Source organism: Lacerta agilis, chromosome 6 (genome assembly GCF_009819535.1).
Source record: "Lacerta agilis isolate rLacAgi1 chromosome 6, rLacAgi1.pri, whole genome shotgun sequence".
Classification (NCBI taxonomy): Eukaryota; Metazoa; Chordata; class Lepidosauria; order Squamata; family Lacertidae; genus Lacerta; species Lacerta agilis.
This window is the reverse complement of record NC_046317.1, coordinates 58,919,031-59,063,209: the sequence shown is the minus strand read 5'-3', so window position 1 is coordinate 59,063,209 and position 144,179 is coordinate 58,919,031. Positions and strand designations below refer to the sequence as shown.

Below are 144,179 nucleotides of genomic sequence, written 5' to 3'. Positions count from 1 at the left end.
CGACTGTGTTACAGCTGCCTAACAAGAGCATGAATGGTTGAGGGTAGATCAGGACATACGGTGGTGAGAAGAGTTTCTGCCCATCTTCAAGGCATTAAAGTTATGAAGCCTTGGTCCATCAAAAGGATGACAATTCTGCTTTGGCAGATGTGCGCCTCTTTTAAACTGACCCTGGCCCAGTGAACTCAGCCTTTGGTATGGAACATGCCAATTTGCTGATGTTCAAATGTGTCATTCCTTTCTAAAGAGGCCATCATAAAAACAAAATTAAGCTATTGGCCACTTGCCTATACCACATATGGTCAGTCTGTGGCCTTCCAAGTGTTGTTGGATTCAACTTCAATCAACCCCAGCCAACATGACCCCTAGTCAGGAATGATGGGAGTTTTGGTCCGACAACATATCCAGGGCAACTGGTTCTCATACCCCTGATTTGACAGCAACCCTGTTTTTGTTTTTTGTTTTTAAGGCAACAGGAAAATGCTTAATAAATACTGCAGTGGAGTCAAGATGCTTTCCTCCTCCACTGCCAGCCTATCCCTCCCACCCACACTCAAAGTTGCTATGGAAACCTGTGACTATTTAATGATTTGAATTCTAGATATGGTCCTGTCCACACCAAACGTGGAAAGCACTATGCTACTTTAAGCACTCATGGCCTCCATCAAAGAACCCTGGGGATTAAATGTTTGCTGAGAGGTGTTGGGAGACACTGGGATTGATCGGTAAATCACCCTGAGAATTGTGAGGGAATAGGGGTCTTCCAGGATCCAGTTCCCAGGATTCTTTTGGAGGAGCCATGAATATTTAAAGTGATATTATACTGCTTTTTAAGTATACAGTGCAGAAGGGGCCATAAAACAGTAATTGGGGCCAATCCCTGGTAGACACCCGTTTGTATTTTCCAGGATTTTGCCTGTTGCCTTTTCCAATACAGTGTTAAAGTAAAACACATCAAACTCTACCATCCCAGGATGAGTACTCCCATCACAGCCAAGAGCACACTTCCAAAACCTATTTCTTTTCCTGTATTTCATCTTACACATTATCTCTTATTTTATTATTGGAACCAAGCTGCACTGCACTGAATCATTCCTCTCCACTGCAAGTGCTTCTGTTTACATAAGGGATTAGCACACCTCCTACTTGGCTGATCTCTCCTGATTTTGGCTTGATGAGCTCTTTCAAACATTCAGAGGAGGCTCATGGCCAAACCTTCTTGGGGCTGCACCATTTCAGAAGGTGGGCGGGGGAGATAATATGTTTCACTGGTCTCTTATGAAAACCCCACACATTGCATTGCAGCCAGTGGTAGCTTTGTGCTGGTAGAAGTGCTTCCACTAGTGCAAGGCGAGGCACCCCATATACCCTCTATACCTTGGGTACCTCTATACCTTGGGTACCTAGATGTTGTTGGACTACGACTCCCATCACCTGCAGCCAGCTTAGCCAGTATTTAGGAATGAAGGGGGTTGTCTGGGGGCCCAATGTCGAAGAACACTTCTCTATACCATATGCCATGCAGTTCTGGTGGGTCCCTCAACCCTCTAGGGTTGCACTGCATTTCAAGGGGCTTGCATTGCATTGGAGGAATCAGCACAGACTTGTGGAAAATTCAGCGTACCTTCTGGCACAGGAATGAAGAAACTTTTTTCACCCTAAGGACCACATTTCAATATTGGACACCTTCCAGGAGGTATATGGAACTGGTGGGCAGAACCAGAAGCAGAGCAATGGATGGTACCATTGCCATGCAAAGTCAGAGGTCCCGGTCCCCTCCCCCCATAAACACTATTGTCTCTGCTTCACAACATCTACATCTGCTATTATCCCTGCTTTGTTTTCCCCAGTCTGGAATAATAATAGTAGTAGTAGTAATAATAATAATAATAATTTTTATTTGTATACTGTCTTTCTATCTTATGATACTCAAGGCAGTTTACAAGCAGAAGAAACAAAAAATGTACATCTTATAACAATCTAATGCAATACAAAAATGTGATAATAAAACAAAACTTTAAAATAAGCAACCTACATCAAAAAGTAACATTCAACGATTATTTGAGTAATATAAAATAATATCGACATATAAAAGTTAAACAGAAATCCACTCAACATTTACAATAAACAATTTCTAAACTAATCAATAAAACAACAGCAAGCCACAGTACATAAAATAATACAATACAAATTGAGAAGCAAAGACTAGAGGGTGGAGCAAGGCAGGTGGAAGGAGGCCTTGCCTGATGGAGTCCTCTTGCTTAGAGACAAGATTGATAGAGAAATAAGAAGGGTGCATGAGTGCATACAGAAACTAGGCTGTTGTACAAAGGTGAAATTTATATCCATTGCCCCACCTAGGAATGGCATGTGGCCCCAAGAAGGTTGCTCAGAATGGAATGTGGCCCTCAGACTGAAAATGGTACCACACCCCTGGCACAGTTGTAGGAAAACGGAAGGACACTTTTTACAAAGTCATTTGCACCTTCCTTATGTTACCCATTTTACAGCTGGGAAACTGAGGCAGAGAGATTCTATGGATTTCAGCATTTAAATGGCAAGGAAAGCATCCATGAAGGGTTTGAAGAGGTCTGTGTGTACAAGAATAAGTTTGATAGAGGCAAAGTGATTGCATGTAAAATGCTCATGAGTTACCTTAAAGGTCAACTGGTTCAACCCCCTGGATCCACTGGATCAAACCCTCCTACTACAGCAGCTCTGACAAGTAGCGATCAAAAGGATATAGGAATATAGGAAGCTACCTGATAGTGGATCAGACCATTGAGCCATCTAACTCAGTATTGTCTGCACCAACTATGAGCTGCTCTCCAGGATTTTAGGCAAGAGTCACTTCCAGCTACACCTGGGATTGAACCTGGAAATTCTACATACAAAGCACTGAGCTAGGGCCCTCCCAGCCTCTACTTAAAAGCAGCTAATGAAAGAAAAGTTCACTATATTCTGACACAGTCTGTTCTATTGGCGAACAGCATGTACCATCAAGAAGTTCTTCCTAATCTCTAGACAGAATCTCCAGAACGACACCCTTCACAGGAGAACCTCTTAATAGCCTGCATGACCTTTATTTTTTATTTCCAAAGAATGCTTTGTCCCAACCACTTGGCAAAATATCTATCACACTTAGTTTCTGTTGCACCAGATAGCAGGAATATGTTTACTAGACATAAGGAAGAACAACTTCTGTTGAAGCAACAGAAAACTCTCAGAGTTTAGTGGGACTTACTCCCAAGTATCTCTATTGATTAGATTATGAGTTGCAGAAACTGCTTGTCAGAAAGAATGACAAACCAATGGTGGATTCCATTAGCTTGCTGCATAATTTTTATCTTTGATGTAAAGATCAAAGCTTCAATGGTGTTGAAACATAGCAGGTCTCATTTCCTTTCTGACATGGAACAAGGCTCTGCCACACATGTACAGAGACCATAAAGATCAAGCAAAGGTATTTTGTTGTTTATGAACAATACAATGACTATCTTGGGGTCTCTGGCTGTTAAACACCTGGCTCCCTGGGCACTCCTTGGCCTATCATCAAATGAAAAGAGGAAAGTTTCACTAAGTAATTGGTCTTCTGACATCTGCTCACATGTATGCTACACACTATGCCTGCTGCTTCTTTTATCCTTCACAAACATCTTCTAAATTGAGCTGGGAAACATAGTCAAACATGAGGAAAGACCCCAAGATCTAGTCCAGACAGTTGGGACAAAAGATACATCAAGGTGCCCTTGAAAAAAGCATCATGAAGAAGTCACTACTGAAGCAAGGAGTTCCAAACTCAGTGAGACTGCAATGCCCATCAGCCACAGCCTATGCTGGCTGGATAATCTTAAACTGCTAGATTCAGGTAGGTAGCCGTGTTGGTTTGACGCAGTGGAAATATATATAATTTTTTTAAAAAAATCCAGTAGCACTATAAGCTTTCATGTGCATGCACACTTCTTCATGCACATGAAAGCTTATACCATGTGTATGCACACAAAAGCTTATACCAAGAACAAACTTAGTTGGTCTCTAAGGTCCTACTGGGCATTTTTATTTTATTTTTAAAATATATTTCAAAAACTGCTAGAAAGCATCAAGTTGGCAAAGGCTGCATAGAACTCCTCCATTTCTCACTTGAATATTCAAACCATTTTCAGTCAAACTATTTTACAGTGAGTGCATTAAGGACTGTAGCTGTAGATCTTATCGACAAGATTTTGGCAGTGCCTGTTTCTGGATTTCATGCAGAGTGAGTCACTGATCCAAAAGATTTTTTTAAGCATACCACACAGTTTAAGATACATGTATATTTCAACCACTTTTGACAGGAAGAAAGCAGTATATCAAATCTGTCTCTTTCTTCTCATTTCACATTTTGCATCAGCTGCGGGGGAAAGGGCGCAGTTGAAACCGGCTCTTAACATGCTAGGCACAAACCTGGGGAATTGTCCATTCACACCTAGGAAAGCAAGTTGATTTTGCTTCCATGTCATGGTAAAGGAAGCTCGAGAGCACGTTCACGTTTGGGTCTCAGATTTGGGATGCTTTAAATTTCACTGGAAGTCCAACAGCTTTAGGTTCTGAACAGCCTATTAGACAGGCTCTCTTCTCTTTTCCTTGCAGCATCCAGCACAAAACACGTTGCATGTCATTGCACTGTGCAACTTGTTCGGAAGTCACAATGCCACTATGTACCCACAGCCTTGGGCTCACATACTCGACCCCACCTTAAACAAGAAGAACAGGAGAGGCACAGGAAATTTCTGACACCAGCCAGATACAAAGAAATTCTGTGCCACCTAGTGACTAAACCCTATAATGACACTATCCGCATAATAAGCAAGTCCTGGGATCCAAATGTTACTTTTATTTTATAGGTGGCACAGATGGGGTTTTCAGAAGCTCTCCCACGCTAGCACAGACCAGCTCCTAACCTGCTTAGCACCAGCAAGATGGCTGCCTCATGTGCATTCAGAGCTTGCCCTTACATACGTTTTTACAATTCTACCGCGACCCCTTAGGAACTCTTCAAAGCTGCTTTCAAACCTTGAGAAGCTGATTTTGCTTTTTCAAGTACACGTGTTTCCGAGACCACAGGCAACAAACGGATCCTTCCCCCAAGCTGCCAAATACCACCAGGAATTCTTTATGAAAGGTTCAATTGAAGCCATCAAACAATCATTTAGACATCTAGAAAAGCAAGCCAATGCCCGCCGCTGCTCTTTGGAGAGGGTAAGATTCTATTATAGGGAGTGGAATGCACTTTCATCATGTTAGGAAAGTTGTTCATTGGGCAAGTGTCACACTGAGTAACACTGGACGCTTTTGTGAGCATTTTGCTCTCCATGTAAACAGATCAGGGCGGCAGAAGCCAACACCATTTTGTTCCGCCATGATTTAAGCCAGGCATGTCCAAAATCTGTTTTGGGGGTCTAATCAGGCCCACTGGCCAGTTTAATCTGGCCCATGTGGCAGTTTATTTGCTGGGGTAAAATGCTAAAAAAAAGCCCAACTTCAATCCTAAAAAAAGTCAACAACTTTGGTCGGCCCTCACACATGTTCACTTCATTAAATCTGGCCCTCTTTGAAAAAAGCTTGGACACCCCTGATTTAAGCAGAAGGGGCTCACCTAGTGAAGTGGAGCTACAAAACTAACTTCTCAGGTGTGTCACTGCTGCTTACTGGGAGAGAAGGAGAGGGACAAGGTAGCAGGGAGACCAGTGCAGTGTTCTCTGTTGTTCACAATCCAAGCTCTCTAACTGCCCCTCCACTCCCTGGATCTCCTTAGCCACCCTGGTCTGGGTGCTGTCCAGCTGCTTCTGGTCAATCTTGACTCCTTGTAGTGGCTAGTAAGACAAGGTGCTTATCTCCAGAGTATTCATCTGTGGCGTGCAGGAGGCCTTCTGTGATCACAGCCATTCTCAGATTTTCACAGAGCTGTTAGCATTGCTGATAGCTTGTTGGGGAGGGGAGCTCAGTGTAGTTGAGTGTTTCAAAGATCAGATCTTTTGGGGGCGGTGGTGGTCCACAGTGTAGTTGAGTGGTTCTGCCTGCCACCACACAGCTGGGACCTCCATCCATCAATGATGGTACTCCTCTCTCTGCCAGCATCCTTTCTGCAGAGAAGTTCCTAATGTGCCATACCACCTTCCTCCACTGTTCAACATGGTGATGGTAGAATTGCTCCCTTAGTAATTTGTCAGTGAACACATTCATGTTATGGTCGGGAACATAATCTTCTGGAGCCACTCTTTTGTGAACGTTTACTGAAGGGCACGTAACCGCAGCTATCTCAGAAACACTTCTCGGCTTGCCATGTGCATTCCCAACTCATGTAGGCATGCATCTGGCAGCCACTCCTGGATACTATTCTTGATACTTTCTTTTTTTAAAAAGAAACACCACCCCTCTACATTTAGTCTTGGTGGCATTTGGAACCTGATGCTTCGAGCCTGTAAATAGCAATATATCCTTCTATAAACAGCCTCCCTGCCCTTGAGAGAGGTCTAAAAGGTTGGGTGAAATTTGGAAATAATACAACAAACTATCATCACTTGACTGAACTGGCTGCCAGTTAGTTTCTAGGCCCAATTCAAAGTGTTGATTTTGAGCTATAAAGCCTTAAATGGCTCTGGACCACTTCAAGGACTGCCTCTCCCTATATGAACCACCCCAGACCCTCCACTCATCATCTGAGGCCCTTCTTCACGTGCCTCCTCCACGAGAGGTGTGGAGGATGGCAACATGAGAAAGGGCCTTCTCTACAGTGGCTCCCTGCAGGGGTGTCTTACCCATAGAGGCTAGTGGCACGGGGCGCCAGGGCGCCAAGTTCTGGAGGGTGCCAGGGAAGAGGCGGAGGCTGGATGCGGCGCCTCCCGGCATCAGCTTGCCGCCCTTGCCCACCTCCACCAAGCCGTGCCAAAGCAGTCCTGTGCCCAGAGCCTCCGTCTACCCTGGCCACTGTGGCATGAAGTGGCCAGCTGAGCCAGGAGGCGCCGTGTCCAGTCTCCGCCTCTTCCCCGCCAGAGGAGCCGCCCTCCAGCCGCTGCCTGCCTCTTCCAGCCCTGCCGGCAGCGCTGTCCTCCCTAAAAAAAACTCTGGGAAACGGGGGCGGGGCACCAGAGGGAACTTTGCACCACGGCACCAGATATGCTTAAGACGGCCCAGGCTCTCTGTTTGTGGAGGAACACCTGGCGCCATCATTATATATATTTTAGGTACCAGGTACCAGTCATAAACTATCCTCTATAACCAGACCTTTGGCCTTTAACTATCTGTGACCTTTTAGAAGCGGGTGGGATGTTTTAATGTATTTCTTTTTTTCTTATTGGTTTTAATGTATGTATGTGGGAGGTTTATTCTTTCTGCTTGTTTGGTTGTAAGTCGCTTTGGGTTGCCCTCGGCAAGATAAATAAACTAACAAATTTTAATCATCTTCACCATCGTTCTTTCCTTGCTTAAATGATGGTTTGGAAATCATACTTACTAACAATAAATTCATTCTCTGACTGTGGATCCCTGTATAATGAAAACTGCATAATCCACACACAAAGAGGGAGGTTGATTTTTAAAAGGGGGAAATCACAAAGGAAGAGGTGGTTAAGGGAACACTTAGCCATTTCCAATATCCAGGGGCTAATGAGCTGCACCCAAGGGTACTAAAGGAGACTCACTCTTATAATCTTTGAGAATTCATGGAGAACAGCTGAGGTTGCAGACTGGAAGTGGGCAAATGCTATCCCCATCTTCAAAAAGCAGGAAAAAGACGACCCAGGTAACTACCGACTGGTCAGCTTGACATCGATACCAGAAAAGCTCCTAGAACAGATCTATCAACAGTCAGTATGTGAACACTTAGAAAAGGATACTGTGATTACTAAGACCCAGCATGGGTTTCTCAAAAACAAGCCATGCCAGACAATCTCATTTTATATATATTGCTTTATTTGATATAACCTGCTTATTTTAAAGTTATTGTGACTTTTTATATAGGATCTGATTGTTACTATTAAGGTTTGAGGCTTTATTATTCTTTTTATGTGTGTTGGAAGCCGCCCAGAGTGGTTGGGACAACCCAGCCAGATGGGCGGGGTATAAATAAAAAATTAGTAGTAGTAGTAGACTTTTTTGGGGAGCAGGATGGAGTGTTTAATAAACGAAGCAATGCTATAATGATGACTTTATTGTTGGCCTTTCTTTTGCTCTTGTGTCAACACAGTTCTGCTAGTGTTGTTAAGAGCAATATTGTGCTGAGGATGTGAGGCAATGGTCCATAGGAACACTATGAGAGTAGCTGCCATTGTGGTTACATTGCCCTTCCACATCATAGCTGCTATCGTGCATTTGGCTTTTATTCCGAGAGAGCATAGGATTGCAACTAGTTTATACTATGAGCTTGGGAATTTGTCTTCTGCAGTCATACAAAATTGGTCCATCTAGCTCACCATAGTCTACTGTTTCAGAAATCAGTCCTTTCCAGCCCTTCAGGGAGATGCTGGGGATTGAACCTGGGAACTTTTGCATGCAGAGCATATGGTCTACCACTAAGATATGGCTCTTTCCTGCTTTAAGCTCTAGAGTAATGGTAGCTATGTTTGCTGAAGCACAGGACCCCCCTTGTCCTGGAGTCTGCATGAATACCTACTTTGTACTGGGTCAGAGCAATGGCTCATTCGTTTCAGTTTTCGCCCTGTCAGGAAACAGCTTTCCAGTTTGTATTTCCCAAACAGATTGCATAAGATGTTATATAAAATAGGCCCGAAACGCATATTGTCCTCTGCCCTCAGAAGCTGTGCCCACATCTTTTTATTAATTTTTAAAAAAAAACAATGCAGATTTTATAGGAAGGAGGTTGAAATGCTCGAAAACTTTGCACATATTATTGTATCAAGTACACAATTTACTCTCCAACACTTTCCCCATTACTGTAGTTTGGTTATTAAATGCCACATTGACAAAGTAAGATGGATGAGTTAACCTCTTTCGGTAATATTACGAGAGTGTTGACCTCTGAGATTACAACAGGCCAGGAGGCAGAAACAGTGCTGGGCGGAAGGACTAACATAATCCTGTCTATTCTAGCTGCCTGAGCCACCTGGGTGCTGTTCCAACAGTTACACATATCTCTTTGCATTAAGCTTATAAACGATGGCAGTGCACAACTGCTTCCCAAACGGTACAGGCTGCAATGCTCTGCCCCATTCATCCTGACGAGAATCAAATTGCCATTTTTAAGTGTGTGAAGTTGAAAATATTCATTAGATTAAGCTCTGCCCAATCAAGCATTAGCCAAGACCAGTGTTGCTTTTGAATAAGGTAGCAGGGGTGAGAGAGTGGGCTTTCTAATTTACATGCCTTTTTATATCAATAGCTTTGCTCAGTGGAAACAAGGTTTAATAGCTAATATGTCTTCTAGGAGGCGAAGTATGATACTCTGCAGTTGGGCATTTTCACTGGAGCAGATATGACATACTGCGTTGATGGATCATCACTTGACAATACTGTGTTGATGGATCATCACTTGACAATAAATTACTACTACTGTATCCAATTTTTGCATCCCCCCCTTGCATGGTGGCAAAAAAAATCCATAGTAACATTGCTACATTCCACTCTTTCCCAGATTTTTTTTCACATCTATTTGTCTCTACTTCTGTTTCTCCTCTATTTAAATTTGAAAGTTTTTTCACTGTGTGATTTCAGTCAATCAAATGTCATGACATACATACATACATACATACATACATACAAATGCATACTTTGAGGTTTGGAAGCTGGTTCCAAAGTACTAAACTAATTTTGGACGTCAAGGCTGAAATATTGGAATTCTCTGGAGATCATAAGCTTTGGTGAATACAGATGTACGTACAAGGTTTGAATCAACGTTCAACTTCTAATATCAGTGAAACCAAAGCAAGATGCATTTTAAAATTATTATTTATACCGTTACCTCTTTGAATGGGTTGGGGCCAAACACTACATTACTAAGCAATAGGGACTCTGGTTTCCTACCATTCATCACTGCCCCATACCAGTTAGCTAGCTTGAAGTCACATACTGTAAGTAGTACAAATTCCCTGTAGATGACTTGTTCCTTAAACATTTTGAACCCAAATATGCAGATGTTGAAACAAATTATGTATAACATGCTGTCTTTTAAAAATCAGGTTTCTAGCACGAAATGGTACAAATATGAACAATGCATAGTGAGGTTTCAGGTGCCAGATGGCTGGGTCGGAAAGAGCAGAACTACTAGGGACTAGAGGATGGGAGTTCAACACCCTGTGTTGTCTTTGCAGAAACAGAACAAATTATGGAAATTTAGCATGTATGTATATAGAATTCAAATGATCAATGCAGAATTTTGGACTAGAAGCATCCTTGGGGGGAAAAGTTGTAGCAGCAACATAGGACTACCCATGAAGAATGACATGCTGAATGAAAAATCCACATGGATTTTACAGGAAAGTACCAGACAGAAAGAAACTGGGGCCCTGCTCACTTGGCATCATGGTCCTTTCCTGGAAAAAAAAAATATCAATTCTACCCTTCAGTCCAAGAGGTGCATTTCTCTCTGGACCTTTCATTATGGAGTGTGTGTGTGGGGGGGGGGGGTACTCCCTTTGAACTGATCTTCTTAACCCAGCATTTAAGACCTCAGCTGCCAGTGTTAACATGCGAAAGCAAAAATTAAAAACCAGCAGTTGTTTGTGACTCTCTGTTTGCAAAGGAGACCATGTTGTGTTGGCAGTCTCCCTAATTATGCTCCCTGGAGATCACATTCTCTAGGCCCAGAAGCATGAAGTTGGCAGGCTGGCTGAACACTTGATGGAAGGGTGCTTTTCTTATCACTTAAATCAAGCATGGAATTGGGCCAGCCACTTGTCACCCCAGAGTGCTGGAAGAGAGGTCAGACTTATTTTCCCATATTTGTTTGAAAGTCATCACGACCTCATAACTCTTTTTTCATAGCTTCCTTGCTGGACACCCTCCATGCAGAGTGTTTTAACTAATCCCCAGTGGGCTGGCCAGATTCCAAAGAGGAAAAGGCTCTTGTGCCTTTAGAAGCTGCGCGACATGCTACCACCAGGGGCGGAGGAAGCCGCCCAGCTACCCGGGGCGGCAAACCTGGAAGCACCCGGGGGGGGCGTGGTTTCGTTCCCAGCACACATGTGCAGCGTGCGTCCGACGCATGCGTCTGATGCATGCTATGCATGCGTGCAGGAGCAGCACGCCGGCAGCAGGAGAGCCCCGGGCAGGGTGGCCTCGCTCCACGGCTTGCTTGGGGTCCACCATCGGCGTGCAGCGCTCCGTAGGGGCGCACTGCCGGCGGGCGAGCCCCGAGCAAGCCCATCCGGGCAGAGGCGAGCCAGGGAGGGGCGCCCAGAGTGTCACCCTCTCCAGGGTGGTACACGGGGCTCCCCGTCCCCTTCGTCCCCCTCCCTACACCACTGGCTACAGCTGCTGAAATCCTTCTTCTACATAACTGTTATGTACTGAGTTGAATAGGATCCAAACTGCAGCAGTCTGATTGGTCCTAGAACAATAGGATTGAGATTGCAGCAGTCTGACTGGTCCCAGAACAATAGGATTGAGATTGCAGCAGTCTGACTGGTCCCAGAACAATAGGATTGAGATTGCAGCAGTCTGATTGGTCCGCAGGAGCCACCCAATCCAGCTCCAGGTGGAAGTGAATCCGCACTCCGATTGGCATACAGGAGTATCCCGGAATTAGCCAATCACGTGGGGCCCATTGTGTAAATAGTGTATATAAAGCAAATGTTTTGGGGAACTTCATTCCTCACTACTATGAGCTGAATAAAGAGCATGAAATTCACACCTGACTCCGAGTATATTTCAATAACCATTAAAGGTGTAGGAACCCTGAGTTTCCATTTGAAAATCTCGTGCCAGTAAAGAAGCAAACATTTACTTTAAAAACATACAGGTATCAATGGCATTTCAGCCATGGGCACAGCATTTCACATTATTAAACAGGTTTTCTTGCTCCTCTGGAAGAGTCATATCAGAGCTACAAAATCCAGTTGAAATGGAACTTCTGTCATTTCAGAATCCCAAGCTTTACAGTGCAGTCCTATGCGTCTTTACTCAGAAGTGCACCTCATCATGTTTTATGAACCTTACTCCCTAGTAGCACAACCTGACGCCTTCATCTGCCCCAGCTGCAACAAAACATGTCTCTCCCTTATTAGTCGCTATAGCCATGGCAGGTGCTGCAGCCTGCAACCTTCCAACAGTTTGACTTCACCACCAGAGGCACACTTTCTCCATTGTCTCCAGAGACAGATGGATGCCAACAACTCCCTAGTAAGTGTATTTAGGATTGCAGTCTTAAATGTTTCAAAATATATTTGTAGTGTTTTTTGTTGCTCTCCTTGTTTGAATTCCATTGTCCTCTGTCTTCCTTGTCTTTCAGAGATATGGGCAAGGGACCAACATGGGCTCATTTTAGGGTAATTATAGGGGGGAAGTGAAGTGCCCCCACATAAAAGCAGACATACAATTAAACTTAAAGTCAGTTTGGGTGGTGTGTGAATGTTTGGGTCTCTGAATCAACTTCCACCAACATGTGGGCTGTGCAGCCAGAACAGATGAGATCAGTAACTTAATTACATTTTTTTTTAAAAAAAATAGCTGCCTTGTTGCTACTTTACTGTGTGCTGTGTCTGTGTCTGAGATTGCAACATGCCTTTTAGGGCATGGGACTCTTTGAGAGCTGCAGAGCTAACTGAACTCCAATCTTGCTCCCAACTTTATTTGAGGAAGGCAATTGCAATTTTATCCTGGGTGAAGTTTGTTCTCATTTGTATGCTAGCTGCTAGGGAATGCAATTATCTTGGATCTTGACTGCCTGAGGAAATGAGCACTGAAAGACTTGGTGGGAACAAAGTGCTTTCTCAAATGGAGCTGTTGGCTATCATCCTAAGATTTCCCAGGACAGGGAAACTTGTGTGGGTTTTGCCATTACAGGAGCAGGACATAACACATAGCATTTATTCTTTTTTTGTGGGATGATAATACCCATTTCCATTTGGTTTTTATTTTTTTATACTGAGGTCTTGTGCAAGAGTGATATTTTCCTGATTAAGGATTGCTTAGGAGTGAAAAAAATGAACTGCAAAAAGATCAAACTTATCCATCCTTAAAGAAATCAGCCCCGAGTGCTCACTGGAAGGGCAGATCCTGAAGTTGAAGCTCCAGTACTTTGGCCACCTCATGAGAAGAGAAAACTCCCTGGAAAAGACCCTGATGTTGGGAAAGATGGAGGGCACAAGGAGAAGGGGACGACAGAGGATGAGATGGTTGGACAGTGTTCTTGAAGCGACTGGCATGAGTTTGGCCAAACTGTGGGAGGCAGTGGAGGATGGGATGCCTGGCGTGCTCTGCTCCATGGGGTCACGAAGAGTCGGACACGACTAAACGACTAAACAACAACAAGGAGTGATAAAGAGGTGTTGTGAGAAAACTCTGAACTTTTTAAAATATATATAAAAATAGCCTGATATATGGATTGTGATTATGGCAGAACAACTACCGCAAACAGGGTTGCTGAAATTTGAGCATGCCTTTAGCATGCAGCAATTGGTGGAAATAGTCATAGTCTTAAAATACTGGCTGCTGGAAACAAAATGGTTAGGTTGTGCTCTGGCAAGGAAGAAATGAGAGTGGTGATACTGACCGCACATATGACAAATTACCCACCCCAAATAATACACTAATCACCTTCCACACTGACAGGAGGTGTAGAACAGGCTATATTTACTGATCAGATCTCCCATGGTAAGAAAATAATCTGGATTAAATTTAAACTGAAGTACGGGTTGGCATTTTGATGGCAACAAGGTTGTGTGGAGGCTTTTCTTAATCAGCAGCTCTGATTCCACAATACACTCTCACCAGGCAGGAGCTCTCAATGGGAAAATAAAAGACAGGTCCCTTGCTTGCTCCTCTTGTTTCAGAAAAAGGACTCACCACTGCCTCCCAGTGCTAGTTCATGTTATCCCCACTTCTCACCCATCCCTGAGCCATAGGCAGTACAGTACCCCCCCATCAATCATTTCCTAGGGCATTATAAGGTTATTGTTGTTGCTGCTGCTTTAAAAGGAGAAAACAGAGCCTCTCCCTCTCTAACCTCTTGGCTTCTCCAGACACCTGTGGAGATAAGATTCAGCCTATGACACCCATATCTAAACCACACCTCTCATTTCTTTGCACTACAGTGTAGCTGTTGTGTATTGATTCAATGGTTTTTATATCTGTACTACTATTGTCTGTATTCGCATTAGGGTAAAGTAACTGCCTTTCTGTTCCAGAAGGAACAGCTACTATTGGTTCATTTAAGCTGCTGTATTTGGATCCTCAGTCTTATTGGTTCCCACCAAAAGGCAGCTTTGTGATTGCTTGAGATTGTTCCCTCCAAAATGTATCCTTTCTAGCCAGTCTTCTGTCCCTATAAATGTAGCTTCCCTCTCTTCAGTCTCCAGTCTTGTTTGCCTCAATAAAGAATGTTACATGAAGAAGCTGTCTCCTGCCTGCTATGTCAGAAAGCTGAAATCACTTACTGAAATCACTAACCCCACGCTACAACAGTAGCTGCTTGTGTAAACTCCATCATGGTTTTTTAAAGAACTGTAAGGACAGTTTGACCCCCAAAGGGAGCAGTGAACCAGAAATATGCTATTGGTTTCAGCTGAACAAACAGGTTCTTTATGCACACTCCTTTTCATACACAGGTGGGTAACCTGCAGCCTGAAGGAAGCAGCTTCCAACCTCATTTCATGTGGCTTCCGGATCCACCTGAAGCTGCTCCAGTCTTCATCCCCCCAGAGAGCTCCTTCATTCCTGTTCATTTCTTCTTTATTTACCCTAGCTTTTAAAAGAGCCCCCCACCCCCACTCACCCATGCCTCCTTTCTATGCATTTTTCAGAACTGGAAGGGGCAGTATTTTATTTTACAAAAAAAAAAAGATTGTTTGTTTTGTTTTTTGTTTAAACCCATTCCTTTTCCCTTTCTTGGTTGTATGACCTGGGCAAGAGAAGTTTTCTCCCCTAGCTGCCTAATAACAACTTGACAGGTTTAATGTGAGTGGAGCAGGGCTTTTTTCCCCAGCCGGAACTCACTGGAACTTCCAGCATCTCTCAGGTGGGCGCTGTTGCCATTCTAAGAGAACAAGGGAGGCATTCATGGCTCCTCTTTTTCTAGAAAAATAGTACTGGTGTGTAGCATGCATTCATCTTTTAACTGGGTGAGGTATGATTTTTTTTATGTTATTGCAAGCTGGACACTTTAGTTAAGAATATTGTAAATCTTTTGATGTATTGCAATTTAGTATTGTATTCTTTCTTTAAAAAATTGTAAGTTGCTTTGAGATGTTTTTGTCGTGACAATTATCATAGTAACAATAGTAACTATTGTTATAGTACCTAAAGTCAGAAAGTAGTTACAGTAGTTATATTGGTCTGTTGTACTAAAAATAAAATAAATCCTCTGTCTACACATTTGAGAGTAATCCCATCAGTGGGGCTTACTTCTGATAGAATTCCTAGTCCTATGCAGGTCTGTCTGAGAATTGAAGCAGGGTTGCTTTCAATTAATTGATACAGACCATCATTTGATCTGCCTCTACCCACCACTGGTATGCACCCCTTCCTTGACAGGGTACCCCCAAATGAATGTGGCCCTCAGCAGGAAAAAGTGGCCCATCACTGTTTAAATACTATAGTATAGTAGCATTATGACCTGTGACTTGATTAATTCTATAAAATCTGTTCATTGACAAAGTTGGCTCTTAACTATTCTCTGAGAGCACCAGCTATTACATTTTACTGGGCACAGAGAGGCTATAGAAATCCCAAAACTTGTTTGTGTATGTGACAGTACTCACAGGTACTCCAAACACCGCTTTTTTGTTGCCCATGGTAGCCATTTTTTACTGGCACAGATGGCACTTTTATCAGTATATGAGTACTGACATCTCATTAATAATAATAACAATGATAATGATGATGATGATAATAATAATAATAATAATAATAATAATAATAATAAATAAATTAAATAAATAAATAAATAATTGTATTATTTCTACCCCACCCATCTGCATGGGTTTCCCCATCCACTCTGGTCGGCTTTCAAGAGAACATTAAAAACAGAATAAAACTTCAAACATTAAAAACTTCTCCAAACAGGCTGCCTTAAGATATCTTCTAAAAGTCAGATAGTTGTTTATTTCCTTGATGTCTGATGGCAGGACGTTCGACAGGGCGGGTGCCACTACCAAGAAGGCCATCTGCCTGGTTCCTTGTAACCTCACTTCTCACAGTGAGGGAACCGCCAGAAGGCCCTCAGAGCTGGACCTCAGTATTCTTTTTTTGGTGGAGGGGAAGACAAACTTTATTGGAAGGACACAGGGTGGATTATCCCTCTCTGACCAAGCTGTACAAACGTGTCACACAGGGGAGTTTTGACCCAATTGGGCTACAGTCAGCAGTGGGCCTCAGAACAACCAGTGGGACTCACATTCAGACTCCAGAAGTGTGAGCACACCCCCTTCTCAGACTGGATGTTATGGAATATGGATGATCAAAATGCTGATGTCATCCTTGAATTCTACACAGACCTGGGTGGACTGTGCCTGCGAGTTAGTCCAGTCCAGCACTTTGGTGACTCAGGCCAACTTGATGGGTCCATTGCAGAAGGAAAGTGACACCTCATTTCTTAAAAACAAACAAACAAACAAACACAAACAAACAAACAACCCCCAAAACCAACCCATTGGAAATTCCTAAACCTGGCTGAATCTAATTAAAATTATACTTGATCCAATTATCTATTATGTTTCCTCTATTTTCTCATGGAGTGTAGTCAAATTAGTAAGTTAATACACTTTACATTGTTACAGTATAGTTATCAATATAAGGCAGCACCGTGACTGCAGAAGTATACTCCAGAGGATCCCTTTGTAGCAAGCTACGTGCTAAAGCCAAAAGATGACAAAGCACAGGGCAAAGAGGAACTGCCTAATGAAGTTTCCAGGCTGGGAAAGGCACAAATGATCTAGTGAATTTGAAACACCAAATTAACTGACAAATATTTCATGATTTTTAAACATTGTATTAATTGTTTCAATTTTTTTAAAAAATCGGCAAAATGTGTGGGTTTTTGGAAGCAGAACCAGGAAATTTTCTTTTTGGGTGATTTCCCCCCAAATGTTCAACAACTTTCCCAAGAAAAGCTCAACAACTTTTTGCATCTGGATTTCTACTTTTTGAAATATGGCAACCCTAGGCTATTGGGACATCTCCATTTCCCCCTCCTGATATATTCAGGTTCCCTAGTACAGGGATGGAAAACATGTGCTTTCCCCCACCATATATTGCTAGGCCAGCTGGGCTTATGAGAGTTTTGAGTTCGATGCCCTATGGAAGGCCCCAAATTCCCCATTCTTGTTGTAGTATTCAGTTCCTAAATTACCAGCCAAATATTCCTGTATTCTGATGAAAGGTTTCAGAATTCAGACACTTAAACTCAACCCCAAACATATTTTTCCTTGGCAGTATCTCACTGCTTCAGTGACAGTGGACACCATTTCCCCCCTCAGTCAAGAGTGCTCAGGAACGCAGACCAATTGCCCCAACCCTAAGCGTACTTTCATAAAACTAAGTTCTACAAAACCCAGTAAACGATGGTGAAAGATCCCCCACCAATGCAAGATGACCAAAGCCGAAAGTGTCAGGTATAAAATAGTTTATTTAAAATGAAAATGTATGTAAATTGTATGCATAGTTATCATAATAATAACAATAATATAAAAACAACCACCCCACACAAAGGCGGGTACAAGATGCTACAAGCTTCACATATCCATACCTAAAGAACAGGTATGTAGATTGAAATGGATGTGTAGTTAAAACTGCTGCATGGCAGCAAAATAAAACTGTCTTGTTTTAGGTACAGAGTCCGTTAGCATCTGCAGTCTCGCGTACAAATAACAGTTCTCTTGCCTTCTGGAAACTACACTGTCAAGAAGGAATGGGGCGAGGAATGTCCTGTGCATTTCAGGTCACCACGTTCTTGCAGGCTCTGGAGGTGCTCTTACGATGCATGCTGCCGGTTCACCAAATTTCTCACTGCTAGCACCTGCTTGCTTTTTTCCAGTGTTACACCCTCCTGTTTTTGAGGCACAACCTCCTCTTTTGTCAGGGGGGTGGCAGGTCTCTCCTCTTTCTTCTCCCTCTCCTCCTCCTCCTGCCTCTCTTCGGAGGCGAAAGGGCTGCAGACCGTCTCCACCAGGCCAATGACCACACCAAAGAACGTCAGCACGCTGCCCAGCATGTACAGCTTGACCATCTTCCCGTTGGGTTTCTGGCTCAGCATCTCTTTGGCAAAGGGAATCAGCTCCTGCATCGTCTCCATGGTTAGCTAGGGGAGTAGACACAGCGAGTCACAGAGACCTGCAGAGCAAAGCAGAAAACGGAAAAGACATCAGTTGCAGTTCAAAGGATGTAGTCCCCCCGGCAATAAAAATCCCACAAGATGATCTTACTTTGAAGAAACCGACAGCACTTACAGAAGTGCAACTTACAATGGCCACATTATCTCTGCAATTACAATGCAGTTCAGATTATCTACCTGTCTCACCGCAGGACGCATGCATAAGGCTTACCAATGCAAAAAGCATGGGAGCTCGGAGAATTCCCACCCCCATGCAGCCCCACGCTTGCAAATCTTTAATTCGAGGAATTCAAATCGCGCTCTGCACAACCCTCATCCCAAACTGGACCTGGGTGAACTGAGCCGCCAGTCATCGACCTATCTCGGCGCCTGTCGTTTAACATCCTGGTTTTGCTTTCAGAAAACAGAAATCCGCCGTACTCACCAGAACCACAGAGCTGTCAATCTTTGCCTCGAGAGATCTCTTGTTTAAGCAACAGCGGTGCTTTTCCTCTCTGCTCTTTAGATCCGACCAGGCACTCGGGTTTGCTCAGCTGTTGCCTGCCTTTGCAAGCGCGCGGGCCGGGCCTTTATATTCCCCACGCTGGGCGAAACCCCGCCCCCGGACCGAGTCAGTTGCAAGAGGTCGCTCAGGCAGGCGGAGGGCCAAGGGGGCTGGCTGCCCATGCGCCGAGCACGCCGCGAGCACACGGCGGGCTTAGGGGACGGGACCCTCCCGGGACGCGCGAGCTGGCAAGGCGCAGGGTTGGGGTGGGCGCCAGCTGCCAGTGACCCGGGGAAGGAGACGGGAAGGGGGAGGCCGGCCAAAGCCGCCCAATCAGCCCGTCTCCTGCGCCAGGAGAGAGGGGTGTAGTTGTGTGTCACGTAGCAAACGGCGGGCCCTCAGACGGGATCTTTTCTTTTCTTTTTGCAAAGGTCGGAGGGTCAGCCCATTTTTGCGCAGCCAGGGAATAAGCAGGCGGAGACGTGCGCGGGTGCCAGTGTTAGGATGACCTTCACTCCCCCCACTCTAATAAAACAGCCTTGCGCTAAAGGGCATGAAGGCTTTGCAAGGAGGCTTAATCGGTGACTTTGTTTATATGCCTCCTCGTTTGCTTTGTTTCGATCAGTTGAGTGATTGGGGTTATTAACCGGCCCCCAAGTGCAATGGTTAAAGAGCAGGTAGGCTAACACACGTTGCATCCAACAGCAACCAAGTGCCCCCCAGTTGTTGCTGGGCTGCACCTCCCATCAGCCCCAGTCAATGCACTGGGATAGGCTAGTGGGCTCCTCTAAGGATCCCAGGGTAGCTTTGAGGATAGGCAAAGCTTTGAACCCTGGTTTTCCAGAGCCAAGCTGAGTCTGCAGACTCTGCCATACTTTAGATACCCAGTTTCTATATATCATAGAATTGTAGGGTTTTAAGGGACCTATATATGGGTGGGTGTGTTTCTCTTGTACCCCACCTTTCACTCAAGGAGTTCCACTGCCCCCACTTTTTATCTTCATCTGGCAACCCCCCTGTGAGGTATGTTAGGCTGAGAGAGAGTAACTGGCCCAAGTTCACCCAGTGAGCTTCATGGCTGAGTGGGGATTTGAACCTGTGCCTTCCTATGCCCCATCTGTGCTATACATTTAAAGCAATATTATACCACTTTAAACAGTCATGGCTCCCACCCCCCACCCCACAAGAATCTTGGGAACTGGAGTTTGTTAAGGATGCTGCGAGTGGTTAGAAAGGTAAAGGGACCCCTGACCATCAGGTCCAGTCGTGTCCAACTCTGGGGTTGCGGCGCTCATCTCGCTCTATAGGCCGAGGGAACCGGCGTTTGTCCGCAGACAGCTTCCAGGTCATGTGGCCAGCATGACAAAGCCGCTTCTGGAGAACCAGAGCAGCGCACGGAAACGCCGTTTACCTTCCCGCTGGAGCGGTCCCTATTTATCTACATGCACTTTGATGTGCTTTTGAACTGCTAGGTGGGCAGGAGCTGGGGCTGAGCAACGGGAGCTCACCCTGTGGCAGGGATTCAAACCTCCGACCTTCTGATCAGCAAGCCCTAGACTCTGTGGTTTAACCCACAGCACCACCTGGGTCCCTGCTGAGAGTGGTTAGGAGACCCCTATATTCCTCACACAGCTACAACCCTTTAGTCGTTTCACAACCATTCCCTGTACTCTGGGAACTCAGAACTGTAGCTCTCTGTGGGGAATAGGGGTCTCTTAAAAACTCTTAGCACCCTTAATAAGCTACAGTTCCCAGGATTCTTTGGGAGAGTGGTATAACATTGTCTTCTTTGTGTGTTGCAGATGGGACCAAAGCTTGTCACACTAACCACTACACCACACTGGCTGTATGTAGGTTCTTTATGTTAAGACCCAACAACTACCTTCAGAATCTAGCAGTGGGGACCAGCCACCTCTGAGCAGATCCTTCCAGCCCCTTCCTCCAGTGCTTGGCTCATGTTGTTTTTTTTTAAGGGGAAAGGCAAGCAACCCATGTTAGCATCATTTAGGTTCTTGCCAGCTTTGAGAATGGTTTGGAGAAATTGCTCTTCTGGTACACAGGGCATGGTTTTGGGCTTGGGGATCTGTGTTCTATTTCTGTCCCTAATGCCGCTGGGCATTCTTGTGTAAGCCTATATGCCTCCCTCTCACCTCTCACCCACTAGCTGTGTTGTCTATTTGGATAATAAGGGGTTGTGAATGCATGCAGTCTGTTGCAAAAGTGTCTCTCATTGCAGCAGAGACCTTGTTGCTTTATCCAGATAAGGAAGGGTTGAAAAAAGTGAATCAGTGAAGGATAGAGCTTGGTTTTTAGGCCTTCCAAATGAAAGTGTGGAGGATGGCCGATATCATGGTCGTGCCCACAGCCCCCAACTTCCATGCATTGTATGCCTGGAAGGGTCATCACACCAGCTGGAGTGGACAGACTTCATGTTTTTAGAAATATGCTGAGGTCCACCAACTGGTGCCAGGTGCAACACAGTTATCTCTTTTTTGGTGTGTGGAGTTGTAGAATCAGGTGCAAAACAGTGTTTAGGTGATAAAACCATTTATTTATTGTACCCCATGAGCTATACACCAGTATTTTCTGTATTTACAGGTACAAATCTACGGTACATTTGAGCTAATACAAATCAAGGTTTGAGCAGCAAAACGTCACCCACCTTTTGCATTTGTAAACTGCTGGGAGTTAAAAACCCTTGCCAATCCACTGTAAATCATCCAGCAATGTACCTGCAGAGCCCAATCTACCTTCTGCCCACTGCGGATGTCCAGTGTTCTCAAAGAGTTTAGACAGGATAGTGATTCACAAATGATTCTGGAAGTTGTTCACAGTTTGCAGGCAGAGAATCACTTCTAAAATGAGATTAGGGGAATCAGGCTACAGTTTATGATCTGAGAATCCTACTTCTTAACCCCACATGTGTGGCAGCAGTTGGCTAGGCTTCCTCAGTGGTGGAAGTAAATCACTATTCTCATGTTCAGAAGCCATGTTTTATTACTCCACATATTCTAGGGATGAGATCTGGCACTGAAAGCAAATTTTCAAGTGCCAAGCCATGGTGAGTTCTAATTCTGGTTCAAGCTAAACCTTGGGTGTTGTGGGACTGGCGGTTATGGTCTTTCCATACTGGAAAGCGATTAAAGGAAGGATCACTTCCATGTCAAGCAATTAAACCCATATCCCCCCTGGGAATTGTAGCTCTGTGACTGCAGTTCTCAGAATTTTTTGGTGATCCGGATGCTTCAAATATGCTTTAAATGTACAGTGTGGATGTGCCCCACGATCCTATTATACCACTTCCTGTTCCATTATTTTGTGTGGCCATAAGACCCACTGAGGAGCAAGTGTGAACACTCAAAATATAAGAGGGAAAGATTTTGTATTGTGGCTGAAACACTAAGAAATCCAACATATTATTACATGTGCAGACACCTTTTTTTAGCCAATCCATAGAATTGGGTTGCCTAACCACCTTTCCATTTTATTGGCTTTTGCCAATATACCGGTATATATATATATAATTGTAGAGTTGGAAGGGACCACAAGGCTCATCTAGTGCGACCCTTGGCAATGCAGCTATTGTTTGCCCAGCATGGGACTCGAACCCATGACCCTGAGATTAAGAGACGCGTGCAGCTTTGAAGTTTCAAACAATATAACTCTGTTTGATGTCCTCTCTTTGCTGCATCTCATTTTCTTCATGTTTTGGAGAGATCTGACTGAAGTGTTTAGTTATTCCTTTTCTCTAGAAGCATTCTAAAAATTCTTGTTCCCAAGCAGATTGAGTTTGATCAGTTGGAGATGTGTTTTAAATCTGAATACAGACATAGGTACAGATCCACATTTATAAAATATCCCCTCCCAGCAAAACTACTATATCTGAAAAAGAATGCAGCAGTGAAACTCTTAACAGGGATTTAAACTAAAATAATGCTGCATCCCAATATTTCCTTTCCCTTTTCTACAAAACTTTCCTTATGCAATGGGCTTCCCTTCTCTAATAATGAAACCATGCAGAAACCAACTGTCCCCCAGCAGCGAGTCAGAAATGGAAGGGATGCACATTCTGTGAAGGAGATAGTGAACCTCGCCCTGCCACTTTCACACTTCGTCACCTCAATCTCCAAATGAGCACTGCATTAGCAGCATAAAGCAGGTTACATAAACTTTGGTAATGCATTCTCTAACCTCAAGCTGTTATTAACCCATTTCACATAAATAGTAAATACCTTCTATATTTTGAAATGCTGTGTCTCTGGAGGATAGGACAGGTGCATGATCAACTCCAGTGCTGACACAAGGCATTTTCTCACAATTCTTTTTTCTTTCTTTTCTGATGTGACTGTCAGCATTTGTTTTAAGGGCCAAACTGGGCAAGATGCAGTTAGCATTGTGTGGATGGCTTTTAAAAACTAAATAGCAAGTGTAGGAGGAAGCACTGGATCCCTTTGATCACTGTCTCAGATGGCCAATCCACTTCTAACCCAAATGCAGTATGCTGTGGCTAGGTGAAAAGTGAGCACACTTCCCAGCATTCAATGTGCCCTGGTCTTGTGCTTGCCCTTTGCCCTCAACTACTTGCACTGTTTTCAGTTGTGCTTGTACACTCAGACATTTTTCCTGCGGTTGAGACAAGGATCTGATTTCAAAACAAGATTTCCTTGCTAGCCTCACAGGACTTAGCTGGGCACTCTGCCTCTTATCAGTTTGAGTACCCAGCAATGTGCTTGGGATGTCTAACTTACTAACTTGGGAGAGTGTTTCTACCTTGCTATTCTCAGACAGTAAAGCATTGGGGTACCTAAGGAACAGGCATATATGGAAAAATCCTTTCTCCTTGAACAGACCTTCTTAAAGAATTAGCATGGGCTTTGCTACATCAGATGGGTTACATCTCTAAACCACCTGTCTCACACTAATGATATTGTCCTCAAACTTTCCCTACCTACTGTAATTTCCTATCCCTGGAAGTTATCTTCTGTGCTAATGCTCACTTTTCAGTCCACAGAGAGGAAAATATACTTTAAACATGTTAATTGGCGGTAACCTTTGATGCCAAATTGGAGCCCAAGATAAGAGGTATTTTTTTTAAATCAAGCAGTCAGACCAGAAAGCTGTTTACATGCTGCAAAATGTTTCACCTGTGTCTGTGAACCAATGTAAGCAACCTGGAATTTAAAGGATTGATTGCAGCCTGTTCCAGCTTAGGAGGATTTCTCTGTTTCACACATTATCCGGCAGCAAGGGTAGGGAACCAAAGCTAGTCCTGGCCACCAGTTGCATGTATCTGTGTTGCACATCTTGTAAAACATATGGTTGTTGCATCTGTATTCCAACTTTTTGCATGCACATTTTAATTACTTGAGTGTGAGAAATAGCCATTGGTTTCACACCATTTCCAGCCAAAGGTCCCAGGAGTGGGGAACTGATTTAGATGGTCCACCCCTAGAGACTAATGGAATCTGGTAGATGCTCTGGGGATTTTTTTGGATGCTCTGGGGAATTTCCCAGGAGACAGACCAGGTGCTCCATGTTTCACTGTAAAATGGCTGCCAAGGGTTCTCTTGGTTGTCGCAGAGCCCACATTGCTCCTTGTTCTACTGAGGAGCTGCAGACAGTGAAGCATGCTAGAGTGCAAGTAGTGGAAAACTCATTCTGAAGGTGTCTGGACACATGTTAGGTTACATATTTTTGTTTACCAATTGACAGTAAAGCTTCAAAGGCACTTAATTGCCTTTGCTGGGTCATACCAAAAGTGGTGGATGGGCCCCTGGAGCATAGTGCTTTGAACACGAAGTCTCCCAGCTCCATAGTGCATTGGATGGTCCAGAGTTGTAACTCCAGTCAAGGCATTCCATGCAGCACCTTCTCACATTTTATGTTATTGAACTCAGTTTATGAGGCCTCATGATTATGGCCAGAACTGTTGCGATAATGTGGCCAGCTTCCTTGATGCCCACCCACCCCGGCTGGTAATAGCCAGTTGGATGGTCAGGGGTCTTGCTCAGGTTCATCCAGGCAAATGCATCTCTATGTGATGGATTTGTGTCTTCTGCAACAAGAATTCAAAAACGTTCCTGTATAACCAGGCATTTGTGGGTGAGATGTTTTCAGTGTCCCTCCCTCTTAGTTTCAATGTATCGATGTGGGTTCTCTGTTTGTTTCTAAGTTGCTTTGGAGTGCCTTGGGCAAGATAGAGCAACCAACAAATGTAATAAATAATAATAAATAAACAGCAAATTGCTTCCCTTTTGTGACAAACAAAATCTGCTGCCTTGCTCTGCCAGCTTTGGAGCTGGTATAACACCCTTACTCTTCAGAAGGCTCATTTTAAGAAAAACAGAAACATTTGGGGATCTGTTCACATATTTCCTACAACTTATCTAGGTTGGTCCTCAAGTGTCTTCTAGAATCTGAGAGACCATTTAGGCCCATTTCTGTATTATATACCTGCACATGAAATTCCTTCATGTTTAGGAGGCACCTGAGTACATGAGATTTCCTGACCATAGAATCATAGAAATGTAGAGTTGGAAGAGGCCCTGTTGAGTCATGATGCATTTTTCCTCTTCCATTCAGACCCTTATATGGATTTTTAATATGGATAGTTAATAGGAATAAGCATTAAAGAGACACTTTGCATTGGTATCAAATACTGTAAATTCTAACCTAGCTAGATACAGCCAACCATTTGAGTCACAGAGTTCAGGACATAACCTGAACAACTTGCAGGGTTCAGAGAACCATTTCTGCCAGGCTACTACAATAACTGGTGGCTGGGCTGGCACCTAATCTCCTGTGTATTTGCACCAACCATAGGGGTGCGCTTATCAGAGGATAAGGAGACTGATGGTGGCCAGATGGCTGTGATTGTCATTGCCCACAATGTCCCGGAATGACACAGCACCTCTTTGGAGCATGGTAGGCAGTTGCTGTGGCAACCACATGGCACTCAGAACTGTGGAACAGAGAGTCAGAAGAATCTTTCTTTGCATCAGCCACTAGCCATAGCAATAAAATAAAATAAAATAAAATAAAATAAAATAAAATAAAATAAAATAAAATAAAATAAAATAAAATAAAATAAAATAAAATGTACTGAAGACAGAGGTAAAAACTTAACTATACAAAATACATTCTGGAGGTTTACATCAATAATCAAATAATAGATATTATTCTAATTGCCCCTGCTATTTTATTTTATTTTTTGCGGTTTTTGCTGCCTCTTCTGGCATACAATATCAGGCCTGCTGGAGAATGCTTGTAATGTTCCAGTGTGTACTATCAGACCCAATGAATGGATGCAGTATTATCATTCACTCTATCATGGGCAGAATGATGAGGTCAGCCAAACAACAGATTCTTTGGAAAACTTACCAGACTGGCATCCAGTATCTATAACTGAGGTCAATAACCTTATTTCACAGTTAAAAATTAATAAAGCACCAGACATAGACTATCTGCCCCCAGAACTGTTGAAATCTAACATTGACTGGTGGGCCTCCCCGATGGCAGCAATATTCTCATTTATCGATTCATCTGGGTTATTTCCTGAAGTTTGGACCACAGCAGTAGTCATCTCTTTATTCAAAAAGGGTCTTACATCCGATCTGGCTAGTTATAGACCAATTAGTTTTCTATCTCTAATTAGCAAATTAAATGCAAAGCATCTTTACAATAAGCTAGTTGATCGGATAACTAATTAAGCTATTATTGCCGAAGAGCAAGCAGGATTTAGACAAGGCAGTTCCACTATAGACCATTGCTTTGTACTAGCCCATTTTATAGATAAGTATGTTAAGAAACCAGGTGGTGTGCTACACGCAGCTTTCATTAATCTGAAAGATGCATTCAATTCAATCTTGAGTAAGACTGTGGGATAAGTTGAATTCTTCAAGTATATATAAAATATTATTGTTCTTGATTAAATGTTTATATAAAAACATGGTGCTGAAAGTGCGTTGCTCTGCAAATGCAGTTACAGGTGGGTAGCCGTGTTGGTCTGCCGTAGTCAAAACAAAATAAAAAATATAAAAAAATCCTTCCAGTAGCACCTTAGAGACCAAATAAGTTTGTTCTTGGTATGAGCTTTCGTGTGCATGCACAAATGGGCAGCTCACTGGATCTGTACCAGCCACAAACAGAGTTAAGCAAAGTTGTATCCTAGCTCCTGTACTGTTTATATATGAATGACATTGTCCAGAGTTTAACATCCCCAGAGTATCATGCCCCTAAATTGACGACAAGCCAATAATATAGAGATCTATATTATTATACCCTGATGGTGCGGTACTTCTATCTCAAACAGAAGTGGGCCTAAAAAGATTGATGAGGGCATTCTTAGGATACTGTCAAAGAGAACAGCTGCATGTGAATTACAAGGAACTAAACTAAAGTCATGGTGTTTTAAAGAAACTATAGGGCCCATAGATGGTATTTGGATAATCAGTTGATCAAATAAGTTAAAGTCTTTAAATACCTCTGCCTCCCCCCCTCCAGTCAACATTGTCATGGGGATCACATCAGAAATATGCAAAAGGGAAAAGCGTCTTAAAGCGCCAAGATTCTGACATGCTTTTTCCATATAAAACGTGGCAATCACATACCATCAGCTCTTGAAGCTTTTAAAGCTAAACCCCTAGCACAGTTATTATATGGGGCTCAGAATTGGACAGGTGCTCACCTTGAATCTACAGAAACTGTTCAATATAAGGCAATTCCCCCCCCCCCTTCCATCCTGTGTTCCAAATGCATCATTGCGCTTGGAGGCTAATATCCCCTCTGTTGAATTACAGATTTGGTGTAGGATATTTAATTATTGGCTTCAGCTAAATTTAAACCCCGCTGGTCATGAGTGCGCTTGGTCTAAAATTGTGAACTGTGGAACAGGTGGCTGAAGGCTGTGGTGTCAGCAGCACGGCGCCCTTGGCACCTGCCTGAGGATTCCCACCTGCTGTAGCTCCAGCCCTGCTTTCTGCATTAATGTGCTTTGCCAGGGAAGCTCTGGACAGAAGACTTTGTGGTTTGTTGTAGGGTGCACATAAAACCCCGGACAAGTTCCTTGGACCTCATCATTGCCTAATATGCACCAAGCATACTTACAGGAACACCACATTGCAGGGGAAGTTGCCTTTCAGGGGAAAGTTGCCTGCCACCACTAATATTTCTTATTGAGCAAGTCTCAGGCTTCTTTGAAACACAGCCTGGCCGCTGTGAGGATAAGATGCTGAAGAATTTAAGGGAGCTGATACGTAGTGTTTGTAGTCAGTTATTGGAAGTGATTTCTTTACACTCAGCCTGTTGAGTAATGCCCAGTCCTAGAAGTAACTTGTGTCAAAGCACACATGTCTGTGAGGAAGTGGGAACTCCTTATGCTACGTGCAGTTTGGGTGCACAGGGTATGAATGACTCAGAATTTAGCAATAATTGGGAGGGTGGCTTTAAGTCATGAGAAAGATAAGACACTGATCTCACGAAGTTTACTATGTGAAATCCTTAAAACTGCCCTGTGTGCACAGTGGAAACAGTGAAACCCCTTCTTTGCTCAACTACATTTACATATAGCATTCACAGAGTAGTAAACACATGTGTGTTTATCACACATAGTGATCTAAATGCATTTACTGTACTTTTTTCTCTGAAACTTCTTTCTGTTTAGAAAATATTTTATGTTTGAAGAACCTCCGAGCAAAGTAATAAAAATCAATAGCAAGTTATTTGGTAATGTTACCTTACTTGTAGTGTTCAAAATCAAATGTGTATTCTAAATCTGGTTAGTCATGCTGATGTAGTCTTGGAGGAGATGTGGGCAACCTGTGGGTGATCTGTGCCCTTTGAAGATTTACAGTGTGACCCATTGTGGGTGCTCAAGCCACCCAGCCTTACAGAATTCTGTTGTGTTGGGGGAGTGTGATAGTTGGAGGAGAAGGTGCACAAGGAAGGATACCTCTGCATGCCTTTCTCCTCAACAAAACTGTTTTCTCCCCTTCCCTCCAAACAGCTGTAGGTGCATTTGGTCTTGGCTCTGGCCTCCCCACTGTGTGTAGAGTCTGCTTTCAACACGAGTGATCTTACATTCAAGCTAAAGTTAGAAAGATACATAATATGAATGTTCATTAACCAGTGGTGTGGAGTGTGGAAATCCAAAACCTCCTGCAGTACACTAGTGCAAGAAGCATAATGGATTCTGAATAGGGTTGCCAGGTCAGGAGCATCCCAGACCCTTAGGATGGCCTCCAGTGATGTCACAGGGTTGGGCCCTGGAGATGGAGGTTAATTGGGAGAAGGGAGAAAAAAAGGGCAGACCCCTCAGAACATCTATGTTATAATTTGTCACCAGTTGTTGCTGGGCTGAAGCTTGCAAGCTACACACACATTCGTCTTCTTTTTCTGCTTCAATACTTTATTATGAAGTTAAAATAACAATCCAGCAAGAAATATGAAATAAAATAAAGAAAAAAAGAGAGGAAAGTACAAACGCTTGACCATAAAAAAATCAAGGTTCATGGCCAATACATCATAAAATAAGGTACATTCTCAAGAGACTGCACACTGAATTAGAGGTTACAACATAAACTGACCTGATACAGGAAGAGTACAAAGGGATTTCTACCCAAGTAATTTGGGACTGAAGTGTTCAGTCATGAACACTCAGGCTGACAGACTGTGCCTTAGTAATGAACTGAACCCCCATCACCAAACTGCCGTGAAGCCCCCCTGAAGGACTGATGCATTACCCAGCTATTCCTATTTATCAAGGGTTAAGGACTGCACCAATTTGGGTTAATTTCCCCCTAGATACTGTCTCACCACTTGGCATTTGCAAGTTTACACCAGCATGCAGGAAAAGACTTTTAAGAATAAGAGAGTCCCTCAGGCTTTGTTAACAGCTTGTAGAGCATGGAATCAGCTAGGTAACCTCTCATGAATATTATCAGGTTTTTCTTTTCTTGCAGAGTTAAAAAAAATCGGAGGGCAAGGAAGCAATGGGGAGTGAGGGGTCACCAACGTAGCACCCATGGGCACCCATGTGTCTGCAGATGCCTCCACAGGGTCCCCTCCCCCTATGGAAATTTGAAAGAAGAGTTATTGAAAGAAGAGTTCTGTTGTATCCAATCGAACAGGTGGCAGTGTGGGCTTGGTGGTGGTACATGTGGGGGTGCCCACCATGGTTTTTTTATACATCTTGGTAGTGTTATTCAGATGTATTGCTTTCTGATTTATTACTTTCAGTGATGATACCTTTATTCTCTTCCAGTAGACTTCCTCAATTGCAGTCCTGGTTGAGGAGCTGTACATAGTTAGAGAAGAGCATCTGACAAAGGGCATTTCAATCATAGGTTGAACACAGGGCTGAATGAAGCCGAGATGACATATTAAACATATTTATTTGGGAGCAAATTCCATTGAATTCAGTGGGCCTTACATAGCATCACACTGTCATCATGCTGTTAAGTAGGGCAAGCGATTCTCAAGTGGGGGGGGCGTGGCACACAGGAGGGACAGAAATGTGCTTGTTGAAACAGTAAGCAATCATGATAATGTATCCATTGATTTATGCCTGTTGGAAAGGAAATCCCACTGATATCCCCTTCTCCAGAAGTGGCTTAACTGGTGAGGTGGAGCATGCAGTGCATGCTTCCTGGCAGGTGAGTTGCTGCTGCTTACTGGTAGTGACCAGGCAGGTGCACCGGTGGGAGTGCTGGATTGGCTTCACTGGTGCACCAATACTGTGGCATCTTCTCTGTTCCTTTGCCCATCTTTTTCCTGGTAATTGACCGCCACACACCTGCCAGAAGCTAGTGTTGCAGCTCTGCCTCATCAGGCAAGCCACTTCTGCCTCTCTCTTAGCACATGATATCAGAGCAAAGACTAATAAAGAAGCATTTGGATTCTTGATGCAGCCCCCACTGTGGCTGATAGGTGTAGAGAATCTTCATTATTGCCCAGAAAGCCCAGTCCCATTTCTGGGTGTTTGCTTACTAGAGAAAAGGGCGAGTGGAGTGCTGAGAGATTTTGATTGTGTTGTAAGGCCTGATCATTCTTCTGATATATTGTATAGTTGCTCTTCTGTGTATAAGACTTGTGAGCAGGACTCAAACAAGGTAGCAAGGCAAAAAGGAGGACGGAGGTCATGTACCATTTTTGTCGTTCAAGGGGCAATTGATTCACTCAAGTGCAAATCAAGAGCTCAAGGATAGCCAATCAAATGCAAAAAGCAATTGCAAAAGAAGCCTGAAAAATCCTGGGATAAAGGGGCAGAAGAAGTGAAATAACTACACATTGGTGAGTGTGTGATGATCATGACTCATGAGCAGCAAGAAGCAGTGATACTGCAAAACAACCACCCAACTAAACAAAAAACCCTAATGTGGATCAAGCACTGCTGAAATTCCCTCTCTTACACAACTTTGTAAGGTACGTGACCTCTGTCCTCCTTTTCCCTGGGATGCTCAAAATCAAACTGAGTGTATCCCAAGCTTGGAAAATACAGCAGTAAATGTTCAATAAAATTGGAGCCCATTCTTGTAGCATTCACTCTTAGTTTTCAATCAGTCATAGTCTGTTGTTGTTCAGTCGTGTCCGACTCTTCGTGACCCCATGGACCAGAGCACGCCAGGCACACCTATCCTTCACTGCCTCTCGCAGTTTGGCCAAACTCATGTTAGTAGCTTCGAGAACACTGTCCAACCATCTCATCCTCTGTCGTCCCCTTCTCCTTGTGCCCTCCATCTTTCCCAACATCAGGGTCTTTTCCAGGGAGTTTTCTCTTCTCATGAGGTGGCCAAAGTACTGGAGCCTCAACTTCAGGATCTGCCCTTCCATAGTCTACTCTTTCATTAACTTTTGTAGCAAAGTCCTTCCCAACTTTACTCATAGCTGTCAACCCTCTCTGCTCTTTCCCAATGCTATAATAAGGAAATTTCTCCCCAAAAGGGGAAAGGTTGACAGCTATGAATTTACTATCTGCACTTCCATTTTATTGAATTGCCATTGTAGCTCTCTGAAAAGAAGAGCTACAATGTTTTTTTGTGTTTTTTTTAGGGCACTCCACCCAACTATTTGTGCTGAGGAGAACAGAGGTAGTGGAGGGAGAACCATAACCATTGCCACTAGTAGCCCTCAGTAGCCCTCTCCCTCCATAAATTTGTCTAATCTTCTCTTGAAGTCATCCAAGTGGTGGTCTTCACTGCATCCTGTGGCATCAAGTCCCATAGTTTGTGTGTGGAAAAGTGCTTTCTTTTTCTCCATTCTGAATCTTCCAATGTTCAGCTTCATTGGATTGCCTTGAGTTTTAATATTATGATAGTGTCATGCATATTATAAAAGCTTTCTGAGATGGAACAGCAAGCCAGTAAAAGATTGTGCCTCTGTGTTTTTCTTCAAGTCTGTTTCATTTTCTCTGGGTATATGCTTGAGTGCAGAAAGAAAAGAGAGTACAATATATGAGTCAGAGAGGTTCAGGATCCCAGGATAATACTTGCCAGAAGAACATTGTGTTCTTCAATGCAGTGAACACCAAGTCACAAAAATAATCACCTGCACTGCTATCCTAAACATATTTGCATTATTTGCAAACAGTCCTGTTGTAGTAAGGTCTGCTTCAGTGCTTAGTTGTTCTGGTGTGGTGCAGTATTGCTGCAACCAACTAATGCCTGCCTTCATTCCCACAGCTGGATCCTATGTAAGTTTGTTGTTGTTCAGTCGTGTCCGACTCTTTGTGACCCCATGGACCAGAGCACGCCAGGCACCCCTATCCTCCACTGCCTCCCGCAGTTTGGCCAAACTGATGCCAGTCGCTTCGAGAACACTGTCCAACCATCTCATCCTCTGTCTTCCCCTTCTCCTTGTGCCCTCCATCTTTCCCAACATCAGGGTCTTTTCCAGAGAGTTTTCTCTTCTCATGAGGTGGCCAAAGTACTGGAGCCTCAACTTCAGGATCTGCCCTTCCAGTGAGCACTCAGGGCTGATTTCTTTAAGGATGGATAAGTTTGATATTTTTGCAGTCCATAGGACTCTCAAGAGTCTCCTCCTGCACCACAATTCAAAAGCATCAATTCTTCGGCCATCAGTCTTCTTTATGGTCCAGCTCTCAATTCCCGCTGAGTTCAGTGTATGTAAGATTGGTGCTTTAATTAAATAAGCATCATTGTGAGGTTGCTGCAAGAAACAGGTAAGTAAATTTGGCTCACCAAGGGTGGCATATTTTCTCATTTTAAGAGCACAGATTAAGACAGGGTTCTCATCCCAGTCTTTGGCTGCAACCACAAGGGTAGTCATTGGGATGATGATGATAATAATAATAATAATAATAATAATAATAATAATACCCCACCCATCTGGTTGGATTTCCCTAGCCACTCAGGGTGGCTTCCAGCACATATAAAAACATAATAAAACATCAAACATTCAAAACTTCCCTGATACAGGGCTGCTTTTAGAATACGCGTACTAGCTGCAGATGCAGTTACAATGAAAAATATTATACAAGTCATCAAAACAAAATGATTCAGTGTTTATGTTTAAAGTAGTTTATGATCAGGTTTGAGCAACTGTGGCTGCAATGTTAGTGAGGTGGGCAAATTTCTTTTTGTTTAGTTGTTTATATTTTTCTTGTGGTCACAAGACACAGAAAGCTCCGCTATACTGAGTCAGACCGTTCAGTGCATCTGGCTCAGTATTTGTCCATTCAGCTAGCAGACACTCCAGAGTTTCAGGGAGGGGTCTCTCCTAATCTGGAGAAGCCAGGAATTGAACCAGGGGCCTTCTGCATATCTTCATAAAGAAGCTAGATGAAGGGTCAGCAACATACTGCATTCCAGAGGTTGCCCCTGGCAGTGGCCTCCCATCATCCCTGACCAATGGTCGTGCTGGAGTCCAAAGACATTTTTGCAGTGCAGGTGAACAGTTGGCTCACTCTTTGATGGCCACTTTTGATTTCAAACCACAGGATGAGGAAAGCAACATAGCAAGCCAGTATTTTATCACTGGAAATAAACCATGGAAAAATCCACACCCTATTTAGCCTTCATATTTATCAGATGGTTTACATCGCCACCAAAGCCAATAAATACGTACCAATCAACAGAGGCAGAGCTAGCTGCTCACAGGGTGTGGTGGCGTGCGTCCCAGGGGCACCACCCATGGCGATGTCACCCCCTTAGGGATGGCACCCAGAGTGGACCGGCCCCACCACCCCCACCTTTCTCCGCTACTGCCAATCAAAACCTGATTGTGTTGAGTACTCAGGTGGCTAAATAACACAGCCAGTTTAGTGCTGGACCAGTGGTATAATGCAGGTGACTGCTGAATTTAGGGAGCTGCTGAATAGAAAGTCCTGCCTTCCCAGCTGCATCCTCTTTCTGATGTGCACATGGGCTGGCTGTTTGGAAGAGGCCTGTCTCATTGCTGAGCACAAGTTCCCAGGACTGGGATAAATGGCACAGCTCCTTATCAGCCACCTTTGCGAACAAAGGCCCGTGGTGAGGAAAGTGTCCCTCTATAATCTTTATTGCTGCAATAGGACCTGGAGCTGCTCATGTCTGCAGACCCATGAGCGGAGAGCGAGCACTTAGCTGGCTGCTGATCTGTTGTTTCATTAAGGATTTCGTGTTGTAAAGTTATATGGCCCAGCTGAGCTCCTTACTGATCTTTAGTGTTTGTAAACATTCCATAGTCTTTAGTGTCTTTAGTGTAGTCCTGGTGACGTGGGGCATCCTGGTCAGGCCATCAGCCACCTTAAAGAGACATTGACAAGCATATGAGCCATGCCATGCCTTTGCTTACAGTTACAGTTACACCATGGTATTCAGTTCTCACCAGGAAGGTGTTTTTCAAGGCAGACTCAGGGGCAGAAGCCCTGCCAAGCAAGTGCAAGGTTACTTTTGGATGATTGGTTTGGGATCCATCTATTCTAGAGGAATCCTTTCCCAGTTTGTGTCAGAGTACGTAGTTAAATACCCAAGGCACTGCTGGTGCTAATGCAGGACAGGAGGGAAGCTGTGGACAAAGGATTCTAATGGCAGAAGGATGGAGTGGGACAACCTAGGAGTATTGGTCAGGAATGTGGAAAGAATTGCAGTGAGCAGAAGTCCTAAAAAGCTGTTGTTTCTCCGGGTGCTGGAGCTGTTCCTCAAAAATAATTATTTATGGAGGCTGCGAAAGAATAGGGAACATGAAGGGCGGAATTTCATGTCTTGTCAGTGCAAGGATTTCTGCTTGTGCAGTGCGAGTTTCTCTTCTACCACCATGCATGCACCCTCCCCAAATCTGCTCCAAAAGGGATGGGGGAACCTCTAGAACAGATTTGGGGGGATGTGCAGGGGGAGGATATCCCATTCTGCATGCAGAAATCCTTGTGCTCATAGTGCTGCATTGGATACAGCCTGAAATCAATAATGCAGTGCTTTTTATTGCTGAGCCTCAGAATATTTCCTTGTGGGATTTTCAAAGGGGAGGATGACAGAACACACATTTTGCATGCAAAAGGTCCATTATTGGCATTTCCAAGTATAGCTGGGAGAGTCACCTATGTGAAATCCTGATGTGCTACTGCTGATCAGTGTAGAGACAATACTGAGCTGGGTGGATCCCCACCCCAATAACATTTTATTAATTTTTCAGCAATAGCGAAAATAAAGCAAACAACAATAACAGATCAAAACAAAACAGTTTGACTTCCCCCTATTCCCTTTCTTGATTCCATTGTATATCAACGTGCTGCATGTCCATTGTGAAATTTTAAACATTTGAACTACTTATTGTCCATTCATAATAAAATTACAAGTAATCTTAAAACCCTGGTAATGTATTAACCTGTGTACATTGCTTCTGTATATATGCAGTAAAGTCCTTCCATTCTTCCTTAAATTCGTTGTCATCTCTTCCTCTTAATTTCATTGTCAATTTTGCCATTTCAGCATACAGTGGCACCTCGGGTTACAGACGCTTCAGGTTACAGATTCCGCTAACCCAGAAATAGTACCTTGGGCTAAGAACTTTGCTTCAGGATGAGAACAGAAATTGCACAGTGGCAGTGGGAGGCCCCATTAGCTAAAGTGGTACCTCAGGTTAAGAACAGTTTCAGGTTAAGAAAGGACCTCCAGAACGAATTAAGTTCTTAACCCGAGGTACCACTGTATTCCATTAATTTAACTTGGGACACTTTCTTCTTTCCAATGTTGTGCTAATAATGTTCATATGGCCGTAGTTGCATACATAAACAAATTCTTTTGTGATCTTGGTAAATCCACTCCTGTAATGCCTAGTAGGAAAGCTTCTGGGTTTTTAACAAAGGTTATTTTAAACATCATCTTCATTTCATTATAAATCATTTCCCAATATTTCTTAACAATTTTATAGTCTCACCACATATGAAAAAATGTCCCTTCTGTTGCTTTACATTTCCAACACTTACTTTCTTTAGTTTTGTACATTTTTGCTAATTTGTCAGGAGTTAGATACCATCTGTACATCATTTTCATATAATTTTCTTTAATTGCCACACATGCTGTGAATTTTATCTCATTCTTCCATAGTTTTTCCCATTCCCCCATCTGGATATTGTGTCCCACATCTTGTGCCCATTTAATCATGACTGATTTAACCTCTTCATATTTCGTTTCCCATTCCAGCAACAGATTGTACATTTCATTTTTTATATTAGTTTCTTATCATTTTCTATTATTTCTCTCTGAAAGGTTGAAATTTCATATTGAAATCCTAACTTTTTATCATTCATAAGTATCTCATTGAGCTGGATGAATCAATGGTCCAACTCATTATAAGGCAGCTCCTGTGTCTTCAGATATGCTTTGTGCCATTCCTGTACATCTCATAAAATCACATTGTTGGGGATGTCGTGAGAGACAGGGGCACACACTGTGTCTAGCAGCTCTTTCAGCCAGACAGCAACACTTTTCCAAATATTGCACAGTGTTATTTTTACCCTTGTCTATTGACAAGGCAAAAGAGACCATTGCCACATCTCCCAGTTCCACATGGCTTCAGTATGGGCAAAGGTCAGCAGTATGTAGACTTTGGTTCCTGAAGGATAAATGACTTGCTGGTTACTAGCATGGAACAGAGATTACATAACACAGGTGGCCGATGCTGCAGACAGAAAATGACTGCGTTCAGAGGAGACGGGAAAAGAAAAGGACTCTGGTTATTCTGATGGTTATTGGGCGGGTGGACGCTTAGTTCAGGGATTCTGTTTTAACCAGCCAGTGCATGCTGATGCCACCCTCTTGCAATTCTGAGGGTCTCTGGTTACCTGCTAGCTAGCGTTTGAAATTCACCAGGCTCCAGGTGCATTTTGCACCTAGCTATCAGCTACTTGTGACCAAGTGAAGATGCCTAGGCACCAGGATGTCCCCCAATGTCTTAACCATTTGGAGCTGCATACCTGGGGATCCTTGAATCTTGACTCTTTTCACACACTAGCAACACATCCTGTAGAATTCTATCTGTTATATTTTATTATCTGAATAATCAGAATGAATTTCAGGAACCCAAAGGTTGTATTGACGCCTGACCCCAAAATGGCAACTAGGCCTACAACATGCGGTGGAATTGAGATGATGACGAGCCTTCCAAAATGTGAAGCGTGGGGAGTCCCCCCACAAAAAATATATAATTTGGCAGAATATTTGGACTATACGATTTGCATATGTATAATTTGGCATATTTAATATGATTTGATTGAATTGTTAATTTGGAATTTTTAATAAAAATGATTTATTAAAAAAAAATGGCAACTAGGTCATATGGGCAACTGTAACTCTGGTTTAAGGAGCCATTTGGCACCTAGCTTATATATCTGAGTTTCTAACTGCATGTGGATCCTGTTAGATACCCAACCATGCTGACTGCTGGTACCTTGCTCGCAATCAGCCCCTGCATGTCTTCTTACAGAAATTGAAGATATGGTTGCTTTGCAGCTGTTGAACTTCCTTTCTCTAGAGATCTGAAAGAAGCTGAAAACTAGTTGGGGGGGGGACATTTGCATCCTTTTTCTTCTGTTGCCCAGTTTTCATTTCTCTCTGAATTCTGTCATCTTGTTTCCAGTAAATGGAATATAGTCATTGCAGCAGACATTTAAATTCAGCAATGTCAGCCTTGGCTGTCACTCTGACTGCAATATTGGTCAATAACCCCAAACAGGAAACATTCCAGTCCTGTTTGTTTAGGGTAGGGTGGTTTTTTTTTGTGTGTAAATGTATAGACAAGCTCAGAATGGTGCACCCTTCTAGTCAGATGGGACTTTAGTCATGCAGCAATACATTGGTTGCCATGCAGAGTCCCATATTGCTAGACCTTGGTCAGCTGATCTCCAGTAGGCGAGACTTGAGGTCAGTTGTCCGGTTAAGAGGTTCACATCCCCCCCCCAACATAGATAAGACCAAAGCAGCAAGAGAATATTAAAAGAAAATTGGAACACATGGCAAGTTGCAGAAGATCACTGCATATCCATTGTAACAATGCGTTAAAAATTGGCCAAACCTGCCCTCAAGAAAATGGCTATCTTACTGTTTTTTGTTTTTGTTTTAATATTGATTGTGAATTGCATGGAAATTGCTGAAGGCTAAGACACACATTTTACAAACAAACAAATAAACAAACAAATAGTTCTACATAACAAATGAATAAATATTTATTGCTTAGTTCAGAATTTTTGCTTCATGCTTATCTCTACCAATAATTGAACAGTTCAGGGCAGAGGAGCCAATGAGACACCTATGACTTCCTCAAGTAGAGATGCAGCCACAGGACTACACTGATGACAAGGATTCTTTCAAGAGAAAATGAGTGGGGTGCCCTTAGAGGTTCTCTGCCTTCTGCATACAGAGACCTGCATAGAATTGGCCTGTTAGCAATTCAGTATATCTACAAAGAACCTGAACATACTGAAGTAGTAGTAGTAGTAGTAGTAGCAGCAGCAGCAGCAGCAGCAGCAGCAGCAGCAGTTATTGTTATTGTTATTATTATTATGATTTATTTATTTACTAAGTTGTGGAACTATCTCTTCCCTCATTACACAGCTTTCAGCAAATGCTGAAGACTAAGCCCCTTACCCTGGCTTTTGGCATTTAAGATATACATTTTAAGGACCTGCCTTAGTCCTGTTGTTTAAAACTCTTTTTAATACCGTCTTTTAATGTTGTAACCCACTTTGGGACCTCAAGGAGAAGGGAGGATTACTAACAACGCTTTCCAAGATAGCATTTGCATCCTCTTATATCTTGTACTGAAGATGCTATATAGATGTTTTGCTTCTAAATAACAATTTTTAAAATCATGTTATTATCTTAGGTACATAAGGAATTCTCTTTTCTTTATGTTATATTAATCAACTGAAATGTGTTTTGCCATTTTAAGCTGCACAAATACATTTTTTTTTAAAAAAGAAACAACAACTCAGGCCTGCTGTGTATTATTTAACAGGCTTGCCCTGTGAATAATTGTATCAAAAGCTATGAACTTAAATAATATTGTTATGTAACTGTCTTTCTTGATTGCTCCTTTGGGGAGGGGATTGTTTCATATTTATCACCAACTGCTGGCTTTTATTACTGACATCTGCAACCAGGGTCAGGAATATTTTTTTTTATTAAAAAAAAATACACTACACTGTTGAATTATTCCCAGAACAATTTATTTTTGAGGAGGAGGGAAGGTTTGGCTCAATAATGCTTTCAAATTATTCCATGGGAAAGACTGTGGAGATGATGATGATGATGATTTTCTATACTACTTTATAATTCAAAGAAGAAAAAAACTACAAGAAAACAACCCAGAATCAAACATTGCGAAGGAGATGAAGTACAGAATGCACATTTAATGCAGCAAAGTTAACAAAAAAAGAAAACATTATTAAAGGAAGTAAAATATAAAATGCACATTTAAAATAGCATAATTGGCAAAATAATAGAAAATTATCATGTTGTCATCCGTCTGTCTCAGGAGACAATGGAAGAGTGCACCTTCAAGGGTTAAGTCAAACCACTGGAGAGTTACAATGCCTGCTGTGACTGTAGAGACCAATAAGGGAGAGACATGTTTTATTGCAGATGGGGCAGAAGAAGGCACCTGGTTTTGCAGAAGCATAGAACATATCTGCTGCTGTTGCTGCCAATCCTGCCAATGGTGGTTCGTGGTAGGCAGCAGCGGTGGAAACTCAGGCTCGATGACCTGGATCTGCGCTAAGATACAGCCCAGATGGTCTCTGGCCTCTTCAGCAGCCTCAGCTTTTGTAGCTGGAGTCAGTCCCGACTCTTCCCTCCCAGGCCATGTGGGAAAAGGTCTGCAAGGCAGGGAGCAGGTCTTCCACAGCCAAGATGGTACAAAATAATGCTACATTCCAACACAAACCTGGGATCTATCAAGATTGGTTGACATAGACTCATAGAGCTTTAAGTGTTAATAGGAACCAAAGAAAAGCCCTGCTGGACCAGGCAAAAGACCCATCTAATCTATCTTCCTTTTCTCACAGTGGCCATCCTGATGACTATGGGAAGCTCACAAGCAGGACTTGAGAGCCACAGCACACTCCCCCCAATGGGATTCCCATCAACCAGGGTTCAGGGCCATGCTGCCTTCCTTGTGAAGGGAAATGGCAGAAGGGAAAGAAGACAAAGTTGAGAATGAACTTTGACCCACAGGTGAGTCTGTCTACTTAGTGCCACTGAACTGCAACAGGAGATCATTTATGGTAAGTTGGCATTTTAATATCAGCTTATCAGCTTGCGAATCTCCTTAGTGTTTGATGGCTAATTCTCAAAACAGGAAGCAATAATTTAAAAGTACTGATTCATACCCAGTGTGGTCAGACAATTGATTTCTCTCAAGGTCTTTGTTCGCATGCATTGGGTTATATTTGGAAAAGTGGATTGCTGCAGGGATTAATGGGTATGATTTGTTTTTCTTAGCTCCTCCAACAGAGTCCATTTTTTAAAAAATAGGCAAAACAGTTGCGAACACATGGATGACAATCTTATACGAACTTGCCCGGGTTCTGAGATCTTCCAGGGAAACCCTAAGCATCCTATTAAATTGCATCAGCTTAGCCTATGGGAGAACGTGGGTGGCACTGTGGGTTAAACCACAGAGCCTAGGGCTTGCCGATCAGAAGGTCGGCAATTCGAATCCCCGTGACACTGTGAGCTCCTGTTACTCGGTCCCTGCTCCTGCCAACCTAGCAGTTTGAAAGCACGTCAAAGTGCAAATAGATAAATAGGTACTGCTCTGGTGGGAAGGTAAACGGCATTTCCGTGCGCTGCTCTGGTTCGCCAGAAGCGGCTTAGTCATGCTGGCCACATGACCCGGAAGCTGTACGCCAGCTCCCTCGGCCAATAAAGCGAGATGAGCACCACAACCCCAGAGTTGTCTGCGACTGGACCTAATGGTCAGGGGTCCCTTTAACTTTACCTTTAGCTTATGGGAGCTCAGCAAAGCCATGCCAAGTTTCTAGCCCATTTTGTGAATATGTATGAGATGGTGTTATGGGTTGATATGCAAGTCTGCTGTTTAGTTGCTGCTTCCGCCCTTCAGTTTCCTGTATGACTAGGTATTACGGGGAAGAGAGGCATTTTCTTATTTTGCACTGAGTTTTTGCAACTGGTGTTTGTAGATTAGATCTCTTTAATAAAATTCCTTTTCCACATGTACATCTGATATTCATGCACCAAGTTGAAAGAAAACAGGCTCCCCCCTCTCTCATTTTCTAACTGCTAATCTTTCCTGACAAGCTGAGAGCTGTTGACTGCAAGGTGGTTTGTTGAATCAAGATTCCACACTAAAAAATTTGGCGCCACAGCATTAGTAATTGGAGTCTGAGCAAGCCCTACAAAAGCAGGCACACCCAGATTCTCTACCCACTTACCAGCATTCTTGCCACACCCAAGAGCAGAAGAAAACTCCCAACCAAGCCTTCAAATCTTGTAGCTTTAGGAGACAGTTCATCATCTTCCCTTTTTTTAAACCCTGGAGCTACAGATCTTGATTTTCATTGAAAATGGAGTTAGGTCAGGGTGACAAATCAATAAACGCTTGAGACAGCATTCTGGTCCTGTGCTTTTTGGAAATGAGAACAGAGAATGGTTCTTATGTGCTGTAAAATGTGGCTTAGATGAAATAATACACAACAGCATTTGAGAGGAAAGCACAGTGTTTGCTAGTTGCTGTAAATGTAGGAAATGGTCTCATACCAGGTCAGACTCCTTGTCCATCTAGCTCAGTATTGTCAACTCTGAGGTGCAGCAACTCAGCTCTCCAGGCTGAGAGTCTTCTGCCTCAGAGGTGGGAAGATTTACTTCATTTCTTTTATTAGAACACCAAGATACACAAGCTAAAACCATATGCAAAAGACACCCAGTTAGAATTAATAGGGTGCCTCTGAGTGCATTCTGAGCCTAGAAATTTGTTTTTAGTCCTAGACCTGAATTGAACTCACAGTCTGAATTGAACTCACTACTTCTTTATATATCCCCAGAGAACTAGAGAGCTGTTTAATGAGATATTTGAAGTTCTGTTCCTATCCATGTTCTATTCCAACTGCACATATATGGAAGGCCTTGAATTTTTTAGAGTAGAGGTGGTTGTTGTTGTTTGCTGGTTCTCCTCCTGTGCCTTTTTCTGGCACAAGATGAAGGAATGGGAAAGGTTAGCTTCCTATGCTTAGTTTTTGCATATCCACCAGATGCTTAAAGGCAAAGGAGCAGCAGCAGTAAGAAGAAGTCAACCCTATTTGAAAGCAGAAAAATGAACTGAAATGCGGGGCTTTTCCAGACGCTGGCTTTTCAGAGTGGGGAAAGGCCACACAGTCACCAGTAATCCCTCAGTTATCCTGCCTGATGACCTAATAGGTGCAGCTGTTATGAGGAAATCAGAATATCCCAGCAATCAGACCACAGGGTGGCAAAGTGCAATGTTTTATAGGGAGAAGGCCCTGGTTTAATACTTGACACCTCGCTGCATGTACTCGGTATAGGTACCTTCTTAGGTTCCACAAAATGTAAATGTAATTGTTACAAAACAGCTGACCAGTGGCGGAGCAAGCCGATCGGGCGCCTGGGGCGGCATGCGTGCACTGCACCCACGGGGGTAGGGCCAGCCACCCATGGGGTGAGCCAGGGCAAGACGCTCCGTGGAGCCTCTGAGGAGTCTGCCTGTCTCCTCCCACTCAGCCGCCTTACAGCTGAGGGGGAGGTGGCGGGCGGACCATTTGGGGCAGTGCTGAGCCTGCGGGCGCCCAAGCCATTGCTTCACTCCCAGGAGAGATGTGTGGCTTGGGCGTGCTGCAGACCCGGGGTGAGTGCCACCCGGCGTTTTGTCATCCCCCTCAGTGGTGACACCTCGGGCGGCCACCCCCACTGCACCCCCTTCCTCCGCCCCTGCAGCTGAGCCCCTTTTTGCTCTAGAAAGCACAACTGCCCTCCACCCACCCAAAAATGCTTTTGGGTCAGTGTTTTTTTTCTAGAAAAAGAGATACCAGAACTCACCATAAATGCTTCCTTTGATCTCTTGCACTATTTGGACAAAACTTTCCACAGGAGAAATAAATGCACGCTGGACACAATAGTGCTACCTGACCAACTGAATATGCAGTAAGAGGCAACACTTCTTTTTCAAAGAGTTGTGTGCCATTAGCCTGTGTAATTCAAATGAATAAGAAATGAAATTCAGTCTAATGAATACTGAGTGAGTCACCTAAAGAAATGCACCTTTTTATTTTCACCATATCCATTGCTCTTTTCCTTGAATGAACTGGACATGTGAATGGGATTGCGAAAAAAAATGTGGCTATATTTTTTATGAGCACTGTTCACATGAAATATTACTCCTAAATAAGTGAAATGTGACCCATCTCTCATTTTGGATCAAGTTACTTGACTCAGAGTAACCTTGTTGGAAGATACCAAACCCGGACATAATTCCTTTTCATTTATTTCATTTTGGACCTTTTGCTCAAGGGAAGAGCCTTGGATAGGGATGCACAAATCTGTCAGTTTTCTTTCACTTTCTCATTTTTCGAGTCTTAGGTTCAGTTTTCCACGTTTCTGCCTCAGCTTGTGATTTTATTTTATTGAAAACGTCCCCCATCCTGAAAATTCACCAGCCTTTTTGTTCAAATTTCTCCTGTTTATACAAGCACTTCCCCCTAATATAATGCGTTTTATATGTCATTTTTCACTAATATGTGCAATTTATTGTACATATTCCCCTAACAGACACATTTTTGTATAAGTTATTTGTTTGAAGGACTGCATTTTGAGAAGTGTGACTTTAGAAGGAAAGCTGTGCCTTTGTCTGCATTCTGGAAAGTGTTAATTAATCCTAACCGTACCAAATTCCTCCATCTCTTGGGTGGTTTTAGAAAACCAATATTCTTTTGGAAAGATTTGCTTTGGAGTAATGGATTCCCTTACTTAAGGGTACAACAAAGCAAAACCAAACTGCTCTCTTCCTGCTGTTTTAAAAGTTACTGTGACATATTTTCTTGAATTTATGTCCCTTTCTTAGCGGATGAAAAAATCTGTAGTTCACATCGGTGAATAAACATGTGCTCATTGTCTAGGAGGTATAATGAGTTATATTGTAAATGGGTGTGTCTGTCTGAAGAGATCATTGAATCACTCCTTGTATCATTATTACTACACCCACAAGAGCTTACTTCCCCAGGTGAGGCGTGTTTAAAATCGGAGATTGAAAGCACAAGAAGCCAGGTGTGGGATTCATGTTGACCCCGGCAAGCAAGAGGAGGAAAAATCCCAGGGAAGAAGCAGGTAGGTTCATTATCCCACTTGGCACAGCTTCTGTGGCGCAACGGAATTCTGTATCTTAGTTGAGAAACTGTTGTTGTGCTTCTAGCAGCCTGTCAATTCGTGATTGTGGGGATTTGGTTACAAAGGTTGCATTGTTTAGTCAAGTTTTGATTCAGTTATTCTAGGATGCTTGCAACACTTCCAGTAAGGTAAGGGGGATTTTGCTATCCAGAATGAAGCAGACAAAAATAAAATAAAGATAAAGATAAACGCTGGGAACAATAGCACATGCTGCAGGTAGAAGTTTAGAAAGTAGCTTGCTTGATGTGCTGATTGACATTTAAAAGTTATCTGTTTGCCATGTGTTTGAAGACTGATTTGTAAAAGAGAGCTTCAGAGGCAGCAAATTAGCCAGTCTCTGAAAAATAAGGTTCTCCAAAGTCCATGTGGAAATCTAGGGGTTTTTTGTTCCCCAGAGAGAATAGAATGAAAGAACTCAGTTGCAGTTGATTAGTGCTTCGGAGAGAGTCTTATCTTTTATGTATTCAAAGAGGTATTATGCAAATGCAAATAGGCAAAAGGTGATCTGAGAAGAAGCTAAAGAGGGCACCTTTGAAATAGCCACATTTTAGAATCCGTCTCTCACACAAGCAAGCTGGGCAGTGAATATTAGGCTGTGCATAACCTTGGCCTAGTTTTGCATAGGGTGCACAGAAATGCATATGTGAGCCATATGAATCGCACTGTACCATGGGTCAGTCTTATATTAGATGTATGTCAAAGTGCAACTGAGTGCACAGTCAGCGCTACAGAAAACTTTTATTACTGATCCTATTGTTAGATTTGCATCTTCAGCATTAGGAATGAGCTGTGTCCCATAAATCATTGTTTCTGATTTTAAAGGGGGTTAATGTTGATATGTTCCCAGGCAGCTGACAGTTTTTCCATGACTGCATTTCCCCATTCACTGCCATGAAGAAGGCATTTGTGTTATATATGTGTGTTTGTCTGTCTATCAAGTGCTTTTTTCTGAAAAAAATGTTTAGGGGTACTCTCCTTTTCCTACTCATATTGAAATACTGCCCCTCAATGAGGCCAAACTTAGATCCACAAAATGTTTAGGGGTATGCGTCCCCCTGCATACCCCCAGAAAAAGCACTCTATCTATCTATCTATCTATCTATCTATCTATCTATCTATCTATCTATCTATCTATCTGTATCTTGCACAAAGCTGTCTCCACCACTGAAGGGACTAGATAGCAGTCTTGGCTAGAGGCGGCCTGTGTGACAATGTGCATTTTATCCCTTCCATCTGCTTCCTTCTGCATTGGACTTGTACTTCTTTACATTGCAGAAGCAACCACAGTGAAATGGCATAATTGCAAACCAGTGGCGCAAAGCTGGTGATCAGAGAGAAGTTAATAGGTTGAGAGATTGTCCTTTTCTGTGTCTTCATCTGTGCCACTGAATTTACGCTTTACATTCATTTCAGGTGAATTTTTAGCGTTGAGAAATCTCAGCATCATGTGGATATTTCTTTTTTTCCTGGGTAAGTGTTGGCGTTCTAAGCATGCATCTACCGAAAAGAAAATGAAGTCTTTGAGATTTGTTTTTTTTGTGAAAAGCACAGAGGTAAAATCATATCAAAAGACCACTCACAATAAGTATTTGGTGTTAAGATAGGGATAACCTCATCTTTGGTATCTGCCAGAATCAAAATATGCTACTGAGTTGTGGGCTGGGGCAGAATTTATAGATGTACTGTGGTAGCAGACGGGGCAGAGGCGCTTACCTGACCTCCTGGCAGGTGAGTCGCTGCTGCTTACCAGGAGGGGGACACGGGTGGTGCTGTGGTCTAAAACACTGAGCCTCTTGGGCTTGCCAATCAGAAGGTCGGCGGTTCAATTCCCTGCGGCGAGGTGAGCTCTCTTTGCTCTATCCCAGCTCCTGCCAACGTAGCAGTTTGAGATCACGCCAATGCAAGTAGATAAATAGGTACTGCTACGGCGGGAAGGTAAACGGTGTTTCCGAGCACTCTGGTTTCCACCGGTGTTCCGTTGTTCCAAAAGCGGTTTAGTCCTGCTGGCCACATGACCCAGAAAGCTGTCTGTGGACAAATGCCAGCTCCCTCGGCCTGAAAGCGAGATGAGCGCCGCAACCCCATAGTCGCCTTTGACTGGACTTAACTGTCCAGGGGTCCTTTACCCTTTACCTTTTTTTTTAACCAGAAAAAAAAATCCTTCCAGTAGCACCTTAGAGACCAACTAAGTTTGTTCTTGGTATGAGCTTTCGTGTGCATGCACACTTCTTCAGATACACGAAAGCTCATACCAAGAACAAACTTAGTTGGTCTCTAAGGTGCTACTGGAAGGAATTTTTTTTTTTTATTTTGTTTCGACTACAGCAGACCAACACGGTTACTTACCTGTAACTTTTTTTTACCGGGAGGGGGAAGGGGGCTGTGAGGTTGCTGTGGTGAAAACACGCAAGAAAACACACAGTCTTAGCGGAGGGATAGCTCAGTTGGTAGAGTATGAGACTATTAATCTCAGGGCCATGGATTCAAGCGAAATATTCCTGCATTGCAGGGGGTTGGACTAGATGAACCTCAGGGTCCCTTCCAATGCTACAATTCCAAGAATGATCAGCATATTACTCATATCAGTTAAAAAGATGGGTGGCTGTTTGACATAATAGCATAAATAGTGCTTTTGAATTTATCTCAGTAATCCTTACAACAACCCTTTAAGGTGGGTCAGACCTGCACATATTGCAGATTAGATGCAAATGTGTGCAGTCCTGTACATGTCTACTCAGAAGTATGCTCTGTTTGGTCAAATGGGGCTTACACCCAGGATCGGTGTCTGAGTGACTTTCTTGATGCCATTGAGTCCACAGCAGGAAGTGAGATTTCACATAACCGCTTCTAATTTCTAGTTAATTCACAACCATACTACACCAGCTGTTCAGTTATCTCTGATGGCTTCTGGGAAACCAGCAGGTTTAACGTTGCTATGATGGTTTTTTAAATCTCCTTTTGTGTTTATTAACTGAAGTTTGGTTCTTGTTTCATTCTAGCTTCACCACACCTCCTGGCTGCCCAGTCTACCTGCTCACATGGGGCTTGTTACCCACCTGTGCGAGACCTTCTCGTAGGAAGAATCCATCACTTGAAAGCCTCTTCTACCTGTGGGCTTGTCCAACCTGAAACTTACTGCACTCCATATGGGGAAGTATGTATGGCACAAGTATATTTTATTCACACAGGAAAGGCACATTGTCTAGCAGCACTGGCTGTTGTTTTGTGTTTGTCACTGAACAGAAATGACAGTATTTAAACACTAAGGGGCCTCCTCAACTTTCCAGAATATGCAATGCCTGGTTGCAGAGAAGTATCAGAATTTTAATCGGGCTTAAATGCAAGGAGCAAAAATGCTGGATATTTCCCGTAGGCTTCAGTTCTTCTCCATAACACATCCGACGGGGGCCAAGTTACATGTTGCAACAAGCAATAATGTGTGCCTTTTCTGTTTCGATTTGTGCCCTTATTTGGTCAGTCCCTATGTGCCTCAGCATCAGGAAATTTAGGCTCATCATGTTAACTGTATTCATAGCTTTTTGTTTGTTTGTTTTCCCCTTGCTCATTCAATGTCAGAGACATGCAGTTTTTACCTGTAGGAGTTTCTTGATTTAGGGCCTATGAGCACAGAGGTGTTTTTTTTTAAAATAATAATTACGTAATTTATATCCTTTACACTCCAAAAAAAAATTATGTTCTCAGGGTACCCAACAGAGTTGTAATTTAAAAGTAAATAAATAATGTGGGCAAACAGATTTAGCAAATGAAAACTCAAATGGCTCATTCAAGGAGATAGTATCAAGCAGGTCTGAGCTTACAATTAGCAGTTCTGGAAAGCCTGGGAAATTAGAAATGTTTTCCCATGGCACTTGAATGATAGCAGTGGGGTCTTTAGGTGGGCCTTCTTTGAAAAGGGCATTATAATAGCACTCTCTCCGGTCGCCACAAACAAAAATTCAGATGGCAGGGGCACCGGGAGAAAGGTGATGGTCTCATCAAGACATAGGGTTGCCATTTTTTTCCCCTAGCAGAAATCCTATCAGTATCTTTATTGATGCCTTGCTGTGTCAACTTTAGCAGTTAAAAAGTTAATCCATTAAATATTAGTCAATCTATCTATCTATCTATCATCTATCATCTCTTCTCCTTTCTTGAGGTGGGTGGAGCTGGAGCTATAGGAGTCTTGGTGTCTCACTTTCTAAGCAGCTAGTTTCTGTTGATTTCCTATTAATCTAAATATAAAAAACAATTAAAAAAATGTCCATTAGCACCGTAGAGACCAACTAAGTTTGTTCTTGATATAAGCTTTTGTGTGCATGCACACTTCTTCAGAGACACTGAAACAGAAGTCACCAGACCCTTATATATAGTGGGAGGGTGGGGTGGGGTTTTTCTCAGGAGGGTAGTAGGAGATGGTGATTGACTCAAAGGGTATGGTAAACCTCTTGACAACTGTTAACGACTGCAATTAGTCCTACAGGAAAAAGCAAGGGATAGTATGCAGATGATTAGCATATGTAATGCGACAGGAATCCAATATTTCTATGTGCATGAGAAGACTTTTTGTGCTGTGGTACACAGGTGGTTTACAAGGAATTTGATCACCACGGTGCGACTCACCTGCGTTTCAGCAGTTCAGTATTGCACTCAGGGCCGGATTTAGGTTTGATGAGGCCCTAAGCTACTGAAGGTAATGGGGCCCTTTATATGTCTAGCTGTCCTTTGTCAACAACAAATTGTCACTGTTTTTGTGTTGAATATATGCTATATGGTACCCTACATATAGAAATGAGCAAACCAGTGATATTTTAGGGATCAGGCTAGCAGGTGGGGCCCATTACTTACATCATAGGAGCCTACACAACACAAAACAAAACACTGTTGCTGTATGTAGGTTTTATTTTATTTGTTTTTTATCATAGATTTTGGAAATGTACATCCAGTTTTTTCCCCTTTAATTTTTTTGGGGCCCCCAAGAGAGTGGGGCCCTAAGCTATAGCTTGTTTAGCCTATATGTAAATCCGATACTGATTGCACTCACGTTCAGCACTAAAGATGACTCATAATAATAGTTTCGTGTTCAGACCCAGAGACCTCCCCCCTAAATAAAGACACATTTGACTCAAATTTTAGTTTTGGTTTTTGGCAGAATTTAGGCCACAACTTTATTGATTACAGAAAAGTGAGTGTTTGCATAGGCTCTGGTTTGACTAGCTCCCTACACCCTTGCAGGTAGCACTGACCCAGAGCTCTATCATAGGTCAGCCAAGGATGAACACCTGAGGCAGGTGAAAAGCCTGGGAACAGACTCTGTTCACTCCCCAGATGCTCCCCTGGACTCAGGCATGGGCACAACCCCCACTCGGGGGTTGACCAAACCAAGTTGAGTCCCTGGATTCCTTTAACAGAATACCCTTCACATAGGGATGGCAAGACTGTTCTCCCATCCCTATCACATGAACCAGTGCCTATCTCCAACCTTAGAAGTTGTGTCGAATTGCTACGCGGCAGGTGAAACCCAAATGGTTACAGCCAATCAGCCAAGTGGGGAAAAATTCCTTCCATGCCCCTGTCCCAATGACACACGACGGCATAGCAAGGTCAATCGCAAAATGCCATAAAATAAAGGAGAGGTGGGCGGGTGTTCCAATGCATGAGCCAAAAGAGGAAGCTCTGGGACACATGCATGGGTTTATATAGGTCCCTCGATCCGTTTAGACTGTATGCATGTGTCCCATTGGCCAGATTAAACCCAGCAACAAGGGACCTACCAATTGGGTGTTGTGGCTATCCAACAGACCCACCCACAACCAGGAGGTCAGTCTCCAGGTCTCACCACAACACGTGCCCTCTTTTAGGGAGGACATCTGTCTGGATGTTACCTTCAAATTTGGTCTCCCAAACACACACACTTTTCTGTGCTCTCAGTGAAGAAAAGTAGATCAATTGGAGAGGAGCCACTTTTTCCATGAAATGAAGTCAAGTCCACCAGGTACATTTCCACTTCGCATGCACTCAGCTTTTCTGATACATACCAGGAGCAGCCAATGCAAAAGCACTGGGCGGAAAATGCCCAAATGAGCGTGCTTGGTTGGCTTAACCATAGAATTGGAAGCGATTTGCGTAATATTCAAATGATGCCACCTGGATTTGGGGGGGACTGGGACATTGCAACCGTCTTCCGACTTGGCATGCACCAGCCACTTGCTTTGTATCAGCTCTGCAGCTTAATAAGTCAGTGCTGTGAAGTCAAAGTGACAACAGTTTCATCATCCATCTGCCCTTCCCCCTTGTTTTGGGCCCCAAGCTTCCTGGCGTACTGTTAATGAGGCTGTGTATCACGTTCCCCACTTTTGTGTCAAACAGTGGAAAAGTTTTAAAGTCTTTTTTTTTTTTTTGCAACCTCTGCACAGGGTATGGGAGGAGGGGCTGCATTTAGCTTGCTTGCTTTCCTCACACTCTGCCCTGCTGGCCAATGTGCACTGTCTGAGTCTGGTGCCAATCAGAGAAGTGTCCCAAAGTGTGTGTTTTGTGTCCCAGAGTCTTTTGCAATCCTGGTAAGTTCCCTGCTGATGGAAGCACTCCAACCCCGAGCCTCTCGTCTGCTGCCTTTGCTTTGGCTGTGATTCCTTCTAACCTTTATACTTTGTACCCCCACAGTGGCAGCCTCTCGCCCAGGACTAGGCAAAGTGCAGCCTCCACTTCCACTATTGCAAATTATGCAAAGGGGGGGCATTAATCCTGATCAGTGATTTGGAGGTGCTTGACCTCAGACTCTGGCTTGCCAAGAGATAAATCTTGGGTCCTGTTAGAATCCTACATTAGTATCCATCTCTTTCTCATCCTCGGTCAATAAAAATTGGTTGCCACTTGTTTTCCTGGCAAGGCTGCTATGCATTAAACAGCCATGGGACAGGCAGAGGTTTAACCGGTGGTGTTTTTTCTAGCGCACAGATGGAGTCATCAGAAGGTGTTCTTCAGCTGAAATTCGGTCTGTTTTGCTGCCTAATTAAGGAAAAAACCCTTTTAACTGCACTTTTTAACAAATTTTTTTGAAGCAGTTTAGAAAAACTTAGAGTAGTAAAAACCAGTCAAACATCCAGTCTAAACAGTAGCTGGCTATAACTTAAAGTGGATTTGTTTTTTATTGTTTATTATGTGTTAAATTGTTGTGATTCATCCCAAGGAGTGGGATAAAAATTACCCTCATTTTATCTTCACAACAACCCTGTGAGGTAGATTTTAGGGTGAGAAATAATGGCTGGCACAGTGTGGATTGTGGCTGAACAGGGATTTGAACACAGGTCTCCTCAGTCTCCACTCAGCACTCTAACTACTTAGAGTTAGGGTTAAAGGGACGAGAGCCATCCTAGAAAAAAGTGGCAGCTCTGGGGGCAGATTATTGAGCTGACTGAAATCATATAATTAACCTCCTTCTAGTACGTGCTGTAATGGTGCCTCTGTAATAGGCATGGTGCCTCTGATTGTCTTTCAGATAGTGGTGGGAGCATTAAAATATTACAGTATGGTAGCATTGCGGATAGTTTCAGTGGCAGGGAGGGAAAACAGCTAAGAGGCTGGTTGAAATATTCCATTTTCAATCTTTATGCGAAGTGCCTTCGACAGTTCCAGCTTTTTATGGTGAGGCAGATAATCTTGGAGGCTTATACATGAACTCGCCAGCCTAACTTTCCTCAGTGTTTATTATATGAGAGGCCTTGGATATTAAGACTGCTGTTTGCCTTAGGTCAAGGACATCAGACTCTCTCACCATTATCTTGCCTGGCAGTGAGGGGGCTAGCAATGCATGATAATCACAGAGAGTGAGAAGATGCTTTTATCATCTGAGATATGGCAGGATAAGAGAACTATGTCTGTGTAAGTGTGTGTGTGTGTGTGTGTGCGCGTGCACACACACACACACGGTAAGCCAAGGAAAGTGTCAGGTACTACCTGTGGGGCCTAACATACTTCAGTTATTGCTGCCCTAAGCTTGGTTACTCAGAAACAAGTTCTATGGAACTCAGTGGAACCTACTTCCGAGTAAACAGGCTGAGGACAAGATTATAAATCATAAAAAATAACAGGTGAGTTACGGCAAAAGAGTTACAGCTACTTTTCAAGACAGGTAGAGGTGGTACTATAGCTATTAAGGAACTAATCATACTTGTTCTTCTTCCTTGGCTTTTATCATAAGTCAGAATGGTATAGTGGTTAGATTGTTGGTCTAAGACTGGGAAGAGCTGGGTTTTGATCCCCACACAGCCATGAAGCTCAGTGGGTGACCCTAGGTCAGTCACTCTTTCTCAGCCCTAACCCTCTTTCCTGGGTTATTGTGGAAAGAAAACATGAGAAGGGGGGGGGCATGTGCACTGCCCTAAGATGCTTGAAGTAAAGGCAGAATATTAAAAAAAATGTAATGTCAGAGCTGGGTGAAAGTGACCTCAATTTCTCCAGCCTCTCCAGAAGTGACAAATTTGTGGGTGTCAATTTTGCTGGATATTATCCAGAGATAACAGACATTTGAAACATTTTAAACACCCACTTTTATTTAAAAAAACCCCAAAACCTGTGTTTCATGGAACTTCATATAGGTTATTAATATTTCCATTTCATGAATATTGAACTGAGGCATGCAGATAGGGATACTCTGAAGGCCTTTTCAAGTTTCACTTGTTTTCTGGAAAAACATGGCTTCAACTGGCATAATCCAGAGCGCAGAATTGGGAGTTTCCAGTAACAGCAACAAACCTTTCCACTAGGGCATTCCTTGCTTGCATCACCTTTTTACAGGGATGTGCTCTAACCTGTACAGTCCAAATCCTTACCAGCATTTCCTGGCTTTTCCGTTTATGTCATCTGTTAAGGCTGTTGGTCTTCTGCAGAAGCCCATAATCTTCATGTGTGTTTCTTTGCAATGGTAAGGAGACAGAAGCACTGTTCAGCCCAGCATTCACATAAGAATAGCCGACTGGTGCGTTGTGGTTTCTCCAGTCTGTTGCTTGAGCAGTTTCCCCCCCCCCCAAATGTTTCTTATGAAGAAGGGGGAGAAAGGGCTGAGTGAACAAGTCTCTGAGACAAGCCCTTGCATGTTTGCCAATTGAATTAGGAGTTAGGGTGATTGATTCATCAGATTCAAGCAGCACCACTCTCTAGATTTTGATTGCAACTTGCTACTAATTCTTCAGATTCTGTCCGGTCAGGGAAAATACTAGGGCACACACCAAAAAGCTGCTTTTGGCATTGGGTGGTATTTGCTGATTGGACTTACTGTGGTTGGATGTGGATGATGAGGGATTCATTGAGTGATAGATTATATACAGGACCGGTGCTAGGGTTTCTTGCGCCCCCCGCCCCCCACCAAAGCCTGCTTTAGCGGGAGGTGGGGGGGTGGGTGGAGAGGCAAGCAGCAGTTCCTCCGCTGTAGCAGAGAAGCTGCTGCTCACCCATCCTGCCCCCTGCCAAAGCTTGCTTTAGCGGGAGCCGGGGGGTGGTGTAGGGGGCAAGCAGCACCTCTCCGCTACAGCGTAGAAGCTGCTGCTAACCCACCCCGCCCCACCGCCCAAGCCTGGCCAGCACCCCCTCCATTTTGGCGCCCTAGGCAATTGCCTAGTACGCCTTAGTGGACGCGCCGGCCCTGATTATATATCTATGCTACTTTTCATTCGAATGAGTCCCAAACAGCTTACAAGAACATGACAGAACATAATAGAACATCACAAATACAGCATAAATCTCATAGAACAATCAACAAATCATCAGTAAAACAATTACAGTCTATAAAACTGTGTTGACAAAGCAACAACTAAAAAGTAAGCTAAATATGACAATTAAAGCAAAAGTCATATTATATAACTAATAAATTGATACAGCAGTTAAAATCTGTAAAACAATATAAACAACATCGGCAAAATAGCAACAAAAGATAAACTAAGCACTGCTTCAAAAGTCTGCTTAGCCATTAAACTCCGAGGGAGACCTTTGGCAAGTCACAAACTCAGTTTGTTTGTTCTCAGTTGTTATTCTTGTTTCTGTAAGGGTAAAATGTTATGCTACCCTGAGCTTTTTGGAAGGGTGATGGGGTATGAACGTGATAAATAAGCACAGGATTGACTTTTGAGTTGTAGTCAGAGAGATGAAACTATTTGTGAGCGGGTGTGGGTGTGTCTCTTAAACATCACCAATAAAAGGGGAGAAAAGAGGAAACAGTTTTGCATAAAATTTGCCTGTGCTAATTTATATGTATAGATGTAAATTTAGAAATAGTACTTTAATTTAAATAGAATGAATCTCATCATAGTGGAGAGATTGTGACTGGGGATCTTTTCTGCTTGCTCAGTTAGTTGCCCAGTACTGAAAGCTAAGCTGACGGTCAATTTCAATGGACCTGCTCTCCCTTCTTTTGGTTCTTTATCTATAAATTGGATTTGGACTGGACAGCCCTCACAAACAGAGGGCTGCCCTCTCTAAAAGACGACACAGGGCTACCATGAGCAGAACAGTTGTCTGAAGGAAATGAAAAACTGGTAGCAACTTATGTGTGTAAATGATAATGTTAAGATAGGCTGGTTTTTCAAAAGACCTTCAGGCACTTAAGCCGTCATGGTGCCCCTCCTGGCTGTGGCGGCACTGTTGTTCACCAGAACTGTGATAGGCAAGGCACATAGGTTGTGGGGGGGGGGCACCAAGTTGGCAGCAGTGGCAGGTGCAAGTGTGCCAGAGAGTGGTCCCAGAGAGTGGCAGCACCACTGCAGCTGAAGGATGGGGCAGCGGTGATGCCTCACCTCATGCAGCGTGACTGAACCTAAGTTGGTATTTTTTTGCAGGGAATCAGGACTGCTACTTTTCTCCTTATTCAAGTCCCGTGCTTGACTTTATTTCAGATAATGCCATGCTACCTTTCAGGGCAAAGCCCTTCTGAGGTGCCTCACACACCTAGCAAAGTCTTTGGGCTAAGATATGGCTGTTTTTAAGCCTGATACCAAGCAAATTTACATTTCAAAGTTCATACTGTGATTACGGTATATATGCATGCACTGTTACAGTATGTACTGTGTGAGTCATTCCACTCTGGCACATCGATTAGTGGTTCATGTACACAAAGTGTGCACTGTTACTAATTTCCTGTTGCCCTCAAATGCTCCCGCCTCGTATATGTTTGTTTAAGGCATATGCTGTTAACTTGATTATTAGATCAGCTGGTAAATCTGATTTTTAATCAGGGGAAAGCAGCAAACTCAATGGTATAATGTTGATTTAAACAGCTTGATTTATACAGTCCATTGCTCTTGAAAGGACGGCGCTCGTGTCCTTGCACGGCATCTCTTAAAAATGTCAGCCTATAAATCGCATAATGGGGCCCTCATGGGATTGGTTCCAGACGAGCTGAAATCATTACGACATGCAGAGTTAAGATCAATTCCAGCATTTTTAAAGTACTTGAGTTAAGATTACAGACTGTTTCCCCATTCTCTGTGCAACATACTAAGAATGTGCCAAGCTCATTCTTTTAATTTAAGTGAGGCTTTGTCAACATCACTGTGTTAGAGGCAGTATCTCTGGATGGGCAGTCGCCAAGGCTGCAAAATAAGTTTTCCACAGGCCCACTGTGTATGAGCAATATGTTTCAAGGTGGGGCTGAGACAAGACTGTGTGGCTATGTATGAGGGAGTTTAATCTTTTTGACGGTAGTGGAATAACCAAGAATGTATGGTGTATAGTTGGTGAACATAAGCAGAGCCTGCTCAATCAGGCCAGTGGCCCATGTTGTCCAGCATCTTGTTCCCACAGGGGCTAACCAGATGCCAATGGGGTGCCTGCAAGCAGGACATGAGTGCAACAGCACCCTGCCCACCTGTGATTCCCAGCTGCTCACATTCAGAGGCGTGGCTCTTCTGACAGTGGCAACATGGAACTAGATATAGAACTAGAGGGGAATAGGGAGGTTGTAGTCCTCCAATTGTTGCTGGACTACATTTGTAGACCCCTACCACCCCTGGCCATTGGCCGTGCTCGCTGGGGCTAAGGGGAGCTGGAGTCCCACAACACCTGGAAGGCCATAGGTTCCCCAAAGTTGGATCAGGGGTTCCCTCTGGACTGTTGTTTGTTTGCAGGAGTATTCTGCAACATGTCATTGATAGAATGCAGCAGTGGTGGAGTGTTTAAGAGGTTCTTGTTAGAATTGTTCCTGTTCACTCACTACTTTGTTTTGCAGTTTTGGCTGACAGCAGGTGAATAAAAAAACAACATGGCTATACATTTTGCACAGCAATAACTGTTTCTCTCGTGCTCCAACCTAAGAACTCCAGCAACTCATGATATATTGGGGTGGGGGGAGACTTCTGCCATTTGTTGTGGTGAGCTTTTAGGAATGCATGCTTATCACTGAAAGAATATTTCAAATTACTCAGTATCACTTTATAACTAAGCACCCAGCTATATTCAGGGTTGAGCAGATATTTTTAATTCCTGGGGCTAGTATAAATTTCATGGAGATATTGTGTGTAATTTTCTCTCTCGTCTCTGTCCCTTTTGTACTGTGAGAACTTCTTTTGTTGCCACAAGACATTTTTCCTACAGGGATATAATTTTCTGTGCAGCGAAAAGTATGTGTACATGACAGTACACACGTTTTATAATAAACATGCATGCTGGGAAATTAGTTAGTACATTGACTTTTTTTTTTTTTTATAAAAAAAGCAATGGTAGCTATGGGAAGGGAATTAATGGGATAATATAACATCATCTTTGAGACCCTAGATGGCATTCTTGGCCAACACTCCCCTTTGCTCATAGAAATGCAAAGTGCCTGAGAGCTCTATTTTTGGAGCTGTCTTGTATGATGCGACTTGATGCTATATTTTCATCGGAATTAGGCATATAAAAAGAGCATTGTGTAACCCAGCTTTAATGGATGACCTTTGCTCCGAGCTGAAATATAATTCCTCACAGTCCAGATCCTGCCAATTCTTGATAGATCTTTTCACTCTCTTCCTCCCCCCCCCCCCCCAAGTCTTTAGTATCCCAGCTCCTACCTGACATGTGGAAGCCAACAGCGAACATTTCCATTAATAGCACAAATGTAAGGCCATAGAAATCTTCAACTTGAGAAGCTGGTTATTGACAGGTTGCGATTGAGAGATAAAGCCAAATATGTGACCATGAAGTGCCCCAACCAAGCACCAAAGGTTTACACATGGGCTTTCTCATGCTAGAGGAAGCAGGATGGAAGGGTAGCTGTGCTGAGATGTTGCAATTCTGCCTTTGGTTTAATATGCACCCACATGTTCCGTTAACTGGAGAGGCCAAACATATATTTACTCACTAAGTCAGATTAATATTCTCTCCTTGAGGAGAATGACCTTCCTTCAGTTCCAAGGTCACTGGGATAAACAATGTACAAGTTCATCTGAGGAAACAGGCCTCTGTGGAAGTGCATTATGTGGGAGGGGGGGTGAGTGCTTTTTGCAGCAGCTCAGCTATTTGCCTTGCATTAAAATGCAAGTGATGTGCTACAGAGAGCCACATAATGCAAAAAGCACCCAAACAGCCACACATAAAACTGCTAGAAGAAGCTTGTATGAATTTTGTATTTGAACTAAAGCTGCTTGCATCCTCCTGCCTCTCTCCTCACTGCTTGACTGCATGTTTAATTAGGGTTTAATTGGGAAGAACCCCAGTTTGGTTTGGGATTCAGCCAAATTGTGGGGTACAGCACTGCTATTTTATCCTGAGTATAGTTCTGCTGCTTCATGTCCAGCTTTCAGGAATTTCAGCTTTTCCTGTAATGTTCTTACCTTACTGGATACTCCTTTGCCACATTTTTACATAGGACATTTGTTTGTTCTTTAAAATATGCTTTCCTCTTGGCTGCCTATTTTGCAGTACCACAGCAATTGACTTGCCAGCTAGCCAGAAAAAGAACAACAACAGCAACAACCCGGGCCTAGTCTGTCCCTCCTGGGCTTTTTGCTGGCATCTGATATGTAGAAAACCAGCCCTGGAGTCTTTTCATAGCATGGAGCTAAATATTATCACAGGCTAAATTGCTGCAGCTCAAGTTGCTCTTAAAGGGACAGTGGAAAAACTGGTGAAACCCCACAGAGCTCTCTTTCACTGAACCCCCCTCCCAATTTGTTTGCATCTCAGCTGCTTGGCATGGGGTCACAGCTATATGCCATGCAGAGCCCTCCTTTTGAAAGTTCCTCTATTTGAAGGGTTGTCCAATCCATGTCTACCTTTATAGAAAAAGAACCTGAATCCTGGTCAGACCGAAGCGCTGGGGGTGAATGGGGCAAAATATGCAGCCATGCAACTTGCTCAGTGTTTAACTTGCTCTAAGACTACGTATCTTATGATGCAGTGTTATCTCAATGCAAAAGAAAAAAATAGGGGCCCAACATCCAGCTGGAAGACAAAGTAGTGAATTATGAGGGTGGAGCTGGATGAATTCCATGGATCTGTCCATGGTAATCCACTCCCTGCTGCAAGGATGATGATCTAACCATCTTGATGGTTCTGAATCATCACCTCACAGACACTTATCTGCTCAGCTGGACATACAACCTAGAATTAAGGTACCTGCATGAACAAGAATACCTTTTCACAGTTTCCCCCCTATTGAGAAGTGGGCTCTATGTGTGGAATTTATAACCTTTGAAAACCAAGCCTTCTGCATCACTTTCAGATCTTTAAAGCCTGGTTGTTGCCCCCTCAGTGCAAATTAGAGCTGTGATTTGCAGCTGGGGAGGTTTGGGGGCCTGGGGGAAGCCCTCCTTCTCTATGCCATTTCTCTCTCCCATATCTCCCTTCCCCTGATTGCTTTCCCTTGAATTTAGGTTCAGCACTCAAGCTTGCCCTGAAAACATGGATCTTGAGCAGGTGTGGGGAACCTCACCCACTGGGTGCTGCTGAACTGCAACTCACCTGGACATACAACCTAGGGTCAAGGTACTTGCATGAGCATGAAGACGTTTTCACCCTGGCCATGTTTGCTAGGGCTGATGGGAGTTGTAGGTCAGCAGCATCTGAAGGACCAAAGGTTCCTCACTCCTGAAAGTAGGCTGGTAGGATGGAGTTCCTCTCCAAACCTTAGTTACTGCTAGGTCTATAAATTTGCGCAGGAGAAACAAATAACCTGGCATGAGGCTCAGGTGCACTGTGCAGTTCTTCTTATCACAAGTTAGACCTGGGATGGAGAACCTGTGGACCACAGCTCCTGTCATCCATGGCCACTGGCTGATAGGATTTGGAGCCCAGTAACATCTGGAGGGTGACAGGTGCCCCATCTCTGGGTTAGGCAAATACTCGGAGAGGAAATAGGCAATGTTCAGGACTGAATAGGCAATGAGTGAGATACTATATTGCACCCTTCCCATGGGATCTCTTGGTTCCAACTGGTTACCAAAGGCAACAGAATGAAAGAAGTTGACAAATGTTCCCCACTCTTCCTTAGAGTGGTGATAGGGAAGAGTAGAGGACATTGGTTCAGGAGATCTCCACCATTTTCCTCACGAGTAGGCCCTTGCTTCTCTGTTCCTGGCAAGGGGACTAGCCAGCAGCTTCATGTCCTCTCCTTCCTGGGTCAGCTGCAAGAAAAACACAACTACCTGTGGCCTCTGTGGTTAGGCTACTGACCACAGCTGTCAACCTTTCCCCTTTTTTGCGGTAAATTCCCTTATTATAGCATTGGGAAACAGCAGGGTGGGTTGACAGCTATGTATATAGCAGTGGGGAACTGCTCAATTCCTGTGTTCCATAGCCTCAGTACAGTGGGAATACTGTTTCCTGAGCCTACCCTTCATATGCCTATTTTCTTGATCATAGAGATTGTGCCCTGTTCATTTAGCCACAACCACACTTGACCCCGAATAAGTGGCGAGTAAGGGATTTGTGCATTTCTGTCAAATGTCAGCCTTCCCAATTGTGATGTGTCCATTATATCTGGCAGCCAAAGCACTTGGCAGAGCTCTTCCAAAGCAGGGTGACCTTGAGTTCAGCCAAAATTAAATCCATAGTTTTAGTTTGCTGGGCAGGGACCCTATCTTCCCAGAGGAACTTTGAAACACACACCTCCTCTTGAAAGCTGCAGTTTCAACAATGGGCAGAAAATATCCTCCGAAGCAGTGGAAAGGTTACACAGCTTGCTCAAGAAAGCAAACGTCCCATGCGTCTGCCCCCAGTGTTAATTTTAGCCTCCCCAAATATTGAAAAAGAGCACAGTTTCGACACTGTGGTGGGTTGCCACATGAAATGATTATTTCAGGGTCCAAGTGTTTCAGTGTCTGGGCATGGAGGCATCCAGACTTGGTAGGCAGTACATCTGGCATTAGCGTGATCTTGATTTGAGCCAACACAATGTCCTGCTGGAATTCTAGCAAACTTTTTGCACAGTATATTGTGCTAAGCAAAAATGGGCAAGATTTTAAAGGGTTCCATCTTTCTGAGAGAGCCTGGGAGAAGGACAATCTCCCATGGTGTTTCAGTACACATTCACGTTTCCTTGAGGTAAACTCATACAACAATGGCAGGAGCAGGGATGGAAAACAGTAAGGAGAAACCAGTGATGGGAGCAATCTTCAGCTATTGTCCCGCTCCATTTCCTCCAGCCGGTCTGTGTTTCACCTGTGGCCAGGTGAAAGCTGCAGGCACCAGAGGAAGAGATGAAGCATTGGAGTCTGTGCTGGATGGTACCTGCACATTTCTGAGCTCATTGCACATCGTGCTGGAAATGCTGGAAACAGCATACAAAACCCTGGATCACCAAGACCACGTGCAAGCTAAGAGTTGCATCCCAGCATCCTCTGTGACATTATAGGACTGGTGCCCTCCAGACACAGTAGAGTCCAACTCCCATCAGCTCCAGCCAGCATGGTCAGGGATGGTGTGATTTGTAGTGCGGCAGCATTTGGACAGTACTATGCTGGCTATCCTTGTAGGGGATGCTGGGGTATATTTTGCTTTGACTCTCTAGAGCATAGAATGTGGCAAAAAAATATGTTTATAGCAGATGTCCATCTTTCCTTACAGGAAACTCCATAGTATTGCGGGAGATGTCATGGGTATGGAGTTCAGAGGGAACTGGGGCAGCTTTGAAAGTAAATTAAAATGGATTGGATTAGATAAGCGTATGCTAGATGAAAGGTTCCTGTCCTAAATATGAGTCTTGTAACAGGTATTGCTGAGCAATGAAGAATGAGCTGAGAGAACATTATATTGAACCTCTGCACCTGAATAAAGGCCATAGACTTCCATAACTGCACCCTCCAGGTGTTTGCCTCTGCCTGCACTCTAAAAAGCTCTTTTTAGGGGGGAGGCAGAGCCCACTGTGTGACCTTGGGCCAGTTTCAGTCCCTACCTCACAGGGTTGCTGTGCAGATGAAATGGGTGGAGAACTTTGAGCTCCATGGATGAAAAGTAGGATATAAAAATGTAATAATCAATAGGCATGTGCTAAGTCACTAGATAGCCTGTTTTTTTTTTTATAATAAAAATTCTTTAAAGAGTCAGGACTTAACCGGATCTGTCATCTTTTAGTATTTGTTTGCCAAGTTGGGACTGAAGTCTCTTTAAGCCATTTGTGCACAAAACCATTAGGGGATATCCAGGCCTGGCCTGCTTCTTGAATTACTCACTCCAGCTGAGTGATGACATTTGCTCTGCTTGACTTTCCACCCAGTAACCTTTCACCCACTGAAGCTGCCTAACCTCTGCTTGACTCTTTTTTGGGGGAGAGGGTGTTAAAGGGTCTAGGCTCAAACTATCTTGAGATTTAGATAAAGGCTCCTTTGTTTGCCCAAATGAAACATCCCACCACAAAAAGCCTGACCAACCGCTGCAAAGTTGGGTACTTGTGGCTAACCTTCTGCTGCATGGCAAATATTGTCACAGGGACATTTTTGGCCGGGCTGAAGACTTTGCTGATTAAATTGAAGGTGCTAATTTAATCTTGTGTACCAAACAAAGGATATAAACCGGTGAGCCAGAATGTACTGTTCTCCTTTGTGTTTAGGGGGGATCTGAAGTTGAGCAAATACTAAGTGGCCACATGTGAAACTGGGGGAAGGAATTCCATTTTCACCATAGTTCTCCAGGCCTTGAACAGTTGGTGTTCACCCCTTGAACTGAAGCCCATTCTTTTTCTACTCTGTCATCCTTAATCAACTAGTGAAGTGGCTCCATAGCTTCAAGGCATGTTCTGGGTTTTTTTTGTTTAAAAAATCTGTTGATTACAAGCTTGACATTTCTTGACAAGCTGTCCAAATTTCAGAGTGTAGCAGTGGCTACAACCCATGTCTTTCTACCTTTTTTGCTCATGCCCTTGGACCTCATTCTCCACATCAGGGATACGGAGCCTGTGACTCCCCTGATGTTGCTGGACTACAATTCCCACATCCCTGACTATTGGCCATGCCACCTGGGGCTGATGGGAGTTGAAGTCTAACAACACAGTAAGAGTTGCCGGCTCCCCATCCCCGCTTTACTCTCTAGAGTTTCCTTTATCTCTACTGTACATTGGGCTATAGTATATTTTTGGCCAATAAGTAACAAACCTTAAACCCCAAAGCATCCCATGAAGAAGGATGTCAAATCTATCTAGCATAACTTATGCTCTTAGATCTACTTAGCATTGGTCTCCTGAATCTAGAGTTCCAGTCCAAAAACCCAAAAAGAAGGAAATACTGCCTAATTGGTATTGATTTTTATTTTATTCAAAACATTACTATACTGCCCTTTATCAGTCAGGCAAGGGTGATTTGTAACAAGGCAAAACAGTTCCAGGAAACTCGGCTGGTTAAAATACAGTAAAAATAACCAAGCGCTAAGATCTATTAAACTATGCTCTGCTTTTCTTGAGGTTTGAGTGGCATCCTTACTTGGACTCTTGGGACACAATTGTACAGGGCTGATTATTATGTTCAGTTTTAGGCTTTTTTATATGGTGGTGTGCATGTGGTTCTCAACCTTCTGTCTCCGAAGTCTGGTGAAATTTTGATTTTTATAATGGACATGAAAAGGAAAAGTTTCCACAGTGCAATAGCAGATTCCATGCTTTGCCTGCATGAAGTTCCAGGTTCAATCACTGGTGTTCCCACATCAAAACAATATCTGGTATTGGGTTAGGAAAAAAACCTCCTGCTTAGCACCCTTGAGGGTCCTCAGCAGCAACAGTAGACACTACCATCACTACGTTTATTACCGGTAATTCAAATTCCCCACAAAAACCGAATGGCAGGTAAAAATGATAGAATACATACAACTGGAAAATATGACAGGGAGAGTTAGAGGACATTTGATGCAGAAGGTGACTAAAGAGTGGATAGTATTTAAAGAGTACTTGAAAAATTATTGTGATAACAAAAAATCTACTGGCAGACCTCGAGTGATTCTTGTAATATATTGGTGACAAATAATGGAACTTTTTGTAAAGAATTGGAAAAATAAAATAATAACAAGGCACTGTGGGTAAAATAACAAAATAATAAACAGTACAATGAGAATAATCGGAAATATATTTTATTTACTCCACCTTTTGTCTTCTATCTTTTGTTTTCTTCTTCTTCTTCTTCTTCTTCTTCTTCTTCTTCTTCTTCTTCTTCTTCTTCTTCCTTCTTTCTTTCTTTCTTTTTGTAAAGTATGCGTATGTAGGTTGTATATTTTATATTATTGTGTATTGATGTGCAGGTTGTTCAATAAAGTTCTATTTATTTTTTTTTTTTTTAAAAAAAAGTTTATTAATTCAAAGTGAACATTTTCTTCCTTTCTGGATTATCCAAGGTGCACTGTATGGCCATGCACCTGATTTCTGAATTTACTTAAATTTGAAATAAAGGTTCTTATGCTTATATCCCACATTTGCTTTATCATAGAAGCCCATCACACCTCCCCCCCCCCATGTCTTCTATCCAGGCATTGGCCAGACAAGACCTGCTTAGCTTTAGCAAGCTGCTGGCCTCATGGAAATCCCTTTCCCTGGGCATCCTAATCTGATAGTCACCTTTTGTTCTTTTTTAGTGGCAAATGAAATGTTGCCGATGTGATTCCAGAACGCCTCGTGCATTCAACAGTCACCGGGTGGAAAATGTCCTCTCTTCTGCAGGAAATACGCACTGGTGGCAATCCAAGAATGGTAAGCCTCTGTTTTGCTTAGTGGGCCTTCAAGAAAACCAAACAAACAGTGTGGACGTGCTCTGGGCAATGTCTTGGTTGGATAGCATAGAATAGTAATGATAAGTTGAGTGGGGCAAGGGTTGTGTAGATTCAGCAAACAGGGCTTGGGTTTCAGTGGATTAAATGCAAAGGGGAAATGGATGACCATTTGCAATTTTGTTTTCACAACCTGTTATTCTAAAAACTGCTCTTTTCTGTCTCTTCAGATGTGAATCCTGTCTTTCTCCAACTAGATTTGGATAAAAAGTTTCAACTTGATAGCATCCTGATGGATTTCAGGGTATGTGAATAATAACTCTTACACTATTTACTGGGGGTATAAACTTGAATTCAGATGGCCTTTGGAAGCTTAGCTGAATATTATCAGGACTCCAGATACATTACATACACTAGTGGTTTTCAACCAGTGTGCCGTGGCACTCTGGAGTGCCTTGAATGGTGGTCAGGGGTGCCGCAGGCAACAATGGCCTCTGTCCCTCTTTCCTTCCCTCTCTCCTCTGGTGCCCTCTCGCGTCTCTACCTCCCAAAGGCTTGTGCAGGTGTTTGTTGCAGCAGCCCTGGCTACAAGCTCCGCAGACGAATGGTGCCTCTGGAGCTGGTCAGGGGCTGCTGGTTGCCAGGAGCTGAGGCAGCATCAGAGTAAGCAAGCAAGTTGGGCAGGGGAGCCCAGCCAGCCAGTCCACCAGCCCTTGCTTTTGGGAATGGACAGACAAATCCTATGTCCCTGTGGGGCAGTGTGAGAAGGCACATCTCTTTGGGGCGGGGGGGGGGGGGCTGCAACTCAGAGACCAGGGGTGGCAGCAGAGGTGCCCAGAGGACTCCCAAGGAGAGAGGAGAAGAGGTTGGGGGAACACCCCACAAGGGGACGTTGTTCAAAGAAGGGTGAGAGGCTGCCAGCTCTGCAGGCAAGGGGTGACATAGCTGGGTTCCTGAGCCCCATACTGGTGCCACAGAAAGGATGTAGTTGACCAAGGGAGCTGTGGACTCAAAATGGTTGAAAACCTCTGACATACACTATTATTGTTCTAGTTACAGGTAGGTCTGCCACAGTTGAAATCTGTTGGTTTAGGCTGCATCCAATTCTAACCCATTGTTCATTAACATTTTCAAAAAGATACAGTGGTACCTCAGGTTAAGAACTTAATTCATTCTGGAGGTCTGTTCTTAACCTGAAACTGTTCTTAACCTGAGGTACCACTTTAGCTGATGGGGCCTCCCGCTGCTGCTGCGCCACCGGCGTGAGATTTCTGTTCTCATCCTGAAGCAAAGTTCTTAACCTGAGGTACTATTTCTGGGTTAGAAGAGTCTGTAACCTGAAGCATCTGTAACCCGAGGTACCACTGTACAAGGAAAGGAGGAAAAACCTACATTAAAGAAACTGCAGATTTTCAAGAAGAAAAACAATTGTTAAGTTCAGAATCAAGCACAACATTAAACATTTTTGTTCCATATACAATTGCACCAAGTATATTGTGATGTGTTGATTTTAATTTTATGGGGGAGGAGGCACAGTAACACTGAGGGGCACTGGAAAGACCCTTACAGGTATGTCAGGTCTGACTATTTGTCCATTTAGCCCAATGTCATCTATTTCGTTGGCAGGGATCTTCCTAGTCTTCTTCTGCGTGAGCCTTTTTAACCAGAGATGTGAACTAGGGGTTGTACTTGGGATGGTTTGCATGCTCTGCCTTGGAGAAATGGCCTGCTCCTTTGAAGTATATCTTCCTCTATTTTGGCATGTCCAGTCCAGTCTGTTTTGATACCTCTTTCCCTCTGTCCCTCCAGAGTCCTCTGCCTGTTGGCATGGTGATTGAGCACTCTACAGACTTTGGCAAATCCTGGAAGATCTATCAGTACTTGTCCACAGATTGTGCCACTTCCTTTCCACGGATCTCTAGAGGTCTCCCACAGACCTGGGAGGATGTGCGTTGCCAGGACATCCAGACTCAACCGCAGAACGGGGGGAAGGTATAGCAAATGTGATGCTTAATGGATTTCACCAGACTTAAGACTTCTAGGACCTAGCCAGTTTGACAACAGCCATCCCCAGAGCGACTTTGCTGCACCTGGCTTCCACTCTTCCAGGTGCAGATCAACAAATGCCAGAGGGCCCAGCAAGCCCTGTTTGTGGAGAATTGGTAGCCCCTTCCAATCTAGCTGCTCTAGAGCACAGAAGGCTTCAGGTCTCTGGGGACGATTTCTTAAAAGACATGCTGGAGCTCAGGAATCCACCCCCTGACTTGTAAAAACTGCCCTCTGGTGTGTGTGGGGAAGCTGTTGAGTAACATTATTGAGGTGATATTCTGTGTTAGAGATGCTTTCCCTCAAGCAGTGGTTTCAATGAAAATGTTGGCAGGTCGGTGTGGCAACCCACTTGTCAGTCATCTGACATCATAACATCAGGTGATTGTCAGATAGGTCTTCCCACGTACTTATCAAAGTTGGCCTGCAGGGCAGGGGACAGATCTGCCAACCCCGGGGGGGGGGGAGCCTCCCCACCCCTGCACTAAATCATACAGGGAGTCTACCCAGACAAGGCTTCTCACTCTAAAAGTTAACACATACTGGTAAATCATCCTGGAGGAGCTGCACAACTTTGTTTAATGTGCAGTCGCACAAGCGCTTTGTTTCAGTGCTGCCCTTCCATGTGAGTAATGCATGAAGAGGGCTTGTGTTATGGCTTTCTTTAAAAGGAAAAAGTATTGTGGTTTAAATCTGTTTCATTTGTCCTAACTGGGAAGTGCCGTTGACAGTTTCTAGAATGACAGGATAGAAAATCACATGCTTTGACTGCCATCATTTTTTCCTCCTCTGTTCTTCTAAGGTTGAGTTCAACCCCATTGGTCTCGCATCTGGGATGAGGACATCTCAAAGCCAAAAAATCAACAGTATGTACATATTATTTGTGTCTGCTGGGGTGGGGTCAGGGAAGCTTTTGGGGGATTTCAGGGAGCAGAACTTGTTTAGGCACCCAAGTGGATGGTTTATAAAATCCGGTGCCTGAGCTCACTTTCCTGCTCCTCCTTCCACATCCCCTTTTCCTTGTTTGTCCTATTTTTTAGATCATCATCCTGAGGGCAGGTCTTAGAAATGAGCTTTGTAAGCTGCTCTGGGAGCCGTTTAAGCTAAAGAGCAGGGTAAAATTTATTTAAATAAATTTTGCTCCTTCATATACCAATGGGGTCAGTGATTTAAGGTTCCCGTGTCTTCAGACATTTGGTGCATTCCTCAGTGCCAGGTGGCAAGTGGTGTGTGCTTTTTTAAGGTCCACCTGGACTGGTTCTTATGCAGGTGCCAGTGATGTTTGGTCCTGGGAGGCCCAGTCACTTGCCCAAGGATCGCTGTTGCTGATGCTGGGCTCAGTTTGTTAAATGTGGTTATCGGGACCTAACAGTTACATTGTTTGTACTTCCATGTATTAAGAGGAAAACCACACCCAACGTAGTTCACATCTCCCTTTCTCACTTGGTCCTTGTTCCAGGAGCTAAAGGCTTTGGGTCCCATCTCACTCTGTGTGTGTTTCCCTTCATTGCTCTTTCTCTTGTCTCCAAAAGATCTGGGCCAATTCACCAACTTGAGAATCAACTTCACCCAGCTGTCGCGCCCTGTGCACCAGGGATACCGCACGCCCAGCGCCTTCTATGCCTTGAACGAGATGCAAGTGAAAGGGAGCTGCTTCTGCCACGGACATGCAGACCGCTGTGCTGCTCCGGACGCTGCTTCCGCAGGACACAATATTATGGTGAGGGTGAGGACGGGGAAAGGTTGCTACAGATCTATGTATATCACTTCCCAGCTCTATTCTTAGATTCTCGCAGGCCTGTTCTGCAACCTGACCTCTCTCATTGGTTAAATTTGTCCTTATAGGCCAGAAGCCCTCTGTGCTTTTGGAAAGCAGATAGTGTTTCCTTGTATTATGCAGAGTGCAAGTGACCGAGGTGATAAAGGTCTTGCCATCTTCTCTGCCTGAGCCACAAAAAATAAGGTAGTTCGGCATAGCACAAAGGCCAACCAGCCTGCTTCAAATTGCATTTCTGACTATCTTTAAAAGGTCAATGATCAGCTGCCCTTGGGCTTAGTAAGGCTGCTCAGCATGCAGCTACCAGCTTCTTTCTAACTGGGCTTCTGGGGCTTCCAAGAGGGCTGAAAGAACAGAGAGTGGTGTACATTTTCTTCTTTGCACATCCTTCATTCCGTAGCTCATTTTCCCTCCTCATCGTAGCCATCGTAGCTCCTCATCAAAGCTCTTGGAGAGGGGAATGGGCAGAAGCAGGGAATGGGGATGGTGGAGAAAATCATTTTGTTCACATTTTGAGGTGAACCTATCCACCAATTCACGCTTCACACCAATTCACAGCAGAATGCAGCAATTGTTTGAAATGTGCACTTCTCTGAATGTCGCAAAGCGGTTTTCCAATCAAAAACCAACTGCAAAAAGGCACATGCGAGCAGAAAGTCTGCCTCAAACTTGAACATATTAGTGAAAATAATGTACCAAAGTGCATTATTATATTAGAGAAAATGCAAGCATGTGCATTATTAGACAAAATGAGGAGAAATGCACATAAATATGTGCTTTAATTTTTGTGTGGACTTGAAAGGAAATTGCATTGTTGCAGAAATGAGGCATATTGAACCTAAGACTGGAAAAAAGAAAGAGAAACTTGAGACAGAATTACCCATGCCTAGCAAAAAGTACTGGAGAAAGAAAATAATGCTTTGTCTCTGTGGTGGTCCCTTCAGGTGGGATATGACTCCACAGGGGCACAGAGGAATGTGTGCAAAGGGCAGAGGAGAGGGAGTTTCCTCTTGCTTTTGTGCACAGGAGAGTGCAAGTAATATTACCCAGGTGACAGGCTTCTTGCAGGGGGGAGAGGGTGGCTCAGCATATCCCCACATCTCGATTTATAGGTGGTTTGCATCTAGATATAAAAGCAACATGGCTTCCTTTATTGTCTGGCCTGGAGCAGCTTGGACTGAACAGGAGTTTCCAGACAGGAACTTCAGAGTTAAGCCTGAACTGTGAGAGGCAGCACCCAAAAAGAAGAGGGATTACACAGCATGGTTGTTTTTTTATGGCAGTTTCTTCATATGGGCTGTGCAATCCCTACTCACTCTGACAATCTTCTGTTCAGCCCTGGGAGTGGCAGGGACCATCAGTATAAGGGTTTTCCTTTTGCTTCTGATACATTGTAAAGTGCTCTGATTTGGCATGAATGCAGAAGAATATGTCCCTCTCCCCAATCAGAAGAGACACAGTGTGAGAATTCATAGCATACTGTAGATGAGCAGGCTGAGCTATGACACTCTCAAAGCAAAGCTTTCTTTACTTCTTCTAGGTGAATGGACAGTGCGTGTGCCAGCACAACACTGCTGGAACAAACTGCGAACAGTGTGCGGCTTTCTACAATGACCGTCCATGGAGAGCTGCTGAAGATGGCAACCCCAACGAATGTCACAGTACGTATGCCTGTATCCAACTTCCTAGGGAAACAGGCCACACTTTTATTGAACAAAGTTTATAAAATACAGTGGGACCTTGGCTTTCGAATGTAATCCATTCCGGAAGTCCGTTCGACTTCTGAAACATTCGAAAATAGAGGATCAAAGGGTTGCCAGCAAGTTCAATGGGGAAAATTGAGAAACATGCCTTGGAAGCTGTTCGACTTCTGAGGCGCGTTTGAAAACGGAAGCATTCACTTCCGGGTTTTCAGCGTTTGGCTTCTGAAACGTTTGGCAGCTGAGATGTTCGAAAACTGTGGTTTGACTATACATACTTTGTGCTTTTTAGCCACTGGAAATATTGTGGTTTCTCCAGTGCTTTTTTTCCTGGGGATTACGCAGGGGTACTCATGCTCCCTAAACATTTTGTGAATCTATGTACTTTTGTCCATTTACTGTACAGTGGTACCTCTGTATGCAAATGGGATCCATTCTGGAGCCTTGTTCACATCATGAGCAGAATGCATCATGAAGCATTGCATCTGCGCATGTGCACGATGCGATTTGGCGCTTCTTTGTATGCGCGAACCCGGAAGTAACCCGTTCCGGTACTTCCGGGTTCGGCGTGTTCGTAACCCGCGCCAAACGCAACCCGCAGCGGCCGTAACACGAGGTATGACTGTATTTAGTTTTCCCGATTTGAACTGTAAAATGGTGATTTTCTTGAGTCAAAATGAGAGCACCCCTAAACACTTTTTAAAAGAAAAAAGCACTTGGTTTCTCATCAGTTATGGGATCCGCAGATTCCTGAATGGGTGGAGGTGATCAGAGAAAGGGGAAGTCGAGGTAAAAACTACAGGAAGGAGTGTTTAAAAGAATCTACTAGCAAACATTTTTAAAAAGGCTGAGGCAGATGAGAGGAGAGCTGTGATTTTCATGTGCAAAGAAGCTAACTGTTTCTCGACAAGACTTCCTCCGTCAGCTTGGAGAAAGCAGGCAAGTTTGGGGAAATTGCAGTGTGTGTGTATAGCACAGTGCTGGTGAACTGATATTCCCTAAAGTCCTAAGCCTTGCACTCTGGCTGTTTTGCATGTTCTGTATGGACCCACAATGTGATAAACCTCATGGTTTTATACACTTGCTGCAGAACTAACCAAAGAGGGAAGCCCACGCGCCACCCAGTGGTGAAGCTGAAAAGTATATAGGCACTATTGTTTTCCTTGAACTTCATCTCAGAAATCGCTTTGTCTCTTTTCTCCTAGGGTGCAACTGTAACGGTCATTCTAACAAATGTCATTTTGACCCAGCCGTGTACCAAGCCAGTGGGGGTGTGAGTGGGGGCGTTTGTGAAGACTGCCAGCACAACACAGCGGGGAGGAACTGTGAACATTGCAAGACCAAGTTTTTCCGTAATAAGCGTTTTGAACTTGATCACCCAGAAGCTTGTCTCCGTAAGTGGGTGCTTAAGCATTTTCTTCATGAGTTTCTTCATAATCTTTTTTAACAATAATATTTGAATATGTAGTCTGCCTTATTCCAAAGGCCCAGGATTGTTAGAAAATCACACGAGAACACACACAACTTTCTAAAAGTTGCAAAGCAAGCAAGCAAAGAGGAATATGAACTTCTGCTAACTCCCAGCAAACTTGTACAGTCTCCACCAATTAATACTTTAAACCTCCCCAGAGAATTCAATAATCAATGAATGTATAGAGAATTATCCCGTTAGATTGGTGCTCAAAAGAAAATACCTGTTTTTTAAGCTGAATCTGAAGTGTAGATACGCCTCCAGATTCTTCATGTCCTTCCTTGTGTCCCATCTTTGGAACTCACAATTCTTTTTCTGGGTCTCTATTTTGGTAACTGGAGGAAATGATGAGGCTTTCCTCTTGCTCCCCCCTGAACTAGAATCCTCAAGTTTCAAGTGCTTTTTCCTAGGCATTAAAAGGGAGGAGCAGTAAAGCTGCCTTGCAACCAACCAGAGAAAAATGAATGGGCTTGTTTTTTGCTATCTTTTGTGCCAATTTCAAGTGTGAGAGAGGAATCCTGAATTGGGAACCCTGTCTGCAAATGAAGAGTGGGAGAAAGAAAGGATGAGGAGCAAGGCAATGCTAAACCCCTACACAAAGCTCAGGTTTTGATCACACCCTTTTGGTGTGGCTTGTACCTTTAAAATTTGTTGATTCCATGTCTTCTCTTTTTAGCTTGTGAATGTGACCCAGATGGCACTGTTCCTAACTCCAGTTGTGACCCCCAGACGGGCCGCTGTGTCTGTAAGGACAATGTGCAAGGAGGCCGTTGTCATTTGTGCAAGCCTGGATTCACCCAGTTAACCAACTCTAACCCCCAAGGTTGCAGAGGTTAGTCAAATTTCAACCATGTGAACCTAGATGTGGGCATGGTGGAGATAGCCACCTCCTGCTGTTTATTATCCATCAAAAGTTCATTTCTTTGGGAGGGCCCTTTATAGAGAGATAAATATGCTTAATCTACTTTTAAAGCTGTCTAAACTAGTAGCGATCACTACATCCCATTACAATTCATTCCATACATGAAAACTGTACAGTGGGTGAAGAAGTCCTTCCCTTGTGTTTGTTTGGAACCTATAGCCATTCTCATGTTTTGAGAGACAAGCATTTCTTTATCCACTGTTCATAATGTTATAAAGCTCTCACATGACCCCTGTTTAGTTACCTCAAAGGCCCCAGATCAGTCAAACAAACACCTGCCTTCATGGGGGATCCACCCTCTTTGGTTATCTTTTCTCTCTAGCTCACAAGACCATAATATTGGTGAAGCTCTGCTTGTGCTGTTGCACTAGTATGAATGCAGCACATAAGCTGTGCTGTTAGAAGATCAATTCAACGTGAGCAAAACCTGGACCATTTTCACACAGCCACCACCAGCATCACTGCTCTTATGTTGGCGGTGTGCATATGACAGGAGCGAGCCAGCAGTAAATCACACCGAGCCAGTGGAGTTAACTCTTTATTAGCAAAAAACAGGATCTGCACAGGAGTGTCGGGTCTAATGAGCATGGCAACTCAACTCTAGTAGGTCTTGCCACCTTGAAGCAGTTGCTGAAACTGCTGCCCAAGTCCCTTCCTTTCTGGGGTTTCCCCTAAGCAATCTGAGAATACACCTGTATGAAGCTATCTCCCAGTTCTGGGAGACGGGGAGGGGGAGACACAAATGCCTCTTCGCCAGCTGGAGTCATTTCTGCCTCTTGCCCCCCCCCCTCCAGCTTCCACTCTGACTCTGACTCTGGATGGCTCTCTGCCACAGCCTCTTCCTGCTCACCAAACCCTGTTACTTCTTCAGCTTCCAGCACCACCTCCTCCCAGTCTTCTTCCTCTTCTCCCTCTAACCACTCATTGTTGTCCCACCACCAGTCCCCTGGCTCTAAGCCACCTTCCCCTGGGGGTTCCCAAGCTGATTCCTCCCATCATTTCTCTGCATCCAGCCAGTCCACAACAGCATACTATGTAAGGGCAATCTAGCCTTTAAAATTTTTATTTTAAACAGAGCAGGTTGAAACATTCAAAACATAGCCCTAGGAAGATGGAAGAAGGGGGAAAGAGTTTTTCTTTCAATTTCACACAGATTTGAAGATCTTAACACTTATCCTCCAGGCAGGTCCCTTGTGGCATATGGTTTCAACTGAGGCTTGGCTTACATAACCAACCTCACGTCTCTAGATCCACCTTCATTTATCCGTCGCAATCTCTTGGGCAGACCTTGCCTTGTTTTAGATTAAAATGAAATGTAGCCTCTGCAAGTGGTGATACTGATGGGTTGCAGCTGCCTCCCAGCAGGTGGCAGTAACTGCTTTGCTAAGCTTGATCTTAGAGAACAGCAGCAGAACATGACAGCAATAGCTGGACAGAATCACCTTGGGGAAGGACCGTAGCCTAGTGGCACAGCAAATGCCTTCCATGCAGAAGGTTCCAGGTTCAGTCCCCGGCATCTCCAGCTGGGAATGTTCTCTGCCTGGAACCATGGAGAGCTACTGCCAGTCAGTGTAGACAACAGTGTGTGAGGTGGACTAGTTTTCTGGCTCAACAGAAGGCAGTTTTGTATGTTCCTGCCATTATTCATAAGAAGCCTGACCTCCTGTGGTCAGCTGAGGGGGGGAAGGGTCTGTGCTGAGGAAACAAATCTAATTTCATGGAACAATATCTGCTTGGATATGACTAGTATCTAGAGTGGTAATGAGCACTGTCTGTCATAGCCTCAGTTCAAAACTGAAATGGATTAGTGATGTTGCCAAAGTGTGCATCTCCTTGATTTGAAATGCAGACCTTGGTGTCTCATGATGCTCACCTCCAGTCTGAGATGCATTCTTTGATAATTACAATGTTTGTGGTGACATCGAACATGAAGAGCAACCAGCCTTCATTCTTAATTTGATGCTGAATAGATTTAGTAATTTCTATACTGCCCTTCATCCGAAGCTCACAGGGTGGTTTACAATATAATAGCACAAAAACGGATAACAAATGAAAACAATACACCATCCGTCACACAGTTTTAAAAGCCATAGATTGTTTAATTAGCCAAAGGCCTGGGAGAAGAGGAATGTTTTCCCCTGGTGCCCAAAGATATGTAATGAAGGCACCAGGTGAGCTTCCCTGGGGAGAGCATTCTTCAAGTGGGGAGCCCACTGCCACATCTGCAGATGTAAAGGAGAAGTAGAGCTGTGTGTCATCAGCATATTGCTGACAATGTACTCAAAAGCTCTGGGTGACCCCACCCAGCAGTTTCATGTGATGTTAAACTGCATGGAGGATAAAACTGAACCATGAGGAACCCCACATTGAAGGCTTCATAGTGTTGAAGAGCACTCCCTGAGCATCACTCTGGAATTGTCCATCCAAGTAGGACTGGAACCACCGCAAAGCAGTGCTGCTTACCCTCAATTTAGACATCTGCCCCAGATACAATGACTAATGGTATTGAAAGCCTGTGAGACATCAAGGACACAGTGATGAGAGGCTGAGGACACGAGGATACATTTCCCCTGTCTCTCCCCCAACAGAGGTGGTCAAAGCAGTTTCTGTGCCAAAACCAGCCCTAAACCCTGACTGAAATTGGTCTAGAAAATCAGCTTCCTCCAAGAGCACCAGGATCTGGTCTGTAGCCAGATGGGTGGGGATCACTGACACTTCCAGAGAGATCCTTTCCTTCTTCCAGATCAATGTGTTGCAGGAAGTCTAGAGCAGAGCTGGGGACTGGAGGCGAATCTGTCCCCAACACCCCTCCCTATTTGGCCCTCTGGACGTTCCCCTTGCTTGGCTGGATGGAAGACAGAGAGGGGTATATAGAAAAGAGCCTACTGCAGAAAGGTCACATTTACATTCATTGGCCCACCTTCTTTTGCCTCTGGCTCCACCTGCCATTGGCATGACTTTCAAAACCTGTAGCCAGCACTGAAGGGAAAGCATTTTAGAACAAGACTTTGCTATTGGAGGACTGAAGGGTTTCATCAGCTTTGATTTGATCGCTTTATATATCACCATGTACCCACAGGTCTCAGGGCGGTTCACAGGAGACCTGATACCTCCTGCCCACACCCCCAGGAGCATCCCCCAGTAGTTCTGACACAAATGCTGGCTCCTTTGTTTTCCAGATTGCGCCTGCAGCGTTTTAGGCAGCCGCCGCAATGTGCCATGTGACGACGAGACGGGCCGCTGTTCTTGCCTCCCCAATGTGGTGGGAGACAAGTGTGATGAATGTGCCGCCAATCACTGGAAAATTGCAAGTGGGCAGGGCTGCCAGGCTTGCAACTGTGACCCTCAGCATTCTCGCAGCCCTCAGTGTAACCAGGTACTGCCCACGAAGCAGCAGTCCAGGAGCTTACAGCTCTAGAGGTGGGCGGGAAGAGGGAAATTCTGGGCCATTGCACTTTGTAGCACCACAATCAGGGCATTGTCTTCTTAGTCCCGCAGAGAGAGGGGGAAGCTGTTTTGCTCAGTAGCTAGGCTACCGTTGAGAGTACTTAGTACATTCGGTGGTATTGGGTGGTAATGCTTTCTGCAGATTTTACTAATTGAGGCTGTATATCTGAGGATGGGGGTTGCTGTTGCCTGTTTGAATTAGGGATGGAGGAAAAATTCATTTTAAAGCAAAGTTGCCTAATTTGCTGGTCCCCGATGGCTATGTGGAATAAAATGCAGCTGTCCATCAGATCACACATTTCTCTGAATTTTGCAAGGCAGTTTTTAAAAACGCACACTAAATTTATGTTTTATGGAAAAATGCATACAACAATGCATATTTGTGGGGGAGCATTAAAAAGCATAAAGGACTGTGGCTGGTAACCAATTGACATTTACTCAGAGTAGTTCCATTGAGATGAATAAGCCTAAGTTGGTCATGTCCATTAATTTCAATGGGCCTCCTCTGAGTAGGAATAGCATTGGATGCAATCCCATGTATTTAAGGGGAAGGATGAGTACAACATGTGTGCCATTTAAATGTAATTTTTCTTTTGCATTTAAAAGAACCCCAACACTGTAAAACTTAGAATGTAACAGACCTGAAACTGGACATAATGCTCAAATACATGTGAAACTGACCTGTAATGGAAATAGTCTGATTTTTCCATTCCTACCACGAATGCTTTCTCATGGAAAAAAAAAAAAAGCAGCCAAGGCCAAAATTGAAGCTTTTCCTTATAAACCCCTTCTGGAACTCAATTATTCTCCAGACCAACAGGCCTAACTCTGCAGTTCTATCTCAACATGATTTCCTCCCTGGTATATCTATCTCTTGTTCTGCAGTTTACAGGGCAGTGTCCATGCAGAGAAGGCTATGGGGGCCTGACATGCTCTGCTCCTGAAGTGCGGGTTTGTCCGGACCAGTCTTATGGCGATGTCAGGACGGGATGTAGAGGTAAGGGATGTAGGTTGCACCCACCTGGAAACCACTGGGTGTTTAAATGGTTCTTGCCATCTTGCTGCTCCATCTAACTCAGGTCTGGAGGAACCTGATGTGGTTGTAGTTCATCTCCCACCTTCTCTAACAGCTGGCTGTTGGGAAACATAGTGAGCAGCCAGAGGGATGCACTGTGGAAATGTCAGCCTGTAACCAGCAAATGAAGCCTGTGACTATTTTTGAGGGATCCAGACCCTTCTTGTTCTCCTCTCTCAACAGCTTGCGACTGCAACTTCCAGGGCACAGAGGAAATGGGCTGTGACAAGCTGACGGGCAGATGCCTTTGCCGTTCCGGCTTTACCGGAGGCCGCTGTGACCAGTGCCAGCGGGGCTACTGTGGCAACTATGACCACTGTGAGGCATGCAACCCTTGCTTCCAGGTCTATGATGATGAGCTCCATAGGTTTGGCTTGCGCCAGGCCACCTTGAAAAATTCCACCCAGTGGCTTCAGGTGGGGACAGTGAGCTCCGGCTTCAGCACCCGCCTCTTAGAAGCAGAAGGTGAAGCACAGCTCATCCAAGGGATCCTGGGAAACCCCCTCTTGACGGAGCAAGGGCTGGATCAGGTGGCCAATGCCATTGCTACGATCAGGTGAACAGGAATTGCATTCTACTTACAAGCCCCTCCTTGGGTTAAAGATACCTGCATTGCTGGGGACTTAGACAAGGGCCCTAGTTCCTTCCCAATCCTTGGGTGCCTCCAGAATGCCCCTGTTTTGTGAGAGGGATTCAAGTGCACATTGCAAATGGAGGTTTGTGAAGTTGAAGTGGATTAAAGTGCTCTGTTGCTCTAGTGAGACAAATCCAACTTGAAAAAGAGTGGTTAGGAAAATGACAAGGAAATGTACTTAAAAGTGTGGGTAAGACATATGAATGCCAGGCAACCAATCAAGACGAAGGCTCATTGTTACATTACTGCCCTGCAAACAAGATAGGAATGAATACTCAAGAAAGACCTCACATAGTCTAACCTCTGAGTAAACTTTGTGCAAACAAAGTGGAATGAATGTTCAATAAGCAGATCGTCTGCAGGAGCCCCTTGATTCACTGGCAGTCCATGAAGAAGTCAGTCTTTTAGTCTCTCCTAGGGGCATAGAATACTAATGACATGCTTTCATTTGTTTCACAGTATAAAATCTGTGAAACACTATGCACACTCAAGGTGGTACCAGCTGCCCATTCAGTGATTATATGTTTGAACCAATTGTTTTAATTACTTTATCCACTTCAGCCCTTGTCTATGTTAATTATTATAAACTTCCCTGTGATGCTCGAATGAAGGGTTGTATAGAAAATTAGCAAACAAATAATGGTAATAAATTAAAATCTCTCTGTTCTGTCCCCTCCGTTACATTTGTTGACCTGCATTTTATATCAGTGGGTACTCGGCTGCTGAAATATGAGTCAGAATCTTCAAGGTTTATTTCACAGAAGTGCCACTGATTTCATGGGCGTATGTTGGCATGAAGGTTTTAAGGGCAGTAATCACCGGATGAAAGAAAGAGAATAATTACAAGATGTATGCGGAAACCAAAACCAACTATCCTGTTTTGTTGTTGTTGTTTGTTAATTCCAGGCAGACCATTGAAGGTTTAAGATATGAAATACCTTTCATGGACGAAGCATCCTCTTTATCCATAGATATGGATAATCTTGATAGAAGCCTGGTTCTGATCATCACTGAGTACCAAAACAAGAAGGCTCAGTTTGAAGCCAGCCGAAGCACAGATGTCTCAGGTATAATACCTGTGTTTCAACCACTACATTCATCAGTTCATACATAAGTGGCAGTATCTCCTACTGCAAATACGGACAGTTATCTGATTAAGGGGCGGCTTTGCCATATTGTGGATTTTGTGTTGAAGAGATCTTCTTCAACTTAAGTCAGGCTTTCACAATCTTTCCCGCTTCTTATTTTTCCTCTTCCAAACCCCCTCCTTTGCCTGTAAGAGTGGATCCAATCACAGGAGCTTATATCACTGACAACGTTGCATTCTCACAAAAGCACATTTCCTAGTGACCCTCAGAGAAAGCTTTGGTAATTTGCACACAGCACTTTTGTTTTCAGCTGCTTAAAAATGGCAACCTACTATGGATGGGATATTTTTCTTCTTCCCTGTGTTAAAGGTGTTATGAAACCGGCCCCACAGCTCAGGGTGTGTATTCTCATCCCACTAGCATATCTAGTAAACAGATTTTGCAGTGCTTCACAGTAACTTAACAACTCTGCATCAAAAAGAATGATTTTCAGTGTGTGAATTGAACCCGGGCTCCAGTCTCTGGCAGATTTGCAAGGCGTTTCTAATTCTTCTTCTCACTCACATCACACAGCCTATAGTTCTTACCAGCAAAGTGCTGCTCTGAGGCTTTCCAGACCCACTCCGGTGGTATTAGTAGGCCATTTCAAGAAATGTATGTTTTAAGTTGTTTCTGTTCCTGCTTGGTGATCTAATTAGAAGTGTGCAGAACATCCTCCCCTCCAGGGAATTATCACCAGTCTGATTGAAACTCTTTTTGCCTCCCTTGAAAATCACTGGATGTTTCCCTTGATTAAAGGTAAAGGGACCCCTGACCATTAGGTCCAGTCATGTCTGACACTGGGGTTGTGGCGCTCATCTCGCGTTACTGGCCGAGGGAGCCGGCATACAGCTTCCGGGTCATATGGCCAGCATGACTAAGCCGCTTCTGGTGAACCAGAGCAGCACACGGAAATGCAATTTACCTTCCCACTGGAGCAGTCCCTATTTACCTACTTGCACTTTGATGTGCTTTCAAACTGTTAGGTGGGCAGGAGCAGGGACCGAGCAACGGGAGCTCCCCCCGTCATGGGGATTCGAACCGCCGACCTTCTGATCAGCAAGCCCTAGGCTCTGTGGTTTAGGAAGCTCCAAATTAGCATCCAGATTTTGCTGTAGGTGAAGTGTGATGGCAACTCTAGATGTAATATATTTACTCTGGAAGGCTAAGGAGGATGCAACACTGATCCTCCAGCGCTTTCTCAAACCTACATGTTCACTTACTGCCGTAGCTTCAGTTTTGCCTCCTTTTCTGAACCTTTTCTGAACCCTAATGGAAGGAAGGAGGTGTGACAGGCCACATACTAAGTTTGCTAAGTTCTGATGTGAATCTTGGAGCTGCCGGAGGCAGAGGCACATCTCTACTACACCATGTACAGTACAGCTTAGCTTTGTATAGTACATTTTAAAAAAGCACATTAATGCAAGAGAAAAACAGCCATTAAGCAGTTTCATGTGAATGGTGATTGGCAAGTGCTTTTCAACTGGCGTCCTTGTGATTCACTGCTCTGGCAGATCCTCCTTCCTCCTTTTTTCAAGGTAGAGCTCCATACCAGGAGGCCTTGGAAAGGAAAGCTGCATTGTGAGTCATAAAGCCATCTAAACATCATTTTCCCCCTATGTTTCCCTAGGAGCATTCAAGACACTCAGCTCTGCACACCAGACATCTTCCAATGCCAGCTTGCGCATAGCTGGTTCTTCCAGGCTGCTGGCCCAGTCTGTGGAAAACAGGCAGAGTGCTGAGGAGCTAGAGAGTGATCTTGCAAGCCATGGGTCGGGACTGGAGGCTCTGCAGGCTGAAATGGCCTTCTCTCCAAACTTGACTCCTGCCATTAATAAGGTGAAGCCAGCAGTTAACCTTTTGCCAAAGGTGCCACTGCATAGCATCATTGCTCAATTTGCCTCATAAATTGTTACCCAGTGAACACTGCTTCCCATTGTTCTGACTGCAGCCAAATAATGGCTGCAGACTAATGAGGCGGAAGGATGTTTGGGGCCAAAGTCTGTTATTGTTATTGGTGTTTTTTTTTTAATTCCTCTTTTCTGCTGTTCTACTATTGCCATGGAGACTGATGTCAGCATCTCCAGTTTCCATGAAAAATCACCCATCTAATCTTGCTGCATTTCAGTGCAAGTGTTCTCAAATGAAATATGTGGGTGTGGAGGAGTTGGGGATATCAGGAATCTCAACTGCCTCTGGATCTCTTTCTCTCCTGTGAATCCTACAGTTGTTTGTAGTTGGGCATAAATTTTGCCAAGGGGTGGGGAGAGGATGTCTGCTTTCCTCCTGGAGTAAGGGTGAGGGACCTCCAACCCAAATACCCAAGGCAGCACCCACTGACTCTCTGTGCCTTGAGGCACTTTCCAGGGCATGTTCCTTCACCAGCCAAGAACTGTGCCCCTTGAGTGCTTTGGCCTGGCCTGCATTTTGCTTGCCAGAATGGAGGAATATGTAGATATAGTGTGTGTGTGTAGAAATCTCTGGATTTTGTGTGACTGGAATGTAGTAAGAAAAGGTAAGGCTCACAACGGTTGCCCTGTCCATTTGTGGCTCTGTGGGGCTGCAAATGGTTTCTTTTAGCTTGCTGCTGTGACAGTGCATTTAATCCCTTTCTGGGAAACTTTACTTAATATTTATGAGAATCCAAAGCATTATTTGTGTATGAAGTATTGAAACAGAACAGCAATGTTCAGCTCTCTCTTTGGGGCTGCCCTTGAGGTTGACCCAGAAACTGCAGCTAGCGCAAGATGTGTAGGCTGCACTGTTCACCTTTTGCCATCATGTTACGCTGCTGCTGGAAGAATTGCACTGGCTGTCAATTAGCTACAGGAAATTGGATGGAATGGACTTAAGAATGAGCAGGTGCAAAACGGATGCAGACTGGAAAAAAGTGACCCACCCTCCTTCCTTTGTGTCTCATTGTGTCTCCTTTCCCCCCCTTCCCCTTCCCACTCCCGCTTACTCCCAAGCAGTCCTTTGAGCTATCTGTGTACCCATTCCAGTGGGAAATGTCTTCTGGGGCATCTCCAACCAGCAGTGAGCTCTCTACATGTCAAGGGCCTTGGCAGGTACCTGGCCATGCCCATAGAACCTTCTTCTTTGATTGCCTTTTATGTTGTCTCCATTTAGGCATCTAAAGCTGTGTGCTGTGCATCAGTGGATGTGCTGCACATAAGTGCATGAAGATAGTAACTCCCTGAATCATTTTTGGTTTTTGCATTATTGAAGGCATAACTTAACTGATTGTGTGGCTTCTCTGTTTAGATTTGCAGTGGCATCAGGTCAGAGATTTGCAGTCCTGGGGAATGTCCTGGAGAAATATGTCCACAGCAAAACACAACTGGATGTGGCCATGGTCGGAGCTGTACTGGAGTGTTCTCACTTTCTGGAAGTTCCATCCAAACTGCCACAAAAACCTCCCAAGAAATCCACAACTTAAATATCCGACTTCAGGAGACTACACAGATGGTGTGTGTGTGTGTGTGTGTGTGTGTGTGTGGAGAAAGGAAAAGGAGAGCTCCTACATTTGCCACTTTGGGAGACAAAGAGTAAAAGCTCTTTTGCAATTGGCAAGGAAAATGCATGACTTGTGCTGTGGGGCTTTTTGTGAACATGTGAACATGGTTGTCACGACACCCAACATGCAAACAGCATTCCTTCAATTTTAAACTCTGCCCAGGTAACTTTTCAATTTGGGTGATCCACCTGGCGAATATTGATTTGTGAGGGTGCCCTGTCTGACAGGTACACTGCACAGGGCAGGGTGTCCTCCAGAAGTTGTTGGACTGAGGCTTTCATCAACCCTAGCCAGCATGGTTAACATTCAGGGATGATTGGAGTTGTCATTGAGAAGCACCTGGAAGGCACTAGGTTGGCTGCCTTTGCACCAGCACAACAGCTAGAAGTGAAACATCCAAGAAGCGTCTTGGGTGTGTCCTCTTCCTGAACAAAAATATGGCGTGTGGAGCATATGAGAACCTGCTTGTGAATGTGCCTAATGCATGTTGTTGTGATGCCATAGTGGGATCATGCAAAACTCAAAAACAAATATCCGTGTTTTGAGCACTTGTTGGTTGATGCAAAGAAAGCAATGACACCATTCATTTTCTTTCTCAATTTCTACAATTTTCACTATAAAAACACAGTTTTTTGTCTCTGAAATACTAGGAAGCACTGGGTAATTAAGAAACAGGGAGATTGAAAGTATGGATGAATGACACTCTGGAACCAGCTTAGGATCTAAGAAACTGACTCTGTCTTGCATGTTGTTTTGACATAGATCAGAGCTGCAGAAATAGCTGTTGGCCAAATTCAGACTAATGCCCAGAGCCTGGGAGACCAAATGACTTCAACTAGGTCCCAGATAGAGGGAGACATCCATCGCACCCAGCAGTTCATCTACCAGGTCCGCAACTTCCTGTCAGGTAAGTCTACGCATGAAACTTCTGTCTTTGATTTCTTGCCATTACATTATCTTTAAAATGGTCAGCTTTCTCATAAAACACACATACATGAAGCAAATGATCAAGTGCTATTCATTGGACCAATTCATTGATTAAAAAGTTTCATGCTTACAGGAATATGAATAGTTCCAAAATGTATGCTAAGGCCAGATAAGATAGCAGCTAGCTGTTGCTGGGGAAAGCACAATACATTAGATAACAGGCAAGACTTCCTCCAAGTGCTTCAGAGACAAACACAGCAAATGAAAAGCATGCAGCAAATTTGCCACGATTCGAGGATGGCTGTTACAAAACCATTATTCCTGCTTGTATTTTCCTTGCTCAATATCTTTTGCTGATTGTCTGTGTCTCCTGCCTGCTGGTACGGAAATAGAATCCATTGTGCATCATAGTGGTTACGCACAAAAGCTTTATCCAAAAGGTTATGAGCTGGACTACTTCCCAAGTTATGCTTAAAACATGTGGGAGTTTACTTTTGAGTCAAGGGCATGTGGTAAAAAAGTTGTACTGGCAGTGCATGAATGCATTTAAGAGAAATGATATGCCAGCCTAGTTGCAGAAGTTTGGTCAATGGGGGCCTTACCTTCAAAGATAGCAGTGGCATTCTGACATTACAGTTTCACACAACTTCAGGCAAAGCAGGAGGGTTTGACTTGATGAGCTTTGAGGTTCCTACCAATTCTAGGATGCAGATGGTGACAGTAATTCAGCGAGGTAATTGTAGACAAAGAAAGGAGCCATACATATTTTCCTAGGGAGGGTGTTCCAGAGATCTGGGACTATTACAGAGAATAGTCTATCCCTGGCTCTTCCTTCCCACCCACCCCTATTTCCCTGCAACACATGAGTGCTACTAACCAGTCCCATGATAAGGAAGCTGGTTTGGTGCCAGGGCTTATTGTTTTGTTTGGAGGTGAACATTTTCACATTTGAGCTCCTGGGTGTATGAGAGTATCTGGAATTTGTGACCTGCTAAATTGTATTTTTTTCTAGAAGGATGCACATGGCACTGTGGGTTAAACCACAGAGCCTAGGGCTTGCCGACCAGAAGGTTGGCGGTTCGAATCCCCGCAACGGGGTGAGCTCCCATTGCTCGGTCCCTGCTCCTGCCAACCTAGCAGTTTGAAAGCACGTCAAAGTGCAAGTAGATAAATAGGTACCGCTCTGGCGGGAAGGTAAACGGTGTTTCTGTGTGCTGCTCTGGTTTGCCAGAAGCGGCTTAGTCATGCTGGCCACATGACCCGGAAGCTGTACGCCGGCTCCCTCGGCCAGTAAAGCGAGATGAGCGCCGCAACCCCAGAGTCGTCCGTGACTGAACCTAACGGTCAGGGGTCCCTTTATCTTTACCTAAATTGTTGTTTTTTCCTAGAAGCTCCTCTTCTGTCGTCTCTAATTGACTTAATGGTTCTTCAGTTGCCCACCCCTGAAAAAAATAAATTCAAACATGGGTATCTGTCCAACATCTTCTTTAGGGGAGACCAATGTGTAAAGAAAAAGAAGATATTAACCACTAGTCCTACTCAGACTAGGCGCACTGAAGTTAATAGGCATGACTAACTTCAGTTCATTAATTTAATTGGGTGTAATCTGATTAGGCCTTACTTGAATTCCTCAGGCTACAAACCTATACCAGCTAACTGCAATAGGACTTATTCCTGAGTGGATACATATGGGATTTCATTGTTAGGCTTTAGCCCTTAGGATTCTTACTTTAGAGCAGTGTTTTTCAACCACTGTGTGACGCAAGATGTTGCCTGGTGTGCCGTGGGAAAAAATTGTTTATTTGATTCCTATTCAAGACTTTATATATAGTCAATATAGGCACAGAGTTAAATTTTTTAACATTTTCTAATGGTGGTGTGCCTCGTGATTTTTTTTCATGAAACAAGTGTGCCTTTGCCCAAAAAAGGTTGAAAAACACTGCTTTAGAGTAAGTTCTGCTGAATACAGTGGACTATATTTCTGAGTATTTAATCGTCTGATCATCTTCCTGGGTGATTTCTTCGTTATGTATTTTAAACACATTTGTTTTTAAATTGCAGGCATTATTTAGCATGGAAATGTGCTCCTCAATCCTTTTTTTAAAGTCATGCATTATCATTGGTTAATATTATTTTGTTAGAAGCCTATATATAACAACTTGCCTATTTGAATAGCTCTCTCTCTAAATCCCCATCTCTTGCTTGAGACTTTTCCCTGAGGTAAGAGATGGGTCCTGTCACTGGCAGAATTCTAGCAGTGCATACTGACAAGCACGAAGGCTGTGAAATGACAAGTATCTAGGGGAGAATACTGAGAGGGTGGGATACTTTGGTTGTGAGAATAAATCATGAAATGTTGAGACATCTCAGATGTGGTAGATGCAGAGAGTGATGGACCAGTTAACTCCTGCTGCTTTGGAAAATGTCTAAATGTAGAGAGAATAAGAAGTGCTGCTGACAGCTAGGGTGGCCAGATTCAAAAGGGGGAATGTCTACACAACTGGAATGTTAACTAAGAGCTTCTCCAGACAACCTGATTATTTAGAATTCACCTGGATTTTCTTGCACAAAGCTTACAGTATCCGGAGGTTAGACTCTATCCAGCCTTTACTGAGCATTTGTTCTGATTTGTGTGTGAGGTGGTTATACAACACTGAGAATTTGTCCTGCGTTTATCCTGATTTGCTTGTGGGGTGTTTTTATATCCTCCTGTTAATTGTTCATTCACCCCACCCTTTTCCTTGCATTTCCTTCACTTTCCAAACTGCAAAGAGGCTGATTCTTTTAAAAAGTTGATTTGTTGTGCAAGGGTGACAGAGAGTATTAAACCAATTGGATTGTGTGAACTGAAATGCACAGTATGCGCTTGAAAACCTCTCGCAAAATAGTGACAGTTTGGTGGCATTCTATGGGGCAAATCTGAGGCCTCTCACCCCAAGGTCCTCAAACCCTGAAAAATGGGGGGGGGGGGTTGGCGCCAAGAGAAAGCAGGGGTGGTTTAAAGCAGATAAATTTTAGTAGGAAAGCATCGACCCCTTTCCCTTGTTCCCCCTCCATTCAAAACCACACCCTTCCAATAATGCTTTCCATTGATAAAGGCCATCAAGATGTCCATGCCTTGTTTCCCCCTTAACTGTTAGCTTCTGACCCTTCCTGAATTTCTTCTTAGCACCCTTATGTTCTCTTTAATCTGCTTGCTTGTTTTTTTTGAACATTTCTGGCTTTGCTAATACTGTATAAGGAACCAGTGGGAACCTGCAACACATCTCCCCCCCCCCCCAGTGTATCACCCACATCCTAACAGGAGTGCTCCTTGTCAGTGCTTTGTACAGTGTAGAACAAGAACCCTTTGAGTGTTGGTTGGAGCTGGCAAAGGACCCACTTTTTCTTTTCACCCCTCTAGAAACCTCCTCTCACAGTTGCAAAGGAGTCAGGACTGATAAAGAGCTTGGAGGAGTATAGAATGGGATGGAGAGGATCATTTCCTAATGCTGAGCTCAAGGATATTATAAGCAGTATGACACATCCACACAAGCCAATTCTCATTCTCTCCTTCCATTTCCCTCCCCATCAACACCCCATGGCTTAATTGGCCTCAGTTATGCCTTTAATTCCTAGACTCACACAAGCCCTGTTCAGGAGATAAAGCCTTTGTGTGGTTCTACTAAGCACAGGAGAATGGAGCCATGCTCATTAGCCATGCTCCTTGCATTGTGTCCCCACTGCTCTCCAGGTGTCACAACTAGGAGGTCTGAATCTCAGAGTCTGTTTTATGCCTTTGGGATCCTTGTATGATTTCAAACCCTGATCACACAGAGCTTTAGCCTGTTGTGGAGGCGACATGTGTAGAGGAGGCTCCCTTCTCCAGACCTTCCTCTTCATATGATGGAGGCACAACACCTGAATAGGGCTGAAGCCTGCCTGGGTTCAGTTTCTTCAGATTGTCTTCTGGGGGAATCCTGGATTTTAGCATAGCCACAATTGGGCAAGAGTCTTTTCCTCCACCTCCAAGGAAAAAATAACAGCGAAGACAAGAGTTTGGAGTGAATTCAGGTGAACCTTCTCCAGACAATGAGATGTTTGTGTCTTTGCACCAATATTTGTCCTGTAATTTCATTTGGAAGTGCAGCAGATCTGGCTTTCCCTAGCTACGCAGTGTTTGATTTGCTTCAATGAAGCTTCCGGTTTGTTGAATAAGATATACAGTCTCACTTGGCCTCCACTTGACTTTTTTCCACTCTTATCTTTGCAGATCCAGATACTGATGCTGCTACCATCCAGCAGGTCAGCGATTATGTCCTCTCCCTTCGCCTTCCCGCTGACACTGCCACGATCCTCAGAAAAATGAATGAGATTCAGAGCCTGGCAGCTAAGCTGCAGTGCCCTGAGACATTTATTTCCCAAACGGCTGGGGATGTTGCTAAGGCCAGACAGCTTCAGCAGCAGGCAGAAGAAGCCAGGTAAAGAGGCCTTTAGTACCATTGGATTGTGTAAGGAGAGCGATGGAACCTGTTTGTAGTTTCAGTAGCATTTGGGCATGAGCCCACCTAAGATACTGTTCAGAAGAAGAAAGGTCCTGCCCTATAGCTAGTACAAGATTCCTTGCTTTCTTGAGGCTTCCTGGGCACATGTGCTCAAAACCTCAAGTTTTTAAACTAATGCAGATAAGACACCATATATGTGATGTGGTTTCATTTAGCACCCACTGAGATCTGTTGGTAGAAGCATGCCAGCCACATCGTTGAAGCATCACCCCACTCTGTTGGTTGAATACAGGAACATTGCTCTCCTTTCTGGACAGACATTAACCCTGCATCCAATCCACCTACAATAGTGGCCAAAATTGTGGAAACCTGTTGGGAAAAGTGTATTTCCGAGGTTTGATGGCTCTCATAACACCACTTTCTTTTAGAGTAATACCATAAAATTATATATCGATGGAAAGATAATTTAATGAAGAATGTAATGCAACAATGTTTGTTCAATTTTCTGTATTCTATCAAAGGTGGTGTTATGAGCCATCAAACCTCGGAATTACACTTTCCCCAAAAGGTTTTCCACAATTTTGGCAACTAGTGTACTTGGGTTTAGTGCTTGCTGTAGCAGAATGGGGAGGTGGCCCCGAGTTTGTATTCTTCACTTAATTGCTGCTGTTCTTACTATGTGCACAGTTTTTGTATTTGCACTGAATTATTTGTATAGGATTTCCCCCCTAAACTTTTCAATTACTTGGGTGGGGTCAGAGGCAGCTGAGTGAGGCACAGTGAGTTGCTTCAGTGAAACTTATCCTTGGAATGGAGATGGGAGCCAAGGATTTCCTGGATGACAGATCATATCTTGTAGCTGCTGTACATTACGTTATTAGCTCTCACCATGCTAGCGTAGAATGATGGGATCTCTTACACAGACAACATTTTTCATTAGCACTCACTTCAGTAACCACCTAAGATTCTGAATTTAAGTTTGCTGGCATGTCTTGCTTGAACGCTGCTCAAGGTTTTGTCCCTGCTGCGTATACACAATACGTCCAAAGCACCTCCAAGCATCATGGGAACTGTAGTTTACCTCTCACAGAGCTACACTTCCCAGCACTCTCAACAAACTACAGTTCCCAGGATCCTTTGAGAGTAAAATGTGCTTTACATGTATGGTGTGGATGCAGCCTTTGTTTATAGATGTTTGTTGTAGTCCATCCTCTCTGCCGCTTCCCACTTCTTACTGGCCCAGTTGGTCTATTTTCCATGTAGCAATATGCGATGGGAATTCAGAGGGGTGCTTTTTAATAAATATATATTTAACATTTTCCTAGGAATCGGGCCAATGCTATTGGGGCCAAAGTGGAAGATGTGGTGGAGAATTTGAAGCAAGCAAACACAGCACTTCAGGAGGCCGAGGACACCATCCGTGGCTCTGGCTATTCCCTCCGGCTCATCCAAGACCGCCTTAATGAGGCGAGTGATGCTTGAGTGTCTGGCTCTGAAGCTCTCAAATGAATGGCTTACTCTAAAGCAAGCCTGCGGGACTTGTGATCCTCCAGGCCCAAATACGTCTTTATTGTTCTGTCGATGACTCACATTAAAAAAAAGTTCTGTGAAGGTGGAACACCTACACACTCTCCGACAGAAACAATAAAGCACATTACCTATTTAAAGGCATAACATTATGATGCTCTGAGTCTGAAATCAATCTTTATAACTTCGCTTCCCTTTCCCAGTCCAGGTAATGCCAATTATTTTAACTCTAAACAGTTAACACCAAAATATTCAATCCCATTTCAAGTCTTGATAAGCTAAGTGTCTTCATTATTTCCTGTGACATGGATTGCCAACCCGGAGCATGCGGGCAGTTGTTGGATGTTTTGCATTTTTTGGTGCAAGAGAATATATTTTTGTACACATATATTTTCCCCGGTATTGGGGAATGCTCCATTTTTATTAGACAGCAACAGCATCATTGTGTGTGTGTGTGTGTGTGTGTAATCAATATTGTGCAATCTCCACCATAGGTATTAGCAGGGCATGGGTAACTTCCTATGGCAAGCAGGAGGTTGTTGGGGGGAGCAGGAGGCAGAAATCAGTAATGACTGGACTCGCTTTAATTTTGTGTGCTTCCATACCCCCGTGTCAACCATTTTGTCTTCTGCCATATCCTAACAACCACCATTTTGTGTCTAGCACCCATAGCCATCTCAATATTTGAAGTGTGCCTGCTGGTCCAAAAAAAGTTGGCGACCCCCATCCTATGAGAGTGAATCCATAGATTCCCCAGTAGAACAAAGTTTTTGCAATGAATGTTTTTTTTCAGGGACAAGAATTTTCATTGCCAAATGTTTCCTATTTTGGGGTGTTCAGATCCAGGCTGTACTTAATCCAGCTGAGAAGCGTGTGCAGGACATCACTGGTCAGCTGGATGGCTTCACTGGGAGACTTGCCCAGCTACAACTCAATGCAAAGCAGAACCTGATGTTGGCTGCTGATGCTCAGCAAAAAGCAGGAGAAGCCAATGAGCAAGCAAGGAGCACGCAGCAGGTATGGGAAATGGGAGCTTCCAGACACTATAATGCTTCTTCCCCCCTTCATTTTAAAGCTGTCACATTGTGATTCAAGGAAAACATATTGCTGTGTTGTTTGCATGCTCTGGGGTGCAATATTAGTCAAGCAGCCTTGGCCAAGCATCTTTTGGCAGATGCTTTGAATTCTGCTCCCAGTTTGGTTATTATTCCTGACAATGGCATGGTGCCTCACTATAAGACAGTGTCTCTGTCATACATACCTTCTCTCTTTTGCTCGCCCAGCTTTCCATACTTGGTTCAACTATAGCCCTAAACAACAGGCCACTGAGGAACTGATGGAACTCATAGAATTGGGTTGTTTGAAAAGCATTTTACATTTCACATGCAGTTGTCAGCCTCGGCTCATCTTTCTTCGTAATCCTTTGATGTTGTTATACAGGGGTATATCCAATGCACTTGTTCCAAGGATTTATGCTTGAGCAATGGAATTTCTCCCTTCCTCCCCCTCTGCACCTTCCACAGTTCTGCTACAGAACATTGGGGGATATTGTAGTGGATGTTGGGATATTGGAAGTTCTATGGCATCCACGTGGTAGAGCCGTCAGATGTGTGACTTTAGCCTGTTCCATCAATTTCTTCACAGAGATTTGAACAGGTGAGACAAAAATATGCAGAACTTAAGAAGAGGATGGGACAAGGATCAAACCTGGGAGAGCAAGGGGCTCGGATCCAAAATGCCCACAAGGAGGCCAGCACATTGTTCACAGAAGCCTTGAGTATGATGGCCAAAATGGGAGGTAAGCAGAACATGACTTACAGCTGACCTCACAGTAATTTTGTCTGCCTTGCCTGACCACACAGGATTACAGATTTGTAAAGAACTAGTGTGTCAGTCATAAAGGTTCTCTTTGGATTAATTTTATCTCTAGAATAAGTAGAATCCTACTAAAGTCAAAAGCGGTATTGCAGGTGTTTCATTTTGGGTACAAATCTGGGATGGGGAACCTTTGGCCCTTTGGATGTTGATGACATCCAACTTGCGTTAGTCACAGCAAGCATGGCCAGTAATCAGGGGTGATGGGAGTCTGCTGAAGACTATAAGGCCTTGTGAGAATGTTCTCTAAAATGGAGGCTGTGTGCAGTAGTAAAATCTCTGCCAGTCCAGTTTCAGGGTTTTGTGGAGAGGTGAAACAAAAGGCTACTGCAATAACCCCCGTGTATCTCTGCTCATTATTTTGATGTTATGTCCACTGAAGGGTGGGGTGGGGGTGTCATGTAAAAACAGTGTCCTATACAGCCACTCACAGGCTCACATCTTAACTGGTTGCCAAGCCAAGTGCCAGGTTTTTTCAATGCTTCATTTGAACACTTCGGTTTGAAGCTTTCAAACCTAATGACTTTGCTCAACATGCTTTGGGAAGCAGCCAGCGCGTAGACTAAATGCCTTGGCCCCTGTAGCAGGTGGAGCATGAGTAACTGGCTGGCTCAGAGCCAGGGATGCTGCTGGAAAGGGGAGTTGGCATTGCTTCCATTGATAAAGCTGTGCCTCTAATGAATGGCTTTCAGTGAAGGTGCCTCTCTGTGCCAGAGACTTGGCAGCTGGCTGCTGCCAGGCAGTTACTCCTGCTCAGAGTTTGCTAAATGCAGCAAGGAGTGTTGATATTACTAAATAGAGCAGCAGACAATTTCCTATGCAGAACACGAAGAGCATATTTTACCAGTGTCTGCTGACGTCAATGCCAAAACTTGTTTGCCCCTAATCGGAAGGAACTGATTCAGGATGCTATGTGATAGAGCAGCAATTTTTTTTTAATGGTGGTTCAGATCCTGCCACTGTTTTAGCCAGGCTCAGTGGGGCTGTTTTAAGGGGGTGTTATGGATAGGCAGAAAATGTGTTCTGCAAGGCATCTATGGGTGTAGACTCAAGCAAAAGTCAGCTGCTGAATTTGTCTACTAAAACAATAGATGTACAGAACTTGCAGGAATGCTTGCATTAAATTGTGGCAGCACTTAATTGATATGTTTGTGCTCAAGGTGCTTTTCCCCATCCTTGGAACCTGTCTTCTGCTTTCTGCATGCATATGACTTTCCTCCTCTTGGGACTGAAGCTTGTTCTTTGTGCACAAATTCAGCATTACTTTTAAACTTCCTAATGCAAAGAACTGTGCATGTTTGGTAATGCAAGCAAGGGGGAGGGTAGGATGCAAGGAATCAGCCAGGGATCTCCAGAGATAAAGTGTGACCTTGACAGATTAACACACACTCCACAACAGGGGGCATATTATATAACAGCTTAGTTTCACTCTGATCAGATGAATTCAAGAAATCCATGGCTGATGCTGAGCAACAGCCTACACACACATATATAATGTTAAAGAACTGGAGATGAAACTAAAACTTTTCTTTTGCGTGTATGTACCCTATTTCTTTTTCAACCCACAGTTATAGAAACAGAGCTTCAAGATAGCAACAGTGCATTTCTCCTTGAATCAGCCAAGCTGGCAGGCCTGGAAAAAAAGGTGGAAGCCATTCGCAATCATATCAGTCGTCGAGTTGAATATTACGCCACATGTACAGACTAGCACAGTCCTTCCTGTCTCCTGTCAGATGCCTTTCCACATCTTACAAATAAAACAACTTTGTTCACTTTTATCAGGAGGAGAAGCTAGTGGTGAACCAAAAGAGCACTAGCTTTTAAAGAAGTCAGTGGGTTAATTTATTTGCCTTTCAAGGTCTTTTTTATACTTTAAAATCCCTGTTTTGAATTAAAACTTGCTTTTGGTTCCTTTTTATGTAGAGCGTGTGTTTATTTTGCAACTTTTGCACTACAGAAACAAGGGGGACTGAAGCTGGATTTGGATTAGGGAAGAAATCCAGCCATGAATAGTGATTGTGAGCAGCGATAATAATGACACTGCTGTATCTTGGATTTTATATTACAAGGACATCTTGTCTTATGCTGTCAATAAAGCAGGTGTTGGCTACTAACACTCTGCAGACGGCAGAAAGAAAACCTCCCCTTGGAGTTCAGGTGAGCGCCCTCCAGAACGAATTAACAGACCGCTTCCTTTGCCATCAATAACCAGAAAGCACTTAAAAACAAATCAGCTTTATTAAGCATGGTACATATTGTAGAATCACTGGCTTAATCAAGAGAATAGGAATGCTATGTATGTCCCCTCTGCATCCATTGGAAGATGTACAAGGAATATGGAAGTTTTTGCCCACCTACACCTGGAGGGCATCTCATTGGCTACCACAGCTGTAATGAAAGCGACACAAGCGAGCCAGCGTAGAATGCATTCAGACTTGATCACCTTTTCCACATGGGCTCAGCACAAAAGAAGAACTCCTGGCAATTGTTCTGTTATTCCACTGGACAGCTATAGGCTATAGATACAAAGCAAACATGCCCCCTACTTCCCGCCCCCGCATAAAAGATAGCTTTTTGCAAGGATGTAGATAAGTACACTGAAATGGCTAGCAAAAACATACCTTCCTTTCATAGAAATGTTTTCCTGTTGGTATTAATGACCGCTCTAACATTTCAAGTCAATTGCAGCACGGAAATCCTCAGGCCCAGTGCTTTCCCTCCCTAGAAAAATAGGTGCCGGTATTCACCATAAAGTTGTTACAGTAAGTGCCATACTTTTTAACAACAACAAAGAGGTGCCGGTACTGGAGTACCCCCTGAAAAACCATTGCTCAGGCCTATGAGTGTGTAGCACTTAAATGAATGGCCACAGGCAACTGAGAACTCGCTTCGGCCTGGCAGAGCTCAGACCAGGCTCCTCTTCTCTCTTCTTGCACAATTGATGTTTGATTTTGTGGCTTTGAAGAGATGAATCCAACAGCCCTTCTGAAAGAGATGAACTCATTCATTATTCACGTGTAACATAGTTCCCCCAAATTCAGAAGTGCCACGGTTGTTTCTCTTGTGGTTGGTGTTTTTAAAAGCTCTGTCCACTGAAACAGGGTGCTGAAATGAAGTATAGTGGCTCAGCAAAAACTACACAGCAATACCAGTGATAAAACTAAGTGTTTGTCCCCCAAGAACCAAAACCAATGCTGGCTCTCAAACTGCTTTTCCACTTGGCAGAGTTTATATATTTATTAAACATTAAGGATCTCTCAGAAGGCGGCACACTGGCCATAATCCAATATAGTTAAGCATGCTTTAAGGTGTGGGGATCTTTTTCATCCCAAAGGGCACATTTCCTCATGGGGAACCTCTGGGAGCTGCATGCAAGCACTGCATGGGGTGGGCACCTTCATTCATTAGAAGTCAGAAGTTTCTCTACACCCTTCTCTCTAATCACCATCCAGGCAACCCACAGGTATCATCACACTTCAAGGACACATTCCAGTCAGGAAAAAGCACTCAAGAGGCATTGACCACTATGAGTCAATGGTGAAATAGAAAGGCCAAGAAGGCCATACTCAAGCTTTTTGACACCAGTGGGTTTACACACACCTAGCTATGAGTTGGACAGACTCTCATAGGGGAGCTTGACTTAAAGACTTATTTATCAGAGTGAGATTGGGGATATTTTCATTCAGGGGACATTATTGGTGTTACAGCGACTATATGGCTGACTATTCCTATGGTCAGAGATTTCTAGGATATGGTCTCTTGGTACCTGGCAATTTCTTATGAGACACATCAGCATAGCGGAAGTTTATACCCTCCAGCTAAGGAGAATGAGAAGCAACTGGGTGTGTGTGCACATGCTAGCAGTTTGGAGCAGGTAGTGAGCAGAGCCTTTTTTCTGGGGATGCGATGTGGAATAGTGGACCTGATGGCTTGCTGAGGTGCCTGCTGTTTCATTTACTCTCTACTTGTATATTTGTAAACAAAATAAATACCACAACAGGCACCCTAGGGTTCCAGTGGATTATAATGCAAATTAAACCAAATCTGGATAATAAGTGCCCAAAGAACTTTCTACTGCTCATATGAGTGCATTTTCTAGTGCAGTGCACCCTCCTGCCCTCCAAAGGCTGTCCAATGTAATCAAACTAGGCATGAAAGAATAGAGTGGGCCACAATGGGGGGGGGGGAACCCACCTGCTTTCCCCTTTCCAGTGCTTGGGTATACATTCACATTTAAGCCAACTTATCTAGCTAAACAAAGACACTTTTCACCTAAGCATTAAGCAAGGACAGGAAAAAACGGAACTGGCACTGGATCATCAAATTTTCACCACTAGAAAGGGCCCTGTGATATGTCTGGATCTAGACACACTTACCTGGTAAATGTATGAGAAAGACTCAAATGGCTGATTTTCCAATCACATCACCAAACAAACTCCAGTTTGCCCAGTGCCAAAATAGGAGTGGTTACTGGCTTTCACTGGAACAAGGACTTCTGAGTTGAAATGACTGAGATTTGGAAGAGAACATTGAAAACAAAACAAGAGAGTGAATTAAATGTGTGGAAGACAGCAGCATTGTCTAAAAATACTTGCATATGAATCAGCTCATCTATAGGTCAGCAGCTTTATGACTCAAGGATCTAGTCACCAATAAAGTGTGCAAGAAGTAAACTACTGCTCCCCCCCCCTGCATGATTTTGAAACTCACATCAGCATAAAATTCTTACAGCAGATTAAATGGTTAAGAATAAAGTTGACAGTCAGTTGGGGAAATGGTCTACTGTAACAATTTGGGAATCCTATCAGACACACTTCATACAAAACTGAGGCCCCATAGAATGCAATAACACACTGACATCCAAATTACAGATGTATCCAGCCCTTACAAGGGACTTTTGATGAGTGCTGCAGTTCAGATGAAGTTACACACCCATATGCTTCACTGCATACGCATAAGTCACAGATGCAGAAGTCTACCTCTGCTAATTAACTAGATTTGGATATTTTTTGGGTTGTATCCAATGTTAATCATACTCAGAGTAGACCTACTGAAATTAATAGACAAGGCTAATTTAGGTCAACTAATTCCAGTGGGTCTACTTCAAGGAAAACTTAGTTGGATAAAAACCTTTGCCTTAACATTTCAAAAGTAAGTGGATTAAAAAAAGAAGCAGCCTAATTTGAAAAACGAAGTACTTATAAGGCTGGGTTTGCATGCAAGACCATAAAGTACATTTGAACATCTCATGCACTGCTTGTTCCATGTGGGAGTGTTGTTAATCTGGGATAAAATATGGATAAATTTAATGTGAACATTCCTGTCATTATAGGCTTTACATCCACCTTATAGAGTAACCTGAGAACAAACTAATTTAAGCTTCTTAAAGTGAAAGCTTCTTAAAGCTGCCATACTTTTAGGAGTCACTGTGAATCTGATGGGTTTTCATGACTTGATGACACCAAATCACAGTGCTCTACTTTTTAAAGCCATCGGTGCATTCTGGTTTTGTCAACACATAGCAAAGGGAATCATTTCCAGCATGGTCTCCTAACAAAAGAGAGTATTTTTGTGGGGTTCTGTGTGTGAAAGCAAATTACTTCAAGCCTGATATTACACCCTCAGGAAATTTTCAAGGCAAGGGAAATTGCCTTTTCATATTTCCCTTTGAATCACAATCCGTGAGTTTTGCAATAAATCCCAAGATACGCCAAAAGAAGATAAAGCAAAAATGGTTAAAGGTACAATTGCTGCTCTGTGGTAGCACATGCCAGCATCTCATTTGGGACCTGGTGGCAAAAATGCAACGGACAAAGCAAGCCTCTCCCCTTCTGTATCCAGCTGTCCTGAACTGGTTCGGCAATCACAGCCCATCTACAGCATAATGGAAAGGTTCACACAATGGATCAGGGAAGGCAGAAATGTTTGAGCACATTTAGCATAGAGGTATAATGCATACTGAATGCACATTAGATGTTCAAACCCTGACCCCACCCTCCAAAACCCTACTGGGCAGAATTACCCACAATGTGCAGGCTTTTGACTTTATTAAATTTTCATAAAGTCTCTCCAAGGTTCACATGTTTTTCAATCCTACCATTATGGAATAGACAAATGGTGCCACCAGCAAAGCTGGCCATTAGAAAGAATAGGGGGGAAACTGTTGCAATGGTCTTTCTGTGACATTTCTTTCCAAAATATCTCATCCAGCTATCTCCCTTCAAGTTTTAGGAGAAACCCTTTATAGCCTGCATAAAGGGGGTGGGTCAAGAGTGTGATGGTGAATTTTATTAGGTACTTCATGGTACCCCTGTTATTACTACTCTACTAATTATTATTATATTACTTTGCTGCTTTGTAAAAATTGCTCCTGACTTTTGAAACTGTTTTTATGCTTCTTTTTGTGCAGTTGGCTTTAATATAGTGTTCATTTTTATATTGGCATTGTGAGCTGCATTGGGTGCCCTTGTGGTACAAGAGCTAAGCCTTTGAAAAATGAATAAAAGAAGCAGCTCTCACACAGCTTGCCCACAGCAGACACAAGAGCCTCCCCCCCTTTTGGCTTAACATTTCCCCTCCCATTGGAAACAATGGGGGGCAGGAAGTGGAGGGAGAGATGTAGTCACATTCAGAAGTATAACTAAATTATTCCCCAGATAGAGGATGTGTCAGAGAACTGGAGCAGTTCAGGAGCCTTTGGGTCCAAGCTCCTTCCTGGCATGTCCCTCCTTTGTGGCCATGCTGTGGTTGGAGCTCTGGTGTTTGGAGGAGCCAGTAGTGAAAAAGGGAGGATCTAACATGAGATCTCCTTCTCCTGTGTTTGAGGTCTCCAACACTGAGTAAGTTAGACCTGATCTATTTCATGACCCCTGGAATGCCCTCTCAGGAACCATAAGATTGCTCCCTCACTGACAATTAGGGCCTCCTGCTCAACAATTCCATGTGGTGGAATGGACACTTACTGGGGTTTGGCACCTCTTTTGAGGAGCACTGACTCTGAGCAAAAAGCCGTCTTCACTTTCTCATGTGCTCCACATGCTGTGTTGCAGCTAAATGAAGGTCCATTTGGAGGGCTCTGGTGGTCTTCTGTGGCTGTGCTGGAAGTGATAGGGAGGGGTGTGGTAGCTGGGTGATCCAAACACTTGCTATCTGCCATCTTGCTTTGTTGATTAGAAAGCTCCAAAGTGTTCTGGCGTGATAGCACAGGCACCAGCATCTTGGCCTCTCGATTTGGTTCTTCGTGGCTGGCGACTGATGGAGTATTGGGTCTTGATGCATTTTGCACTTCTATGAGCGGGAGATTGCTTTTGGTTTTGGTATCTGGGTGGCGGCAGTTCATATGGAGCTTCTTCATGTGGTGTACGACAGCTGCAGCATTGAAGGCTTGCTAGCAAAGAAGAAGATAGCAAGTTTTGTAAGAGTGCCTACCGGACTACTGAACATTAAGTCTGTTCAGATGCTACTCTGCTCTTGGAGCAGACATCAGGTTTCTGCTCTCCCCGCCCCATTCCCTCAAGTACAGGCAGAAATAACAGGAAAACCAGGAGATCCCATGTTTATTTGAATATGGCACCTTTGCCAACCCAGTGCCCTCCTGATGTCTGGGCTACAATTGCCATCAGCTCCAGCCAACAAATACTGGATATGGGATCTACCTCTCATGTTTATTGCAAAAGTGCTCAAAGGTTTGTAATGACTAAATGTTTTATCAACTATGTTAAACAGAATAAATAAAAGGTAAAGGTTACAAACCACTTTGCGCAAAGGCAATGCAATCCTATGCAGACATGCTCGGAAGTGAAAAGTGCATTTTGGATACCAATCTAAACTTGGTATATAGAACAGCTGCCATAAAGGCCTAAGACAGGGGAAAGTTAAACTCCTAAAATGATTGTCAGTCCTTTATTCTGCCATTAATGAGGGACATTGTACAACATGGCAGGGCCAAATCCATATTATGTCTTCTGGTATTCCAATATTAATGCTTAGGGGATTTCCAGGCGGAGTGTCTTAGCTGGGAAATCTTTGTTCTTTGGGGTATTTGTTCATTGCTAGACACCGAGCTGAATGTCCTTGGGTATTGTAATATGCTTGGATAGCAGCACCAAGCAACTTACCTTCCACTTGCTCTTAGCAAAATTTTTCTGGATCTGTGCACTGACAGATGGATATATGTCACGGTGGAGAGCTGTGTTTCCATTAATCCTGCAGACAGAGGAAGAGGAATAACAGGCAGAAAGGCAGATGGTGTTTGTGAGGCATTTTGCATTCTTGCAACAGTTATCTAATGCCTTTGTATGCTCAATCAGTAGTAATTACACCCAAAAGGAAAAAGGCAATAGAGCACAATATAAACAAATTCTTCAGTGTTTGAGCATGGTCAGAGGAGGATGTGGATCTTCTGAACTATGGAATCATAAAATCATACAACTCTCTTTCAGTTTTTGACAAACGAACATTGAACAATATTTTTGGAGGTTGCAAGCAGTTACTCGGGGAGGTGCAACCAACATACCTTATTTTGTGTGAACATGCCCCCCTCAAAGGACTTGGTTTGAGCAGGAAGCTACTCAAATTATACTATTTCCTTGAATTATTGTTTCATTTGTTTTTTCATGCTTTTATATTCCTGTTTTATTGGTTTTAGATTGTATTTTTGTGTACATTATATTGGCCATTTTAAACATTGTATACTGCTTAGAAGTTTTTGAAATATTAAGCCATTTGTAAATGTTTTTAAATAAACAAGGCTGCTCTATATGTTGTTTGGTACACAGGGCTGATGGAGCTTTTTGAAGGGTCTCCTTGCTTTTATGGTCATCCTGGGGAGAACTTGGAACACATCACAAGCCTGTCTGCCCCCCTGAGGCTCAGCTCAATTGCTCCCTTGCTTGAGAAGGCTCACCATAACAACCTCAACAATCTACACTAAAATCCAACACCAGTTTTATACTATTTTAATAGCCAGAATCCTCAGAAGTGAGGTTTAGTAAGGCGGTAAGAATCCTCTCGAGTACTCACTTTACAACACATACTGTATTACAATTCCCAAGGTACAGCATGTACATTCTTAACAAAGAAAAACAATTCCCTATTCATATTTTCCTGCCTGCAGGCTCCGGCAAACTGAGATCTCATAGAAGGTAATTTTGTCTTATGAGCCATGACCACTACAATTTCTCTACAATATGGAGTTGCATGCTTTTATTCTACTAGCAGCACTGATCTTACCAGGGGTGCCTGAGGGCTTTCTCACAGGTAAACCTCTCATTTGGATCCTTCTCCAGTAAGTGACAGATGAAATCCTTGGCTGTTTGGAAGGAATGAGGAGAGGCATGGGTTCAGCACAAACGCAGGAAAGCAAAACAATGCACCACAGAGCTCAGAGTTTCAGGGTTTACCACATGTTTCATGGTTCATTTGGTTTGCAACCAAATACAAGACCTGTGTTGGATGGAATGCTAATTCAGTTGACAAATTCCTTACACGTGTAAAATATTTCCTATGAATGTCTATGAAGCTCCCTTATATCCAGTACAGGGGTACTCTCATTTTGACTCAAGAAAATCACCACTTTATAGTTCAAATCAGGAAAAATAAATACAGTAAATGGACAAAGGTACAAAGATTCACAAAATGTTTACAGGTATGCATCCCCCTGAGTCCCCCCCCCCCCGAAAACAGCACTGCTTATATCGATCAAACCACAATACAATGCTGGTTTGCTGCAGTTGTCAGAACCCTTCCAGGATGTTTCTGAGCCCTGTTTCCGGAGGTCCTTCTAACTGGAGATGGCAGGGGTTGAATGTGGGACATTCGACTTATGAAACACTGAATTATGGTCCTTCCACTAAATTACAGGTTATAGCAGCCAAAATGCATATGTTCTTGGGGAACTATTCTATAGGCAGGCCTCCTGAGGAACTGCTGAACTCCATATCCTGGAATTGTGACCAGCTGTATCCTGAGGAAATATTTTTATTCAAGTCTTCTTCCTAGCCTACTATTTTTGAATTAGATTAACATAGGAGGAGTGTATTCGATCTGATGTGCCAGATCAAAAACTGGCCACTTCTCCAATGTGGCACAATATAACGTCAGATGGATGTGAGCCCACCAGATGACAACAGGCCTTGCATTTGGTACTGAATTTAAAAAGCATTAAGTGCATACCCCATTGCAAAGGAACAATTGGAAGTGCAACCTAAACCATGTACTCCGAATTGTTCCTCGCCAGTAGGTCTTGTTTTTGATGCTGTTTGGCACTGCTCCTTGACTCCCAGTGGGGCTTGCATTCAGCAACAAATTTAGATGGCATCAAATGCAAGCTCTGTTGCACAGGTGTTCTCCCAATAATTTGTTGGCTATGGCTATGGCACTGTGAGTTAAACCAGCCTAGGGCTTGCTGATCAGAAGGTTGGTGGTGCGAATCCCCACGGCGGGTTGAGCTCCCATTGCTTGGTGCCTGCTCCTGCCAACCTAGCAGTTCGAAAGCATGTCAAAGTGCAAGCAGATAAATAGGTACTGCTCTGGCAGGAAGGTAAATGGCATTTCCATGCGCTGCTCTGGTTTGCCAGAAGTGGCTTAGTCATGCTGGCCACATGACCTGGAAGCTGTATGCTGGCTCCCCTGGCCAATAAAGCGAGATGAGCACCGCAACCCCAGAGTCGTTCATGACTGGACCTAATGGTCAGGGGTCCCTTTACCTTTACCTTTTATGGCTTTACCTGCTCTGCACCTGTTGTCGCATGAGTGACAAGTGGAGGGGGCTATCCTAAAATGGCTGCACAGGCCAAGCTGGCTAGCCTGGAGAGCCTAAATGAGCTCTCCATGAGCTAGATGTTCCCATCCCTGATCTAGAACAAGAGGGAAAATGTGTGGCCCTGAAAATGTTGAACTACAATTCTCATCCCCACCCTAACTATTGCCCATGTTGGCTGATAGGAGTTGGAATTTAACCTCTGGAGGGCAACAGGTCCATCCCAGAATATCATAGGCTGAACTCTTGGCCAGCTGAAGTCAATGATGTTTTGAGACCTAAAGGTCTCTGCAAAACTGCCCAGTATTTCATTAAGTATCTCTATGTTTCCTGGCCACAGTAACACTGAAAACCCATTGGTAAACAGGTCAGAGAGTGATAAAGTATCATCTCATTTATCCAATAATATTTGTAATTCTCAGTCTGAATTTTAGACAATAGATCAGTTACACCTAATAAATGTAGCAGAACATTAGTAGCAGCTGATGCATTCCAAACTGCGTTAGATTTTAGAAATGGAGATTAAATTGGGGTGGGGGTGGTTCTATCCTACACCCACTTTACTAAGAGATAAGAACTCCAGGGTCTATAGGATTAGATTCCAGGGCAGCGGTGTGTGTGTGTGTGTGTGTGTGTGTGTGTAATTTGTTTTAAGGTGTTTTTAATGCTGTATTTTACATTGCTGTAACCCACCCCAGGACCTTCTGCTGAAGGCTGATAAAAGTCAAACAATAACTACAAGAGATTTACAGAATCCTTGTAGCATACACATTTTTGTTTATATTATGAAATATATGAGTGTATTGGTCATAATCAGATTCCTAAGGGTGGAATGTACCTGATTCGGAGATATCATCCCAGAATGGAGACTCAAATTCATAGTATCCTTCTCTGATCTTCTCAAACAGTTTTGACTCTGTCTCTTCATAGAAAGGAGGGTATCCACACAGGCTAAAGGGGATTGGAAAAGGAGAAAGGCCACCTGGATTAGATGCTGCTACTGTACACATGGCTGACCTTTAATGTATATTCAAGGAGGGATGGATGATGATGATGATGATGAAGAACAACAACAGAGGCCTGTGCTGGCAACACAAAAGAGGTTCAGCAGCTTCTTTTTGTGAACTGATTGTCAGGAGCCCTTACCTGTGGTCCCTCTATAGCAGGTGTGTCTTCTCTGGAGGGGGGCTCCAGAGAAGAGTCAGAGTCAGATTTTTATGAGAAAATATAAACAATCATTGAAAATATTAGTAAGGAACATACATTGTCATGTGGCGCCAATGGGAGCTTTCCTTCCATTATGTATGGCAGGTGCTGGGGGAGGATAAGATTTCAATCAGGACCATGATAGGAGTTACAGCTTCTCTCCACCAGGCCACAACCTCAATCCAGCTCACTTACCACCCTAGTGTAGTGGCTGTGGACACCTTTATTTATTTATTTATTATAGAAGTACCTGCTGGATTAGGGCAATGACCCATCTATAGTCCAGCATCCTATTCTCGCAGTGGCTAACCAGATGCCTGTGGGAAACCAGTAAGCAGGATTCAAGCATGAGACTACTCTCCCCTCCTGTGGTTTCCAGCAACTGGTATTCAGAAGCACTGCTGCCTCCAACTATGGGGGAAGAGCATACCAATTATGGCTAGGGGCTTAGCCTTCTTTTTCTTTGGTCATGGGAGGTGGTTGCCTGCTCTTTGTTGTCTGTGCTTTATTTATTTAGGGTATGAGCATCTTGCCTTTTTGGGGTGGGGGTGGGGAGGTGTTGTTGGGGAGTTCTGAGCATTGTCCATTTTTCTTCTGTGAAATGTGTATTTTGTGGTGCACATAACCATTCCTTGCCCCCCCCCGGACCCAAAAGGTTGGGGACCCCTGGTTTACAGCATTTTAGCTTGTAAGTTTCTTAGCCAAGATCTTTTGGAGACCAAGCACAGTCATGATGGAAGAGAGCAGAGAAAAAGTAAAGGGAGAAAAGGAAAATTCCAGGCCAGGTAGCTAATGTCCTCAGTTTTTAAAGAGACCAATATCCAAAGATGGTGGTGCCATTTTAGTGTTTTAAATTATAAAACTGCCTTGAATGCATTGAATGCACACAGTAAGAAAGAAAGCATATTAAAAGAAAACCCATAATAAGGATGGAAAACCTGTGTTTATAGTGCTGGCTTGTAAAGCTATATATCTGCTTATGGTGAGCACTAGAGCACATTAGGCTACTGGTTGGAGTATTTTAAAATGGAAAGTGGGTTGATTCTTCTTTTCATTTAGGTCATGAATGAATCACAGATGCTTGCTTATGCTTTTTTTCTCTGTCTCTGTCAGCCAAGCATGCAGGCAAGAAAACATCTTGTGGGCTAAGAACTGTGGGGTGGACATTTGCAAACTTATTGGGGTCAAGACTATTGGGGAAATGACACTTACAGGATGTAGGTAATGACTCCGATGGACCAGCAATCGACAGCTTTGCTGTATGGCTTTTGTTCTAGCACCTCTGGAGCTGCAGAAAATCAAAAGGAAAGCCAGGTTAGCAATAAAATGAGCAATTTAACTTTGAAAGCAAACATTCCTCTAATCAGCACAATAATCCCTTTCAATGACGCAGAGTAGAACGGAAAAATCCAACACCTGAAGCAGGTGATGATGCAAGTTAGAAAGTCTGAGGAGGAAATTATAGTGCATCTGAAACACATCTTAAACTATGTGTAGAATATAGGGCAGCCTTGAATCCCCTGAAATTACATTTGGCTCAGGAGTGAGACAGTATCTTTAAGCAATGTGTCTCCAAGCTGCCTACAGAATAAGGCTGCAGTTCTATGCATGTTAAGTCTAAACAAAATTCCGCTGAAATAAATAATCCTCTTCATTCATGAACTAAACACGTGGAACTGGGTCAGCATCTAGGCGCTGAGTATGTCTGAAAGAGTCTTCAAGACTGTTACTATTTTGTGGGTGGGATTCACTGATATACTGGCAAATGTAAGACTAATTGGAGCTCCTGTGCAGTTCCATTTCTTTTTCTTTTCTTTTCTTATATTCTATTTAAAATGGACTTTTTACAGTAAGAAAAGCAACAGGATAATGGAGTGGAAAGTATGGAATGAAATGTCATTGATGCAACATTAAATAACCTCTCTACCAGCAAACCAGAATTAGTCCAATAAGCAGCTGATGTTTTAGAACCGCCCACGAATTTTGTGCAAACAGATCAGGACGAATGTTCAATAAACAGAACGTTCAATCTTGAAGTGACTCTAGTATATAAAACTGTAGAAAAGAAGACTCCATGTGACTGATCTTCCAAAGGGTCCCCAATCCCATGGAGAACGCCCTCGAGGCTTCAAACATGCTGTTGTATGCATGGGGCTGTGGGGGCCAGACACGTGGGATCACTCTATGCATTCACATAACATACACACAGGAGCAATGGCTTGGAGATCAAGATGTTGCGTATGCATCAATACGTTCTAATTTCAAGATTCAGTCAGCAACCTGCAGGTTGAGATAGCAATTTTCATTTTAAATAACTGCCACACACAAAGGAGAAGGAAGTAATATAAAAGTGTTTAGGCACTCAATATTATATTTATGTTCACCACACTCAAATGGATAAATTTGCTGGCAGGAACTGAATACACTGTTGTCATGCATGATGACTTCAGTGACAGATAGCAAACATACTTGCTTACCGACATATCCTGGAGTCCCACACGCTGTAGACATGATGCCATTCTGCTCCATTTTAGATAAACCAAAGTCTGTGATCATGATTTTGGAGTCCTCCTCGGGAGTTAGGTAGAGCAGGTTTTCAGGCTAGGGATAATGGTTGAGAGTATAAAGTAAAGTAAGATGTCTAAAGAAAGGGTTTCTTCAGTGGTTGCTCCCAAGTTCTGGAACTCCCTGTTAATGGAAACCTGTCTAGTCTCTGCTTATCTTCTGCTGGCAAAGACATTATTATTCAAAAAGACCTTTAGCCTTATCAGATGCAAGTATGGCAACTGAGTGCAATTTGGGGCTTGGGACTGCTTTTTATTAAAACAACAACAACCACCTACCTGCTTTTGTGTTTTAATTTGTTAGCTGCATTGAGCATCATTTGGTGATGTTGAAGCAAAAATACTATAGTAAGGATTATGTATGAATGACACTGCCAGTCAATGTAGACAAAGTGTATCTCAAGGAGTTTACCTTCAGATCTCGGTGGACTATCCCATTCTCATGAAGATAATGCACAGCTCCCAGGACTTGCTGAATTACAATGCTTGCATCCTTTTCAGTGTAAACACCTCGTTCTAAAATACGGTCAAATAATTCTCCTCCAGACACACTGTGGAGGAAGAGAATTAGAAGAATCATAAAATTGCTTTTACTGAACTGCATGCACATTCAGTCTGATCACGTATTCAGGCTGTACCGTTTAAATTCTACTTTCAGGTTCAGCACACAGTGCCACTGAATAGCTTGGAAGCAAAATCAGTGGGGTAGCAAAAGAGTTTTGGACTTGACTGGTGCTTCTTCAGGAAAATTCAGAGAAGCAAGATTCAACATTTAGATGTGCTACATAAGAAAAGGAGAAGCAACATATCTAAATGGTAAAAATTTGGTCACATCTATGCCATATTTTTAAGCACATCTCTCCACCCCCAAAGAACAGACTGTATTCTGTTAATGGTGCTGCAAATTGTAGCTCTGTGAGGGTAAACTACAGTTCCCATGGTTCTTTGGAGGAAAAACATGCCTAAAATGTTTTGAGTCACTAAATATCTATTTCTACTATGCAATTGCTTTTGCGTCCACTTCCTTCACAGAGTTCCCATTTTTGTTGCATTTCTCACTGATTACCGGTAGCTTATGTTTAAGAAACTTGAAAATTCAGCTAGATAATGGAAGTTCTGCCTCCCATTTCCTGGGTCTTCATAGGGTTTGTAAATAAAAACCAAGTCAGTAGTAAGTAAAACTGTATTTACTAACATACTGAACCTAGACCAGGCATTTTTCTGCCATGTTTTCTTTGAAGAACAAGGATCAGTTTTCTTTTCTTTTTTAATATATTTTTAAATTAATTTTATATGCAAACATTACAAAAGAAAATTTTCACATTAACATCCATACTTTTATCATTTAATGCTTTTGATACTTGATGTCCCCCATCCCCAACGTTTTCCTCTGTAGTTTTGTTGGAAGCTGCACAGACTAGCTGGCGCAACCCAGTCATACAGGCAGGTTATAAGAAAGTAGTAACAACAACGACAAACAACTTCGCTCACAAATCTCTTTCAAGCCTTCTGTGAAGCAATCTGATTTACTAGTACTTAATTGTCACAAAGTACCTTCATTAGAAGAATCAACCTTTAATCCAGCAAGACATTCGGAACCTGATTGCTGACACACTAGCCTATTTTCCTTTTTTTAATGGTCACAGTACAAAATCAAATCAGAAATCTCTCTCTTAATCCCACAGGGTTGCATGCAACCAAATCATTCCATTCACACAAGGATTTATGCTTGCACAACAAAAGTTTCTCTCCCTCTCCCCATGCCCCACAAAATCTACTTCAGAAGAAATTTGGGGGAACTGCAAGGGAAGGAGAGGGAGGGGAAATTCCATTGTGCAAATGGAAGTACTTTTGTTAATGGGATGACTTGGCTGGCTACAATCCTTAGTTGCCTTTTTAAAAATAATAATAATGGGGGTAAGGTAGAGTCTGAAGATTTTCTTTAGAATTCAACTGCCCACTATGGATGGGTCACTTGTATTGAAGAAGACACTCCCACAACCCATTGACCAAAAAGGTGAAAAGTGGCCTGCACATGAATTTTAATGTCACTGGGATCAATCTCTTTAAAGCTGAATAGTTTTTTAAAAGTGCTCTTCTCCCTTCTGTTCCAGACCCCTCTCTCAATCCCACCTACAATTTTATTTTTCCTTCTCCGAATATCTCCTTATCAAGCTGTTATTAATGGAGGGGGGAGAAGTGGACTTATGGGTGGGTTTATGAAAATGAGGCTCACAATTGTACCATCTGCAATTCTGGGATATTGTGTAGATTTCATGGCAAAGATGTGTATGATGGACCTCATTCATGTTGTCACTTCATAGCCAGAAGCTACTGAAGTAGTGTGCGATAAGAGAAAACACAAGACTCAAAATATAAAAACCGAAAAACCATTTCTACAGTTGCCCAACTAATATTCCATAAATTGACTGCCACACTTCAGAGAAAGCCTTAAACAAAATGTGGTAAGATGCAGCTCTTACAGCACAACAACAACAACAACAACTCACTGACATTTCTCTACTTACAGCTGCATGACCAGATAATAGTGGGTCGTACTCTCATAAATGTCCTCCAGAGTCACTATGTTGTCATGCTTTATTCTGCAACCAAAGATAGAAATGTTTCACAACATTGCAAGTGTCAGAAAATGTCAAACTAAAAGCAATTCCTCTCTTGCGCAACACTTCTTCCATTCAGAATGAAGCGCCATTACATCAATGTACTTATTTCAATCTACACAGGAAAGCAGGAAGCATCCTTTTTTTCTAAGCACTGCGAGTCTCTTCTGTTCAAGGAACAACAAAAAAAATTGTTTGAACTTCTAAGAGCAAGAGAATTTTCTTCCCAGCTATAACCAAAAACCTGCAGTACATTCGTAAGGAAATATATCACAGAAAGAGTTTATCTGTTTAGAGACTACACTTTTTCCGAAGCCTGTTTTGCTATGTACACTCAGTCTTTGGGAAGCATACCACCATTTTTATTTATTACCTAATTTATATACTGCTTCTGAGGCAGAATTGTTCTTTCAAGTGTACAATACAATAATCACCATCACAAAAATAATGGGTTGCATCAAATGATTGCATAACTGGCCTTCACTACCCTCTCCTGTGCCCCATAACCCTTCCACATGCTCTCAAAAATCTACTTTGGAAGGTTGGAGGAACCTCCAGAATAGAGGAGGAATGCTGAGGAAGGAGAGGATGGAGAAAGTCCACTTGCAAACACTAGATTCCACCCAATAAAAATAATCATTCAAATAAGAACCTCCTTGCACATATCTCATTAATGATGCAACTAAAGGTTGAATTCCCTAGAAACAGCTCTTATATTTCCCTCCCTTTCTCTCTAAGTTTTACCACGCCTTCTTAATAGTGTAAATATTTATTTGAGGGATCAGAATGAAGGTTGAACTAATCCACCTTTTCGTTGCGATCATTGGATGAACAATGGGAATGAGTGGCATGAAAGAAATAACCACCTCCCATTGATTGACTATGCTGTATAATAATTCAAGGTACACTGCCTCTGAACATGGAGTTTTTATTTAGCTATCATGGTCCATCACCCTCATTTGCAAAACATCATCGGGAAGTCCATTCTGCATGATGCTAAAACCAGGTCTTTAGTGTGGTGGCACATACTCTTTGGAACACATCTGGTGCTGTCTTTATTGCCTTAGAGTTGGATGTTGAAGATTTTTCTCTTTCAGAAAGCCTTCAAAGTGGATCCTACCCTCTACCCCAGTTGGTATCTGCATGCATGCAAAATTACTTTCTTATACCCTGCCTGTAGGGCTGGGTTTTCATACATGATATTGTTTTGTGTGTGGTTTGAATTGTATTGCAAAATCACTCCGAGATGTTTAATTATTCCATTTGTGAATCACAACAAGTCTATGGTGTTGCTAAGCCCTCACAAAAGCTTGTCACCCACTTTGAAAACCATGCCAATAAGCTAACATGTGCCATCTAAAGGCTGATTTAAATTTTAAGCTGTTACATTCTGTTGGTTCCTGGATTGCAACATGGCAAGAACAGATCAGAAAACATATTTAAAGCATTTTGAAACTTTGCTGTTTCAGCTATGACTTCTTCTGTCCCTCATGGAACATGTTTTTGGTTGATGCCCTTTAATGTTTCATATATACATATCTAGTAGCCTTTTAGCGGGGCTCTGGAAACAGCCCCTGGCCTAATTTTGGTGTCCCAAATATACTTACTTCTTCAGCACAGCTATTTCATTATCTAGGCTGCTGTCCCGGGTGACAGGTGACTTTTTAATGCATTTCAAGGCATAAAGCTTGCCGGTCGTTCGGTGCTTCACCAGGAAAACTTCTGAAAAAGCACCTCTGTGAGAAAAGCAAAGACTGAAAGGTAGGCAAATCGATTTCAGATGCATGGTTTAACTTCCATCACAGAACACATACAGAAAACACTGTCACATCAATAGCCAGCAAGGAAAATGGTAATAAATCAACACTGCTTTCATATGCAGATGGAATTAGTAATTAGACCTGGGGGGTTGGCTGCAAACTCAAGTGTATTAATTGCATAAATACACAGTGGGATTTGAAGTTCTCTATCGAGTGATTGCATAGGAAATGTAGAGAGAAAACAACAGTGTAGAGTGATGGTATTTATGAGGGCTGAAATACAACAGCTGCAAAGATTTAAAAAAATCAAAAAACTTCTTGATAATGCATCATTGCAATGTATAAACCTAGAATGAAGACTTGGATTGATATGTTTGAAGATGGCATCAACATCGCAGCTTTCAATGAGGTGGAAGGAGGGGTTGGCTGCATATCTAGAATCATAGAATTGTAGAGTTGGAAGGGACGGTGAGAGTCATCTAGTTCAACCCCCTGCAATGAAGGAATCCTTTGCCCAACGTGGGGCTCAAACCCACCACCCTGAGATTAAGAGTCTTATGCTCTACTGACTGAACTACCAAGGCAGATCTAATACACATCCAACCTCTGGTGTCTTGGCCCTTTGCTTTCCCCTGCTATTTTCCACTCCATGGATTCAGAAAGTGACTATAGGACTAGAATGGGATGGGCATTCATAAACAGCCTTCAGGTTGATTTCAGCACATCACACTTTTGGTCAGGCATTTCAGTACAGCACATGTCCATTGTTGTAGGTAAAAGCTTGGGAAATGGTAGGAACTGTTTTCCTCCGGACCGGACATCCTTGTGTTAGTGGTCAGTCTGTGCTGAGAGAATAATGATAGAATCTGCTTGCCTTCATACATGAACGAGCATGCTCATTGCCAGAAGGGTTCCCCAAATTCAAGGACAGAGGCTGGGATGGCATAATCCAAGAGATGGCCCATCTCTCTCTCTCCTCCTGCCCCCTGCAACACTAGAAGCATCACACCCATCTAGTCTCTCTTGCATGTCTTCTGACATGGCCTGCTCTGCAAAGAAGCTCAGAATAAAATACCCTATGATCTTTGGATGAAGGGCAACATCTACATTTCATAAATAAATGAATAAACACAGTAATAAATATGACAGGAGAGGCCACAGATTTGCATAAAATTAGTTCATGTCAGATGCAAGAGTTGGCGCCCCAGGACAGAGCCCATGTTGAAAACTTCTTGTCATGGCTGGAGTAGCTCAAGGATGATGCAGTTTGCATTTCTGCTTCTGTTATTTTATATTGTGTATGCCAGGCTGCTCCCCTATATGGATCTGGCACCAGCAGGTTCATCAAAATCCTGTAGTCAAACAATGGGTGGGAAATGACTAGTTAATTCAGCCACAGCAGAAACTTTCTTTTTTGGGCCTCTGACCTTAGTTCACCAGTTCTTGATCAGCCTACTAGCTAGGCTTATAATTAAGACCTGATAAATGAACACCCATCACAGCTCTCAGGTCTATGGCAGGAAGTGTATTTTTAACTTTTTTTTAAAGCTGGCAATCTTATTAAAGGCTTTTTTTGCAGGCAGCTAAACACATGGGCAGCCGAGATAGTGCTGTCTATTTTACAGGTCAATAGTGATTAATTCTCACCACCTGAGCAGCCCTTGCAGCTGGTAATGGCTACTCTACTGACATCTCCACAGGAGCTTCACACTTCTGAAGCAAGATTCTCCCAGAGCTGTCTTTCAGCCATGAGGAAATGCATTCTACAATCTGCATGGTGCATTTATTGGGAAGGGATCCCTAATGTTCTCTGGGAGACAAAGTCAGCGGTTTCTCCAAAGCATTTTTAATGTTACATTGATGGTTAACTTTTTGCAATGTCTGTGGTTTCTCTTCCCCCACTCACAGACCTTAGTGTCATTTTCAAAGAGAAACATAATTCAAAGCCATCTGGATATAAAATGTCATATTCTTTATCCTTCAGCTTCATTTTCCATTCAGTACGCCCACCTGCCTATTTACCTCATCTTGATGCTGCAACGATGCAAAAGTAAATTGAAGTTTAAAGAAGCTAGAGACCTTAAATTTTTTTTTGTATGTTTGCAGTACCTTCTTTGTAGTCCCTCTGTCTCTCCCTGCAAGCAAATACACACACTTTCCATTGTTTTTTTCTACCAAACAGATCCTGTCTATAGACCCTTTCATGAGACATCTTGAACTCCTCAGGTGCTAAACTTTTTTATTCTGCTCTTTGGACAAAAGGGCCCTGGAGGAGATACATAAGAGCAATAAGAATAATATCATTAACCAGGTTGTGTAAAAAGGTAATGATAGGGACAGCCTGCTTCTTAGTGATCTTTCACTAACAGTGGCATCTGTGAGTCTCAGCCAGTGAAGCAGCAGCAGTTAAAGTCAATGTTTGCCTTGTTGTTGTCTTCATCTTGTAAGCATCCCATGACACCACAGTAACTCAACCACTGGTGGAGAGAGGCTAATTTCTTTGATTTCTAGGTTTACATGACATCACAGCAGTTCAGCCAATGGCTTGGGAAGTCTTAGAATGTGCAGCCTATTCTTACTTCCTTTTTAGTGATCACATTGGTTAGTTATGGTGGTGTGCAGGGACACAGCAAAGCACAGCAGATTCTTATCCACTCCTTTGTTCCTCCCTTGTTGCATGACTCAACAAGAGCTCTCTTCAAGCCATCTCCATGGATATGATCTTCAGAGAAACCATGTAGTGTCTTTCAGCAGCGCTTAATCTTTGGGCTTGTGGGTTGTAGTCAGATGGGCTGGTAGAGACAGAGGGTCTATCTGGGAAATATCAGCATGGGGCAACTTGCATTTGGTATTCCTTGCAGGTATTTCTGTTGCCAACTCGGCTATCCCAGAAATACCAATGGATGGCTGAAACTGTGACTAGCACTGGCATATGGATGTTGTACATAACAACAACAACAACAACAACAACAACAACAAGGTATAGGGGAAGAAGATAGGATGTATACACACTATTGATTCACTTCTTTGGCTAAACTGTTCTTCATGGGTATCAGGATGCAACACATGCCAGTTCCTAGATGATACTTGCTCTCAACAACCCATAATTTGCATAGTACAGCTGAACCTTCCTCAAACGTAAACAGTACTTTGGGGGGGGGGGTTGGCATAATGTCTGCTACCAATACTACTGTTAAGAATTGTGCAGAATAAGCCATATCCATTCCTGTTTCCTTTGGGTATTTGAAGGCAAGGCTAGACAAGATGGTACCCCCACAATTAGCAATTGCACAAAGTCATAAGCATGCTACCCCACACAATCTAAATCAAGACTGTGGTGCAGCGGGCAGAGGCCTTTAATCTTTTGCCACTTTCTAGCGGTTGCACCCAATGCTACTCCTACTCAGAGTAGAACCACTGAAATTAAAGAACACAATGAACTTGGGGCCCATTGGTCACAGTGGGTTTGCTCCGAGTAAAACTTGGTTGGATACAACCCTGTGATCCCAAATGGCCACTTTGTGCCTCATATTTGCATTGGTACAAAGTTCATAGTCACACCAAGGGAAGTTTTCTCCCAATGCAAATAGTAGATATGGGGGCTCTGATCTAGATCAGGACTGCATCTGTGGCAAAGGCCCCCTAACACACCCATAGGGCAGATGACTGATCCACCACACCCACTACCAACTTTTTAAAAAATGCTATGCATTTAACAACTAATTCTGAGAACATTGTCTAACCCATGTTGATCCTCAGCATGGCCTGCACTCAGCTCACCATGCCTGGTTTCTTTTTCTTTTTTTATGAGGACTAGAAAACTAACGTGCTGCTTGAGAGAGAGAGAGGGAACAGAAGCCTATTAACTTAGGATCACAAATGAAGAACCAGCAGGTTCCACTGTTTCACAGCGCACCTACACACATGTGGCGTGTGAACAGCTCAGAATGGTGGTGTTCTGATGAGATTCTGGGTGCTCTTGTCTCCATCTTGTACTTTATTTTATTCTCATACCTGCCCTTTCCAGTAATGCTTCCCCACCGAAACGCCCACTGCATTGGGGAAGGAGTCAGAATTTCTAGCAGCATCTTTCCTCGTAACTGAAGACAGTAGGAAATCAGCAGCCCACAGCTCAGATGCTCTGGCATCTGTTCTATCTTTCATTTCTAAACAGTTTAAGATAATTACAGCCCCACATTTAGACTACTTGAATCAACAAGCTGGCACAGAGGAAACAAAAGCTTTCTCTCGCCTTCCTTCTGTATTGCACTGCAGGGTACTGGCTCTGGGTAACTGATCTCATCCCTTGGGTGACTAACCATGGATGCATCACCAGCTTAGAACATGTGTTCATGAAAGCATGAGTGAAAAAAGGCAGACTATACACCCAATATATTTTAAAAGCATTTAAAGGAACAGACCACTGTACATTCTTTTAAAACCAAAGCTCCAGATCCATCACTATTCAAAGTCAGGTAAATCTATCAGTTTCAAAGCCTTGAAATAGGGTTTTGCTTTTCTCTCTCTAGCAAATGAAGCTTTCATTTAACCGCATCAATTATATTTCAGTTTTGCTCACAATTCTTATGTCATTTTCCATTAGCCTATAGGCCCACACTGCCACTGGCTGTTTACAGTTTTGTTATAAAGTGGGAAGGAGGCTTGGTACCTTGCGTAGGGGCTGTTAATATATTTTTGGCATTTCCTTCGCCTCTTGCACTTGCCTGATGCAGCAATGTACAAGCAGCAATTGACTTCTGCAACAGGAGAGTTACAAGCTGATTTCTGGTTAGCCAGAAATAATGATAAGCTTTTAGATATAAAACAACCTATTTGGCCCTCCAGATGCTGCTGAACTACAGCCCTCAGCAGGCATGGCAAATGTCTTGGGATGATGGGAGTTGTAGTTTCAGCAGTGTGTGGAGGGCCACAAGTTCCCCACACCTGACCTGCAGTAACATAACTCATTGACAACACATGTAACTCGACTTCTTTGTATGGTTAAGGGTTGGTATTAGAAGCGAGGAAGGCTCTTATGCCTTTAACAGCTAGGGGACAGAAATATATTATTAGCAGAATAAGCCTTTTGGAACTACAAATATGGGGCAAGCTTCACCTGTTGCATACCCATCAAGTGCCCCAGAAAAAGGGGACATAATTTTTTTTTTCTTACGAAAGGATTGTGGCCAGAATGGCCACCAGTCTTTTGCAATTTCAAGCTGCACTTTTTGGGGGCATGCAGCTGCTCCCAAAAGTGCCTTTTGGGGACTGTGATCTTGAACAGGTCACGTGACTCACACAGGAGTGTGGACCTGGAAGATGGTGTCCCAGATTTGGGCCACATTGTGTTGGAAGGTATGCTGTTGCTATTCTCTCTGTTGGACATCTTACTACTTCACTTGTGACCCCGATGTATTTTGGGTTGCTCCTGTGGCGGAATAATGCCTGGTTCATCATGGGTTAACCTATCACTCCCATGTTAGGTAGGTGTTCCCTGGGAGGCAGAGCTAGTTGGCATTCTAAAAGGAGGGGGAACAACCTTGAAAGGCAGTTGGGGGTTTGGCAGTTGGGTGTGGAGGTTTAGAAAGAGAAACTGCGAGGCTAGGCTTTGGGGAATGGGAGGAAAGGTCATTACCATTGCTAAAGGGATGCAGGAAATATTATAACTAAGCTGAATGACACGAGAAGAAGATTTGTACAAGTAATAACCCGAGACATCCATGTTTTCAAGTTACCTAATAAAGTTAAAAGTGCTTAAACGTTCGCTGACTGTGGCAGTGTATCCGTACCTTAAGAGGTTTGACTAAGAGGAGAGAACAAAGCTTTCCTGTGGAAGAGGAAACCATTTGCTTATTCTCCTGTCATACAGAGGGCTGGACAGTGAAGCCAAGTGTGCCACGTAGTTGCCTAAAGTGAAGGCAAACTGCAGTAGGTGGGAACCCTGGGAGGGAGATCCCATAGGTGGCAAGAGGTTTTCAAACGTAAAGCACTGAGGTACCCCAGAGACATCTCCCATATGAACACTTTAGGATTCATTCTAGTCGTCAGTGAAACCTAGGGAGAGACACAGTTGGGGAAGTATCTACAGGGGAGGGAATAGGATCCCTCACAGCTCCCCCCCCACCACCACCAGCAAAAGAAGCTACATCACATGTGACATAAAGCATATGCAACTTTTATGCAAACTTGCATCTTCTTTCGTAAGTGCCACAGAGGGCCCCAGTCTACGTACAGGATACCCAACACTGCCTAGACCCTGTTTCTACATAAGTATTTAAAAACAACAAATACTTTTCAAGCAGTTGATAGCTTTTAAGATTAAAGTGCCTCTTCTTCATTTTAAGATACGATAATCTTTATTGCCATTGTCCCATACAGAACAACGAAATTGAAAAATCTACATCAGACATGCAAAAACTGACAAGCCTACTAGCCTGAAAATGCCTGTTGACTCATTCCCTATCCCGCCTATGCATAATTAACCTCCTAAACTTAATATCCTACCTGATTAGCCCCCTAAAAACTCTTATGGCCAACAACTAAAAACAAACACTCCCTTAGAGACTGCCTTACACTGCGTTTAAAGCCAAAATCGCTTTTGGATAGAAACTGTTTCTCAGGCGGATACATCCAAATGCAAATTTTGCTCACGGGGGAAATCATCAGCAGTTCGGTAATTTGTCCTGGTCGAGATGCAAGTAAGAGTTGCAATACAAAGGGTTTTTTTGTTTTTGTTTTTATAAGGGCTGGGGCTTTCTAAAGGCAATTTGGGACATTGTTTAGACACCAAAAAAAAAAAAAAAAGGAAGCCTGTTAAGAAAATGTAAATTGACACAGTGGCAGTGAGTAAAGTGTTTTTAAAAATCCATTATGAGCAAAAATGAATCCTGGTAGGCAGGGATAATTGCGAAGACAAGCAGACCCCTCACGGGCTTGAGGGAGGAGAAAAGTGACACTTGTGGCACAATATTGGAGTCACTTAAATGCCATGGCAGAATTAAAGAGGATGTAATGTGTGAAGGAGAAATCTTTTGACCACTCAGCCATGTAATCATAATCAAGAGGCTGTGGCAGCTGCAATTGGGGCACAGGTCCTTATGAAACTCACTGATTGTGTTTGTCAAACAGAATGGAAAAGGGGGGGCAAGAAAGGGGGAGAGCAAGTAAAATGACTATGTAAAGACTCAGCTGGAAGGAAGCAGGCAGTAAGAAATGACAACTGAAAGCTGTACAAAAGATTTCTACTGCATCTTATAACTTAACTAGACATCACACAGGGAGGGGGGGAACCTGTGGCCCTCCAGACTCCTCCTCCTTTCATCTGTGACCATTGGCCATGCTGGCTGAGGCTGCTGGGAGTCAGGGCTGTTCTGTATTTATACTGGTATCTGAAGAAGTGTGCATGCACACGAAAGCTCATACCAAGAACAAACTTAGTTGGTCTCTAAGGTGCTACTGGAAGGATTTTTGTTTTTGTTTGTTTTATACTGGTATAGATGCTGTCTGATCCACATGGTTTTCAGAGGGAATTTGTAGCTGATTGTCTGCCTCTTTGGTCATGTTTGTTGTTACCAGAGAGTGAGAGTGGGGTTTTCCTTTCCACACTAATGGTGTGTCGTGCTCAAATTGAGGGCCATAATGACACCCATTCTGCACTCTTATGTTCCTCCATGGAACTCTCTTTAGGGCACACCCTTTCCCCAGCCATACTCTCTCCTCCCAGGTCACACCCCACACCAGCCTTGCTTCTTTTGTAATATACAGTTTCTGACTGGCACTTGTGTGCATTAAAGGGTTAATCTGAACCCTTATCTTAAATTACCAGAGTGGGTGTGGCTTAGCAGGTTATCAGCAGTCTCTTCTCTCCCCCCCCCCCCGCCACCCTTCTCAGTCTCTTTTCCCCTTTCATGGTTCCTGGAACAACCAAGAAGCCATGGCTATCTGCAGGTGAACTGATCTCTCCAAAAAGGAGATTTTACAGCCTGCACTCTAAGATTGCATGATGCTTTTTGGAAGAAAACCATGTACTTTTCTTTTAAGTTGTTTGGAACCCTTTTCACCTTCATTTTACTGCTGACCAATGGAGACTCGTTTGCTGAAACTTCTGGAAACTCGTTGAGCAAAACATTCACTTATTTGCAAAGCTCAGTGTCTGATTTATTCTAGCCTAAGTTATTTGTGGGACGTGGGTGGTGCTGTGGTGTAAACCACTGAGCCTTGGGCTTGCTAATTGGAAGGTCAGTGGTTCAAATCCCCACGACAGGGTGAGCTCCCGTTGTTCAGTCTCAGCTCCTGCCAACCTAGCAGTTCGAAAGCACGTCAAAGTGCAAGTAAATAGGTACCGCTCCGGCAGGAAGGTAAACGGCGTTTCCGTGCAGTACTCTGGTTTCGGCAGAAGTGGCTTAGTCATGCTGGCCACATGACCTGGAAAAACTGTCTGTAAAGCGAAATGAGCACCGCAACCCCAGAGTCGTGCGCAACTGGACTTAACTGTCAGGGGTCCTTTACCTTTACCTTTTTTAAGTTATTTGTGGGGAACGTTTGCTTGAAGGTGGATGAGAACAGATGTATCATAAATCTAACCAAGTTTTAATGTGCTTGAAGCAATTGCAATTGTACTAACTCTGCTACAAGAAAGTAAAAAAAGATCTCTTCCAAACCCCTCTTTGTCTCCAACACCTTGGCACCCTCCTTGAGTGTTTTTGTCTTGTTGAAATGTGTCTATGAGCTCTGACAATGACTCTTGCTTGTGTGGAACGAGGCTAGAGTGGGGCATGTTAATTTGCAGAAACTTACCTACTATACAAATGTACTATTTTATTATTTGCAATAATTGCTCTACTAAATTTTGCCTCTGGCTCTGGATGTGGTCCTCAGAAGATTACCCATAAGAGAATGGGGGCTGAAAAACATTTCCCACCCCTGCTGTACTGTGTGAAGTGAAGAAGAAAAAGAAAAAGAAAAAGAAAAAGAAGAAGAGGTGGTGGTGGAGGAGGAGGAGTTTGGATTTGATATCCCGCTTTATCACTACCCAAAGGAGTCTCAAAGCGGCTAACATTCTCCTTTCCCTTCCTCCCCCATAACAAACACTCTGTGAGGTGAGTGGAGCTGAGAGATTTCAAAGAAGTGTGACTAGCCAAAGTCACCCAGCAGCTGCATGTGGAGGAGTGGAGATGCGAACCCAGTTCACCAGATTATGAGTCTACCGCTCTTAACCCCTACACCACACTGGCTCTTTTCTGAAAATTCTTTCACTGTGGGGTGAGCATTATTGTTAATTATATTGTGCCAACTGATTTGTTTTTAACTGGTTTCATTGTTACTGTTGTTGTTTACCTCAGGTACTTTCAACCTTCTCTAACCCAGTACTCACTTTTAACCCAAACATGCATTTAGGGACCCATTTATTAATATTTTACCCTATATTTGCATAGCAGTAGTGCTCCTGTTGCAACCCAACTTGGATCAGGCCATGACCTAAAAGTGGTCTATGTCCAGCTGGGTGCTGACTTGCACCTTGAGATGACTGTGCATAAGTGCTTTTAAAGATAAAAATAATAAACACTTACGATCCAAGTGCTTCCATGAAAATGAATGTTTTTCTGATGTTGCTGGTTTGTTTTTTCCAGGAACTGCCCTCCTCCTCTTGTTGGCAGCCCATTTTCTCCAGAGTTGAAGCTGAGAGTTCTGACAGGAAATCAAAACGGTGTCAGAAAAGTAAAAACAAAACCTGGTCACTGCTCTTGCAGCTGGAACACAGTTACTAATGCTAACCCTCCAATACACTCTCATCTTCGTGTGGCAGGTCTATTTCATTTTCCAATAGGCTCTGTTATAGCTTGTGGCCCATTTCTGTAATTCAGTCCCCTTTTCTGCTCTGTAGCCTTTCTTCAAACCACATGCCTGAGGAAGGCTAAATTATTAGAAATTATATGAACCCACAAAGGACTCTGTACTATCATGTGATAAAGTCTAGGCTAATTTGGGCAATGGTGATTGGGCTGCTTCTCACATCAGTGGTACTCCAAGGCAGGGATGAGCAAAACGTAGATTGGAATCCACTGGTAGATCCCCTGGTGACTTTGGGCAGATTGACAAGGGTTTTTGACTTCTGTTTAACAACAGAAATAACTTTCTTTTTCTCTGTTGAAATTAAGGAAATGTGGGTGGGAGGTGGGAGCCAAATAGGAGGGAATTTTGTGTGAAAATGCTGAGTGTTCAGTTCTGGTAATGAATACAAGTTCCTGGGCCTAGCACCTAGGCTGTGTACACATTGCGTATCGAGGACCTCAAGCCACCCCCCATTGACTTGACACAGGAGACATCATTTTTGGTTTGGGTTTTTGGCAAATAATTTAGGGCCACAACTTTATTTAAATACAAATTCGGTGAGTGGTTGCGTAGGCATTGGTTCAGACTACTGTCACACCGGGACAGAGGCTGGCCTAAAACCAGCGATTGGGAGAATGCGACTGAGGAGAGTTAAGGACCGGGGGGAAGCAACGCGTCCCTCTTCCTCAATGGTCCCGGGGACTCGGCTTATGGCCCTAACCCCTACCGGGGGCTTCGGACAAAGCATAAGAGTCGCCGGATTCCTTTAACGGAATTCCCAGCATCAACCTGATTCTGGATGGGCAGCGCCCAATCCAGCAATCCACACAGGAACCAATGCCTAACCGCCAACCTTACAAGTTGTGACAAGTTGCTACTGCAGTAGGCAAAACCAAAAGGCACAGCCAATCGGCCAGATGGACAAATTCCTACTGGGCCCCTGCTACAAAGCAGACGACCCCATGACAGGCAGTTGCAAGGTCAAAGCAGAGGCCTAAGAAAAAAGGGGGCGGGACGGGTGATCAGCAGCCGAAGCCAAGAGAAGGATCACCCTGCGTGCTGAGGCTTAAATAGGACGCTAAGCTGTCCATCACAAATTGCAACATTAACTTTTGCCCAGTAACTCCTAACTAACCAATAACTACTAAGGCCGGCTACCGGCCCCACCCCACAGGAAGGGAATGTGTCTTGCCAGGTCCCGATCGCAACACGTGCTCTTACTCATGGTAGAACCCGATTTACCACTTACTCCAGATCTAGCTCAATCCTACCACTGGTGTTTGAAGCCGACCGAGTTTATGTGACATTAGCCACAACCCATAGCTATCCCATAGCTGCTGGAGAAAAACTCCTATTTGATTAGTTTCCCTTCAAACCAGCTTCTATCCAATTTATAAAAAAGAAAGAAAAAAGGAATCCGTGGTTAAGCTGAGATGTATACATTTCAGGCAGCTGTTGCACATGTGCAGATGATAGCTTCAGTGAATTAGAGTTTAGTATGGGGAAACAAAACAGATAATACACATCAGATGAAGACATTTCTGGCTCCTCTCTGGTGCAAACAGCAACATATAATAGTAATGAAATGCATTGGGGATGGGGTAGTATGGGAAACAACCTCTCTTGTGTTTCAATTCACAGAGCCTGTGTAAAGAGCCTGTCTGTGTCCCACCTGCATCACTATGGCTCAAGCCTAGCTGATGGATCTTTGGGATCTAGTAAACAAAAGACATCCAGTAGATCCCACAAGCCTCAAGCATGCCCACCTCTGTTTTAAGTGATTGTGCTTCGCAGCCACTGAACTTAATGTGTAGGAATACTAGGTCATTCTTCTTGAGCAGGAGTCTCCAATTTTTTTTTAATGGCTGGTCTCCCATATCCAATATAACATTAGATTGGCTATGGCCAAATTCACTTTCACAAGTTTTGTAAACCAGCAGTCTTCAGCATTTCTCAACCCAGGATTCCTGCAAGTTGGGACTTACTTTTGTTAATTTTAACCAGACATAAAGGGTTCATTGTGCTTGCAATGAAGGAAGAAAAAGACATTTTGCTAATGCATGAGGTGAATTATCATGATAACACCTAGTTATGGTGAAGAACTACTTGTAGCTATCACACACCAATATTTTAAACCAGGAATTGGTAGGTAGCTGTGGTATTGAACACTCACTGGCCACAGCAAGGTACAAAATGTACATTTAGGAAGAGACAGTTTTCCTCTACCACATACATTATTTACTGGGATGTTTTACAAGTCTATAGACTCAGCTACATTAGCCAAAAAAGAAAAGAAAAGAAAAGAAAATATTTTTTTTTTTTTTTTTAGAGAAAGCATTTTGCTGTTGCTACTGACTGTCAAAACATTTGAAAGTTAAGGCTTGCCAATCTACCATTGTGCCTATCACAATCAAGATGAACAAAATGATGGTCTTTGAAGTTTAGTAGTGCAGTAGGTCCATCCCTTACTGAATTCAACAATGGTGTTTTGCTCTTGAGGTACCCTCTTCTGCAGTTGTCTTCAGGGCCGAAAGAAGGCATCACACACTCAGGCTGTGCTCTGGAAAGTTTTGACGAAAATAAACCCAAGCAGGGGTTTCAGCACAACTTTGAAAGCTAAAGTTTTAAAGAGAGCTGATTCTTAGTCGAGTTGAGAGCCTACAATTCTTACTGAAGATGCACATCCTTCAAGAAATGAGCTACTAAAAATGTACATGTGAAACACAAGCATAATTTCTATTAATGGCTGAGTCCTATTATTCACTGTGATAGACAAGGTTGGATTCTCATTGCAAAAGATATTAAACCTGTTCATTGTTTATACGCACAGAGCAGGACATGTTACAATTACCATACTGAATCAATTTTGGAAATAATCACATGGAAACTGTTCCCTTTCAATCCCATCACAATGCACCGTAATGATTATGCCTGTTATTTCTATTAGGGTGGCTGCCTGCACATCTTCATTTTAAATGGAAAGCTTTGGGATATTAGATGCTAACACAGTAGTTTAGATGCTAATGATGGTAGTTTATAGTTGCTCTTAGAGATGTAGGATCTCATTCCGACTACGCTCATTTAGTTTAATAGCCTACCAATGGAATTCAGAGCAAGCACACAGAAAACCAGACAAGTTCTACAGCCACACGAATTAATGCCCCCGTCAATTATTCCAAGATACGAATTAGTGGAAACAAACCTTAACTCGACACAGTTAACACTTTCCATTCAAAGCAGGAATTAAATAAAGATACTGGCCATGAATGCTCCCAAATGCTTAGTTTATTAAGTTAGCGAAAAATTGCTATGTGGCCCAACTGATCAAAAAGGTCCAGAATGTATCAAATCATTAGAATATGACTGGGTAACACATATCTAGATGTTGTTGGACATCAACTCCCATCACCATCCCTGAACATTGGCTGCACCAGCTGAGCCTATGAGAGTTGGTGTCCAACGACGTCTTGAAGGCCACAGGCTCTCCATCCCTGCAGTAAGAGAATTCACAAGACAATACTACTTTGGCATGAGGCTGGGGGAGGACATAAAACCCAAGAAAGACATTTACTCTTCATAAGAACCCTTGCCAGGATTTGGATAACAGTATTTTCCTTAACCAATTCCTTGGATAATGAGTGTGGGTGCACCTATTATTATTTTTTTTAATGGCGAACAATAGTATTTTGAAAGATCAGTAGGGTAGCTAGGTGAAAAATAAGGCAGGGTTCCTGCACTTTTAATAGTTGTGCCTTCTTTTGCCCTTACCCACCTGAGTGAGTAGCAAGGAAGGTGGATGCGCCTCCACTAGAAACCTCCGAGGAAGAAGAAGAAGAAGGAGGAGGAGGAGGAGGAGGAGTAGTAGTAGTAGTAGTAGTAGTAGTAGTAGTAGTAGTTTGGATTTGATATCCCACTTTATCACTACCCGGAGGAGTCTCAAAGCGGCTAACATTCTCCTTTCCCTTCCTCCCCCATAACAAACACTCTGTGAGGTGAGTGGGACTGAGAGACTTCAAAGAAGTGTGACTAGCCCCAGGTCACCCATCAGCTGCATGTGGAGGAGTGGAGACGTGAACCCGGTTCACCAGATTATGAGTCTACCACTGTTAACCATTACATCACACTGGCTCTCCTTAGACAGCACCTATTTCAGAACTATGTCCTTGGGCAGTCTTTGCCAACCTGGTGCCCTCCAGATGTCTTGGGACTGCAACTCCCATCAGCCCCAACCAGAACATACTGGCTGGGGGTGATGGGATTTGTAGTCCAAGACATCTGGCAGTGAAGACTGCATTGGCAAAGGCTGCTTTAGAGTATCCTGCACTGATATCTGAAAAAACCCAAAACATAATTGTTTGCTAGTCAATAAAAACTGGGGTTTCTGTATCATCTGGGTTTACAATATACCTACTTATGTGGGAATTCTGCACATTTTGAAATGCAAACAGATGCTCCTCCTTATAACCTAGATCTATAAACCATTGAATAATTAGAATCCCCCTCTTTCTCAAAAAGAGCTCAGAGCAGCATATGTGGTCCCATTCTTTTTTCTTTTAATCTTCATAATGACCCTGTGAGGAAGGTTAGGCTACAAGAGAATGACAAGCCCATGGTCATCCATGGAATTTCATAGCTCAGTAGAGAATTGAATCCAGGCCTTCTTAGCAATCTATCACCACACTGGGTCAATGAGCCCATAAGTACAAATGGCACCTTATATGATAAACAGAAAATGTAGATGTACCAAGAAAATGTTATACTTTTGCTTAAGAAGTTAGTGTCCTTAAAAAAGATTTCTGAGAGCACTATTAAGCGCAGGCACTTGAGAATTCTCTTTCTCTCTTTTTTGTGAACCAAAGACTGAGAATTGATGCTAAAAACAATATTGCCTCAAGGACTAAAGCACACTCCATTTCTCACTTTTCAGAATCAAGGAGGAGAACCTCCAGGCCCATAGCTGAATTTGCCGGAGTCCTAATTGAATCTTTTGTTAAAAGGAACGTTCTGAACAGCGAGAAATAGCTATAGCTAAAGAAGCCAAAAGTTCAGTTCTTGTGACAGGTAGTTAAGATTTTCAATTCCTACTGAAACTGCATTTGCCACCTTTAATTAATAGGGTGACATGATTTTCAAGTGCCCCAGCATTGGGTTTCAAAGGTTAATTCAGGTGTACTGAAAGAGAAATTGACTCAGCTGCTAAAGAATGACAGCTTCAGTCTACAAACTCCTTAAAGGCCAAAATGTGAGTTGGCCTTTATCCACTTGCAAGTGTGCATGTTCCCCTGTGAGCTGTTAACTTGCAAGTCTTGGTAAAAGATGGCTTTCTGTGGCTGTTATCTGCATGCTGATGGACAGATTCAAAAGGGAAATCTTTATTGTCAATACTTGCAGCTGTCTAGTTTTATTTGGCATTGTCCTTGACATACCTAACAATTTGCACAAGAAACACCACAAACTATAATACTGCATGGTTGAGCCACATAGTCACTGGAAATTTTGCTGTCACTGAAGTTTGAAGCAATTCAGATATTTGGAACCTGGATTTTAAAGACACAATCCTACTCAGAGAAAATCCTATTCACCCTGAAAACATCACAGAACTGTATTGCAAAAGTCAGTGTTCACCTAATCAAAAGAACTTTGACAGGATCAAATGAACGTGGAGGGTAAATGTCATCTGATAGTTCATTCCTCAAATAGTTTAATCAGTACTGAGCCAAAGAGCCACTTTGAATGCAATACAGTACTGTATTTTGTTCTTATTTGTTGGCTCTTGGGCAAGATTGAATTGGTTCAGCACTTCTTTAGAATAATATAACTTGTTGGTTCAATGCAAAAATATAAAACTTGTATCTGGCACTGTCAACATTGTACATTAACAAATTAAAATGCAGTGCCTGCACAATGAACAGTGTTATTTTCCAGAAAGTCCTGGCAATTCTTTCTGGGCTGGCCAACATAGACCTGATCAACAGGTGCATAAGAATGAGATAGCAGAATGAACCACCTGAAGTGATGAACTGGGTTGTACCACTTGAGACTCCAGGTGAGGGGGGGGTATCATGTTTGAAGCCTCTCTCATGTCAAACCCAAGCCAAACAAATTTGTTACTTCTTGCTAGTAACAAAAAACCCTAGCACACAAGGTTAAAAAGTTATAGTCCCGTCTGTTCCTTGCATACAAGTTTCATACTTGTATTGAACTTATAACTTTACTGAAGCAAAGTGTATGTTCTACTACTGAGGTACAGAACCACCTCATATTCACTTAGCTTAACTCCCATTAAACTCAGACTATACCTCCAAGTAAACCTGCATAGAATTGCAATGTAAGATTGCAAACTCTTCTCAAACAGATATGCATGTCCTTTTTATTATTGCTATTCTCATGAAACATCAGGAAAGCCTGGCTAATATTTCTTTTATAGTGTATGACTAATATAGGGCATAAAGAGTATAGTTTTATAATTTCATTATCAGTAGACATGCAATCCACAAATGAAGAAGACTGGGTGAAACTAATTTTTAAAACTGACTTTCTTTAAATTGTTTAAACAACTCTGAGGAAAAAAACAGCAGTAAACTTTCAGCAATCATGTCAGTACTCAAAGCAGTATATTCAAAACAAAGTCACTACTTAAGTTTATTAATCATTAGAACGTTGCTTTCAAGAGATTGAACTATTAGATTTCTTATCAGAACCCAACCCTTTTTAGGTGCACAACTGATGGGTTATAAAATGACAAAGTCTAAATTATTCCTTTCTATACTTTAGACAAGACTTCTGAAGCACAAGAATAGAAGCATGAAAATAGAATCTGCCACACCTGAAGTTACAGTTTCATTCTAGTATATAACACCTTTTCCAGATAATGTGATGATTCTGTCCTTGCTCCAGAAATGGGATGGGGAACCAGGAAGTTTGCTCCTCTCAGGTCATTCAGTAGAGGAGGCTGACTGGCCAGCAGACAGCATAAATCAAACATACAGCTGAGCTGTTCCAGTCAGCATGCTTCACCTTGTGATCAGTGAATTCACATGGACACCATGTGAAAGCTAAGCTTCCAAAAGATAGGTTGAATAAGCCACTGAAATGAACTGCAGTGTCATGAGGAATCACGAAGCCGCTCTCATCAGGATGCAAACAGGGAAGCTGTGAACCAAGCTGATGGTGCCTTGAACAGTTAGGAGGTCCACACCTGATGCCTCATTCTCCTTATGGATATTACAAATGAGTAACGAACATGTGATGGAATGTGAGAGGGTTGCCATATGTCTGGAATTTCCTGGACATAGCCAGTATTCGGCCATTGCAAACAGTACCTAGGCAGAAAAATCACTGAAATGTCTGGGAACATCCAGATGTATGATTTTGGCATTCCCCCCCAATGGCTCAGAAACTGCCCTCCCCCCCGAGATTTTGCAAAAGAAGCTGAATAACATTGGGCAAAAATAACTTTTGTTTCTGCATTTTACTTTTTGAAATATGGCAACCCTAGTATGTGATAGCAGGTCATGTGGGAGAATCTCAGTTTCCATTCCATCAAAAATTTCTGTTGTCAACCATTTTGCAAATATGTGCTACATTCATTAATGGTGCTTGGGCACCATCAAGTCTCTCTTGCAGTTGGAGGACTTTTTAGTTTTTTAAAAAGGAGCTTAAAGTAGTATGATGGAAGCTTTGGGTGGAATTCAACATGGCACTAAAAACAAACTGAAGGGCTTTTCCTCCCAAAGTTAAGGGTCCTCTGGACATCCTTTGTATTGCACATCCACGATGATTTATGCTTGGGGTGCCCTCGGAACAGTCCTATGCGGATCCTGCTTTCAGTGCTATTTGCTCCTGCAAAGGTCTGGGGCAGCCATGCTGCTCCATTTCAATTCAGAGCATCTCCTGAAATCCTGTAACTTTTCATACTACAAATTTATGTGTTTGTGGGGGCTGTCCACCTCTGTTGCTCTGCCGGATAGCAATAATGTGGGGAAGCATCATAGAAAAACTAATGAAGCAGAATACCCCCCCCCCCCAAAAAAACAAAAAACCACATGGCATTATTATGAGCATTAGGTTAGTGTAAGCATTTTTGCTTGCCAGATGGAACAATATCCCCTCTGAATGCGGTTCTGGTTTTTTTTTTTTGGGGGGGGAGCCTCCAGAGCAGATTTGGAGGGTGCATGTGGAGAGATAAGCTGGGGGAGCCCTGTTGCACTAGCAGGAGTTCTTGCCCTGGCTTTAGCTTCCACACCAGGTTGGTTAAATTTGACACCATCATCCTCCATGTTTGAACATGCATTTATTTGGGCCTACTGTTAGCTGTGGTGTATTTAAGTGCAACACACACACACACACACACACACACACACACACACAAAACAAAAAACATGCACAAAGCCAAAGATTGAAGGACATGATGTAGAATGATACATCTGTCACACTATATTCAACTCTGGGGATGGGGACTTCATGGAGATGTTCAAACTGGCTCCACTGAATGCACAGTGGGGTGGGAGAACAGTCTTCATACTTTCAATTCAATCTACAGGATCTATAGATTGCATGTATAGAGTTGAACCTGCATAGAGCTTCACCTGCACAATAGGAACTCTGGAAAAGCAGTGTTATCTAATTGAATAGAGAACGCCCTACACACAAATTGTACACACATATGCTCCTGCAGACATTCAGCTGAAGAAATGTAGAGTGGGGGCCCATCCTCACAATCCCTCCCATGTGTTCACTGTACACAGTTCGAACATCTTCATCGGTTGTGGGGAGGGGGGAAACCCAAAGCTAAAATATAAAGTCATGATGAACAGATGCCCCCTTTGCACCTAACTTCTACCACTTCCCCTTCTTTTCCAGATGTTTGCCCTCCGTAGGCTACCCATCTGTTGTGTAACATGAAAACAGAAGAAGCAGATTTTAAAGTGTTGATTCTCTTTGCTCTGCTTCGTGAGGTTAGTGTGTGCAGGCTCTTCAAATAACCTAATGAAACATTTCAAGTATGCAGAAATTTAAGAAAAAATACATGCTTACCAATGTCTTAAAAGTTTAGTGGTGAGATCTCTAACTCTCGACTTACTCTGTTGCAGATTTCTCTAGCGTTTACAAAGTTTTGGAATTTCTAGTTGTGTTAATTTAGGAGTTCTTTCCTGAGATTTGCTTTGCAAGCAGATGCCATGCATGTTTGCTTTTTTTAAAGAAGTAAACCTTATTGAGTTTATTGGGGCTTACTCTTGCGTACAGTATAAGTGTATATAACTGCATTTCTTCTAGGAGCCAAATCCCATGGCACTCAGTGGAGCTCCCTCCTTAATGATGATGATGATAATTACACGATACCGGCCAGTCCTGTACTTTTTTTTTTTTTTTTAAGTGAAGGGCTGAAGGGCTGGAGGCTAGTTCAAATTAAAACCCATTCTTCAAACTTCTGTGATTATGGAGATGATAATTGATGGGCTCACAGCTTTTGTTTACTTGTGATGTCAAGGCAACTTTGCACAGCTATAAGTACAAGTGCATATAGTTGTGAATATTCCCTCTACCTGCTTCGTGCTTCCACTAAATTGCTTTAAATCCAGTCTAAATCTTAAAGACTACTGATATATACTATTGGGGGGGGGGAATCACATGCTCAAAACCACAACATAAATTATCCTCTTCTGTCACAAAAAGAAAGAAAGATGAATGGAAATAAAAACATGAGAGAAGGGAAGGGGAAAGGCTTCCAATACATTGCTGATGAGACCTGTAAGTCAGAGGAAGAACAGACACATACTATGTATGCCATACATCTTGTAAAGCACAGAAGTGTCTCTCTTTGATTTACAATGTATAAAGTTTGCTCTATAAAACCAGACAACTGCTCCCTAGAGAGCCTTAAGCAGGTAAAAAAAGCATCACACACTTTCATATATTTTTGCCACCCAACAATAAGAACATGCAGAGTTGCTGAATTGCTCTCTTCTGTATCTTAGCCAGGAGATCTATTTGCTTTGCAGGCAGAAAGAAGTTGCATTATTTAAGTCTAAGGGGAATATTACCTCCCCCCCCCCCGGATAAATATAAGCTAGACCTGTTTTGTTCTCTTTGATCCACAGAATGATGTGCCATCCATGACAATCTAAGAACAAGTGTTACGACCTTCATATGAAAAAAAAACCTGTGCTTGGTTTTTAAATATTATGGTACTGGCAGATCTGCTTTGGTCTGCTGCCTAATAATATATTAGAAAAAAACTGCAGAAACATTGCTTGAGAGACAAAGTTAAGATGCAAAGGAAGGCAAAACCATGCCTCTTAACCTCAGCCTGTATAACCAAAGAGAGAGAGAGAGAGAGAGATGATGCATGTAATCGGAACTATTTGACTATATAATTCAGCTCATTTCCAGTGTGGCTCAAATCAAGCTCTTCTAGCAGTCATAATCATTGTTAAGAGAACAGGACAAGAAGGGGAAACTTAATATAGCCTTGCTAATTACATGTTAGAAGACAAGGATGACGAGCTATGCGGTAACACCACTGAAGCCAAAGGAATACATTAAGCTGACAGTAATGAAATGGCTATTCAAAATCTCTCTATTAATTTTCATATAAACACAAATGTTTGCAAAGTATATCCCCTGCACCCCATGCTTAAGTTCCCCCAGAATAGAAGTATCAGGTGAAGTATGATGCCAAGCAACAAAATCTGCATGTTCATGATGAAGACACAGAGGCAAATCTAGCTTGGAAATAGCCTGGCCAAAATGCCCCCTCGTACTTTGGACAAAACAGGTGCAAGACAGAAATGGTTGTCAAGGAAATAGAATCGGCTTACCCCTCAAGAGCAAAAACGAAGCAACTTCTCTTCTCTGACTCGCCTGCTCTGCTCTTACAGGTCTGCAGGGATTAAAGGCAGGCACTGTGCTAACAATAAAGTGAGATTAAAGGGGAGGGAAGCAGGAGGCTCTTTTCATGAGATAGTAGCTAGGCAGCTCTTAAAGGGGAGTGAATGAGCACCAGAATGCACTTTCTCTGAGTGCCTCTAAAACAGCAATGAAAGTGGAATTGTACATTTCCAGAATACCTGTCATCAGCACACTCCAAGCTACATAGCAACAGTCATTAATTTATATTTCTGCATGCCAGTAGCAATTGGTTTAGCTGGTCCCGAGAATGGCACATTGCCAAAGGAAGCTCATTACCTTTTAAAAGTCCTCTTATTTTTAACACCTGATTGTGAGGAACTGGTTGCTCTCAGGCAGCTGAAATAGCACCAGTTGCTTGGCAGGTGGGGAAGAGCCAATATTGCTCTGCCACATTTGCTAGCGAACCTCTGGAGCCTGCTTTTTGCAGAGGTGCTCTGCACATGGTCAGAGGCTGCCTGAAGTGCCAAGGTGGAAGGGTTGTTCGTGGTCAACTCCAAGGTCAGATGGATCAGATGAAGAGGGGTAAATCAGGTCCCAGCACAAAGACACCAAGTTTATAGAGCTGAGCCATAAGAAAGATTTTCGTAACAGAAAAGGGATGTGGACACCTCTGTGAAGCCCACCCCAGTTTTACACACACACACACACACACACACACGAACTGACATGATGGCCTTCATTGTGTGCCTCCTCCAGGAGAGCTCTGCATAATAGTAACACGAGAAGGGGCCATTTCTGCAGTGGCTCCCTGTTTGTGGAAGGCTCTCTCCAGGGAAGTTTGCCTGGTGCCATCATCATATATTTATAGACACCAGGCAAAAACATTCCTCCCCCCCCCCCGGCCTTTGGCTAATCAAACCATCTATGGCCTTTTAAACAGGGGTGGGTGTGGTGTGGGTGCATTGTTTTCGTTACTACGTTATGTATATATGCATTGTGAATCCTCAGATGAAGGGCGGTATAGAAATTTAATAAATAATAATAACAACCTCACAAGCACAATACTGAATTTCTAGCCCAGGGGTTGGCAACGTTTTTGTGGCTTAGGTGGGTTCACTGTCCCACAGACGCCGTGGTGGGCCGGAGTGTGCGCGCGCACATGTGCAAACACTATTTCTGGTGCTCCTTCCAGTGCGGAGGAGGCGTGCGCAGCTTCCCATTGGCTGCAGGAGCTTCTGTGGCAGGGGTCCCCGAGCGGGCGGTGGGGGTCCATCGGCCGGTGAAACGACCCTCATGGGCCGCTTGTGGCTCATGGGCCTTAGGTTGCCGACCCCTGTTCTAGCCCTTTGAAGTCTGGCATGCTAACTGCAGATGCAAAAGGGTGCCAGTAGGTGTTAGCTAGTGGTGAAGGAATTGCACTTGGAACATTCTCAAAGGCACCATGTGGTCAGTTTTCAACTAAGTTGTACTCAGAGTCAGCCCACTGAAATTAATAAACAGGGTTAAGTTAGGTCCATAGATTTCTATAATTCTACTCTGAGTAGAACCTGGTTGAATACCACCTTTTGTTATTGCTCCACATGTGTCAGACCTACATCCTAGTATTTAAAATCCTGCATTACTGCAAGACAGTGATAACATGAACAGGGAACATCTCTTTTTTCCCCTCAGCACAAGCCAGTATGCTAAAGAGCTTCGTGTAAATAACTTGCTTGTGCATCTCACTTCATCTTAATGATGCCTATGAGGTTTTGCCACAAATGTGACTTTTTAAAAAAGACGCAGCTGACTGGATTCCACTTAAACACAAATGGAATTGCCCACATAAATTTCACTTCGCCACTTAATACATTATACCTATGTCTCAGAGCTATAATGAAGATCGATAGTTTTTGGAATTTAAATTATCTGATGTGTGCCTCTGTCCGCCTCACACTTAGCTTTCTCAATGTGTGGAGAAATATTGCCCTCTAGAGGAGGATACAGGGTAGACTTCAAGGAGTCTATGCCGCACACCACTTCTCTGATAGCGATTCTACCTAATGTTAGAATAATAGAATCGCTGAGTCATAAGAGTTGGAAGGGACCCCCGGGTCATCTAGTCCAAGCTCCAGCAATGCAGGAAATCTCAACACACAGTCTCCCATCCAATTTCAATCTATACTGGATCCTGCTTAGCTTTGCAAATGAGCTAGTGGTCTTACTGCTGCACCACTAGGTTGAGTCAAAGTTTCTCAGAAAAGAATTTTATTTTAAAATAAAAATAAGAATTGCTCCTTCAAGCTCATCCGGAACAGCTAGAGAATTTCTAACTGGAAAGTATTTGACAAAATTGTCTACCCAGCTTCACCATCCATGCATTTTTGAGTGCAACTGTCAGATTCCAGTTTCAATTTCTTCATCATCATCATCTTCATCATCACCATTGTTAAATTATAACTCACCATCCCCTCCCTTAATGGGACTCAAGTTACCTTACAAAAATTAAAACAAACATGGATAAAACACAGAAAGAAAAAAAGAAAAAAATAGTTTTAAAATAACAAAACTATAATGGAATTTAAATAATGCAAAACCCTCAAAACATATTAAAATACAGATAGCAAAAACAGTAAACACAGCACAGCACTATTTAAAAGCCCTTTCCTTAAAAGTAGTCAGATCCCAAAGGCTTCTTGGAATAAAGTTGTTACCTGCTGCCAGGAGGCCAGTTAAGCACCACCATCTCACCCTGCCAGTTGCTTCGGATTTCTGTTATATTTGTATTTAACTTTTCCTGCTTCAGTCTAGGTTGCCTCCCAAGTATACAGCATTTAAGGGGAAACAATACTGTATTAATCTTTCCCAGGTTTTGCTGATTGTAGCTTCCGGAGGGTGCTCTCAATCAGGGAAATGTCACAAGGGGAAGGCTTAACTCTCCATTTATCAATATAGGTTTTCTAAGCAATGCTTCCACTGTTTGTGAGGCAGACTGATTTTCTCAGTAATTGTAGCATCTTGCTAAGAAAAATAATGGTAGCTACCGAAGATGTTACTTATAAGTTGAGTTCATTTCCATCACTGGCTTCCAAAAAAAGCAGTCCTGAATATTACCCTAATGAAATATAAAGGCATTTGAATATCTGGAGTGGTAAGGTTGTGTCCCAAACCCCTGGCCTACCTGGCAGCAACTCAGTATGTCGAGTTTAGAGTTTAAATCCACACAAGCAAAGTCCAAAGGTCAGGAAACACAGTCCAGGGTCAATCCAAGTAGCCACATCTGAAGTCCAGAAGTCAGGATGCAGTCTATAGTCAAACCCAAAGCAAAGTTCTGCAGAAGTCCAGGAGCATCCTAGCCAAGGTCCATCAACATGGGCAGTTGAGCAGACCCAGCACCTCGGCTCTGCTTCCTTTGCGTACTTTGCATGCTGATTGAAGCACCTGGGCTTGATGAGGCAGGTGACCTTCACCTGCTCCAAGCCTACTCCAGCTGAGGAATTACATCCCTCCTCCCAGAACTAGTGAGCTCCACCTGGCTAGCGAGGGAGCTGCGCTGTGGGCCCTTGCTTGCCTCAGCTTCCTAGAGTGCCTGCATCCCCCTAAATCTGGCACTGCTTTGGCATGGACAATTTACTGTTTTATATGTGCATAACGTGGGTGGTGCTGTGGGTTAAACCACAGAGCCTAGGGCTTGCTGATCAGAAGGTCAGTGGTTTGAATCCCCATGACGGGGTGAGCTCCCGTTGCTCGGTCCCAGCTCCTGCCAACCTAGCAGTTCAAAAGCACGTCAAAGTGCAAATAGATAAATAGGTACCACTCCGGTGGGAAGGAAACGGCGTTTCCGTGTGCTGCTCTGGTTCGCTGGAAGCGGCTTAGTCATGCTGGCCACATGACCTGGAAGCTGTACGCTGGCTCCCTCAGCCAGTAACGCGAGATGAGCGCCACAACCCCAGAGTCGGACACAACTGGACCTAATGATCAGGAGTCCCTTTACCCAGGGGCGGCAAGCCCAGCAGCACCCATGGGGGCGGGGCGTCGCTCCATGCGCATGACATCATGACGCATGCGCACGGAACAACGCCTCCGTGCGGGCCAGTTGGCCCGCCCCTCTCCCGCTGCGCTCCGTGAGCGGAGCCCTCCCGGGGAAAGGAGAGGGGTTCGGCCAGCGGGGGGTGTCATTCCCCTCGCTGGCCTGTCCCTGTCCTTTCGCCCCGGGCTCCGCTCCCTGAGCCCAGCGGGCAGGGAGCGGAGCGGCGGCGCGTGGGAGTGGTGGGAGGGGCCGCCGCTTGTCACCCCACGTGCCGCCGTTCGTTCCGTCGTCCCGGGAGCAGCAGCACCGCACACACTGTGTGCCGCTGCTGCTCCCACGGTGATGGAGCGAGCGGCGGTGCATGGGGATGACATGCGGCGGCCCCTCCCACCACTCCCCACGCACCACCGGTCACCCCGGGAGGAGCAGCGCTGCAGGAACGGGGTGCTCGCTCAGCCGAGCGAGCACCCCATCCGTGCAGCGCTGCTGCTCCCGGGGTGACAGAGGGAGCGGTGGCGCGTGGGAGTGGTGGGAGGGGCCGCCGCTTGTCACCCCACGCGCCGCCGCTCCCTCCGTCACCCTGGGAGCAGCAGCACTGCACACACCCGCTAGGGGCGGCACGAGGGGCGGCCCGCCCCCACCGCTCCCACCCTACGACGCCCCTGCCTTTACCTTTACTATGTGCATGACACAAGTTGCAAAGCTGGATGAAGGATATTTCATCCTCCAAACCCTGTTTCTAGATTAATTAGAATAGAGCTCAACCTCCTGTGGATGGGTTTAATTTTAGTCTTCTAAATGTGTTGAATTTTGTAGTTGTGATTACTTAGGAATGTTGGAAGCTGTCTTACAGGAAACAGGTCAGAACATTTATTATGTTGTGGTCCACCCAGCCCAGTATTGTCTAAGGCAGTGATGGCCAAACTTGGCCCTCCAGCTGTTTTAGGACTACAACTCCCATCATCCCTAGCTAACAGGATCAGTGGTCAGGGATGATGGGAATTGTAGTCCCAAAACAGCTGGAGGGCCAAGTTTTGTGCACGCTCCCCTTTTGTAATTTTCAGCAACTGCTATTCAGAAGCATTACTGTTTCTAACTGTGGGGACAGAGCATAGCCATCATGGCTAGTAGTCAAGGATAGACTTATCCAAGGCCAGCCCACCCATGAGGCAAGGTGAGGTGACGTCGGGTGGAAGGATCCACAGGCGCCACAGGAGCTTTAGTCTCCCCTTGTACTTGATATAGATCTTCACTCACCTTTTCTCCCCTAGCAGGGGTGCCATTTTGTGGTTTTGCCCAGGTGCCTTATCCTCCACGAATTTGTCCAAACCTTTTTAAAAAACAATCAAGGTTGGTGGCCATCACTGCTTCCTGTGGGTGTGAGTTCCATAGTTTAACTATGCGCTGAGTGAAGAAGTCCCTTCTAGCTGTCCTGAATCTTCCAACATTGAGCTTCACTGAGTTTTTGTGTTTAGGGAGAAAAACATTTTGCTCTCTACTTTCTTCATGCCATGCATAATTTTATGAACTTCTATCATGTGACCTCAACTATTTTGTCTGGTATTTGTTCTCTGCAAAAGACCCTTTGCATCACTGGCTGCCTGATCATACCCACCAACCCAGATATACTGGGGTGGGGTGGGGGGTTGAACCTAGAATTTCCTGCATGCAAATTCTGTGCACTGCCACTGAGCTACCCTTATCCCCAGAGTCTGCAAACTTCTGGTTCAGCTCTACTTCTGCCTTACATCTATGCAGTCTCTTTATTCTCCACCCCCACCTAATAAAATCTCCTGACTGTACCCATTTCACATGATAATAATTGCTAATAGAATTGAAGGGTTTATTAATCCAATTACTACACCCACATTTAAACACTGGCTTCCTGTCAACACAGGGAGCGCTAGAAGTGTGATTTTCTGGTGGTTTTTTTTTATTACTCTCATTCATCAACCATATTGAAAAAGACTTTTGCAAAGTGTGATGGTGTAATTTTTTAAAAGCCCCACAGTTGACTAGTTTTCCAATCCTGAGAATACTGAATTGTTTTTAATTAGGCTGATAATTAGCTGAAAACCTCCTCATAACTTCGTATTTATGAAGACTATGATAATTGGCTCATAAAGAAAGCTCATGGGGATTTGAAGTTTCCTGAAAACCAATATGAATTTGTTATAACGAAAATATAAAAGGGCCGTGAACTGTTAGCAAAAAAAGAGGTACTGTTGGCAATAGCTCAATATTGCTCCACGACCATTGAGCAGCTGTTTAGTTAGATAATTTTGGATTTAATGATCTTAAACCAGGTCTTTATCTCTCCTGACCTTCAGACCCTCTTTGACAAGTGGGCAGGGCTACCCACTCTTTGCCACAGCTGTAGTGTATCGGGGTGCCAGAGGTATTTTGGACAAAGTTTTGTGGTGTCAACGGTATATGCCTTGGTTTCTTCCTTTAATATGGACACAATAATGTTGTAGCCTTGAGCATCACAGTGTTTCAAGTGGCTTAAAACTCCACAGTTACAGGGCACTCTTGGCTATAAAGAGCTGTGGCTTGAAAAATGAGTGGACCCCGATTCCACAAAAACAGGAGATTTTCTTCATAATGTAACAACATAATGCATGTTATGCTTCTTCCAAATGACATCTTTGACCATTGGTTTCTATGGCAACAATTCACTTGTACTTGGCCAACTCTTTAGTTATACGAAGATGAATTCTCCCAACACAAGAGAATCTGCAAGGCTATCTTCAACACAACAACAACAACAACAACAACAACAACAACAACAACTGCTTTGACCTTGTTTTGCATCTCTCCTATTTTTGGGGACTTAAATCTTACAGCTCTAAAGTAACAGGATTGGTTGGTAGATGCATTTTTTTAAAGGGGCTTCTAAATGCAAGTGTAGTGAACAGTGCAAAAATGAAAGCTCATACCAAGAACAAACTTAGTTGGTCTCTAAGGTACTACTGGAAGGATTTTTTTTTTAATTTTTAATTTTGTTTTGACTATGGCAGACCAACATGGCTACCTACCTGTAAGTGCAAAAACAAAAATAGTTCTCGCTGTGTGTGTATGTGTGAGGAAGAACTTGTAGATAGACTCAGGCTAGTCACCATTCTTTCAGTTACAGCTGCCGCCCCCCTCCCATCTGCAACATGAGTACAGTAATAATATTGAACAATAAATCCAAAGTAGTAAATTTATGTCCTAAATTCCCAGTCCTCCTGCCAATGTGACATCTGCATCTGCTTTTCCTTGTCAGGGTCCCCCCCATCAATGTAACATGGCAAATATAGAAACAAAGTTGTTTAAACAAACTTCTTCTTCTTCTTCTTCTTCTTCTTCTTCTTCTTCTTCTTCTTCTTCTTCTTCTTCTTCCTGCTCCTCCTCCTCCCATCTGACTGGGGCTGCTCGCAACAGAATATTTAAAACATGATAAAACATCAAACACTGAAAACTTCCCCAAACAGGGCTGACTTCAGATGTCTTCTAAAAGTCAGATAGTTGTTTATTTCCTTGACATCTGATGGTAGGGCATTCCAGAAGTCAAGCATGTGCCTTCTGAAAAATCTAGAGCGTGGCAGATCAAAACTCCATCTTTCTATTTTGGAGTTTGGCATGTAGAAAACAATGGTAGCATTTCAAATCCAGTCAAGAATATTCAGTTGCGCATTATTTCTCTGGATCCCATTTTAGGCCTAAGCATACATTAGGCACACATGAGGGCAAGACCCCAAGCGTCGCAGGAGGCATTGTCTTCCCAGTTATTGGATCACAAGATTCTGCTTCGTCCTTCTCATAAAGCAATCTCATGCAGCATTTAGAGGTGACCTGGGCAGCAATCTGAAAAGCAGCCCTACTGTGTGAAGCTAGCAAGAAGAGGAACGGCTGCCCTCACAACAATAACAAAAGAAGGTGGGTAGCTTTGGATGCTAAAGGGAGCCTGATAATTTTCTTTCAATTGCCATTCTGATTAGTCATTTTGCTGGGTTTCTGAAGACAACCCATCAATCTCTCTCACTCCTGCCCCCTCTCTGTAACCTCTCCCACACTTAATGTATATATTATGCTTTGCTTTCTCACTTGAATGTAGGGTGGTGGGCGGTATCCTGCAGAAAACGTTAGTTTTCTGATAGATGTTGTTGATTGGACTACCAGGGAGACATGAGTTTCTGGTTGTGCTGTGATGTTGCTGCATGGATGGGGATGTGGGGGCGTAACACAAAGGACGGATAAATCACATCAGAAGAAGTGAGTTCTTTTGATGCTGAACATTGATTTCACTCTGGGTGGGATCAAATGATCACTTACCGCATGGTAATGACTTTAAAACTCCCTGTGTGGCAACTGTAGGCATATAAAGAGTTGGCCATCTGTAGCCAAGCACTACCGTAACTATTCCAAAAGCTAGGAGTGTGTGTGTGTGTGCGTGTGCGTGCGCAAGCAGTCTTTTATAAAGGTTAGAATCTTAAGATTATTAGCTCCTCACACAGGTAGAGCTACCTCTTCAAAAGAGTGGCATAGGTATGTGCAGTCACACCCCTCTCTATCCTCCATCCAGAAAAGCAGGAGGCATTATCAAAATTCTTGGCAAAAACACTCAAGGAGGGTAAGATGGAGGGTCAATTAGGAGTGTGACCTGAGGACTCTGGAAGAAATGTGTGGTGTGGGAAGAGTCCCAAAGCCCAGACAAGAGAGTCTTGGAGAGTCACATTTATCATAAGCTTCCCCACCCCTTCTCTAAGTGAAGTCGATATTGCCTCCCGACTACTTGCAGATAGCCTGAGGGATCTGTTCCCTCATCTCTGGTGGAGTTGTGATCCTCATGCCGCTGTGGAGTCTGTGCATTGTGGATCATAGAGGCTTCTCTCCTCCTGGCTGTCCTCATCTGCCAGTTGTTGGAACATGCTGGGGGAGGGGGGGCACATGCAGCCCCCGGAATGAGACAGACCTCTCCGACCGTCTTCCTCATGAAGTGCAGCCTTGGACATTCACAAATCAGTCCCAGTGTGCACCAGCAACACATATCTAAAGACTATGTGCACACTCACTCAGCAAAGTATAGCAGAAATGAAGTGGAGCTTTGGTGTGTGAATTCTAAGTATTTATTAAGCAATATATACAGGACAAAGCAACTCTCACTTCTCCAAGAGAGAGAGAGAGAGAGAGAGAGAGAGAGAGAGAGAGAGAGAGAGAGAGAGAGAAAACAGTACAAAAAGACAGTACAGCGGAAGAGATGAGACTGACTTCCGTTCTCACACTTTCCAAGTCTGGAAAGTAAACACTGACATGTGTGATGTAACAATCACACATCCAGCAACGGAGGAGTGAAATGCTAACACCAGTATCTTTGCTCCTGGCTACCCTCTCTTCCTGCTATGGTCAGGGCCCGCCTGCCCATGAAGCAGACTGAAGCAGCCGCCTCAGACAGCAGCATCTTGTGAAGCAGTGTTCCCATGAGCATCCTGCCTGCCCCTGCCACCTCTGTGGTCATTCAGCTATGGGGACTGTGGCTTCTGGTGAGATCTCATGAGATCTTGGGTAACTCTCGTGAGATCTCGCCAGAAGCTGCCAACGCGTGTCCCCGGTAAGCAAGGCTTTGACTGGGGGTGGCACCCTCCCATTTCACCTCAGGTGGTGAAATGGGATGGGTTGTCCCTGGTGATGGTCATGGATTATGTAGCACCAAAGTCAGCAGCAGGATGTCAGTGGTCCTGCACACACCCAGTCTGGCCAATATTTACATCCAGTTCCTAACACACAACTCCCACCCCCCAGACATGGCTGGCCACACTATTTCCAGCCTTTTAGAAGGGGTTACTTTGCATGAAAATAACTTACAGAATGGGCACGTTCAACAGCTATGCTCATGCAGGCCTTTTAGTAGTTATTTATTATAGTTAATTAATTAATATACCGCTTAATGCCAAGATAGGCCTCTAAGCAGTTTTCACAGAGATTAAAATATAAACCTCTGTAATTAATGTACTTGATAAATCCTATTAAAATATAGGCATTATTAAAATATGCAATAAAATGGTCCTGTTAAAACAACACAGCAAGGAAAACAGGAGGCTCAGGTTGAGAGATCAAGGGAATGTTTGTGTGACCAGGTGCATCTTCAAAAGCCAGCAGAATACCAATATGGACAATATTGTTTTGCATTTCAGCAGGGAGTGTTTTGTAACACACCAGAACTACTAGTGAAAAGGCCCGTCCATCTATGTATTGCCACAAGCTAATAACTACCAGGCTGTGGCCAGACTAATGGGGTTCCACTTGTTGATCTTAACGCCCTTTCAGGTAACCTGGCCCAGAGTGGTTCTTACAGAAGAAAACAACAGATGACTTAAAGTAGTCTATCCTCTCTCACATGACAAACATGTTGTACTTCCATTGCTCCTCTCTGCCTTGAAGGAAATGCACTCCCCAAACCCCATGACATCATCATCATTAATTTTTCCAAGGATCACAGGGTTTACAATATAAAAACACAAAAATGCATACCATAGCAACAAACAAAACCAATGACACCTCCTGCCACACGCACACAGTTTGAATGGTAATAGATTGTATAATTAGCCAAATGCATGGAAGAAGAGGAATGTTTTCAGAGGAGCCTCCTTGGAGAGAGCATTCCACAAGTGGAAGCCACCACAGAAAGGCCCGTTCTTGTGTTGCTCCACCTCTTGTGGAGGAGGCACACAAAGAAGGGCCTCAGATGTTAGATATTGTTGTCATCATATCTGAGGGGGTAGATTAGGGTGCTTTCTCCTTCAAGAGGACTACGCTCTCTCAACAACAATTCCCACCCTTAACATACAATGTGGCCAAATGTTGCACTACAGCTGAAACGTTGGGTCCGGTACACTGGTAATGTTGTTTCCAGTTGTAAACTCCTCTGGGCGGGGACCTTAAGTTCCTGCAAATGTTGCCCAACATGTATCAATTAGTTTACCAATGATAGCACCACAGAGAAGCCAGTGCCACTACTGTCTGAAAAACAACTTGTATCCTGCCTACAAAACAAACCTTACTGCAGCATCTAAAACCATGCAGGTAGAAAGGCATAGCCCAGGCACCACGATTTTGGAACCTCTGCCCTAGCATGTCACTCTGCTGAGTTTTGCCTCTGGCCCTGCCCATCCCCTGGCATGCGGCCCATGAAATAATGTGGCCCTCAGGTTGAAACAGGGGGACACGCAGCAAAGGATTAGTTCGGTTTGTGCTTTGGTCTCTCTAAGGTGTCTGTGGACTTGCCCCATTATGTCACCTGATGAGGTTTCAAACAGGTGAATCACACTGTTATCATCTTATGTGCACAAATAGGAACAGAATGAATTATATCAGCTTATGTTGGCTTCCCTTGGATTTTCGACATACACCTATGTGTGCCTAGCTTAAAAAAAAAAAAAGAAACCAAAACAATTTACCAGCAGAGGGCAGTGGACTATAAGCAATAAAGTGATGGGGACAAAAAAGGCCTGTATTTTACAGAACCACTGTACATCGGCTGAAATAATAATGACAATAATAATAATAATAATAATGCCAAAAATACTGTAATGAAAATTCAAACAATGGAACCAAATACACTTATATACATGTAACGTATATGACCAAAATCAATACCAAAGAACCATTCAGCTTGGGATGTATTCAAACAGCTCGGTGCCAACATAAGTTTTCAAAAGTTCACTAGGGCAGAAAAACAAAGCTGACAGTAGTGGGATGTAGTCATCTTGAATCTTTTCACAGAGGGGCACCTGAGAAGAAGGAATCCTGCCTTCCGGATTACAACAGGTTTCACGAAGGAAGCTTCATCAGTTCTGTGTAGATAATGTGTCAATTACAAAACAATAAACAATTATAACAGACTGTACAAATTATATAATGCCATATATTATCAAAATATCGAACATACCTTCAAGTATATATGATTAATCAAACATACAAATGATGTAGGCACAGCTTGGAGAGACTGACACAATGGAGACTTAAATAGAACAAACAGACCAAGATATCAATTAGCTCTTAAAGGTACAGCATTTTAAATATAGCATTGTAAATCAAACTCAGTGTTAAGGCCCTCAGGTACATCCCACTACCGACAGCTTTGTTTTTCTGCCCTAGTGAACTTTTGAAAACTTATGTTGGCACCGAGCTGTTTGAATACATCCCAAGCTGAATGGTTCTTTGGTATTGATTTTGGTCATATACGCTACATGTATATAAGTGTATTTGGTTCCATTGTTTGAATTTTCATTACAGTATTTTTGGCATTATTATTATTATTTTTGTCATTATTATTTCAGCCGATGTGCAGTGGTTTTGTTGTTACTGTTGCTGTTTAGCACCACTGTGGTACTTCTCATTGTTTCTGTATTTTACAGAACCAAACTGGATATTTAGAAGCAGTACTTATAAGAATTTTAGGATGCTGGCAGTATGATTTTGATTTTTTAGGATGCTGGCAGTATGATTTTGATTTTTGGAGTGAACTGCATTTAATCATCTTGTAGAGGTATATTTTTTAATTTTTTTAATTTGTTTTCTGATATTAGAGGTTTTTTCCACTGGCAAAATTTACTTAGAAGAGAATGCCAAACTTGGTTTGCAATCACTGGAGGTGCAATTCTCAGCAGATATAGTAGAACAGTTTGTTAGATTGCAGCTCAGAAAATACTCTGTGAATTTAAGAGCACAGGAAGAGTCATAGATACATGGCAGAACACATGTAAAAGGTCCTTGGTATCTCCAGATAGGACTGGTAGAGACCCCGGTCTGAAACCCCGAAGAGTTGCTGTGAATTGATCCTAATATGCACATTTTTTCCTAGGTGAGATTGCCTATTATTTCATTTTTTAATGTGCAATTTACTCTAGTATATGCATTTTTGTGAAGATTAGTTGGCTGGAGAACTGCATTTTGAAATTCAGAGAAGTTCTGCAACCTGTTCTAGGGATGGTGGGTTGTCATGTATTTGTTGCATTACAATGCAAGAATGGACCTCCTGGCAGCAATAATGTGATAACATTGGGAAAACATTTCATAACAACAAATAAAGCTAAATTATTTGTGGATGG

General features: G+C 43.3%; 3 protein-coding genes across 5 annotated transcripts; 1 reads left to right on the top strand and 2 right to left on the bottom strand.

Annotated features, from left to right (window-relative positions):
* Positions 1-17,758: 17,758 nt before the first annotated feature.
* Positions 17,759-19,017, bottom strand: G0S2 (G0/G1 switch 2). The gene is made up of 2 exons (XM_033152917.1): positions 18,906-19,017; positions 17,759-18,480 (listed from the first exon to the last, which is right to left on the bottom strand). Exon 2 carries the CDS (start codon positions 18,440-18,442, stop codon positions 18,122-18,124), a length of 321 nt encoding a protein of 106 aa, XP_033008808.1. The 5' UTR covers positions 18,443-18,480; positions 18,906-19,017; the 3' UTR covers positions 17,759-18,121.
* Positions 19,018-44,528: 25,511 nt separating this feature from the next.
* On the top strand, positions 44,529-93,396 carry LAMB3 (laminin subunit beta 3). Its single transcript, XM_033152916.1, has 23 exons — positions 44,529-44,752; positions 46,226-46,282; positions 47,812-47,966; positions 64,826-64,940; positions 65,188-65,261; positions 66,767-66,949; positions 67,806-67,869; positions 68,536-68,723; positions 70,321-70,441; positions 71,686-71,874; positions 72,628-72,783; positions 76,053-76,249; positions 77,206-77,317; positions 77,579-77,951; positions 78,936-79,096; positions 80,787-80,995; positions 82,421-82,624; positions 83,436-83,580; positions 87,853-88,060; positions 89,410-89,551; positions 90,452-90,628; positions 91,256-91,409; positions 93,055-93,396. The coding sequence occupies exons 1-23, from the start codon at positions 44,704-44,706 to the stop codon at positions 93,192-93,194; spliced, it is 3,573 nt and encodes a 1,190-aa protein (XP_033008807.1). The 5' UTR covers positions 44,529-44,703; the 3' UTR covers positions 93,195-93,396.
* Positions 93,397-93,759: 363 nt separating this feature from the next.
* On the bottom strand, positions 93,760-133,793 carry CAMK1G (calcium/calmodulin dependent protein kinase IG). Of its 3 annotated transcripts, none has more exons than XM_033152915.1 (13): positions 133,772-133,793; positions 119,966-120,083; positions 110,244-110,372; positions 108,544-108,618; positions 106,428-106,566; positions 105,929-106,052; positions 104,664-104,739; positions 103,084-103,196; positions 100,718-100,796; positions 99,604-99,691; positions 98,449-98,873; positions 95,863-95,995; positions 93,760-94,471 (listed from the first exon to the last, which is right to left on the bottom strand). In XM_033152915.1, exons 2-12 carry the CDS (start codon positions 120,055-120,057, stop codon positions 95,905-95,907), a joined length of 1,431 nt encoding a protein of 476 aa, XP_033008806.1. In that variant the 5' UTR covers positions 120,058-120,083; positions 133,772-133,793; the 3' UTR covers positions 93,760-94,471; positions 95,863-95,904. The 3 variants fall into 3 exon arrangements, with proteins under 3 accessions (XP_033008806.1, XP_033008805.1, XP_033008804.1); XM_033152914.1 differs by lacking the exon at positions 133,772-133,793 and adding an exon at positions 131,048-131,265; XM_033152913.1 differs by lacking the exon at positions 133,772-133,793 and adding an exon at positions 114,411-114,562 and having other exon boundaries at positions 119,966-120,072.
* Between the last annotated feature and the right edge of the window lie 10,386 nt (positions 133,794-144,179).

Excerpts from the sequence above, each read along its gene's own strand:
- G0S2 (XM_033152917.1), bottom strand. The coding sequence starts at position 18,442 with ATGGAGACGATGCAGGAGCTGATTCCCTTTGCCAAAGAGATGCTGAGC.
- LAMB3 (XM_033152916.1), top strand. The coding sequence starts at position 44,704 with ATGTTGACCCCGGCAAGCAAGAGGAGGAAAAATCCCAGGGAAGAAGCA. Across the intron at positions 77,318-77,578 it reads TGTCAGGACGGGATGTAGAG|CTTGCGACTGCAACTTCCAG; the intron begins GTAAGGGATGTA and ends CTCTCTCAACAG. Across the intron at positions 82,625-83,435 it reads TTCAGGAGACTACACAGATG|ATCAGAGCTGCAGAAATAGC; the intron begins GTGTGTGTGTGT and ends GTTTTGACATAG.
- CAMK1G (XM_033152913.1), bottom strand. The coding sequence starts at position 114,544 with ATGCCAGAGCATCTGAGCTGTGGGCTGCTGATTTCCTACTGTCTTCAG. Across the intron at positions 108,619-110,243 it reads GAAATAGCTGTGCTGAAGAA|AATAAAGCATGACAACATAG; the intron begins GTAAGTATATTT and ends CTTTGGTTGCAG. Across the intron at positions 106,053-106,427 it reads TAGTCCACCGAGATCTGAAG|CCTGAAAACCTGCTCTACCT; the intron begins GTAAACTCCTTG and ends CATTATCCCTAG.